At 44.3% G+C, this 144,179-nt stretch overlaps 5 protein-coding genes across 10 annotated transcripts in view; 2 read left to right on the top strand and 3 right to left on the bottom strand.

The window, feature by feature from the left end:
* The window catches only part of LOC147008689 (cell adhesion molecule 3-like), a 48,678-nt gene extending 33,080 nt beyond the window's left edge, over positions 1–15,598 (bottom strand). Inside the window, exon 1 of the mRNA XM_085864538.1 lies at positions 15,337–15,598. Coding sequence (XP_085720664.1) covers positions 15,337–15,388 — 52 coding nt within the window. The 5' untranslated portion in view covers positions 15,389–15,598. The remainder of the gene's footprint in view (positions 1–15,336) is intronic.
* An 18,557-nt stretch (positions 15,599–34,155) lies between these two features.
* On the top strand, positions 34,156–44,072 carry MANF (mesencephalic astrocyte derived neurotrophic factor). The gene is made up of 4 exons (XM_085863571.1): positions 34,156–34,453; positions 36,112–36,239; positions 40,529–40,670; positions 42,249–44,072. Exons 1-4 carry the CDS (start codon positions 34,372–34,374, stop codon positions 42,425–42,427), a joined length of 531 nt encoding a protein of 176 aa, XP_085719697.1. The 5' UTR covers positions 34,156–34,371; the 3' UTR covers positions 42,428–44,072.
* Positions 44,073–46,966: 2,894 nt separating this feature from the next.
* On the top strand, positions 46,967–94,755 carry LOC147008687 (S-adenosylhomocysteine hydrolase-like protein 1). Of its 5 annotated transcripts, none has more exons than XM_085863860.1 (17): positions 46,988–47,158; positions 71,473–71,581; positions 71,754–71,882; positions 74,470–74,570; positions 74,681–74,783; positions 75,578–75,672; positions 75,796–75,902; positions 76,429–76,545; positions 76,778–76,841; positions 77,125–77,213; positions 77,387–77,457; positions 77,876–77,970; positions 78,541–78,639; positions 87,831–87,899; positions 89,608–89,686; positions 89,839–89,959; positions 93,917–94,755. In XM_085863860.1, exons 1-17 carry the CDS (start codon positions 47,033–47,035, stop codon positions 93,921–93,923), a joined length of 1,581 nt encoding a protein of 526 aa, XP_085719986.1. In that variant the 5' UTR covers positions 46,988–47,032; the 3' UTR covers positions 93,924–94,755. The 5 variants fall into 5 exon arrangements, 3 of the variants coding, with proteins under 3 accessions (XP_085719987.1, XP_085719986.1, XP_085719985.1); XM_085863859.1 differs by having other exon boundaries at positions 47,000–47,158; positions 71,470–71,581; XR_015053238.1 differs by lacking the exons at positions 89,839–89,959; positions 93,917–94,755 and having other exon boundaries at positions 46,967–47,158; positions 71,470–71,581; positions 78,541–78,705.
* A 4,410-nt stretch (positions 94,756–99,165) lies between these two features.
* On the bottom strand, positions 99,166–119,316 carry TADA3 (transcriptional adaptor 3). Its single transcript, XM_085863862.1, has 9 exons — positions 119,002–119,316; positions 112,037–112,188; positions 108,193–108,327; positions 106,485–106,590; positions 105,417–105,540; positions 105,139–105,251; positions 104,540–104,649; positions 100,233–100,418; positions 99,166–100,069 (listed from the first exon to the last, which is right to left on the bottom strand). The coding sequence occupies exons 1-9, from the start codon at positions 119,206–119,208 to the stop codon at positions 99,877–99,879; spliced, it is 1,326 nt and encodes a 441-aa protein (XP_085719988.1). The 5' UTR covers positions 119,209–119,316; the 3' UTR covers positions 99,166–99,876.
* Positions 119,317–123,893: 4,577 nt separating this feature from the next.
* The window catches only part of SLC25A48 (solute carrier family 25 member 48), a 52,764-nt gene continuing 32,478 nt past the window's right edge, over positions 123,894–144,179 (bottom strand). The window contains exons 6-8 of one of the 2 annotated variants that reach the window (XM_085864545.1): positions 135,069–135,202; positions 124,864–125,010; positions 123,894–124,731 (exon numbers count right to left, since the gene is read on the bottom strand). In XM_085864545.1, the coding sequence (XP_085720671.1) occupies positions 124,888–125,010; positions 135,069–135,202 (257 nt within the window). In that variant the 3' untranslated portion in view covers positions 123,894–124,731; positions 124,864–124,887. Of the gene's footprint in view, positions 124,732–124,863; positions 125,011–135,068; positions 135,203–140,807; positions 140,935–144,179 lie in introns of those variants that run through there. The other variant, XM_085864547.1, reaches the window with a different exon arrangement.

Here is a 144,179-nt window from a genome sequence, read left to right as displayed (position 1 = left end):
CGAATCAACTGTGGTCCACCTACGCTTGTGGAAACACGGGCTGCGGTGAACCAGTTGAAACGGGGCAAAGCTCCAGGGATCTGTGGCATCCATGCCGAACTTCTCAAGGCTGGTGGAAATGCTGCACTCGTGTCGTTGCATGTAGTTTTGTGCTCTGCCTGGAACACAGGCATCATCCCAACTGACTGGAAGAGGGGCCTTGTTGTCCCTCTCTGGAAAGGGAAGGGTGATCGCCAACACTGCAACAACTACCGAGGGGTGACGCTGCTCTCAGTGCCGGGCAAGGTCTTTGCTCGGATAATTCTCGATAGGGTTCGCCACCATCTGCTTGAGCACCAGCGTCCAGAGCAGTCAGGCTTTACACCAAAGAGGTCAACGATTGACCGTATCCTTGCACTTCGTGTCCTCACCGAACACAGACGAGAGTTTCGGCAGGGGCTGCTTGCAGCCTATGTTGATCTCTGTAAAGCGTTCGATTCAGTGAATCGGGATGTCCTCTGGAGGATTCTTGGTCTTCGTGGGGTGCCACCAAAACTGATTGATCTGATGTCTGAACTCTACTCTGGTACTGAGAGTGCTGTGAAGTGTGGTGGTACCATCCCTGACTTATTTCCAGTTGTTACTGGAGTTCGTCAGGGATGTGTACTTGCCCCCACGCTTTTCAGCACTTGTATGGACTGGATTCTAGGGAGGATGTCGGAGAGATCAAGTTGCGGTGCGTCTTTTGGGAATGTCAAGATCTCGGACTTGACTTTGCAGATGATGCAGTCATCTTTGCGGAGACTTTAGACATCCTCTTGGGGGCCCTCGAGGTGCTGAATGAGGAGTCGGAGCCGTTGGGATTACGGGTTTCTTGGGTCAAAACTAAGATCCAGGCTTTCGGTGACATCTTGGATGCTGCTGTCCTGTCTGTGTCTGTTTGTGGTGAGGATGTTGAGGTCGTGGAGAGATTCACTTACCTTGGCAGTGATATTCATGTCTCTGCTGGCTGCGAGTCAGAGGTCAATAGACGTCTGGGTCGGGCCTGGGGAGACATGGATTCACTGGATCATGGGGTGTGGCGCTGCCGGTACCTGTGCGGGAGGACGAAAGTCCGAGTCTTCAGGTCCTTGGTACTTCCAGTCTTGCTCTATGGGTGCGAGACTTGGACTCTGACCAAGGATCTGAGACGGAGACTTAATTCCTTTGGTACCAGGTCTCTTCGGAGAATCCTTGGCTATCGCTGGTCAGATTTTGTGTCCAACGAGCGGTTGCTGAGAGAGACTCGGATGAGATTTGTTACCTGCATAGTCCGTGAGCGTCAGTTGCGGCTGTATGGACATGTGGCTCGTTTCCCTGACTCTGATCCTGCTCACCAGATTCTCTCAGCGAGGGAGTCTCATGAGTGGAGGAGGCCAGTGGGTCGACCACGTGCCTCATGGTTGCAACAGGTTGACCATCATCTCAAAGAGATGGGGATGGGCCTGGCATCTGCCTGGGGGATGGCCAGACGGAGGCCCCTGGAGTACCGGCAGAAAGTGGACGCAGTGACGTGCTGTTCTGGCACATGCTCCCATACCTGACCTGACCTGACAGTTTTACAAGTGTTTAAATATAACGGTGCCAGTTTTACAAGTGTTTAATTATAACGGTGCCAGTTTTACAAGTGTTTAATTACAACGGTGCTAGTTTTACAAGTGTTTAATTATAACGGTGCCAGTTTTACAAGTGTTTAAATATAACGGTGCCAGTTTTACAATTGTTTAATTATAACGGTGCCAGTTTTACAAGTGTTTAATTACAACGGTGCTAGTTTTACAATTGTTTAATTATAACGGTGCCAGTTTTACAAGTGTTTAATTCTAACGGTGCCAGTTTTACAAGTGTTTAAATATAACGGTGCCAGTTTTACAAGTGTTTAATTATAACGGTGCCAGTTTTACAAGTGTTTAATTACAACGGTGCCAGTTTTACAATTGTTTAATTATAACGGTGCCAGTTTTACAAGTGTTTAAATATAACGGTGCCAGTTTTACAAGTGTTTAAATATAACGGTGCCAGTTTTACAAGTGTTTAATTCTAACGGTGCCAGTTTTACAAGTGTTTAAATATAACGGTGCCAGTTTTACAAGTGTTTAATTATAACGGTGCCAGTTTTACAAGTGTTTAATTACAACGGTGCCAGTTTTACAATTGTTTAATTATAACGGTGCCAGTTTTACAAGTGTTTAAATATAACGGTGCCAGTTTTACAAGTGTTTAAATATAACGGTGCCAGTTTTACAAGTGTTTAATTATAACGGTGCCAGTTTTACAATTGTTTAATTATAACGGTGCCAGTTTTACAAGTGTTTAAATATAACGGTGCCAGTTTTACAAGTGTTTAAATATAACGGTGCCAGTTTTACAAGTGTTTAATTACAACGGTGCCAGTTTTACAAGTGTTTAATTACAACGGTGCTAGTTTTACAAGTGTTTAATTATAACGGTGCCAGTTTTACAAGTGTTTAATTATAACGGTGCCAGTTTTACAAGTGTTTAATTATAACGGTGCCAGTTTTACAAGTGTTTAATTATAACGGTGCCAGTTTTACAAGTGTTTAATTATAACGGTGCCAGTTTTACAAGTGTTTAATTATAACGGTGCCAGTTTTACAAGTGTTTAATTATAACGGTGCCAGTTTTACAAGTGTTTAATGATAACGGTTCCAGTTTTACAAGTGTTTAATTACAACGGTGCCAGTTTTACAAGTGTTTAATTACAACGGTGCCAGTTTTACAAGTGTTTAATTACAACGGTGCTAGTTTTACAAGTGTTTAAATATAACGGTGCCAGTTTTACAATTGTTTAATTATAACGGTGCCAGTTTTACAAGTGTTTAAATATAACGGTGCCAGTTTTACAAGTGTTTAAATATAACGGTGCCAGTTTTACAAGTGTTTAATTATAACGGTGACAGTTTTACAAGTGTTTAATTATAACGGTGCCAGTTTTACAAGTGTTTAATTACAACTGTGCTAGTTTTACAAGTGTTTAAATATAACGGTGCCAGTTTTACAATTGTTTAATTACAACGGTGCTAGTTTTACAATTGTTTAATTACAACGGTGCCAGTTTTACAAGTGTTTAATTACAATGGTGCCAGTTTTACAAGTGTTTAATTACAACGGTGCTAGTTTTACAAGTGTTTAAATATAACGGTGCCAGTTTTACAAGTGTTTAAATATAACAGTGCCAGTTTTACAAGTGTTTAATTACAACGGTGCTAGTTTTACAAGTGTTGAATTACAACGGTGCTAGTTTTACAAGTGTTTAAATATAACAGTGCCAGTTTTACAAGTGTTTAATTACAACGGTGCTAGTTTTACAAGTGTTTAATTACAACGGTGCCAGTTTTACAAGTGTTTAAATATAACAGTGCCAGTTTTACAAGTGTTTAATTACAACGGTGCTAGTTTTACAAGTGTTTAATTACAACGGTGCTAGTTTTACAAGTGTTTAATTACAACGGTGCTAGTTTTACAAGTGTTTAATTACAACGGTGCCAGTTTTACAAGTGTTTAAATATAACAGTGCCAGTTTTACAAGTGTTTAATTACAACGGTGCTAGTTTTACAAGTGTTTAATTACAACGGTGCTAGTTTTACAAGTGTTTAATTATAACGGTGCCAGTTTTACAATTGTTTAATTATAACGGTGCCAGTTTTACAAGTGTTTAAATATAACGGTGCCAGTTTTACAAGTGTTTAAATATAACGGTGCCAGTTTTACAAGTGTTTAATTACAACGGTGCCAGTTTTACAAGTGTTTAATTACAACGGTGCTCGTTTTACAAGTGTTTAATTATAACGGTGCCAGTTTTACAAGTGTTTAATTATAACGGTGGCAGTTTTACAAGTGTTTAATTATAACGGTGCCAGTTTTACAAGTGTTTAATTATAACGGTGCCAGTTTTACAAGTGTTTAATTATAACGGTGCCAGTTTTACAAGTGTTTAATTATAACGGTGCCAGTTTTACAAGTGTTTAATTATAACGGTGCCAGTTTTACAAGTGTTTAATGATAACGGTTCCAGTTTTACAAGTGTTTAATTACAACGGTGCCAGTTTTACAAGTGTTTAATTACAACGGTGCCAGTTTTACAAGTGGTTAATTACAACGGTGCTAGTTTTACAAGTGTTTAAATATAACGGTGCCAGTTTTACAATTGTTTAATTATAACAGTGCCAGTTTTACAGGTGTTTAAATATAACGGTGCCAGTTTTACAAGTGTTTAAATATAACGGTGCCAGTTTTACAAGTGTTTAATTATAACGGTGACAGTTTTACAAGTGTTTAATTATAACGGTGCCAGTTTTACAAGTGTTTAATTACAACTGTGCTAGTTTTACAAGTGTTTAAATATAACGGTGCCAGTTTTACAATTGTTTAATTACAACGGTGCTAGTTTTACAATTGTTTAATTACAACGGTGCCAGTTTTACAAGTGTTTAATTACAATGGTGCCAGTTTTACAAGTGTTTAATTACAACGGTGCTAGTTTTACAAGTGTTTAAATATAACGGTGCCAGTTTTACAAGTGTTTAAATATAACAGTGCCAGTTTTACAAGTGTTTAATTACAACGGTGCTAGTTTTACAAGTGTTGAATTACAACGGTGCTAGTTTTACAAGTGTTTAATTACAACGGTGCTAGTTTTACAAGTGTTTAATTACAACGGTGCTAGTTTTACAAGTGTTTAATTACAACGGTGCTAGTTTTACAAGTGTTTAATTATAACGGTGCCAGTTTTACAAGTGTTTAATTATAACGGTGCCAGTTTTACAAGTGTTTAAATATAACGGTGCCAGTTTTACAAGTGTTTAATTATAACGGTGCCAGTTTTACAAGTGTTTAAATATAACAGTGCCAGTTTTACAAGTGTTTAATTACAACGGTGCTAGTTTTACAAGTGTTTAAATATAACGGCGCCAGTTTTACAATTGTTTAATTATAACGGTGCCAGTTTTACAAGTGTTTAAATATAACAGTGCCAGTTTTACAAGTGTTTAATTACAACGGTGCGAGTTTTACAAGTGTTTAATTACAACGGTGCTAGTTTTACAAGTGTTCAATTATAACGGTGCCAGTTTTACAAGTGTTTAAATATAACGGTGCCAGTTTTACAAGTGTTTAATTATAACGGTGCCAGTTTTACAAGTGTTTAATTATAACGGTGCCAGTTTTACAAGTGTTTAATTATAACGGTGCCAGTTTTACAAGTGTTTAATTATAACGGTGCCAGTTTTACAAGTGTTTAATTATAACGGTGCCAGTTTTACAAGTGTTTAATTATAACGGTGCCAGTTTTACAATTGTTTAATTATAACGGTGCCAGTTTTACAAGTGTTTAATTATAACGGTGCCAGTTTTACAAGTGTTTAAATATAACGGTGCCAGTTTTACAAGTGTTTAATTATAACGGTGACAGTTTTACAAGTGTTTAATTATAACGGTGCCAGTTTTACAAGTGTTTAATTACAACTGTGCTAGTTTTACAAGTGTTTAAATATAACGGTGCCAGTTTTACAATTGTTTAATTACAACGGTGCTAGTTTTACAATTGTTTAATTACAACGGTGCCAGTTTTACAAGTGTTTAATTACAATGGTGCCAGTTTTACAAGTGTTTAATTACAACGGTGCTCGTTTTACAAGTGTTTAAATATAACGGTGCCAGTTTTACAAGTGTTTAAATATAACAGTGCCAGTTTTACAAGTGTTTAATTACAACGGTGCTAGTTTTACAAGTGTTTAAATATAACGGTGCCAGTTTTACAATTGTTTAATTATAACGGTGCCAGTTTTACAAGTGTTTAAATATAACAGTGCCAGTTTTACAAGTGTTTAATTACAACGGTGCTAGTTTTACAAGTGTTTAATTACAATGGTGCTAGTTTTACAAGTGTTTAATTACAACGGTGCTAGTTTTACAAGTGTTTAATTATAACGGTGCCAGTTTTACAAGTGTTTAATTATAACGGTGCCAGTTTTACAAGTGTTTAAATATAACGGTGCCAGTTTTACAAGTGTTTAATTATAACGGTGCCAGTTTTACAAGTGTTTAAATATAACAGTGCCAGTTTTACAAGTGTTTAATTACAACGGTGCTAGTTTTACAAGTGTTTAAATATAACGGCGCCAGTTTTACAATTGTTTAATTATAACGGTGCCAGTTTTACAAGTGTTTAAATATAACAGTGCCAGTTTTACAAGTGTTTAATTACAACGGTGCTAGTTTTACAAGTGTTTAATTACAACGGTGCTAGTTTTACAAGTGTTTAATTATAACGGTGCCAGTTTTACAAGTGTTTAATTATAACGGTGCCAGTTTTACAAGTGTTTAATTATAACGGTGCCAGTTTTACAAGTGTTTAATTATAACGGTGCCAGTTTTACAAGTGTTTAATTATAACGGTGCCAGTTTTACAAGTGTTTAATTATGATGGCTCCAGCTTCAAAAAAAAGGAAGAAGAAGCGGGAACAGGAGCTTAATATGACGGTCCCTTCGGTAACGTTTATGATTGTATGACAGCAATAACCCTGGCGAAGGACACGAGAGGAGCACACAAAATTATATGTTGTAATCTTTCTCGAAGCAATAGAGAAAAGAAAAGTACACGGAAGGAGCACACAAACAACAACAACAACAACAATGTATTACGTATAAAAGATCCTTTTTTCAGGTATTTTGGTTCATTCTACATCCTCATTGACATTCACAGATACACACACACCACACACGCACACACACACACACACACACACACACACACACACACACACACATTTAAAGGATGACATTCTGTCTATTGCCTGTCTATCTGTGAATGTCCCCGGTGTGTACCCCGGTCAGAATAGGTACACCGTATCCCTGCGCGTCGTAAGAGGCGACTAAAAGGGTTGGCATCAGGAAGGGCATCCGGCCATAAAAACATCGCCTCAAAAGGAAACCATGATGAGTACAACTGATGGGCAGGGTACAGCCCGAAGTACCCCGTGGGGGTCCTCACCCCCTCTCGTTAAAACTCAAGGTGGGGAACCCAATCGAAGCAAGGGAGGAAATTTTTCCATTTATGATGACCAATCGTCTGATGCCCCACGTGGAGATCGGTTTCTGAGGTTTGGTACATGGAATGTAGGGACAATGACAGGGAGATCAGGAGAAGTGGTTGAAACATTGGTCAGAAGAAGAGTGGACATATGTTGTGTGCAGGAGACACGGTGGAAGGGAAGTGGTGTGAGAATGGTGAAGGGAAGGCAGGGGCAGAAGTACAAGTTTATGTGACAAGGGTGCCCGGAAGGCGTGCATGGTGTTGGTGTCATGTTTTCTGAGGAGTTTGTAGACAGTGTAGTGAGTGTGACTAGAGTGAGTGAAAGGTTGATGATGATGAGAATCGTGATCAGAAAGCTCTTGGTGAACGTCATCTCGGGATATGCCCCGCAGGTCGGTCGAAACGATGAAGAGAAGAACACGTTCTGGTGTGTGATGGAGAAGTTGATGGAGAATGTGAAAGATGAGGAAGTTGTTGTGGTTGGAGGAGACTTGAATGGAGATGTGGGAAGGAGTCCAGATGGTTTTGAGGGAGTCCATGGGGGTTACGGATATGGTGTGAGAAATGCAGAAGGTGAAAGGATCTTGGAGTTTGCTGATGGAGCTGATTTGTTGATCTGTAATACTCAATTCCAGAAAGCGAATAATAAGCTTATTACATACAGGTCAGGTGGGTCGACGACAACCATTGACTACCTGATGGTGCGTCAGCGAGATAGGGGAAACCTCCGGGACACAAAGGTGATCCCAGGGGAGGAGACTGTTTCGCAGCACTACCTGGTTGTCTGCGTTCTAAGGGTGAAAGGTGCGCGGAGAATTTGGCGGGTGAAGTACTAACCGAGGATGAAGGTGTGGAGGTTGAAAGAGGCGACAGTGAAGGAAGCATTAAGGGAGAGGCTGAGTATGGTTGAGGATGATGTGGTTGAGCTTGAAAGTGGTTGGATGTCAATGAAAGATAGTCTATTGGGAGCCGTTGGTGAGGTATGTGGATGGACAAAAGGACCACTGAGGCACTCAGAAACATGGTGGTGGGATGATGAAGTTGGAAAGACGATTGAAGAGAAGAGGAAGAAGTTCAAGGAATGGCAAAAGGCGAAGGGTACGGTGGAAGAAGAGGCAGCACATGAAAGTTATCAGGAAGCCAAGAAGGCTGCAAAGAAAGAGGTTGCAAAGGCGCAGGAGGCCCATAGAAAAATGTTCGGAGAACGCTTGGATTCGGAGGAGGGTAAGAGTGTACAATGTCGGAGGAGGGTAATAGTGTACATCAGTGTACAATGTCTTGTGATTTATGGATGACATTCACAGATAGACAGGCAATATGTTTGTGAAGTACAACGTGCTGTCTGTTGATTAAATCCATCAGCGACGAAACAGGTAGGCACGGCTCGTGCTTAAAAAACCCCGAAAAATGGATTATACCTGTGTAAAAATAACAGCCAACACATTCCCAGGTCCGAGATGTTTCCGTAGGGATCTTACAGGTGTCTCCACATCAAGTGGTTTCCAAATTTACTTCACACACAAAAAACCTCTGTTATGAGTAGAGGGAGGCAGTCCTGTCACTGTCTAACGTGTACACAGTGCATTGTTAAGTGATAAGGAGGGTTGCGGCACATCATGGGTGACGTACAGGGAAGCTGCGAGTGGAACCGATCAGAAGCTGCGAGAATCTCGAATAGACTTGGCAAGAACTGGTGTGATCTTCACTCGTGTTGCATCCCAGAGCCATGCCCTGCCCATGCCAGGGCTGTGTCCTCTCCTCTCCTTCCAGCTCCTACCAAAAGCACATTATCTGCCAGAGCGGCCGGGACATAACCTTGACCATCCTGCGGTGTCCCGTCAGACACCACATCGTATTTCTGTCCTGTGATTCCCTCTATCTCTCTACTGTGGAGTGATTGCACCAGATAAGGACTTACATAATTAAGTATTACTGTTTGTTGGTTGGTCGGTAGCTTTTTGGGTGTGCATGATTGGTAGTCGGTTCAGAGCTTTTGAATTGCTAATCACCGGTATCGCTTCTTTGTATTTCCTCCCAAATGTACCATCATAATAATTAAACATACCTGGTTTTGGGGTGAATTTGAACTGTTGTGATCATTCTTTGCAATTTGAGGAAGTCCGTTGAGGACTAATTGGCAGCGGTAATAAACACCGTGCACCGAGACCATGATGTGCGTCTCTCGACTCGCTCAGCCGTCAGAGACGAGGTGTGTCGTACCAATTAGCGTAACGCTTGGCCAACTCAGGGTCCCCATTAGTAAGGCATCATGACAGTGGACATGTGATCCAGCTCGGGGTCTTCAACTCAATCTAATGGCAACAGGCAAGACAGAATGGAGGCTGAGCTACTAGCAAAGATTGAGGCTGTCCACGGGGAGCAACAGCAAATGGTGGGAAACCTGGCAGGCATGTAGAGAGTGCAGTGAGGAATGACAGTCGGTCAGACCAGCATAATGGGGGGGGGGGATCCAGGTAGTTTTCCGGGCAGCATGGAGGGTAACCGGGTGAGTAGGAGGTTGGGACATAGCTAAAAGCATAGCGAACATGAGAGATAGTGCCAGTAAGGGAGAATGGCAATACAAATGAACAATGGGAGATATAATAGAGAAACGATTAGAGATAGTGCCAGAGCAGGAGTTCGAGTTAAATAATATAGAGAATGGGAATGTAGCCATGTGGGATCTATTAGCCAGGGCCACAAGATTGCAAGGAGAGTCAGAATAGGTCCTGGTTAAGGAAGTTAAAGGACGTGCTGGGGCGGAGATGTGTGAGGCGTGCATGGCTCCGCAGCGACAGGAATCCGTGCTGGAGGGACTGGCGGAGATATCGTGGGGTAGAGCCGGTGGCCTTTGCAGCCACAACGACCAGGTACGTGAACACACAGAGAAATGGTGTAAATGTGGAGGGGTCCAGTTAACAGAGATCTGGACAGTGGCTCATGAGCTGCAGGACACATGAGCTGCACAAACACGGGTCTGAAGCCACGGCACAGGTCTCTGCAGTGGAAGTCAAAACGGCCGGTTCGTACACTTTGGCCCACGGCAAGCTGTTGAGCCATGAACCCATGACTGTGCGACCCGTACATGCTGGCCTAGGTGTGGGAGAGGGTGAGTACCCGAGCAGGTGCATGTATGGGAGTGTAGTGTGCATGGGATGTGTGGCACCTGAGTTGTGGCGCATAGTATGGACATTGAGAATAAAGAAGGAATATTAACAGAGGAACCACCCAGAGATGGGCCGGTTAGTGGCAGAGTCAGAGCGGCTTCCCCAGGGAGTTGTAAGTACAGCTCCGGCTCAGGGTGAGACGAGGGGCGAGAGGGGTGCCGCATAGTGGAGCATGCATGTATGCAAGCCCCTAAAGCTTAGTTCGGATTGGGTTGACATGGCCCTCTTCAGGCTTTGTGAAAAATCTGGAGTACTAAAAGGAAATGATGCAATTCGAGTGAGTTTCATCACCCCAGAAAGCGTGATAGAAAAGGATGGGACCGTAAGGCAAATTGGGGAGTAAAACAGATCCCACAGTAGCACTACAGAAAGGTAGGGGGCAGGTATGAGGTGAATTTGCACAGTGTCTCCCACGAGCATTGGCGGAAGGGTGGGGGCACTAAAACGTGGAAGGAAGGGCTCCATGGGTACACCATGGAGCATGGATGGCAGACTGCCGGACGTCCATGGAGGACCGTGCAGAGTGCACGGCCGAAGTGGGCGAGGCGATCGCGGCTATAGGATCTCTGTTAGAAATCCAGTGTGGATCCCGCAGGAGTTCTGCAGCACGTGTGTTGGGCCTGGAGGGATCCCGGCATTAAGAGCTCTGCACTCATATGGGAACACCAAACAGGGTGACCTCTTCTCTCGTTTTTGCACATTTTTTATGCCTCCGGTGGCATTACGTTTGCAGGTTCTCGGTCCGTCCGAACGTACAAGTACGTACGTCCATGCAAATTTTCTGTTTTCTCTGCAGCCACTTATTCGACTGACATGAAATTTTCACCATTGATGTGACTGCTCATGCAGAATGTTTTAATGATCATTATAACGTCAGAGGTCAAGTGGGGTGGCAGCCATGTGGGAAAAATGGAAAAACTTTGGACCTCTATCTCCTAAACCACACAATTGAAAAAATTGAAACTTGGCGCCTGGTAACTACTCTGCACGGGGACAAAGGGTGATTTGTCTATGATGTCATCAGGTCAGGTCAGGTATGGGAGCATGCGCCGGAGCAGCGCGTCGCTGGGCCCACTTTCCGTCAGTACTCCAGGGGCCTACGTCTGGCCATCCCCCAGGTAGATGCCTGGCCCATCCCCATCTCCTTGAGGTACTCATCAACCTGCTGCAACCACGAGGCACATGGTCGGCACATTGGCTTCCTCCACTCACGAGGCTCCCTCACTGAGAGAGAGAGAGAGAGAGAGAGGGACTGCGTCAGGAATACGAGCCACATGTCCATACAGCCGCAGCTGACGCTCACGGACTATGCAGGTAACAAATCTCATTTGAGCCTCTCTCAGCAACTGCTCGTTTGACACAAAGTCCGACCAGTGATAGCCAAGGATTCTCTGAAGTGACCTGGTACCAAAGGAATTAAGTCTCCGTCTCAGATCCCTGGTCAGAGTCCACATCTCACATCCATAGAGCAAGACTGAAAGCAGCAAGGACCTGAAGACTCAGACTTTCCTCCTCCCGCACAGGTACCGGCAGTGCCACACCCCATTATCCAGTGAATCCATGACTCCCCAGGCCCGACTCAGGCGTTTGTTGACCTCTGGCTCACAGCCAGCAGAGACATGAATATCACTGCCAAGGTAAGTGAATCTCTCCGCGACCTCAACATCCTTGCCACAATCAGATACAGACAGGACAGCAGCATCCAAGATGTCATTGAAAGCCTGAATCTTCGTTTTTGACCCAGGAAACCCATAATCCCAGCGGCTCCGACTCCTCCTTCAGTACCTCGAGGGCCCCCAAAAGGATATCCAGAGTCTCCGCAAAGATGACTGCATCATCTGCGAAATTAAGATCAGAGATCTTGACATTCCCAAACGATGCACCACAGCTTGATCTCTCTGACATCCTCCCGAAAATCCAGTCCATACAAGTGCTGAAAAATGTGGGGGCCAGTACACACCCCTGACGAACTCCAGTAACAACTGGAAATAAGTCAAAGATGGTACCACCACATCTCACAGCATTCTCAGTACCAGAGTAGAGTTCAGACATCAGATTGATCAGTTTTGGTGGCACCCCATGAAGACCAAGAATCCTCCAGAGGACATCCCGATTCACTGAATCAAACGCTTTGCAGAAATCAACATAGGCTGCAAGCAGCCCCTGTCAAAACCCTCATCCGCGTTCAGTGAGGACCCGAAGAGCAAGGATACGGTGAATCGTTGACCTCTTTGGTGTAAAGCCTGACTGCTCTGGATGCTGGTGCTCAAGCAGATGGTGGCGAACCCCATCGAGAATTATGCGAGCAAAGACCTTGCCCGGTACTGAGAGCAGCGTCACCCCTCGGTAGTTGTTGCAGTCTTGGCAATCACCCTTCCCTTTTCAGAGAGGGACAACAAGGCTCCTCTTCCAGTCAGTTGGGATGATGCCTGTGTTCCAGGCAGAGCACAAAACTGCATGCAACGACACGAGCACAGCATTTCCACCAGCCTTGAGAAGTTCAGCATGGATGCCACAGATCCCTGGAGCTTTACCCCATTTCAACCGGTTCACCACAGCCTGCTTCCACAAGCGAAGGTGGACCACAATTGATTGGAGGGTCAGCAATCGGGATTGTAACACCCCTGACATCCAACTCGACAGCTGGTCGATCAGCCTGGTACAACCGCTTAAAGTAACCGGCCCAGCGGGCCTTCACTTCGGACTCCTCTGTCAAGAGCCTACCACTCTCTACTCTCACTGCTGTAGACCGAGGGGCTGGCTTGGAGGAACACCATGCATGAACTCCTCTGTAAGCGGGACGAGAATCACCTGTCCACAGGTGATGCTCGACCACCTCACAGATTCCTCACACATAGGCCTCCTTGTCCACCCTTAGCATACGTACAGTTTTACATGGCCCCCTTCAGGCTTTGAAGTGATTCTAATTGAACTTGTCAAAAATCTAATTGAAAAGAATTGAAACTTGTCACATGTGAAGTGCTCCCCATGGGAAACAAGGTTGATTTTCTGATGACGTCATACCTGGCTTCATTATGATGTCATAATTGCATATGTCAAACGCTTTACCTGATCAGTATGGAAATATTTGATGGTCATCTCGGGCTAAATTGTAATTGGCAAAAAATAATTGATGATGTCATCGGTCACGTGGTTTGGCAGCCATATTGTTTTTAACATAAAAACCTTCAAAAATCTTCTCTATAACAGCTGAACAGATCGAGGCGAAACTTTACAGGAATGATCGCCAATCAATGAGGAACAAAATGTTCTCCACCTATGATGTCATAGGTCACTTGGTTTGGCATCTATGATTTTTTTGAAGAATAATCATTTTAAAAATCTTCTTCTCCAGAACGGCTTGACAGATCGAGGGGAAACTTCACTTACATGTTCCCCAAGCTTTGGGGGTTACCAAGGTTTTCACGAATAATTAATAAGTCACATGGTCTGGCAGCCATATTTGTTTGAACAAAATTTTTTGAAAAATCTCTCTTGAACTGCTTCATCAATTGATGTGAAATGCAACAGTTATGATCCAGTACACATGGGGAATATATATATATATATATATATATATATATATATATATATATATATATATATATATGTTTTAAATTTCAACCTGATCGGACGCATGGTCTGGCAGTCAGAGTTATTTAATATTTAAAATCTGGGTTGGATTTCAATCAAACTCGGTACAAGTATGTGTAATGATGTAATAACGTGGGCAGAGGTATATCTGGCGACGTTGCGTCACAAATTGTCATTCTAGTTTTTGCACATGGCACAGCTGCACCCGCATCATTTTCCGGGGGTGCAAGGCAGGAATGTGCAATTTGTTTAAGGTGCCGAAGATAGCTTGCCCACGCTTCGCGAATGGCACCGTGGTATCTTTAACGTCCACCAACTAATGCCAACAGCAGATGGGACAGCAGTTTAACGTCTATCCAAGGGACGGCACACTCACTGATGAATCACCGGGATGACAGTTTATAGCTGGGTAAGGATTCAAACCAAGGCTCGACGACTTAGAGACGAGTGTGCGTACCTGTAGCCAGGATATACTACAGCACTGCAAGTCTCGGGTGACTTGTGGACTCTTGGATTTCAAACACTATGTAGTAGATACAATCATAATCATTGAGTTCTGTTCATTAAATAAAAATCAATGTTTTCAAAATGTACATTAGAATCCTTCGCAGACTCGGGTTTATTTTATGACCTGCTGAATGAGAATTAAAAATTAATTTGCAAAATTATTTTATAATGCAGCTTCCGTTCTGTTTGGCAAATGGTCGTTAATATATATATATATATATATATATATATATATATATATATATATATATATATATATATATATATATATATGTCACCAGAATGGCATGCAGAAGTGCATACCTCCGCCAGGTTGAACAGTTTATGTTTTGTACCTCACTGATAGGCTTGATCTGCATCCATACCTGAACCAAATGTTCAACCAGGTTGTTCGTGTCACCTACCCAACACGTCCGCAGCCTTTTTGATGCATCGTGCTATACTGTATATAGTTTTTGGCCCCATCTCTCAATGTTGAAGAATCACTTTAAATAAATAATTAATTAATTAATTAATTCCAGAATCCAGACCAGGATCTTCACCAAAATTGAATCAATTCGTCCTCATCACACACCGAACCTGTTCAGCAGATTTCAACCGAATCCGTCCCCAACTTTTTTGAGATATCCTGCTCACAGAGACAAACGGACCAGAAACCCCCGGCGTCAGACATTCACTTTCACCGATTCATATTGAATTGCCACCTTTTGTTTAACACAGGTGTGCCGACAGGTAAAGGTGAATTCCTGGGTACGCGCACCTGGATCGATTGACCACAGAATATGCTGCCCAAGAAGACAAAGCCTTGACACCACCAGCGGTTATTACCAATACACCGGCCGATCTGCTCGACCCGCCCTCGTTCCACAGCAGATATCCACTTCCAATGGTACTTGGTCCATCGTCCTCCCTCAATCTACCGGTACGCCGCTGGCGGCCCCTCGCATACAGTGCACTCAAAATTCTCACCCTCCCCGACACGTCCATGGTCTCACCTACACGGGCGCACACGGAGATACACAAAGCGATGAGCGAGACCTTCCACATCACCGCGACGGGATCGCACGGTCACAACCCGCCACCTCCCGCGGATCGGAACCAGCAGAACCAGCAGAACCAGCAGCAGCAGCAGCAGCTCACTCCCGCTCGGGTGCGGAGACGGAGGAACAACACGGAGAGCGACCTCGAGACGAGCACTCTCACGGAGCGAGCACCAACCCGGTGTGGGAGGGGGCGTGACCAAACGTATGTAAATGACCGGAAGTGGGCGCGACCACTGTGCCACCTGTGGGTGCCCGTAGTGTTTGCGGTTCCTCATTGGTTTCCTCAAAACCAAAGGCGACGAGCGAACACGCGCTGTGCAGGTTAAACGCTCCTATTGGTCTCGCACGTCCCTGGTTACCGCGACATAACAACGGGGGGTGTTTGGTGGACGATTGTACGTGTTGTTATTCGTGTTCAGCACAACCCTCCTCCCACAGTCAGCACCAAGAGGGATTCGTACCCCTGAAGGAACACCAACTGCGTGACTATTCCCGGCGCGCTGGACGTGAGCCCTGAGGTTTCGGGTGTCGAGCGGGGCTTGTTTTTACCTGTAGTGGGGCAACTTAGCTAAATATAGCACAACAATTGTGCATTTTGTGAGGAAAGCACCAAATTTGGCACACTGGTAGCCTATCATATTATGAACACATTTGGATATTGGGCCATCTCAAATTCAGCCGCTGATGGCTGTGGCAGCCATTTCCCACTGCCATCAAAAATTTTGAGATGGCCCAATATCCAAATGTGTTCATAATATGTTAGGCCACTGGTGTGCCAAATTTGGTGCTTTCCTCACAAAATGCACAATTGTTATGCTAAGTTGCCCCACTACAACCTCCCACCGCTTGCGATCTTGTTTTCTTCGTACTACCTTTACGCACAAGTCGCCACGTTGTTAGCCCGCCATCGGTCGCGGACGTGCGTGTCTGCGTCTTCTCATTCCCTTTTATCTGTGACCAAATTTGGCTCCTGTCCCATGAGGAATAAGTGTGATTTTCTTTATGATGTCATCGGTATCTTCATTGTGACGTCATAAGCGCATACACTCTCTATCGAGTGCAGCCTGTGGCTGCTGGTTGCATCATTGGTTGGGACGCGGCTATGCCGCTGATGCAGTGTCCCCCTTTACCAGTACACTGGTGCTCATTTTGCCGACCTCGGAAGGATGACAGGCTGAGTCAACCTCCTGGTGTATTTTAATTCAGCGGCCGACGGGGCTTGAACTCAGGACCCTAGAATCCCAAGCCGCCACCCTAACCACTTAAGCCAACACCAGGCAAGTGCATCCTTAGAATGCTACATCCAATCAGGATGAACATTTTTGAGGGTCATCGAGAGATAAATTGGTCAACAGAAAAAAGAAAAAAATGATGACGTCATCGGTCGTGTGGTCTGGCAGCCTTTTTGTTGTTGTTGTTGTTGTTGTTGTTGTTGTTGTTGTTGTTGTTAAAAACTTCAAAAATCTCAGACACTGCCAAACAGATCGAGGCGATATTTTACATGTGTGACCGCCTATCCATGAGGACAAAAAAAAGGTACCAACCTATGACGTCATACGTCACATGGTTTGCCAGCCATATTGGATCTTCTCCAAGGATGGTTCACAGCTAAATGAAGTCAAAGACTTTAAGTAGTTAGGGTCTTATGTAGTTGACTCCAAGAAGGACTTCATATCATGCAAATGTCAAGCTTGGAGTGCATGTAACAGGCTGCAGCACATCTGGCAGTCTAACATTTTAAGATCGACATAACTTGCATTCTTTCGAGCTTGCGTAGAGAACATACTCTTATATGGATCAGAGACGTGGACCATGAAGAAGGCCCTGCAGGACCGGCTCGATGGCACATATACTCGGCTTTTTATGAGAGTTCAGAACATCAGCTGGCGGGAACACAGAACAAAAGCAGAGATCTACGGAGACAAACCACCCATTTCTACCATTGTAGCTCGTCGTAGAACACGTTTTGCTGGTCAATGTTTCCACGCCAATGACTAAATTATATGACGTGATCTGCTTGAGATTGCCTTGCCCAACCAGAGGAAGAAAGCCACTGAACTACATCGACTGCGTAGCAAGGGATATCCAGCATGACATAGCGGACATGCAGACACTGATGATGGACAAAGACTCATGGTGTGGCATTGTGAACTCTCTCTTGGATGCGTCCGCCGAGTAGTAGTAGGCCGATGTTGACCTCAAATATAGTTAGTTGGTTGAATTCAGTGAGCTGATAAGCAAATCCTCTTCAAAGTTCAAGTCAATAGGATGAAAATTGGCGATTTTAGAAATTTCACCTATGTTGTTGATCTTTGGCCTCTGTTGATGACCTCAAAAATAATTGGTGGTTGAATTCAATGACCAAATATGCAACTCCTCTTCAAATTCCAAGTCAATCGGATGAAAATTGAGGATTTTAGAAATTTGACAAAGTTGTTGACCTTCGGCCCATGTTGACCTTTTGACCTCAAAAACAATAGGCTTCTTCCTTATGACGATCTCTACCATGTGGTGAAGTTTCATGAAGATCGGTTTAAAATTGTGACCTGTAGGTAATAAACATACAAACAGACAGACAGAATAACGCATGCAACCAACCAATATACTTTGAAAAATCTTCGATTTTCGGAAGTAATAAAAAAAATGGCTCATAGAGTGATATTTGGCAAAATGGAACAGCACTCAGGGGATGCATACCTCCACCAACCAGACAGAACAGTTTACATTTAGTATCCCACGAATAGGTCGGATCTGAATCTGGACCTTAACCAAAATCCAATCCGCTTGTTCTTGTCACCTAACCAACTCATCCACCTTGTTTTGTCATAACTCATCCACAACTTTTTGAAATATCATGCCATAGAGTACATAGTTTTCGGCCCCATCCATCTCTCAATGATGAAGAATCACTTGAAAATGTATCGGATTTTGATCCGGATTCGGATCTTTACAAAAATCGAAACAATTGGTCGTTGTGACACACCCAACATGTCCACCCAGTTTCATCCGAATCCATCCACAACTCTTTTTTTAGATATCATGCAATATCGTTTTTAGCCCTGTCTCTCAATGGTGATGAACCATTTGAGATTAAACAACTCTCGTGTCCAGATCCAGAAGAGGAATAAAACATCAGATGAAAGCTCACAGGAAAGAGGAATTTTAGACGCACACAAAAAGGGTGGGTTTTACGTTTCCAACTAGAACAATTAGCAACGCCTATCTAAATGATATTTAATTACTTCTATGCTTCCACGAAACATTCAATTTGGAAACTAGAAGGGCACTTGGTGGAGCCCACATCTCCACCATGCAATGCTTGATCAAATAGAACATATCGTGCCCAATAATATTTTGAAATATCACACTGTGTATCGTTTTGAGTCCTATCACTCAATGGTGAAGAATCACAAAAATATATTTCAGATCCGGATCCGGATTCAGATCTTCATCAAAATTAAGCGTTGCTGTCCTTGGCCGGTCACCTACATGCACCAAAAAAAATTCAGAACGGTTGCTTGAAAACTGTGGCCAAAAATCGTGTGACAAACACACGGACAGACAAAATACAGTTGGTCATTAGGCTGAGTCGCTGAATGTTGTTCCAAATGTATGAGGCTTTGAAGCAGGCCTGCAGTTCATCAGCTTTGGTTCCTTGTGGAATGATTGGCAGTGTCTGTCGAAAACCCCCAGCCAACACCAGAGTCACTCCACCCATTCTTCTGTTATTATGTCGAAGATCTTGCATGGTGCGATGAAGAGCCTCTCGGGCAGCCTTGTGGGACATTGTGCACTCATCCCAGACAATGAGAAGGCACTCCTGCAGGAGCTTCGCTTTGCCAGTGCCCCTGCCTATGTTGCAGGTTGGTGCCTCCATACTTGCCAGATTTAAGAGTAACTTGGAGACTGAGTGAGCTGTTCTTCCTCCTGTCCACAGTGTGGTGGCAATGCCTGATGATGCCACTGCAAAGGCAATCATGTTTCTCTGCCGGATTTTTGTGAAAAAACGATTGATGGGAAAAGTTTTGCCAATTCCACCGGGAGCATCCAGAAAGAAAGTGCCACCACTCCCATTGAAAACTGCTTGTGTAATCTTATTGAAGGCTTCTCTTTGGTCTGGAACCAGACATGGCTCATTCTCTTGTAATGTATTCAGCAAGTTGTTCCATGTTGTAGTTGGTCTCTCTCAAAATTTCATTTTTAAGCGCATTGTCATTGTGTCGCTGAGGGTCATGAAGGGCAAAAGTTTTGAGGTCAGAGCCACCCAAAGCCTCGATCTTGTCTTCAATGACAATGAGAGCCTGATCAAAGATGGCATCACTATAGTCAAGTTCCAGGTCCGGATTTTGCACTTGTGCATGATGAAAAATGTCCTCTGCTAGATTCTCCTCGTGGTTGTCCCATAGTTGTTGAGGATTTGACATGGCACATGTCTGGAGCATCATGGCAAATGGGTTTTGCAAAATCCATGGTGATCGAGTTGCAGCTGCCTCCTGCAATGTGCTGTTCCAGTGTGTATCATCATCCAGGAGTTCTCTGAGCTGACAAATCTGTTTGTAATTTTCACAGAAGCTGAGTTTGATTCCTGGTCTGGGCCGATAATTTTTCCACATATATTTATGATGGTTCTATCCTGTTCATTTCTCTCATTAAATTTGGCTCTGTAATTTGGATAAGCGGTTAATACGGCAAACGGCTTGGAAATCAGGTGTTATCAAATTTATTTTGCTTTGAAACTAACAAAGAAAAGTATAACCGTTATAAATCACACCCGATTCAATTCAATTAATGTACGAACAATTTCCCGGAACCCCCCTGTTTGTATAAAAAAAGGTCGTACAACATTCATAAATAAAATGAAGATAAATGCTTTTCACACGACCAGGGAAATATGAAACACTTCATTATATTGTTACGGATTTGGAAGCCTTTTGCAAACAGACAGTCAGCAGCCCCCACAGTTCAGTTATTTCGATAAGTATGTGTTTATAGTTAGGGTCCCGTCCTTCTGTCTGATGGGAATTTCATGTGTGCGCTGCGGGTTTATTTTTTAGTCAGGGTTTCTTACAACAACAACAACAACAACAACAACAACAGTGGCACCGTTGCCTCGCTCCATCGACGCCATAACGCACGCGTCTCTGGCTGCGGACGTGGGTGGGACCCCTCGCTCCAGAGCCGACTCCGCCCACGAGGGCAAGGGCGCGCCCTTCGTCCAATCAGGAGGCTCATCGCCTCAGAGCCAACCCCGGCCCACAAAAATATATCCATCAATAGCTTATGGAATGAACACATGGTAGCTCATCATTCGTTTAAAAATGACAAGATTCTATGCTGTTCGATGCACCAATTGATTCGAGAAGGGATTTAAAATGTATCAATTCACAGGATTCCCTATGAAGTTCCGCGTGGATAAAGTATCACACGAAAAGGAGAACCACAAAGGCTTACCTTTAAATATCGTTCTTTAAATGTGGAATTCAAAATTCCCACAGATTCCCACAGAGAGCAAACAAAAATTTGAAATTCAATTCCCAAACAGAGCAAACAAAATGTCAGTCAATGCCTTGCTGGATCAAACCAACATGGTGGAATTTGGAACAAGAGATTTGATTTGATTTTGGAATTTTTTTTTAAATATTACCGGTATATATTAATAGATTTATATCAATCTTTTATGAAGAAAGCAGATCATACAAAAAGGTGAAAAAACAAACTGCGTTCATAATTGCCGAAAAAAAGGACCCCTGTGGATTGTATCGCCAAGGCTTGCAAACCAGCTTTGATCCCACTGGTTAATTATTTTTGTTGCGCTCTAGGAAGTTCCACTTTCTGCACATTCCTTAATCTTTTCTTCACTCAATATAATCGTCCGAACAGTCGCAAAAGTTAAGTTTAATGTTTTGTTTCAAAAAATATACTTAGTTATAAAAATCGCCAATTTGTTAAATTTTTCAGATTTCACTCCAGATTTTGACACTTACTTAAGTCCGCGAGATCCGATTCTCAAATCCGAAATAATATTTTGACGATATACTTTAATTAGTCCATGAGAGTAGGTCGTGTTTCCAAGGCAAAGCTTGTTTGAATCGGCCAAATTAAGACCCCTGCAAGGGAAATTGGGGCTGACCAAGGATAAGTCTTTCATGGAGGTAAGCTGGTAATTATTTTCAAAAAGGGTGTTTAAATTTACCCAAACACCCGATTTTCATTCATGCACTTCCTTGGACTTCTTTTAGGATGCATGCAAAGTTTGGGGCCCCTAGGTTTCATGGCTTTGGAGTTATGGAGGAGATACACTGACACACACACACACGCACGCACACGCACGCACACGCACGCATGCACACACACTTATTAGTACAGACGACTGTATTTTATAATTTACTCTTTTTTCATTACATTTACATTATATGAAATTTCTTATTTTTAAAACTTTTTTATGTAATTATTTTTTATTATTCCATTATGTTTTGATCAGTAAATTTTTATGTATATAAAATTTTTTTTATATTTAATTGTTTTATTTAATTAACTGTTTTGTTATTATTTAATGAAGTATTTTATAAATTAATTTATTAATTGTTTTTTGTTTGTTTAATTATTTTATGCACCAGAGTTATATTGTTACGGGGCCGGGTATCGGTGGCGATCACGACCACGAGAGGGAGCAGTAGAGTCTGCTTCACCGAACACACCGGAATTGAGGTCGTGCCTTTTGGATAAGTCCGAAAGTCAAGGGTCCCTTACTGGACCATGAATCGCCAATAATTCGACCGTGTTGGGTCAATTAGGGTAGGGTCAATTGCCAAACTTCAATATACCTAATTACCCATGCAGACAAAGCTACTGAGGAATTCACACCATCGACGGACCTCGAGCGGAACGAGCCGTTACCAACCCTGAACCGTGTGTAACCCGAGTGGAGATTACCAAGGCCTGTCGGACCAAATGAACAATTTACGGCCTCGCTATTTCTCAACACACACTGTGCCAAGCCGATGAAAGAAAAACAGAAACGAGCTGGAACATTCAACAAAAGGGATATTTATTTATAACGGGGCAGGGGAGCACGCAAGAAGGCAGAGTTAGCCGAATAAAAGGAATGCAATTCACACACTCGGCACTTAAACGTTTCTACTTAAAAGACAGGCCCACACACAGACCCCAAAAACAAATGGTGGCCGTGGCCTTTATTGATACCCCCAGCTCAGAGGGAAGGTGATCTGGAGGTAAGAGCCTGGCTTGGACCTTCCCGCTTCATGCGGTTCTCGACGATCTGGCCGGGCGGGACTCGAATCCGCAACACGATGCCGCTCCAAGCACCAGGTACGGAGGGTGGCATTGGGCGCTGGCACGCTCCACCGGCAAAACTGGTGACGAGGCAGGCAAAGCAAGTCAGCTAGGCGGGCAGGCAAGCGATTCTCCTCCGCCTCACAGGCAGGCGATTCACGGCGGGAAGACTCTCTCACCCAGTCGCCCCCACACAATTATCGCTTTTTCTTGACAGGTGGGAGGGATCCGTCTCGTGTCATTCCCCTCCTCATTGGACAGGCGTGTCGGGCGATCTCTCGGACATCCGAGATTGGTCGGGTGGGGGGGGGTGCTCATGTCTCCACCCCTCGACCATGAAGTCGAGCAACAATATGTTGCGTTGGCTCCCCATTGGCTGAGAGGCGGCAGACGTGCTCACACCCCTCCGATTGGCTGAGAGGGGCGCCATGCCCATATTTGGAGCGAAATCCAAGATGCCAACGTCCAAAGAAACCCCACCTGGCACATTAGACTCCGCCCACGGCTGTGCTTGACATGCATGCGCCTAGAAAAGGCTGATGGTGAAGAAGCGAAAATGGGCGTTGTTGTTGTTGTTGTTGAAGTTTAAAAAGTAAAAATCCTAACTATCAAAATAACTCGCAGCGCACGTACAATTAATCACCCATTAAACATAGGACGGGACCCTTACTAGAAACACATACTTACCGATAGAGCTGATCTATAGGACCTGGCTGTTGTGTGCAGTAAGCTTCCAAATTCGCAACAATATATCTTACTAGCAAGGTGACCATGCTATGCACGGGAGGGAGGCCACAGGCAAACACACAATGCGGAAACAGCAAGGATGCCAAACCATGAACCAATAAATTCCACGTTTGGGTGACACCTTCAGTCGAACATCAGGCATGGGCAGCTGGTTCGTGAATGACTTTGGCAAAAAAAAAAAAAAACTCACTGCAGCTCAGGAATCTGCGAATCTACGAATGTCACGGGTGGAAATTCTCATATAATTTCCTCATTCTGCTTTAAACTCAATCTCTCTGTGCAGTATTTTCATTCCAAACAGCATCATTCCAATCACAAATTAATACTAGACCATTAATATAACAAAATACAAACACTCATGAGGCAAACAACTAAAGGCAAACTAACCCTAACACCCAATTCTCACGTGACACCCAATACAGACGAATCTGCCGGCGAGAATGGGCGGATACAAAAAACACTTCATACGGATCGAAAATTGTAATTGTATTGAGGTGCATCCATATGAACCCTCCCACCCACTTTAAAATGGATAAAAGCAGGGTCGTTCAAGGTGAAACTCAAAATCACAATTGTGTTGAGATATGAACAAACCAGCAAATGTTTCTGCCGAACCCATGATTGTGTTTACTTCCAGATCGGGAGCAACTTCGGACAGATCGAAAGTCAAAATAATAATTGTATTGAGGTATTTATGAAACCTCCCGCCCACCTTAGGACATCCGCTGGGACCCTGAAACGTTCCACAAAAGGTTTGATGGGGCTAGCCCCAAAACTGAAGAAGTAGTTTGGGGTCGGACGGACAGACACTCCTGCTTTATAAAATAGATATTTATTATGTCTGCACGGAGGAAGTACAGGTGTAGTTGATTGCAATGTGCAAGCAGGCCCCACTGATATATATATATATATATATATATATATATATATATATATATATATATATATATATATATATATATATATATATATATATATATATATATATATATATATATATATATATACACACACAGATATATATACACACACAGATATATATTGTTGCGAATTCGCGCCCGCCGGCGTGCTGACGGCCACGTGACTCGAATCGCAGCACGTCGCCCACCGGACGGACAATTCAGTCGTAACCCTCATGGACCAACGCCAGGAGCTCGTCACGGGTGGGGGTTTAACCTCACCACGATCGTGCCAATTGCCCACCCGCGCAGGATAGGGTTGCTCGCCAAATTCGATCTACCTAAGTACCTGCGCGAATTGTCGACCGGGCGATCGCACCACGCCACAGGCCGACTCCGGACACGAACCGCTTAAGCGGTCCGTTCCGTGCTACAGTGATAACCGAGCGGTGTTATCGTCGGTCTCGACGGTTCCGATTAATTATCGGGCGTATTAAGCCCACTAAGAACCCTTTACGTGAAGCAGGATGGAGGGTCAATTAAAAGGAAGGAGACGAAGCGAAACGGGAAAACAGTTCAACACAATGCACATTTATTCCACGGCACACGGAAAGCACGTATATACAGCCACAATAATCAATATGCACATATAAAGCGAAAGCAAGAGTTAAACCGAATACGCGTACACACGGCAACACTTATACAGTTCTACTTTACAGACGACGCCAACACACATTTACTCAAAAGCAAAGGAAAGAAGCCACCCTCATAGACAAGGAGGCAGACGGGGCCCGTGGGCCTTTATGGCGTGGGACTTGGCAGACCGAACAAGTCCCACGAGACTGTTGCAGATTACCTGAACCCTCGCGGTGCGATGGTGGGCGAGCTCTCTCCGGCGCTCCTTGTACGAACGCGCAGGTCCGCGCGACACAGCTGGCAGAGCGCCGCCTCCAGTCTGCGTCCCCTCCGCGACATCCGGACTCTCCACCAACTGCAAGCTCCAACGAGCGGGTCGCTCTACGGACCGCTTCTCCAAGACCCAGTCGGGCAGAAGACCATGAACCGCCGACTGACACTGACACTCTCACCGACCACCCTGACCTGACCTCCTTTGACCTCCTCAGTGGCACCTCCGTGTGCCCTTTTATTTCCCCGGCACCCCGCCCCTCCTTTCGCGGCACGCAGGGGGACATTCCACCAGAGAAATCGGGGTGGGAGTTGAGTTCCAACCATCATTCTTGTTTACCAGGGACATCAGGTTGGGAGTTGAGTTCCAACCGTCATTCTTGTTTACCAGGGAAATCGGGGTGGGAGTTGTTGTTGTTCCCCTTTTGTGTTCGTGGAGATGTTGACGGTTGCTGGCGGAGTGGTGAGGATGGGATGGTTGTTGAGAGGCAGGTGTGGTTGTGGTTGTTGTGAAGCGGCGTTGTGGTTGGTGGTTGTTGTGTGATGGCGGTTGAGACGTGGATGGTTCAAAATAAAGATAGAATAGAAAAACGCCTAACTCAAAGCGTCGCAGCCCGAATGAATCACATAAATTCCCTCGAGACAACGGATTTGGGGCTAACTACACATGTACTTAGAGATATCTCACCTACGGGCCATTCATGGTGTAATGCGAATTTCCATAGCCGTAACAATATATATATATATATATATATATATATATATATATATAAATATATATATATAAATATATATATATATATATATATATAAATATATATATATATAAATATATATATATATATATATAAAAAAAATATATATATAAAATATATATATATATATATATATATATATATATATATATATATATATATATATATATATATATATATATATACGTTTTCATATGTTGTCGCGGGTCGTGAAGTTAAGGTTAATCCTCTCAACCCAAATTGTGGTGACGGGCAGTTAACACCGCCAGCACGGATAGCCAAGCGGTTTTCCTTGGAAGGCAGACACGTTGATTCTCGGAGATGTTAATGCGTGCGGGAGGGGTATGGCGTAGCACTGGCGGAGCGACGGAGGCACGGGGAAGCACAGCACAGGGTGTATACTCAAACCCTACGGCAAATACACGGACACATCAATTTAAAATAAATGCGGGAATTTAATGAAATTAGACAACTATTTACAAGGGACGATAATTCAGAATGTAATTATGCATGAGGTAAAATAAGCCTAAAGTCGGGGCGCCTCCACACACAGACTTAAATACAGACAAGGGGAAACAAAATAAAAGAAAATCCATCCTTTATTCTTGGGCTTAACTTGGCCATAGATCGTCTCTGTGGAACTTGGAATTGAGGGGCTTCATCCTACATGTGTAGACGCGCCGAAAAATGACTCCAATCCGCTCTCTCGCAGCGGGAAAACGTACGGCAGGCAATTCGTGAGCGGTTTTCAACAATAAACATCAAGGCTCAGAGACCCTGTGCAGCTGCTTCGTGTGTTGATCATCCTCACCAACCCACTGTTTGACATACATGAGGCTCCGGGGTCCGTCTCTCACGACCCAACCAAGAGCCAATGGCCAAAGTCTTGCCCAGTACGGGAGTCAATTCGCCTCAGCATGAACACGAGAATCATGCCATCTTCTTCATGCGTTGAAGGAAAGCCAGCCGTAACACCCTGTTCTTACAGGCCATCTCTTAACTTCGCTCTCTCTCAACCACGTGTGTCCCTCACTCCGAACTCGTCCAACCAAATCAACAACCTCCTTGCCCCTCTCCTTGACGTCACACCAAACAACCTTCCCACCTTCGGGGCGTGGCTTGCTCACGCAAAACCCAAAATGGTTTAAGCCTCTGCCTGCTCAGCACGCCTGGCTCGCTCTCAGCTCTCAGGGGCAATCACAAACAGGGGACAATCACAAACAGGGGAACTTATCCTTAATCTCTATACAATGAACACCAACCCCCCCCCCCCACCTTTGTGTAGCGACAAGTAACACTTCGGCTTACAGTCTCCCTACTCAACTTACATCGAGATGTCTCCTACATGTCCACGGACCAAACAACTTCATTTAATCCTCATTTTCCTTTGAAATTCCTCCATCTATCCCCACGACAGTAAAAATATATATGTAAATATATATATATATATATATATATATATATATATATATATATAAATATATATTGTTACAGATCCGGGGGTGGGGGAGGGGCTCGGATGAGCGCGCCATTCACTGTCCGGAACCAGATTGGGTTTTCGCACCCTACTCTCGACAGCCAAATGTCACAGCTTTGGCGCCACCCTAACCACCGCCGTCTCCGGGGTTATAACACTGGCTGGTTCGGCACAATTATGTGTCTCGAATCACGATACCAAAATACACCTGTACCTTACCAGCTGGGGGAATAGACCCCGGTTACAGACTGGTTTTGTTAGAGACTGAGCGGAGTCTACCAGTCTGTAACCATTTTCATTTCTATATCCAAATTGAGCGGATCGTTCCTCGACGCAGCACAAATTAATTCAAAGTGGCAACTTCATATGAATCAGCCAGATTTATTGGGGATATCGGGGAATACGACACAAGCAAAACATTCACGACAATGTTTTAATTAATCTATAACCCGTTCTTAACTCGGGAGCTACAGATTATGGGTTTTGAAGGGAACTCTAACGAGATAAACCTTAAACGACATGCAGACAAGACACGGAGAACTTGGTGATGTTTCATGGACGAGAGGAAAGTGTCAAAAGCACGAATGTGGCTCGTGACAAGCCGATGTCCATGGAGACGAGCTCCCAAGCTCGAGCACGCCGTGTGGCAAGATGGCGGCGCCGTACTCTTTCTTCTCAAGGGACCGCTTGCGCAAGCCCTTCTCAGCGCCTTCTGACCCCGCGCAATGTCGACGGCACAAGACCGTCAGATCAATGGTGGGTCTCAGCTGGTTTCTCACAAGGTCCAGCTTTTCTTTCTCAGCCGATAGCAGACTCGACCCTCAGGTTCAGCTTCTGCCGATCGCAGACTCAGCCCACTCAGGTTCAGCTTCTGCCAATCGCAGACTGACCTCGGTGCTCTCAGTTCCACCTTTTTCCGGCGCACGCTCGCCTCGAAGCCGACTGCTCATCCAGCAGATCGCGACTCGACACTCGTCGTTTCTCTGTTGCCTTCCCTGCCTTTCTTTCGGCTCATTCCTCACAAAAACGGACACAGCCGTCCCGTGTACAGCCGATCGGCGCCCCCTCGGCACTCACAGTTTCACCACCTTCTCTTTTTGGGGCGCGCCCCTTTACGAAGCCGACAAACTCCTCCCTTCAGTTTCACTTCCTTCCCCAGGCCACTCCCCCTCTCAGCACGCTGGGCAGAGTCTATTGTCCAGAGAGAGGAAGGAAGAAGAAGAATCTCTCAGTCCACCACCAATGAACAGCCTCTTCCACCTGCCGACACACATGTCACAGCCATTTACCGAACAACCTGGCTAAACATGCATTTAATGGGGGATCTGGGCTAATCCTATATTTAGTAACACATTAAGGGCCATTTCCACAACAATATATATATATATATATATATATATATATATATATATATATATATATATATCTATCAAAACACGTGGAGTGTGATGAGCACTCCCCCCGATCTCCATTGGACATCGTCCTACACCAAAGCGTCACCACCAACCCAGAGGCCTCGGCCTGGCGAATCTGTCAAACAGACAAAGAATTACATTGTCAACATCAATTAAATATCAAATGGAGCCGTCTATCCAGATTTCAGGGTCAATTAACCTCATCAGGATGGCATGCCGACAAATATCTAATCAATGATGACCACATTCATCATTTAAACATCAGGCGCACCTCCTGACTGTTTTGGTGAGCATCACCGTGGATTATGTCTCACATGGTAAAACCACATAATCTGCAAAGAACAACCGTCCATCTGCCACCCAGACGATTGTTCCCGCTAATGCAAACCATTCAATCAGAAGGCATGTGATATGATTGGCGGGTAAATTGAAACATGTGGAGTGTGACGAACACTCCTCCGATCTCCTTTGGACAAAGTCCTACACCAAAGTGTCACCTCCAACCCAGAGGCCTCGGCCTGGCGACTCTGTCAAACAGACAATGATTTCATGGTCAACATCAGTTAAACATCAAATGGAGCCACCTTTCCAGATTTCGAGCTTGTTTGCCCTTATCAGGACAGCATACCAATATATATCTCACCAATGATGACCACATTTGTCGTTTAAACATCAAACGCGGTGTAGGACTATGTCCAATGGAGATTGAGGGTGTGCTCCTCACACTCCACATGTTTAGATATAAATGTTATGGTTTTGGAAAGTTTACCCCAGGGGAAGAGCATACCTGGACACGCAGGTGATCCGAGGATCAGTTACTTCATTAGTTTTTGTATAGATAGTCCTTGGTCCCTTGTCAAAGGTTGTTTGGTGGGCATGCATTGGCTTGGCTTTATTTTTCCAGTGTAATGTCTATGCCCTCCCCCTCTGTTACTTTCAATCTTTCTTCTTTAACACCATTCTTCTGTTCAATCCCTCTGTTATTTTCAATCATTCCTCCTTGACAGCAACGATCCTTTCAATCCCTCTGTGACTTTCAATCATTCCTCCTCCGCACCATCGGTCCATTTCCCTACTCTGCCTTTCTCAATCCATCAATTTTACCTCCCCTTAACAAAACATTATTTCAATCTTCCTTCCTTTACTCCATCGGCATTTCAACAGTCCACCAATTACCTCCCCTTCATCAAACATCCTTTCACCAATCCCTCCTTCACCCCATCAGTCTTATCTTCGGCCCCGCAGCCTTTCGGTCATTCCTCGGTCTGGTGGAATCCCTCTCCGTGTTCCCTCCATTCGCACATTGCTTAATTGGGCACATTTGATACGTCTGTGGTCGTTTATCCATGGGGCTGATCGGATTACCTTCACTGCATGGGACTATGTCCATGCTCACATGCATGTTCGTGGCCTGCGAGAGATGGCGCTTCTCGCAGGCATGGTACAGTGCAGAACTGTGCGAGTGGGTGCTTATGCATGGAGGAGGGGACTTGGGGCTCTCGTCGTGGCTTTGAGCATGTGGATTTCAAAATTTTTTCTTGAACCGCTTCATCGATCAACATGAAACTTCACAATTATAATCTAGTAGTCATGGGGAATACATGTTTAAATTTCAACCTTCTCGTAGTGATGAGGAATATATGGATGTTATAAATTTCAACCTGATCGGACACGTGGTCTGGCAGGCAGAATTATTAAATTTTTTTAATCTGTGTTTTTTATTTATTTTTATTTTTTAAATAAGGATCACTTGGCTGTGCCGGGATGGGTATTGAGTGTAGAGGAGTAGCAGCTGAAATGTGAATCCTATCCAGGTTCCTCCTGATGACTTCATCTTTGCGTTTTGCTTGTTCGGGTTCCTTCTGATTCCTCCAATCCAGGACTGTACCTATTTGGTCTTCCATTTGATTTGAATTTAATTTATTTTAATCCCATTCTGAATTCATTTGAATGATAGTAATAAAAAAATGTCATGGGTCAGGGTCAGGTGTCCAATCAAAGCGGGATGTCTTGGTACACGGGCATCACTGCAGTAGTTATAAAGTGGCGGTTCAAATTATGTCTTATTAATTATGTAACACACCAGTACACAGACACCACACAAAACAAGTCCTGGCGAGGGTGTGCAATCTCTGATTGCTCTTTTTCTTGTTCTGATATATCTTCGTGGTCTCGGTTAACACAATATTGGTTCACATATTGTCGGTGTTGGTCGACATGAAACCTCGAGCTCGACTGATTTCAGCACCGCCACACAAACCACACAGTTTATTGTCTTCCCATAAAATTTAATAATTTGATGTAGAACAATGAATGTATTGTGTAGGTACAGCTCCTCTTCATGCATTTCATGAATAGTTAACGGATGTTACAAGTAATCCCAATTATACTTAATCTCAAACGTACACCTCAAAAAATAGCTGAATATCCGAAGTAAGACCTTTAATAACTTGTATTGATAATTAATCGGTTTTGACCCTTTTAGTCCTCAACCTCCCCAAACTTTGGGTCCACAGCATTGGCCATGTGTCCATATCAGTAACGCGACATCAACCGTCAGTTCAGTTAGTCAGCTCGGCGATGTTAATATAGCTGAATGGAACACCTTGAGGGAACAATGGGATTGAAGAATGGGGTATTATGACGTTGGAGATGCTCCCAATCCTCCACACAACGTCGGTGAGGCCCCACCTTGAGTATGGGAATGTTTTGTGGCATCTGCGATACAAGAGTGATGGGGACCAACATCTAGAAGGTACAGAGACGGGCAACTCGCTTCATTCATTCCTGAGTAGCGTCACCTACCCTACTACCCTACCTACCCTACCTACCCTACCTACATCACCTACCCTACTACCCTACCTACCCTACCTACATCACCTACCCTACTACCCTACCTACCCTACCTACCCTACCTACATCACCTACCCTACTACCCTACCTACCCTACCTACCCTACCTACATCACCTACCCTACTACCCTACCTACCCTACCTACCTACGTCACCTACCCTACCTACCCTACCTACATCACCTACCCTACTACCCTACCTACCCTACCTACCTACGTCACCTACCCTACCTACATCACCTACCTTACTACCCTACCTACCCTACCCTACTACCCTACCTACCCTACCTACATCACCTACCCTACCTACCCTACCTACATCACCTACCCTACTACCCTACCTACCCTACCTACATCACCTACCCTACCTACCCTACCTACCCTACCTACATCACCTACCCTACTACCCTACCTACCCTACCCTACTACCCTACCTACCCTACCTACATCACCTACCCTACCCTACTACCCTACCTACCCTACTACCCTACCTACCCTACCTACCCTACTACCCTGCCTACCTACGTCACCTTCCCTCCTGGAGATACTGAACCTGCACTCATTGTATCACAGACGTCGAAGGGGATCAGGGATGTGACCCATTCAATACCAAGCAGCTTGTAGAGCGCTCGCTAAGTGGCTTAAACAATCCAACGAAACCGTTGATAAGGAACGGCTGGCTTAGCAAGCGATAGCAAGCTGCTTGGTAATTGAACACACTGCAGCACATGTGCTGGACCGAAGACCCTTTTCTGGTTTTTCCGTTTGTGTAACTGAAAAATTTAATTTCGGAGATAATTTTTTTTTAGACCCTCGTGGAGGATCTCCAAGTCTTACTCACGTTGTTGTTCTTCATCTTCTTCTTGTGGAGTTTTTTGTTTCACAGCCAACAGTTTTCATCGAAACTTCCTGAAACTTGGCGTATATATGTAAAAATACCCTGCGCAGACAGTAACGATCTCCGATTTTGAAAATTCCTCCGAGAAAAAAGTTATGACGTCAAAATATCTCCGCTAATGGAAATCGCCTAAAAAATTATCTCCGAAACTAGGCAAGCTTTTTGAATTCTGTTTGCAGGAATCGAACAGGGCATCAGCAGAGATTAATTACCGCACATATGATACATCACTATGACGTCATATCAATTTTATGACGTCATTCCTATTTTTTGACATTTTTTGTATCACAACCCAGAGTTTTCATCGGATCTTCGTGAAACTTGCCATGTATATGCAGAAAGCCCACACGCAGGCAGTAACCATCTCCGATTTTGGAAGTTCTTCCTAGAAAAAAAAAGTTGACGTCATAATATCGCTGCTAATGGAAATCGCCTATACCATTATCTCCGAAACTCAGCAAGCTGTTTGAATTTTGTTTGCGGGAATCAAGCCGGGCATTAGCACAGATAATTTATAGCAAACCTGATACATCACAATGACGTCATATTCGTTTTTATGACGTCATCATTAAGAGGACGAAGGAATGAGCTTGTTTTTTTGAACCCTTTCCCCCTATTGTTGAGCTTTCTTCGCTTGTTAGCACCACTTTTTCCTTTTAGTCCTCAACCTCTCCAAACGTTGGGTCCACAGCATTGGCCAGGAGTTTCTTCTTCCTCCTCCTCCTCCTCCTCCTCCTCCTCCTCCTCCTCCTCCTGGGCTCGGTGCTCCATTTTAAAACCCGTAACGTCCCACCACGCGCGTGGGTTAGTCCATTTACTAATGAGGGGGTGTTTTGTCTTCGTATAATAAACTGTAGTGTGGATTCGCTCAACAATATCGATAGTTATTAACATTACGAATTATTACAAATTAATTTTATAATTTTTGTTGTTTTTGTAAATATTAAACGTGTTATTATTCCACTTGCTTTCTCTGCTAACCTAACCTCACCCCCCCCCCAATTTTGTGATAGTCTGGTGGAGTTGAACATCGGGGGGAAAACGTTTTTTTTTAAATCGATTCATTACGTCACAGTTTCTTTCTTTGAGATGGAGAATTCCCTTTGCATTGTGTTCATCACCACTCACAAGGTGATATGTTTTGGCGGCAAAGTGAACCCCCCCCCCACTACACACACGCCTTCAGGGCCCCGTCTTGAAAGATTGTGAACCACGATCAGTTCGTTGCACGACCCTTAATCCGCTGTCCGTGAGTGGACGTCTCGCCGTCGAGATTACCTCTCTGAGGAAAGCGTGCTCCGTGATGCAGCGCCACCTGCAGGCAAAGCGGTGCTACAACACCAAAATTATTTATCGACGCGTCCTGAAAACTTCTCAACCTCCAGTTGTCCAATTTCACACCGAGGAGGGAGTATGAGGAAGATATAAAATGTTAAAATTAAAAAATAATAAACGACTGAAAGTTGAAACAGGACACTGGAAGGTGGGAATCCCTATTTCCCGGTATTCCGGTATGACGTCAGTACGACGGCAGCCAATAGGGAAGTGCCAGCTGACTGCCTTGTGGACCATTAATTTGGGTTTCCCGGTTGTGCTGTGCTGTGCTGTGCTGTGCTGTGCTGTGCTGTGCTGTGCTGTGCTGTGCTCTTTCCTTCCGTGCTGATCCATCTGCTTCTTATTTCTCAATAAGTGGTGGACGTGGACCGTGCTGTTGTGGCGAGCTCGGTCTTTGTTGAAAATTCCAAAATGTTGGTGGAGTCCGTACTTCTACCGGTCTTGACGCTCCTCCTGGCACCCGCCAGCGCACTCAAGGAGGGAGAGTGTGAAGGTGAGTGACCGGAAACTGAACGGATCACACTTGGGACCTCGAATATTGGCAGGTTTTTTGGGGGCTGTGATTGGGGGGGAATATTTAGAGATTGGAATGATAGTTGGTGTACGACAGGTGGGGGTAATTAATTGGGAGTGTTAAGGGTAGAGGGGAGGGAGTGTTAAGGGTAGGGAAGGGTAGAGGGGAGGGAGTGAGAAGGGTAGAGGGGAGGGATTGATAAGGGTAGAGGGGAGGGAGTGTTAAGGGTAGAGGGGAGGGAGTGAGAAGGGTAGAGGGGAGGGAGTGAGAAGGGTAGAGGGGAGAGTGAGAAGGGTAGAGGGGAGGGAGTGATAAGGGTAGGGAAGGGTAGAGGGGAGGGAGTGAGAAGGGTAGAGGGGAGGAGTGAGAAGGGTTGAGGGGAGGGAGTGTTAAGGGTAGAGGGGAGGGAGTGAGAAGGATAGAGGGGAGGGAGTGTTAATGGTAGAGGGGAGGGAGTGTTAAGGGTAGAGGGGAGGGAGTGTTAAGGGTAGAGAAGGGTAGAGGGGAGGGAGTGAGAAGGGTAGAGAAGGGTAGCGGGGAGGGAGTGTTAAGGGTAGAGGGGAGGGAGTGTTAAGGGTAGCGGGGAGGGAGTGTTAAGGGTAGAGGGGAGGGAGGGTAAAGGGTAGAGAAGGGTAGAGGGGAGGGAGTGTGAAGGGTAGAGGAGGGTAGAGGGGAGGGAGTGTTAAGGATAGAGAAGGGTAGAGGGGAGGGAGTGTGAAGGGTAGAGAAGGGTAGAGGGGAGGGAGTGTGAAGGGTAGAGAAGGGTAGAGGGGAGGGAGTGTGAAGGGTAGAGGGGAGGGAGTGTTAAGGGTAGAGAAGGGTAGAGGGGAGGGAGTGTGAAGGGTAGAGGGGAGGGAGTGTTAAGGATAGAGAAGGGTAGAGGGGAGGGAGTGTTAAGGATAGAGAAGGGTAGAGGGGAGGGAGTGTGAAGGGTAGAGGGGAGGGAGTGTGAAGGGTAGAGAAGGGTAGAGGGGAGGGAGTGTGAAGGGTAGAGGGGAGGGAGTGTTAAGGGTAGAGAAGGGTAGAGGGGAGGGAGTGTGAAGGGTAGAGAAGGGTAGGGGTTCCAGACTTTTCAAAACCAATGCTATTGTTTATGGGTCTCTAATGTTCGTCTGCATTTAGGTTGTGTATATTAAACATACCAATATCTCTTGAAAAGGGCAGGATATTGTGTGCTGATGTATTGGTTAAATTCCTAGTCAATACATTATCAACGGGTGTTAAAGTTTTTATAGCACTGCCACGGTGGGCCATATAGTTTCCTGTCCGAGTTCAGCCAGGTATCGCTCTGAATTTTCATTCACAAAGGTGTCACCCCCCTGAGTTTACCCTTCACACAGGTGTCGCCCCCCTGAGTTTACCCTTCACACAGGTGTCGCCCCCCTGAGTTTTCCCTTCACCCAGGTGCCCCCCCCCCCCGAGTTTACTAGTTATATTCAGTTGTGCGACCTTACCCATCTCTCAATATACCATTGGGATTCCTTGGTTTTACCATTTCTGAAAATCTAAATACTTTTTATGCATCAAGATTAAAGTTTCACACGAATCTGAAGCGATGTGAACACACCTGGATGTAAAGCAGGTAATGCGAATGAATGATGGATCTTGACGGTGAGTTTTATTTCTTTCCTTTGCAGTTTGCATCGCCTTCCTTGGGAAATTGGAAGCGTCACTGGTCGAGCAAGAGAGTGAGCTCACACCTGTGTTAGTCGAGAAAAAACTGCAAGAAGCATGCAAGACAGCAAAAGGAAAGGACAACCGCCTTGTAAGTCCAAGATCTCCGCATCATAATGATGCTGCACTTGATCATAATTGTACTTGGGTTTTGTTGTGTATCATTTTGGAGTCTGATGGAATGTTGTAGAGGAAGCACACTCAACTCTGACCTGTCCGATCTGGGTTTGATTCTCTAACCAACGATATACTCTCACCCTAATACTTTGCTGGCAGGCGATACATTCCTTTGGATGGATGGTAAACTGGGTGTCCCGACTGTTAGCGTTAGATTGTGGACATTAGATCCCACCAAGAGTCGGTGAGTTATCACCGGCACCATGAGCAAATCGCAAGTCTGCTGTAGTCAAACGTCGGTGGCAGTGGCCATTGCCGGCCAGTCGTACGGGGAAGACTTGGGTTCAAAGCTTCCCCCATGGTCGATCCCACGAGATGCAATGTGCAATTGGAGCCGTTGAGGAAGTCGAGCGCATTGCATCAGCATCAGTTGAGCACAGAGGATAAAGTGGCCTCGTACTGACAGTAGGGCCAGTGGGGTGACAATTGGCTACAACAAGCAACGTAAGTAATGATTAGGTAGGGAGAATGGTGGTATATGAGATTGTGGGTGACATGTTTGTGCACCGCATAATTTTGAAGCCTGGGAGGGAAGAGTGGGATTGAACAGCCTCAGGTAAGGTAGTTCCACATGTGAAAGAGAAGAACAAAAGAGCTGCTCATTGTTGCAATTTACGAGGTACGAAGAACTCGTCCTTGCAGCGGATTAATTTCCCCAGAATTAGATTGAGTTAATTCTCCCGGAATTGACGTGTTTTGGGATGACTTGTAATACCTCCACCGGGTGGCGCTATACAATACACATTTACATCGAGAGACTTTGGGCTCCATACCGCCCCACACCTTGAAACCCCTGGGCTATGACTTTGTTTTCATCACCGAAAACCTCCTCGTGCAACCGCTCCCCTCCACTTCATCCCCTCCCCGAGTACAACCACCAGTTTTCACCTCATTCCGTCCAGCAGTTGCACAGAAGTGAGACAAACACACAGAGACGATTTTCAAATCACAATGCCCTCAGAAAGTATTCACACCCCTTGAGCTTTTTCACATTTTGTTGTGTTACAGCCTGAATTTAAAATGGATTAAATTAAATTTTTTATTTTTTATTTTTCATTGTCACTGATTTATTTACACATAATACATCAAAATGTGAAAGGGGATTTTTTTATCTTGCCAAAGTGAAGTTTTTGCCAGATATGTTAGTCAGCTTGTATGTTTTTTTTTTTTGTTTTTTTTTTTGTCTGTAATCACGTATAAAAAATTCTGCAGAGCACAGTTATTGGAAATTTTTGTAACTTCGCATATCAGAGGCCTATAGAGGTCCCTTTCAGTGCACAAAATTTTGAAGGTCAAGGTCAAAGGTCAAGGTCATTTTGTCGCAAATCAGGGGTCGACGAAACCCTTATTTTTTGAGTAATTTTGATCGGATCGTCTTCAAACTTCATGGGAATATAGTTCATGGTCTGGCGCTCAGCTGATTAATTTTTGGTGGCGATTGGCCTTGACCTTCATGGTTAGCGCCTCAGGTCAAACATATTTGACCCCAAGGTCAAATTTTCATGTTTTAGGAACCATATCGTGTAGTACCTCAAATTGAACACCTCGATGAGTGCTTTCTGGATATGTCAAGCTTGAGACATTATGACGTCATTTGGTGACGTTATGAGGCAAACGCATATTTTTCATGGTTACTCTGTAGAACGATTCTCATTGGAATCTCTCGTAGGCAAATATTCCTTAAGGAGTCGCTCCTGGTGGATAGCAGCTCTGTTCACCTCAGTGTGACCTTAAAGAAGTCACACGTGGTCACCTTTTGGCAAGATACGGGTCACCCTGCGGGTGACATTGGTTTATTTTTTTGTTTGTTTGTTTGTTTGTTTGTCTGTAATCACGTATAAAAAATTCTGCAGAGCACAGTTATCATTGGAAATTTTTGTAACTTCGCATATCAGAGGCCTATAGAGGTCCCTTTCAGTGCACAAAATTTTGAAGGTCAAGGTCAAAGGTCAAGGTCACTTTGTCGCAAATCAGGGGAGTCGATGAAACCCTTATTTTTTGAGTAATTTTGATCGGATCGTCTTCAAACTTCATGAGAATATAGTTCATGGTCTGGCGCTCAGCTGATTAATTTTTGGTGGCGATTGGCCTTGACCTTCATGGTTAGTGCCTCAGGTCAAACATATTTGACCCCAAGGTCAAATTTTCATGTTTTAGGAACCATATCGTGTAGTACCTCAAATTGAACACCTCGATGAGTGCTTTCTGGATATGTCAAGCTTGAGACATCATGACGTCATTTGGTGACGTTATGAGGCAAACACATATTTCATGGTCATCGGAATCTCTCGTAGGCAGATATTCCTCAAGGAGTCGCTCCTGGTGAATAGCAGCTCTGTTCACCTCAGTGTGACCTTAAAGAAGTCGCACGTGGTCACCTTTTGGCAAGATACGGGTCACCCTGAGGGTGACATTGGTTTATTTATTTGTTTATTTATTTTTTAGAAATTTTTACAAATTAAAAGCTGAAATGTTTTGCATGAATAAGTATTCAACCCCTGTGATAGGACACTCCAAATTGAGTTCAGGTGCATCCCATTTCCTTTGATCATCCTTGAGACGTCTCTACAACTTGATTGAAGTCTACCTGTGGCCAACTCAATTGATTGACATGATTTAGAAAGAAACAGACCTTTCTGTATAAGGTCCCACAGTTGGAAGTGCATGTCAAAGCAGAACCTCAACCAAGAAGTCCAAGGAACTGTCAGTAGAACTGCCACACTAAGTGACATATTCTATCCGAGATACGATTATCAGGAGGCATAGATCTGGGGAAGGGTGCAAAACAGTTTCTGGAGCATTGAAAGTTCCCAAGAGCACAGTGAGCTCCATCATTCGAAAATGGAAAGAACATGGAACTACCCAGACTTTTCCTAGAGCTGGCCGTCCGACCAAACTGAGCAACCGGGCAAGAAGGACTTTGGTCAGGGAGGTGACCAAGAACCCAATGACCACTCTGACAGAACTACAGTGTTCCTTGGCTGAGATGGGAGGACCTGCCGGAAGGACAACAATCTCTGAAGCACTTCACAAATCTAGGCTTTATGGAAAAGTGGCCAGACAGAAAGCCACTCCTGAGAAAACGGCATGTGACAGCACACCTGGTGTTTGAACAAATACACTTGAAAGATTCTGAGAGCATGAGGCAAAAGATTCTGTTGTCTGATGAGAAGAAAATTGAACTCTTTGTCCGAAACGCAAAGCGCTACTTCTGGCGGAAACTGAGCCCAGCTCATCACCCATCTAACACCATCCCTACCATGAAGCATGGTGGTGGCAGCATCATGCTATGGGGATGCTTTTCAGCAGCAGGGACTGGGAGACTTGTAAGGAAAGAGGGAACAATGAATGGAGCCTAATACAGGCAAATCCTTCAGGAGAACCTGCTTCAGTGTGCAAAACACCTTCAACTGCAGCGAAGATTTATATTCCAACAGGACAATGACCCCAACCAAGCCCACGGCCAAAGCAACACTGTAATGGCTTCAGAACAAGAACGTGAGGTCTTTAAGTGGCCCAGACTTGAATCCTATTGAGAATCTGTGGAAAGACTTGAAGATTGCTGTTCACTGACACTCCTCATCCAACTTGTCAGAGCTTGAGCAAATCTAGAACGAAGAATGGGAGAAAATCCCCAAATCAGATGTGTAAAACTGATAGACATATCCAAGGAGACTCAAAGCTGTAATCACTGTCAAAGGTGCTTCTACAAAGTAATGACCTGTGGGGTGTGGGTGGGGGGCGGCTGAGGGGTGGGGGCTGAATTCTTATGTCAATTAAATATTTCTGGATTTCATTTTAAATAAATATGCAAAAAAACTCTGACGTGTTTTCTCCTTGTCATTTTGGGGTATTTTGTGCAGATCGGTGACAAAAACAAAATCCTAATTGAATCTATTTTAAATTGAGGCTCTAGCACAGCAAAATGTGGAAAGGGTGAAGGGTTGTGAATACTTTTCTGAAGATTCTGTATGTATGTATGTGAATGTAAATAATAATAAAATATATATATATGTGTGTGTGTGTGTGTGTGTGTGTGTGTGTGTGTGTGTGTGTGTGTGTGTGTGTGTGTGTGTGTGTGTGTGTGTGTGTGTGTGTGTGTGTGTGTGTGTGTGTGTGTGTGTGTACACGCACACAGTACAGTACAGTTGCCTGATTATCACCTGTTTGGACTTTTGTTCTACGTCTTGTTCCCACAAACAGTGCTATTACATTGGAGCAACGGCTAATGCAGCAACTAAAATTGTGAACGAGGTGTCCAAGCCAATGAGCTACCACGTGCCCGTGGAGAAGATCTGCGAGAAGCTGCAAAAGAAGGATTCTCAGATTTGTGAGCTAAAATATGGTAAGACAGGATGTGTTATAGTACCGATGTAGTTGCCAATTGCAGCACTAAAATTGCAGTCTATGTGGGCAGCACAAGAGATTAGAGGTCTTCTTTTGCTCCGACGGAGGTTAAAGCCCAATACGTCAGCACCTTGTAGTCCTTAATGATGGATAACTAATCGTATTATTACCCTCGCCAGACGAGAGGGTATTGCATTTGGGTCCGTTTGTTTTTGTCTCTCTGTTCCCACAGAACTTTAGTGTTTATTCTCCGCAACCGTTTGTCGGATTGAGACAAAATTTTCACCATCGGAGCGACTACTCATGTAGAATGGTTTAATGATAATTATGATGTCATAGGTCACGTTGTGAGACAGCCGTGTTGGAAAAGTGGAAAAACTTTGGATCTTTGAAAGCGGCACCAAGGAAAAAATTAAAACTTGGAACACGGAAAGTACTCCTCATGGGGAATAAGTGTGATTGCTGTTTTTTTTTCTGACATCATCGGTGCCTTCCTGATGACATCATAATTGCATATGTAGAACGCTACATCTGATCAGTATGAAAAAATTTTGAGGGTCATTTAGGGATAAAATGGTCTACAGAAAATGTTTTCACATCATCGGTTACGTGATTCGGCAGCCATATTGCTTTTATTTATTTATTTATTTATTTGTTTTCCAAAAAAAAACTTCAAAAATCTTATCAGTCACATGGTTTCGCAGTCTTATTGGATTTTCCCTAAAACCCATAAAAATGTTCTCCAGAATGGTTGGACAGATCGAGCGGAAACTTCACACAAATGTTTCCCAAGCCTTGGGTGAACAAGTTTGTTAAGGAATAATTGATCGGTCACATGGTTTGGCAGCCATTTTGGAGTGAAGAAAATATCACATACTGTTTTCTCTGGAACCGCTTAATCAACTGACATGAAACTTCACAATTATGATCAAGTGGTGATGGAGAATACCTGTTTTAAATTTCAACTTGATCATACACATGATCTGGCAGCCAGAATTATGGAATATTTTTGATGTGGGTTCTTTTTTTTAATTTTAATTTTAGTTAATTTTTAATTTTTTTGAATAAGGCTCACTTGGCTGTGCCTGGATGGGGTTGAGGGTAGAGGAGTAGCAGCTGAAATGCGAATCCTATCCAGGTTCCTCTTGATGACTTCATTTTTGCTTTATTCTTCTTTGGGTTCCTTCTGATTACTCTAATGCAGGACTGTACATGTTTGGTCTTCTATTTGATTTGAATTGAATCTATTTAATCCCATTCTAAATTCAATTGAATAATAATGAAAAACGTCGTGGGTCAGAGTCGGGTGTCCGATCAATGTGAGACGCCTTTGTACCCGGTCCTCAATGCCTGTAGTTATAAAGTGGCAGTTCTAATTGTCTCATTAATTACGTAACACACCGGTATACAAACACCACACAAAACAAGCCCTGGCGAGGGTCTGCAATCTCTGATGGCTCTTTTTCTTGTTACGTTTGTATCCTATTGTAATATTGTCATAACAATACTTTCATGTCATTGTATGTTTCCCACCATAATACTTTGATTACACTCGGTCTTCCTGGTTGTTCCCTAGACAAGCAGATAGACCTGCGTACTGTGGATTTTAAGAAGCTCCGTGTTAAGGATTTGCGAAAGATTCTGGATGGTTGGGATGAAACCTGCAAGGGCTGTGCGGAGAAGTCCGATTTTGTGACTCGGATTAAGGAGCTCCTGCCAAAGTACCAGACTTCATCTGCGCATCGCGATTTGTGATGCCTTGCAAACACCTTTTGGCCGTGCTGCCGCACATGGACCACTTGACATCAAATGCTTCAGCTTCGATAATTGTGTTGTTGTTATTATCGTTATTATTATTATTATTATTACTATTTATGAAGCCTCAAAACATATCATGCTTGCTGTAAGGGACATTAAGTGATCAATAACTAACGCTTATGCAATTCTAGACTTTGATCAATCCTTCATTACAGAGTCTCCACCAACTAACTAATAATTTGAAATAACAAATAAAAGGTAATTTTGTGAATAAGGTTTTTTCAAGATAGGAAAAAGGAATGCTGCACAGATGTGGTTCATCCAGCAACAGTCACTTTGGAAGGACAATAAGGTGTATCTCTGGGAAAATCTCAGCAATGAAGAAAGTTGTGAATCAACCGCTGACTTTATCTTCTTTCATTCTTGTTGCCTTTCCTGTGTAACAAAGCGATCTCATTTTGGTGGGTATTTGTAAACCTGGCTTTGTAAACCTCTAACTCTCGTCGTTTCCGAACCTCCTCCCGACCCTATTACCCTGAGCGACGTCCTCACGGCTTTCCTTGCACTTTGTATCGACGACATTGCGAAGCACGTTGGTGTTCCACCACCTTTGTCCATTGCCTGCGAGCGTGGCTGGACCATTTGATGACTGCCGTCCTGTAATGTGTCGTACCGCTTCGTTTGGACGCATTGTTGCACGAATGGAATGGAAATGGTGAGGAAGTGGTGTGCTTGTACAGCTTTGTTCTTGGGTTTCCATGTCGTCAATATATTTGTTGCCCTTTTTCATGTTGATTTGAAACTTTTTCCTTTGGGATAAACTGGTTGTGGAAATGCATTTGTGCTTTATTTCCCTACAAGCGATTTCCAGCTCCAGAGACTCGAAGCAGTAAATGCAAGTTGTTTGTTTGTTTTTAACCCAGAGGTCTCATCGCTAACTGTTTTATCGTCTTTCCCTTATGGACGCAAAATATTGATACGCGAGTTGATATTTGCTTTTGACCGATTTGTTCCCTGTTCGGTTTGAGATCGATTGTTGTTTTTTTGGGGCCCATTGTTTTAGTGGTTTTATTTATTTATTTTTTTTGCCATTCTTGTTCTCACCGTTTATCCTGTGGCTTGCAGCCTTTGCACGTTGAGTGTTGATAATAATATGAATTGATTCATTCCACTCCCCGCTCAATATGGAAATATTTTTAGTTGCTTTTTTTCTTTAGGGAACCACTCCATTATATGATCTTGTTTGTAGGAATTGTGAACTCAATTAATTTATGGAGCTTTATCCTTTTTTTTCCATGAATGTGCTGTTTAAATTATTAGAATATTTGATTTTCTTTTATTTTGATTACTTTTTTTGGGGGGGGGGGGCGCAAAGATGCTGCAGACTTTATGCAGGTTGGGCCAGTATGGGTACATCTGGCCCTTCAGTGTCCATATTATTTACCTCCTGGAGATTCTGACTGTGTGGATTGGATAGCATTTGTAGGGATGGTAGTTTGGTGGAAATATGTTGATCAAATTTTCATGAATATCTTCAGGGTGGTGTTTCGGCATTGTTGCCATATTTGATATTTGTGGGATCAAGGATATTCAGGTCTGGGTTTACTTATTTCGGAATAAAACGAAGCACATGTTGATTCTACTTGCTGTCTTTTTCTTTTTCAAATTAATTATAGGATTAGAATAATAAAATGTAATTATCTTCACTACCCTAAAACTAGATATGGGTTGAGGTAGTAGAGCTGCAATAACTTTAACAGCAGACTTATCACGTTTTGTGACTTGCAAAGTGTTTTGAGCCCAAGGGCTTTTCGCCAATCCTGCAAAAGGCCTGGGGAACTAGCTTATTGTGAACTAATGTTACTGGTGAAAACTTGTATTGAACGACGGATGAAATGTACAGAACTTTGGTCAAAGTAGGGGAAAAAATGAGAATTTTGGGCATTAACCCTTCGTTCAGAGCTGAAGGTTAGCATGCCTACCACAGCATTCACTCCCGGGAACCATATGGGGGAGGGGGTACCACCACGGAGCAGGCCCAAATGGCAGTGTGGCCAGGTACAAAATAGAGCATCGGTGAACCAAGGGCTCAGATGTGGTGGAAGATATTGAACACATCCTTGGATCAACAGTCACTCTCCAGCAGCAATCCCCTTACAAAGAACACCATGACCCCAACATTTCATGGCTCCACAGGAAGCACACCACTCAACTAACTGCACATTCACCATTAGAGCTGTGAAGCTCAGCTCATTTGAGCTCAGCCAGCTGTGTTTTGACCTCCATATCAAACTGCTGGGTTGTTTCTTGAGTTTTTCTATCACAAAACCAGCCAGTGAGACTATCCATGAAATCAACAGAACGTTGATTGAGGTTTGCTCACCGTTATGGGAAGCTAGCATAATCTGGCGTTTCAAGCACTAGTCCTTTTTTTTTTTTTCTTCTTCTTCTGAAGTTGGGGTGATCAAGCAAGAATTGTCCATGGATATACAACAATAGGTCTCATGTAGTGGTAAGGCTAATTCTTGATCACCCTTTGTCCAAACATCTTTAGTGCCCCTCTCTCATCCATTTATATTCACACTCTGCCACCACAGTGGTGGATTAGAGTTTTGAGGTTCACTCCCTCCTTCAAAGGTGGATTGCCACCGTGATGGATTGGGCCACGTTAATATGCTTCGAACAAGTACCCGGATTATCTGTGGATGTCTGAGTGTCCCACTCATTCAATCAACCCAGCATCTGGATTCAACCAAACATTTCAGAAGTCCTTACAGGTTATTTCACGTATTAGGTACATGATAGTTGCACGTTCAACTCAGAGTCAAACAGGCAAGGAGACAAACAGAGATACTATGTAGACTTTTGCACTTCAGGTAAATAAAATAATATCGTTATGGACTCGGGGTTTGAGGATTACCACTTGGGGTTCCTCCCGAACACCCGGACATGTAGGCCGACATGCCACGGATAACTCTGCTGCCTGGCGGGTTACTAAGCAACCATGAACGTCAATTAACTTTCCAACTCTAACAGAGTTGCCCGTCCGATACCGTTTACTTGGTGAGCTGACTCGATCAATCGAGGTCCATGCCCTCAGTACGTACCCGTCTATTTATTTAACTATGGCTGGAAGAGAACCATGGGTACGCACTGGCTAATGGGAGCAAATCATTTGGGGTAAAATTTCCCATCCAACAATAGTACAGACTGTGCTGGACCAATGGAGGAAGGAACACTACGAACAGGTTGAGGTGAACAATTAACAGGGGTTTATTCACAAAGTGGAGAGCGAGGAAAAACATGTGGCACAGTGAAGACTGTTTTATTCACAAGGGCATCTGTAGAGCAGGGACATAAAGTATTCGTGTGATGCGGAATAAAATATGCGTGTAATAGCAAAGGGACAAAGAGCCGAGTTACCCCAATCTATCTAGCTTATACAATCTTCCTGATAACATCACAGTCACCATCAGGTTCATTCTGCAGAAGGGTTGATTGGAGAGAGAGAGAGAGAGAGAGAGAGAGAGAGAGAGAGACAGAGAGAGAGAGAGAGAGAGAGAGAGAGAGAGAGAGAGAGAGAGAGAGAGAGAGAGAGAGAGAGATAGATCGGTGAGGGGTGGAGGTAGCGTGAGCAAAGAGAGTAATATGTTCCACTTAATGACCGAACAGGGACACAAAAAAATCTCATGTCAGAACAGCTGTACACATAATGACACAACAGAGTTTGTAATGTTAACCACAGTCAGATCTGCAAAAACTTTGGTATCTCAGTTCTCGAAGATTTGTGGGAACATTAATCAAAAGCATGGACTGAAAACATGGAAGTACCACTCACGTACGACCTCATGATCCCATTGAGCGTGAACATCGAAAACAAAGCATTGTGACGAGACATCATACTTAAGTACAAAAAAGAGAGAAGAAGGCATTGCTAAATTTGGTGTTACCGATGATTTTGGACCAAATGATGCAGAAATCAAGGAAATGACCAAATACGAAGACCTCAAGAATGAATCAGAAAAGACCCTGGAAACTGAAGAATGCCAAAGTTGTGCCAGTGATGGAGTGACTAGAATGATGACAAAGAACCTCACAGAGATATTAAAAACCATCCCTGGGAATATTATTACAAACTAACTACAGTTATAATTGGCATTGGTTTGGTAAAGTGACCTTTAATTGGTAAAGTTGGTTTGGTAAAGTGACCTTTAATTGGTAAAGTTGGTTTGGTAAAGTGACCTTTAAACGTTCCTGGACTTAATGTTCACCGTGTGGTGCGTCATCTTGCGGGTCACGTGACACGATTGCATTCCACAAAGGTTTCACAGGATTCGTGAGGTGTATCGTAAAATTTCTCAGTTTGGTTAGTAATTCCACCTTCCTTAATTTTTTTATTCACAATTCTATTTTATACGAGACAAAAGTTAAGCATAACAGCGGAAACAAGTGTTAAATATATATATATTTTTTAGAAACGCTGCCGAATATGCAAGGCATTAAAAACAAGAGCCGGAAGAGGTGAAGTAAAACCGCGCTTCCGGTCTTTATTTCGCTTCCGCTTCCGTTTCTGGCTCACACTGCCCCCGCTTTCCTCGAGCGATGGCGGCGGTTACGGCGGTGACGTCTCCTGCAGGAGTCGGTGGTTCTGCTTCGACGGGCTCGTTGGGGCTGCGGGAGGCGCCTCGTAGCGTCGGCGCCGAGACGGACGGTGTCGTCAAGCGAAAGGTAGAGGAGGTTGTGGATTTTCAACTTGTCAATCCGCGTGACCTTTCACTTGACGTGCGTGACCTTTCACAACGACGACACTTTACCTCAGAGAAATGTCTCGAACGTTCCCGACGTTTGAAGCGTCCTCGGTATTTTTTTTTTTTTAATGCAGTTCGACGTTGTTACCTTGTTTCGTTGTTAGAGTACGAGTCTCGTGACTGGTCCGAGTGTCATCGCCGTCTCATGCCAAGGGCTTGGAGTGTTACGCAATCGCCATGAGACGTTTGTAATTTTTATAGTTAACCTTACCTTGGTGATTGACACATTTGTGTCGTGGTTTATAGTTAATCTTACCTTAATGATTGACACCGTTTGGCGAGGCAGCACAGCTTGGTTTAACAAGTTCTTGACATCGACATTGTTCGGCGACTCTTCTTGACGAGCCCGTGACGTTGCCCTTTGATGCGATCGAGTTTCCTCCTTTGTTTTTTTTTTTTTAACGTTTCCATCGCTCACTCACGCTGCTGGGAGCCCCAGGTTCGAATCCCGAGCACCTTGCGTCCTCTGATGTCCTTGTAATTGATTAAACTTTGAATGCACATCGGTTCCTCCTAACATCCTCGTCCTGCATGTGATGCACTGACAACGTCTCCAGCTTGGAAGGTGGGGGGAGGGGGGGGGACTGAACGATGGAATCGAGGGGTCGATGTCTCCCCTTACCTTGAACCGCCTTTGTACACCGAGCACCTGAGGTCACGGATGTGGGCAAGCCGTGTTTGCTTCGAAAGCCGTTCTCTGCCAGACGTCTGTTCCTCGGCTCGCTGTCGTGTGCAGCCTGTGGCTGCTGGTTGCATCATTTCCTGGGGGTGATGCTGATTCAGCGCCCTCCATTACCAGTACGCTCATCCTGGTGTTGGCTTCGTGGTTCGGGTGGCGGCTTGGGATCCTGGGGTCCTGAGTTCAAGCCCCGTCGGCCGCTGAATTAATACACCAGGGGGTTGGCTCAGCCTGTCGACCTTCCAAGGTTGACAAAATGAGTACCAGCTCCAGTGTGTGTACTGGTAGAGGGGCACTGCATCAGCGACACAGTCACGCTTCAAGAAATGATAGCTACCCCGGCAACTAAGCTGCCATACGACCACCATCACCAGAACGCTGGTACTCGTTACGCCGACCTCGGAAGGATGACTGGATGAGTCGACCGCACTCGGTGTTGATTCAACGGCCAACAGGGGCTCAAACTCAAGACCCTACGATCTTAAGCCAGCCCCCTTATAACCGTTACGCAGACACCAGGCTTGTATATTCTTGGTGGAATATATTCTTGTCGTCTGGCAATTGTTTGCCTTCTTATGAATGGTTCTCCATGCTTTGTACCCGCGGTGCAACACCTGGGTGTTCGAATGAGGTCACAAGTTCAACTTGGATAAATCTTGTTGAAGGTTGGATGTGTTTTCGTTGTGCTGCTGCTTCCTCACAGTCCTTAAACTGTGCTGTCATGTGCACTTGCGGGAAAGCTTTGAGGTACGCACACGTGCCTTTGGTCTGTCTAGTCTAGTCTGTGTTCGAATCTCAACCCAGCTGTAAGTTCTTACCCTGGTGTTTGACATTCAGGGCGAGGCATCGGTGTGTGCGCTGTCCGTTTGAAGGAAGGAAAACGTGGTCTCTCGTTTGCCGGTATTGGTCGTTGGTGAGCGTTAACGATACGATTGTGTCTTTCGTAAAGAGGAGGAGAGTTATCGCTGGCACCCTGAACAAATTACAAATTCCGCTTCCGCTCCAAAGACGAGCAGAGTGGCAACCCGGTCTTGACACGTGCCCTGATCCAACAATGAATCTCTCTGTCGGAACTCATCCTTACGCCGATGGAACAAGATGACTGGATGGATGGTGTCATCAGATTCATGTACGATTAAAGAACGCACCATTTTCCGCAGGTTTCTTGTTACGCAGTCTGGGTAAGTTAAAATGTTCACCATTTTCTTATAACTCTGGTCGTGAAATTATATGTGACAAAGAGCGAGTCATTTGTGGTTCACAGTTTCCCTCGATAAAGTTCACCCTCCTACTTTTTCACAAAGGTGATTCAAATACATCTAACCTTACCTCTCATTGGAGGCTTGCTACAGGGAGAGCTTTTCAGCGTATTTGGAGATTACGTTTCTCAAGAAGTACGATGGCCCTGCGGTTCGTGCTCTCAGCAGCAGTTTTTGTTTGATATCAATCTTTTGATAACTGAACTCTCCATCACACAGTCCAGAAGCAAAGACATCACTGAGCCACCCTTTGCTCTATTTTAAGATGTTACATTTCCACTTCTCCATAAAAAAAAAAAGAGTTGAATGTTAACCTGTCGTCACAGTCTGATAAATAAATGTTTCTTTTGTACCGTCGTCCATTGTCCTGTTACTCCTGCATTTAATGCTCCTACGAGTCGGATGACTTCTCTCAAGGCCTTAAAGGTGGCTCTATTATCTGAGCTTATCTCGTCTGTTTTAAATGTTTACCAGTTCTTTACCTCTATTTTTGTCACTTTTATGCTTCCATTACTTTGCTATATACTTCTTCCTCCTCTCCCAAATAATCCCCCAACCTCTTCTTACTTGTCACGCTTTGTCGGCCCTTCCCCTCGTCGGCCCTTCCCCTCGTCGGCCCTTCCCCTCGTCGGCCCTTCCCCTCGTCGGCCCTTCCCCTCGTCGGCCCTTCCCCTCGTCGGCCCTTCCCCTCGTCGGCCCTTCCCCTCGTCCGGCCCTCCCCTCGTCGGCCCTTCCCTCGTCGGCCCTTCCCCTCGTCGGCCCTTCCCCTCGTCGGCCCTTCCCCTCGTCGGCCCTTCCCCTCGTCGGCCCTTCCCCTCGTCGGCCCTTCCCCTCGTCGGCCCTTCCCCTCGTCGGCCCTTCCCCTCGTCGGCCCTTCCCCTCGTCGGCCCTTCCCCTCGTCGGCCCTTCCCCTCGTCGGCCCTTCCCCTCGTCGGCCCTTCCCCTCCTCGGCCCTCCCCCTCACCCTCCCACTCCATGCTATATGTTTGAATTCTTATCGTTGTAATAAAGACCTTTTTAAAATCAAAGCATGGCTGTGTGGTTTGTCCTCTCGCTGTTTGTTTGTTTGGTCTCGTAATCTCTTTGTTATTGACTTGATCAATTGTCTCCATTCTTCGGTAGTATGGCTTGGCCTGCCAATCCTTACCCAGTTAAGTCATTGTTAATTTTATTGTGCGATGTATGACTCCAATATTCTCTGCCAATCCATTGCCCTTCTCTTTTTATGCCTCCGCAACTGTTTTAAGATTGTCTGTTCAGATCTCTGTCCATGCATGCGAAGCAGATTTTCATTATTGCGATAACTTGAGAACCGCTGAAGGGATTTTGACCAAACTCTGTACAAGTATGTACTATGATGAAAAGATGAACTGGCTAGATTTTGGGTTCAAAAGGACAAATGTCTTTGGTCGTGTGGTCATGTGACCTTTATTTCTTACCACAATAACTTGTGAACCACAGAAGGGAATTCAAGCAAACTTAGCACAAATATGAACCGATTCTATTTTTATTTCAAAGGTCATGTGCCCTTTGAAAATCATTTGGCAGTTCATAACTCGAGTAAGGACCATATGATGATTTCTCTCTTGCACTCTTTCTCATGTGACCCTTAAGTGAGATCAAACGTAACAGTGGGTTGACGCCCAACGCAGATGCAGGCATATCCATTGACAAGTTCGTGTAAAATTGTATCTTCTCTATTTTTCTCTTTCAGCTCATTCATTACTGACTGTGTCGTTTCAGAAATTTTTATTTTAGTTCAACAGGTTTATCTGTTGGATGGTCTGCTCGGCAAGTGTCTCATTTCTCACACGTGTTGTGGCTTTGGAGCTCCTATTTGGGACAGCTGGCAACTAACTGTGTAACACGAGCCGATATGAAAAGAGCTTGTCAGCCATGTTTGAATTTGCCAGGTCCTGTCCTCAAACCTTCTTTTACAACTTCACATTCCTGAGGCTTACCATTGGTTTAGAAGAATATTTTTTTGTGGTTGTGGTGGTAGATTGAGGAATTTCATAACAAAGTTAGGATTGCATAGAGTTGCTTGATCCGTGGATGTGTCGGAGACACCTCAATGTATTTTTTAAGTGGGGAAACTGTGACCTTAAGTGTTACTTGTCACCACATGGTGCGGGGGAGTGAGGGGCGGTGCTATGTTAATGAGATGGGGATTAAGGCCAATTTCCCCTGTGGCCTTTTCCAAGTTTTTGCATTTCAAGATTGGCAATATGGAGGGATCACGTCCTTAAAACAACAACTGGCTGCACGTCCAAGCAGGCAGAATGCCCCGCCTCCAGGGGTTACTGTTGGCAAAACCACGCCCCCAGAGCGGATGATTAACGGGTGTGACGTCAGAGAGCCAGTGGAAGGAAAGTGAGGTTTGGAGCTAGAGAACTGAGAAGACAGTTGTGGGAGGACACGATCGAGTAAGGGGGTCTCGCTGGCTGGCTACGTCTGGACACGACGAAATACATCAACACAATTCCCGTGTCATGCTGTGCATTTGCCCGCGTGCTGAGTACGACGCCAGTCATTGACTGTTCGGCGAGGCCGTGAAGTGTGTAAGTTTCTGAGGGGGGAAGAAGAGCGTGCCTCGTGGCCTTATCACGGGTCCTCATAGATTGTCTCGTCGTGTGGTCGAGGAGGAAAGTGGACGATCATTGTGAGTGAACCTGGCGCAAGAAGGGAACATTCGGCATATTCCTTCATGAGAAGCCGCCGGTTGGTGAGCCCTGGTGTTTAATACCTCACAAATTTCCGCTTGTACGTTTCCCGCCCAGAGAGCGGCTCGGCGCCATTTTGGGTGCATCTTCCCGTGTAGGACGACGTGGCTCGACTACAAGGTTCAATAAAGTCCACCTCTGGACAAAGCTAAGTGCCAGAATCAAGGGAGGATTTTCTTTTCTTTTGTTTTTTTTTTTCCCCCTTGTCTGCATTAAAGTCTGTGTGTTGGAGGCGCCTCGACTTTGGGTTTTAATTTACCTCACGTTTTATTATTATACTTTGAATTGTTACCATTGCAAATATTTGATTTATTTGAAGTTGCTCGTGTTGTCTATTTGTCGTGGGTTCGAAATACACCCCATTGTGCTTCCATCCTTCTGTTCCATCCGTGCCACCCTTTTCTTCCTGCATGCGCCATAATATCCGAGAAACTCGGCTGTTCGCCTCCAAGGAAAACCACTTGACGATTCGGTCTTTTCAGTGTTAACCACCCGTCCACGACAATTGGGTCGGGGGAATGATCCAAACCGCCAAGGCCGCGACAATATAATTACACATACATTTCACAGTATTAGCAGTTTTTGCTTCCCCCCCCCCCCATTTACATATTTTAAATTTGATAAATTAATTTTTTTTCAGACTTTTGGGGCACTTACAAGGTGTTTTAAAAAAGTGATGCAACTTTAATTGTTTATTTACAAAGAAACAGAAACCTCAGGAATGTGAACCAAACGTTTCTTGAAAGCTTGTGACCGTATTTTCTATCACTGATTGTTATTGCTGTAAGTCACTGCACGAGTTAGTAAGAGCCCAAGGTCTGAAATTGGCATTTTATTTACACAAAATCCTTGTAATTGACGTTCTCGATGTGTGCCCCTCTGCGATTCAGACAGGCATTGATCCTGACTCCAAAATTCTGTCCAACTTTCCTGTAGGTCTCATGTGCCACTGCCTGGAGGCAGTCTGACACCTCCTGCTTCAGATCATCCAGGGTGGTTGGCATAGACTGAGCCCTTGGCAGTCCCCCCCCCCCAGAACCAGTAGTCCAGAAGGTTCAAGTCTGGGCTACGGGGTGTCCAGTCATGAGTGGTACCAAGGGCAACAAGGCTGTTTCTAAAGAGCTGCCACAGGAAAGTGATGGTGCCACCAGCTGTATGTGGGGGTGCACCATCCTGCATAAACCAGGTCATGCTGAGCTGGTTTGGGGTGACCTTTTGGGCTCGATCATTTTGGAACTTCTGGAGCACGGCCCGGTAGCATTCACCGTTGATCGTCACCGTCCTGCTGTTGTCATTCTCAAACCAGGAAAGGCCCTAGTGTTCCCCATCCGGCATTGAAGGTGCCGAAGCATGTGACCATCGGCTCTTTCAGGTATCTCTCAGTGATCTCAGGTGATTCTGCCCCTCAGAAAATGTTGTTGTGGTTGTTGATTGCACCGTTCAAGTGGAAATGGGCTTCATCACTGAACCAGATCAGGTTGATCCAGTTTGGCTACCGATCCATCCTGTCATTGAGCCAAATTGAATTAGGCAGGGTTGAGTGTAAGGGGGGCGGGGGCAAGTGGGGCGGGGAGTGAAGAGACGGCCGGGGTAATTCCATTTTTGGGCGGCGTTAAGCAAGTTGAAGGCGGTGGGGAATGGGGCAGGGGCGGGGGATGAGGAGGCGGGGACAAGCACGCCCTGTCCAGTCCATGTCCCTCGAGTGTGGGTGAGCTGGTGAGGGTGGTTGAATGAACGGAATCCGTCTGTGATGGGGTTTCGGCGTGTGTGTGTGTGTGTGTGTGTGTGTGTGTGTGTGTGTGTGTGTGTGTGTGTGTGTGTGTGTGTGTGTGTGTGTGTGTGTGTGTGTGTGTGTGTGTGTACTGTTACTGTGTTTTGATCTGTAAACATTTCACCACAACACTTTTTAAAACTAGAAGGGCTCCTCCACCATGCAATGCTTGATCCACAAGAACATATCAGGCCCAATACATTTATGAGATATCATGCTCTATACCATTTTTGGCCCGATCTCTCAATGGTGAAGAATCACTTAAAAAGATTCTAGGATTCGGATCGTTACCAAAATCTAATCAGTTTGTCCTTATCACACACCCAACCTGTCCACAAAATTTTGTTTGGATCCGTCCACAACGTTTTGAGATATCCTGCACACAAACAGACAGAAAGGGGTGAAAACATAACCACCTTCACCTGCAGTGGCAGAGGTAATTATCAGTTAGAGCTTATTAAAGTGATGTTGAATTGAGAGCGATTTTGATTTAACGTTTACAAAAATTGAACAAAAACTGGGTGAGGAAAGTCGAATTGCCAGCCTTACAGAGCAGATGTGACCCGATACACCACTTCCCTGGCTGTGCTACCTTTGATTCATCAAGGGAAGAAATGATGCAGGTAACCCTTGTATAACATGGGGGATGTGTTCCCATGAAACGCCGTGTTATCTGAAAACGTGTTTTGGGGAAATATTTAAAATGTAAAAATGGGGGTTATGTTCCAAATGAGGAAGATCTCAACTTTTTAAGGATGAAGACCTTCCTAAAAACCTCAAAAAAGGAGTAAACGATGCATAAATAATACATCCAACAAATAAAAACATGAAAATGAATTACTTTTTAATAAGTGTTCCCATGATTGGCGTGTGCGTTTGCGGGCGGGGACCGGGGGCGAGAACGACGACTAGGTGGGGAGGTTACGTCGTCTCCCACCAGACTCCCCGGAATTGTAAGCCGTCGCTCCAGAGAACTCCATGAGGCGGTGGGTCGCTTCACCGACCGTGGACGCCAATACCTCCACCGCGTAGCGTAGGGTCTTTTTGTCTAGAACCAATTTACCTAATTAACCACGTGGTGTCGTCTACCGGGGAACTACGCCCTCAGCACGTCTTGCTCGAACCGGGTCACTCTACCAACTGCGGTAGAGTTCCAACTACCGACTACCAACTCGGGTTCGGGTGCAGTCAAGCGGAACTGCCAAAGCCGTGCCGGCTGGGATGAGCAGATTAACGGGAACAAAGACCCGGCTAAAAACTCAGATCCGAACCATGCTAGACCAATGACAAAGGACAGAAACGAACTGGGAACATTTCTACAATTTGTTTATTTATAATAAACGAGGAAATTTATGTGGCACAGAAACAAGTTTATTGGGGTGTTATGCAGGGGAAAGAAGGAAGATGTAGTGCGACAATTTACAGCAACTTACAAAGCAGACACAGAGCAGATTTGCGTGGGAATTATACGGCAAGATTTGCAATGATCAAAAACACTTATTGGTTCATGAGTCTGTAAGTGACCACTATATTCGTTATGGGTGTGTCTGTTCGGTAGTCGATCAAGTCGAAAAAAAAAAAAATTGAGATTTTTTTTTCTCCCCTTATTATCAGTATTTCCGTCTATGTTTGTCTGTCTGTCTGTGCTTGTTGGCTGCTCTTGGAGCACCCTTATTCTGGACATTTCCATCTGTCTGTCCGTGAAACTTTGGTCAAGCCTCGGGGCTGAACCACTCAACCGATTCTAATGAAATTTGGTAGGTAGGACCAATATTTCTGGGAATCGTGTGCTTTCGAATGTGGGACCCCGGGCCCAAGCAACGGCCCTTTAAAGTGGTCAAAAAATCGGAAAAAAATAAAATAATAATAAATCGAAAAATTGTAGCTTAGAATTCTGTGCACAATCTATCTAGCTACCTTCATGCCAATTTGCAGCCCGAACAAAAAATATTTGTAGGAGGAGATAGGTTTTGGGCGAGTATATGTCGAACATTTCAGAAACGGTTAATTGCGAATATCTCTAAGAGAAAGAGTCTGATTTTGATGAAACTTGGGTGAAATGTGTACAATGTGACTAGCATGTACACAAAAATGAATGGGTGCTAGGCACACCTCCGTTGCATAGCAACAGCTAAAATACTTTATCGTACATCGTACACTTATTGTTGACTGTACAAAAAAATCAATACCTCCGAAACTGAACCTCCGAGGGACCTGTTTTTTTGTGCCCAAGGAGAATGTCTTACAGCATCATATAAAAAAAATAAAATCTTTAGCGAATAGATAAATGGAATTACCAGGGCTGCCATTTGTTAGTCTCTTTGGAAACATGCCTGAAATTTCACAAGGCGGGTTTCTGGGCGCAAACTAAGAGGGCTGTGATAATCATATTGATAGCATGTACATGAATATCGGCTAGTCGCGTCGGCCAGCTTTCCAGCCAGAGCGAGCAGCCATGTCGCCTACTGGCTTGTCTGTATGTATGTCTGTTCGGTCCAGTGCTCCGTTACTACAATGGCGATTTCGATGAAACTTGGTTGGAAGGTTCATACCATGACCTAGTTGTGTGCAAATGAGAACCGTTGCTATGGACACCAGCGTTGCCGAGCAATGGGACTTCGAAATTTTAGAAAAATCATAAAAAATATAATTTTTTGGAAAATCTAAAATCTGGCCACGAGTGACTGGGCAGTACATTCAGCCATATTGTCAAAAATTTCCAGCCGGATCCTATGAAAACTTTCGGAGAAGATAGACTTTGAATGAACCCTGGTCGAAAACAATAAAAAAACGAAGTTCATTATATCTCAGACTGAGTCAGATATACATTAAAATGATATGTCCTAGTTATGTATGAGAAGGAACCGTTGCTACGGACCCTCCGTTGCCTAGCAACGGCCGAAAAACCTCTATGTGGGGGTATTTTAACGAAAAAACAATCTGCAGCATTAACCCTTGAAGCTAGAATCATGAATTTTCTTGTGCTTAATCCTCAGGTCATTCCCCATCGAACGGGCCCACCGCGTCAGGTTCTGTTGGGTAGTCGACTACCCATTTCCGCCTACCGGCTTGTCTCTGTCTGTCCTGAGCATAGCTCTGTGGGTTTTGATCCGATCCTGATAAAATTTGGGTGGGAGGTTTATATCCTGATCTTGTTGTTTTTCTGAGAATGGGCGTGGTGCACCCATTATGGGTGGAGCCATGCCCAAGAAACGTGTTTTTAGGGGCTAGCCAATTTCAAGTTGCATCTTCTCTGAGGGGTTTTGTTGAATCTGGCAGGGGTTTCGGTATTTGGTTAGCCCAATGGCACCTGCATAGCCCCACGGAGCTCAATTTTTCATTTTCGTCACAAGGTCACGAACTTAGAAAATGTCAAAAAAAAATCAATAAATTGGGCATCGAGCTCCTTGGGTTTTCAACTGTTTCGAATGAAAGTTGGTATACAAGTAGTGCTCTTCGAGTATTACAACTTTCATCATTTACGTTTTTCCCGATTCCCGCCAGTTTGCCCGTGGCGTCCCCTCGAAGGTCAAAAAATAAAAAAGGCGAACCGTGTACATTGCTCGTGAACCATCGTCGTCTCCAGACTTGTACAGTTTCTACTTATTAGACTGGCGCCACACACTCAGACGCACACACTCGGACAAAATAAACCCAGTTGAAGGCAAAGGACTTTTGCAGCCAGGGAGGGCGGCGGCCTGAGGTCGCAGTTCTTTCGAGTACCTGAGTCTCGGGGAAAGGAATGCTCCATGGTGTGGCACCTGCCAACAGTCGTGCAGTCAGTTCCACACCCGCCCGTGTGGAGTTCGGTTTCGTGGAGGAGCTCGAGTGGGTCGGGACCAGTAGTCGGGCAGTCGGGCTGAGACGTGAGCGGAGCCAAGCAGCGGGAACCCCTTCGTTTTCCAACCATCTCCCGCCTCCAAGCACAGAACGATCGACCCCCAAACAACTCAAGATGAGGATGATGTCGTGGTTTCTCAACCTCCCTCAGTGGGGCGGGGCCTTGGTCAAAACTGACATCACTGTCCGCCCTGATTGGACGGGGCTCCCATGGGTCCGCCCTCATTGGACGGGGCTCCCAAGGGTCCGCCCTTTTTGTGCAGGGCCTTGGCCAGGCACCAGCGAGGCCCACCCACTCCATGCGTGTAGACTCGTCAAGAAAGAGTTGGAGTGTTTGGAGAAACCGAATAGGAACTGTGACAGCGAAGATTGTCTTGGAAAAACAAGCCTCCAGAGACAACGGGTGGACCGTGGTACGTTGTTGCCAGCAAACCGAAGGCTGCAAGCGCTCGGGTACCGTGGATCGCAATGGAGGATGGGATATAAAGATTTATTTCCCCAACTAAAAAAGTATCGCAACGCACCCCTTCGATTTCCTACTACACACAAGGAGGGGTTCTGTCTACACATATACTTAATGGCATAACTGACTTGGGACATCTGTATGTTGTATGCGTACGGTTCTTGGAACCGTGACTTGTGTGTGTGTATATATGTATATATATATATATATATATATATATATATATATATATATATATATGTATATATATATATATATATATATATATATATATTGTTGCTTGTGGCAGGCTTATTCAGGTGTGGCAGGCTGTCCAGTTGAAGTTGAAAGCTCAGAAGATGAAATGGAGGCTAATTTGCTTGTGTTTTTTTTTTTTTTGAAATTTTATTTTTGAAGAACTTCATAATTGAGACTTGAGTGCCTGCCTTATTTTTCTGTTCATCGACCTTGTAACATTTCAGGAGATTCTCAGTCTCCCTCCACACCTTGGAACGTCTTATGCAGTCGGGATCGTGTCCATCAAGGATGGCTATGGCTTCATCAACCAATTTGAAACCTTTAGCCATGACCTTCGTCATGAGAGTTTAACAGGCACAACCTCCTCAGGACTTGATTCTAATTCCTCTCTGATGCGCTTCTCCTCCATAGCCAGATCTTCATTGCTCAGCTCCTCCCTGTGTGAGAGAAGCAAATCCTCAACGTCATATTCGTCAACCGCCTGAAAATCCTACTTGCAGGGCCATGTCCACAATCTGTTGCCTTGCTTCACTGACTTCAGCCAACGTGAAACCTCTGAACTCAATCACTGCCCCAGGCCAGAGTTGATGGAGATGAAAGTGTGACTGGGCATGTGTTTCATCGAGGTTAAACACCTGGCTTTGTGTGTGTAATCTCCATCTGCAATCATTGATTTGAAGACAGCTGGAAATTGTTCGACAGCAAGCAGCATGATCTGCAGCAGCAGCAGCAGTAGCTTCCCCAGTCAACTTTAGATTGTGGAATGCATGGTGACTTGAAGTGCTCGACCCACCCATGACTGGCAGCAAAAGGCACTGGATTCTTAGTATCTTTACTAAGATTGCCATACAAACTCATCGCCTTCTCTTGAATGACCATTCCAGACAATGGCATGTTCTGTTGGTTCTGATGCTTGATCCACATGGTCAGCATCTTCTCCATTTACTCAACAGCATCAGGCCAAGGTCTTGCACTTCTGGTAACACTGAGATTCGCTGTTGTTTGAGTGTTCTTACAGATTTTATCACGATTGTCACGAATTGTTCTCACTGTCGAATCACGAAGTCCCATCTCTCTCTGAATATGAATGCTGTTCTCACCTCTATCAAAGCAATGTAAAACTTTTAATTTTACCTCCAATGAATGAGACTCTCTTGACTGCGACTTCACGTGATCATCATCTTCAATGCCACTTGGTCCACGCTTTGCAGCCGCAGTTTCGGCCGCTGTGAGTGAACGACTCGCACAGGGCGACGGGTCACGAATGGCAAAAGCGTCCGCAGTGAGTGAATGATTCGTTCAAAATGACGTAGTACGGTTCTTTGGTGGTGGAATTGAATTAAATCCACGCTGTAGCAAAAACGTATTATCAGAACACGCGTAATACGAGGGTTGCCTGTACATATTTCAGCTTATGGGTGTGTTTGCTTGACTTGTATGCACTCTTTAACCGCCGGATGGAATATGTTGAAATTTGGGGTGTGTCCGGGAGAGTTGTCGGCATTAAAATTATTTTGTAGTCATGGCGATTGTGATGTGGAGTCGACAAATTTTCTATGTAAATGCATACCTGCCAACCTTTTTTTTTAAGGAAAAGCGGTAGGCTGGTGTTGCACGCGTCCCTAGGGGGGGTCCGGGGGCATGCCCCCCCCAGAAAGTTTTCCAAAAAATGAAGCAAAATGGTGCAATCTCCTGCATTTTGAGACCACAGTTAGCTGAAATATATCAACATATTTTTAGAGTGAAAAAGAGAAAACTTAACATGGTTGATCTACTCACCAATCTTAATTTTTCTAAGACATCATGATCATCAGTCACGTTTACATAAATTACTGACTGTCCAAACTCCACATGTATGTGCCCATACGTGTACACAAGAGTTTACATAAACTCACTGATGCATCTTTATGAATGAAATGACTGGCCACTCTGATTTCATAACATATTTACAGTTTTCAGGTTTGAACAGTTAAGATGCACATTTAGCTATTCAGAGCCTGGGAGGTGGCAGATTTGGCCTTCTTAAGAAGGTCGGCATCTGGCTTCCACGAGAAGCAGCTGACTCCATCCGGCTTGAAAATGTTAATCTTCCCTGCCAGCAAACCACACAGAGTGTTTCTGACGCCATGGCTGTCCTCGTACATGCTTGACTTGGCGTGACCTTCCTTGCCGCGTCCCAATGTGCTCCTCTGATCAGTTGTCATTTTTTTGACCATGCTAAAAAGGGATTCGCAGTAGGTGTTACTGTGAGGGATCAGCAGGACGTGTTTGGCCAGTCTACACAGCGATGGGTAAACAGGCTGGTGCCAGTGGCAGGGTCCGTCATATTCTCCATGGCTGCCCAAAACACATCCACCCTCTCATCTGGGTCATATGCTGGCAGGGTGACATCTGACTGATATGTGCAGAACTCTCTGCACAGCGCATCTCTGTTCTCTTCTGGGACAACAGGTGCAGGGAGCTGTTCAACCAGTGTAAGTAGGCTCTGCATGGAAGCTGTCATGGAGGAGGCTGGGTCCACGATGACTGCATTCCTGATCAAAGGGTCCTGGAATGGGAATTTGTCCATCATGTATGTCAGGGAACCAATGTAGAACATTCGGACCTCTGCTCTAAATTTCGTCACTCCACTGGTCCCCTCTAGGGCGTTCTTCACAATGAGCTGCATTGCCTGGAAACCAACAAATAGCTCCCTGTTCGACCTCTGGTTGTCCTGTTCGGTGAAGTCCACATTCAAAACGTCCTCCTCACCCTGGATGACAGAGGGCAGGACCAGACAGGACAGGATGCTTCTGTAGAGCTTCACCATTGAGGGGTACAGGCGGTGGATCATAGGAGCCTCGGTCTGCAGAAGCGTGTTAAAGCCATCGAAGTTGGGCAGGACAGCATGCAGGAAGTGGATGTAAAGCTGTGCAGTTGGATCTTAGAGTCTGACCAGCCTCTGCTCTCTCGGCCCACTTCCAGTCTTGGATGACCTTTTCCGCTTCTGCGGTTCCTTCCCTTGTAGAGGTGCATCATCATAGTCATCATCATCGTCGTCAAAGTGTGTCAAGAAGTAAGACCGCAGGCCATCCCAGAGATTCAGGTTTCTTTCCAGGCACTTGTGGAGACGTAGCCACCGAGTTGAGACGTTTTTTAGCACTTTCCGTATGGTCACATCACAGAATACTAGCATGTCTCGGAGCAGATGTTTCCTTTTCGCACTCTTGTCAAAGTGGTAATACAAATCTATGACAGTCCTCAGGATCAAAACCCTTCAGAGCCTTGCCACCTGCCTTGGCTGCCAGGGCGCTGAAGTGACACGGGCAGCCCATCAGGTATATGTCTGTGTTTGTGTCTTTTTGGAGGTACCCCATTTCGCCATGATGTCGACCAGTCATTACTGAGGCATTGTCGGACGAGAAAGCAATGCATTGTTTCAGGCTTAAGTCACACTTTCGTAGAGAGTCCTTTAATGCCGTGGCAATATTCTCACCAGTCGCAGAATTGACTACTGGCATGTCGAGAAATGATGTTGTGATTAGGCCCGTTATCTGATCTTCATGGGTGATCAAGACTGGGAAAAACCTGTCCTCATCATCACTGCTTCCATCCGTTGCCAGGGTAAACATCAGATCTTTCCGGCCGACATTTTGCTTGATGCGATCAACTGACTGACCCGCAATGGTGCACGTAATATGAGTCGCCTTGGTACGACCACATGCGTACTGACGCGCGATCTCGCTGTCGGGGAACATCCGTGGGACCAGCTTGGAGAAATGGTCATTTAGGGCCAGAGGCAAATTGTGCTCCATCAACAGTCCTTGAAATAAAACCTCGGCGTTGATTGACGTCGGCATCTCTCGCACTGGCTGTAAGGCTATTTTTGATGTGGTTGCCACTGCGCGGGAGTTGCTCATGTGTTTCCCCATGCTGATGTGGCGACTCAAGTTGTTGTGTCCTCCATGACTGATGGAGAAGTCTGATCGACACGTATCACAGAAGGCATGTCCGTCTCCCTTACGCGAAGCCTTGATACACTTGAACTCTGTTGTCCAACTTGGCTTAAACTTGTTGACCCAGCGTGGGGGTGGTTTTTTCTCTTCTGGGGTTTGCATTGTTGTTGTGCACTGAAGCGATGAGTACTCTGTGAACTGCAGTCTTTGATCATGAATGGAAAATGCCAATGGTGCGTTGTCTGGAAATGAATGCCCGCTGTTTCCTGTCGTCCCATTTGATTGGTCATGCTTTGTTTGGAAGCAATAACCAATTGCTGACGAGATAAGAAATCCAGGTCAGGCACGAGTTGTGTAGAATGTGGAAGCAGCCGCGTGTAAGACGATCTTGGCAGTGAGAAACGAACTCAAAACTGACAAAACACAACTATTTTTTTTTCCAATAATAATTTCCAAATGCGGTATGTCTGACTAATAAAATCGGTAGGCGTTGGGAGCTATAGAAAATCGGTAGGGTTGGCAGGTATGTAAATGTGTACCGTATAGCGCCACGTGGGGAGGGGGGGGTGGGTATTGTAAGTCAGCTGTGGAGATGATGCGATTTTGTACGACATGTGACATAGTGCAAGTGCTGCACTGACCACTGGCAGAGGGAGGGTGTATTGCACTCCTGTAGGGAGTGGGTGCTTCCAGTAATTATCCCCATGCTTTTTTGGAAAAAAAAACAAAAAACGGGGATATTGTAATCAGCTCCGTCTGTCTATTTCTGTTACACTCTCTCCTAAACGGGTGTGCAGAAATTCATCAAATTTGGTGATTATGATCACCGTATGGCAGGAAGGTGCAAGAGCAGTGTCGTTTTTGGCCTTGCCCCTTGTGTTGGGATCAAAAGGTCATATTACAATTACAGGCACATTTTAAGCATTTTTAATGAAACTGTACATGCAATAAACATTGGGAGACGCATGAAATATGTAAAGATTTTTTTGGGATTTGACTCCCGGTTCATGCCCTGGGGGTGGTGGACTTTAGGTCGCATGAGTCAAAGGGGGAAAAATGTTTTGACTGAAAATTTGATATTGGGTCATTCGTGGTGGAACTTTTTGCCATTTTTCAACTTGGCTTGGGGTGGCAAGCATGGGGATTTGCGATGCAGCATAGACTTCGCTCTAGTTTTAAATGTGCAAGCAACCCAAAGTAAATCGGTGAGATTGAGGGAACACAAAACAAATGCTGAGATTGGCCTTGGAATGAAAGTGAGAAATTGTTTTGGGTGAGGTGGTATATATGTATGTATGTATATGTATATATATATATATATATATATATATATATATATATATATATATATATATATATATATATATATATATATATATATATATATATATATATATATATATATATATATGCGGGGTGGGGGTCGGGTGAGAAGACCACAAGGTGGGGGAAGCTATCTCGGTTCCCACCAGACTCCCTGGAATTGTAGCTCGTCGCACACGGATAATTCCTTGGACGCCAATAACTCAACCGCGTGACCTAGGGTCCTCCCGTCTATGGGTTAATCGGGTTACCTAATTAATCACGTGGTTTAATTACCGGGAATACACCCTCGGTACGCCTTGTCCGAACCGGATCACTCGATCGATCACTTTTCCGGATTGGATGCAGCCGAGCGACACTGCCAAGGACGTACTGGCTAAAAGGAACGGATCGTTGGAAATAAAGTCCCGGCTAAACTAGGATTCGGATCATGCTGAATCAATGGAAGAAAAGACAAAAACGAGCAGGGAACATGCCTAATAATAATTTATTAACAATGGGTGAGGAAAAGTACGTGGTGCGATCAGGATTTATTGGGGTGTGTTGTGCAGAGATAGGGGGGAGAGGTGTGGTGCAGCAAATAGAGGCAACTTACAAAAGCGGACACAGCAGACTTAACACGAAAATAATAATAATAATAATGATAACGATCTTCTGCAGTCTCACTTAAGCAGACAGGTGCCAGGACACGCTCGCTCGCGCACACACACAAACATAGAAAACCCGATCAAGATGAAGAGGGAGTATTGAAACGAGAAGGGAAAAGAGTTGGGGCTATGTTCTTGGTACCTTTGTGCTTGATAGCACGACGCGCCACCAATACGTTTTGCTGGGGGTGTGGGGGGGGGGTGCTCCGTAATGTGGCGCCCGACAGCTTGCACGTCGTCTCTGGCTTCAGCAGAGCATGTGGAGACCATGTTCTTGAAGGAGGAGCTTGAGTGGAGAAGGGGCGGAGTCCAGGATGCGTGGACGGAGTGGTAGGTGGGTGGGGTCGACATGTTGTTGGAGACTAGGCTGAGTCCAGGCAGCAGGAGGCGGGTTGTGGCGGTGTCGACGAGGGCGAGGCGAGAGAGGCGGAGTCCAGGCAGCAGGAGGCAGGTCATGCAGCGAGACGAGGGCGAGGCCAGAGCGAGAGGGCGAAAGAGAGGGAGAGAGGCGGAGGGACTGCTCCGACCTTTATAGGACTTGCAGCGCGGGGGGAGGGGCCACCCCGAAGTGAAACGTCGTCACCTGAAACGGTCGCTCCGTTTGGCCCCGAACCTTCACGTGGCCCACTAACTTTGGCCAGAAACCCCCTCACTTCGTTTCCGGCAAGGTCATCTCAGACAGCGGCAATACTCTGCTCCAACCCCACGACATGACATGAATCGCCCACACCAAAATTGGCATGCGAATCGTCCTGCAAAACTCGCCAGGACGTGCCCTGGCGACTGGCCGAGGGTCTCCCATGCCTGCTCGGGCGCCCGATCAGCGCACCCGCTCCGCGCACCAACGCGGCCCACACCACATAACACTCCCCGGCTCAATCACAGCTTCGCTGGCCGCAGAGACGAGAAGACGTTCACCATCCACGGGGAATCCGCTGCTGCCAGCGAGGGCCGAAGGTACATCGTTATGGAAAAATTCATGCACGTTTCGCGAGCAGCGTACGTGTCTGCCTTCGAGCACATTCTATACAGTGCGCAGGGTTCGGCCATTATGCACGTGGTCAGTGCTCGCGTTCGCCCGATTCTGCTCGCGTGTGCGTGGGGCGAACACCGATATGTATCAGATATTTGGTTGAAAAGGAACGCGCCGCTTTCACTTCGCACACTCGTATCCCGCCCAACATGGCGTGGAGTTGTCTCTATCGGCATCCGTACGAGTTTCGTGCAGCATGGGCGTCGTGCTGGCTGTGTTTCCTGTGTTGTGAAAAACACCATTCGGCTAGCCTCTGAAGAGGTATTCATTTGTATGCCTTTTTAATGCAACTGTCAATCTTCCCCAAATCATCGGAACTCAAGTTGATAATCCCTCACTGTAAAGTGCACTATATGACTCGCTACACACGTTGGTTTTAGGGCTCTCTTGGGAACGAGGACTCTGCGCCGTCGTTTCCTCACAGCAGCACCGAACGCGCTGGCCTCCATGAGGGCCCACCTCACAGCGAATGCGCATGTGGCTCAGATTTACCTCAGGAATAATCAGACGAAAAGAAGGGTAGAAACGAAATGAAGAAAAAATGATTTAAGCAAACCTAGCGATGAGATCATCGCAACGCACTCCCGTGTTGTCCCGCTAGACAAAAGGAAAGGGACTATCTACACGTATAATAATGGAATAACTGTCTTGGGACCACTATCTGTTGGATGCATGCGGTTCCAAGAACCACAAATATATATTGTTGCGGACGGCCGCGTCGCCCATCAGACGGACAATTCACTCGTGACCATCCGGGAACTATCGCCAGGAGCTATTCACGGGTGGGTCTTTCGACCCCACCACAATCGTGCCAATCGGCCACCCGCGTAGGATAGGGTTGTTTGCCAAACTCGACCTACCTAAGTACCCACGCGGATGGTAAACCGGGCGATCGTACCCCGCCGCAGGTAGACTGTGGACACGAACCGCTTCAGCGGTCCGTTCCGTGCTACAGTGATAACCGAGCAGTGTTATCGTCGATTCCGATTAATTACCGGGCGTATTAAGCCCATTACGAACCCTTTACGTGAAGCACGATGGAGGGTCAATAAAGAAAAGACGAAGCGAAACGGGAAAATGGTTCACACAAAGCACATTTATTTCCCGGCACACGGAAAACATACATATACAGCCAAACAGTCAAAATGCACATATAGCAACAAAAGCAAAAACGACGCAGAGTTACTACCGACTTCGCGCACACACGGCAACACTTATGCAGTTCTACTTTACAGATGGCGCCAACACACATTTACTCAAAAGCAAAGGAAAGAAGCCACCCTCATATACAAGGGGGCAGACGGGCCTGTAGGCCAATATGCACGCGTGACCTGAAGGAGCGGCCAGGGCCGCGAGACCGGGGGGGGGGGTCCTACCCGCGTCCTCGTGATGCGTTGGCGGACGAGCCGCAGATGTGGCCGCGTAGCTGTGCCCCGACTCCGTGCTCCTTGGCGGGTTTCGTTGGCACGACATTTGGAGTGGGGTGGGAACCGGGCCCCCTTGTTGCACCATCTCAGCACGGGGTAAAGGGGGAATTGTTGATGCCCTGGGGGAGGGAGAATGGCTGGCTGGCTGGCTTGGGTCCCGCGACGAGCGATCCCACACAGTGACCTCATCGCCGACCGCCGTCCTTCTCGCCTCTGACCCGAGCTCCTTGGACTCTTCCCACAACTCTTCTCAGCCGATTCCAGAACCCAACTCGATGACACTCTGATGACTTCGCCACCTGACTCGACTGTTCCTGCCACACCGATCACTTCGCCACTCGACTCACTCTCTACCCGACTCGACTCTCTGCCACACCGATGACTTGACTCACTCTTCCCTGATTCGCCTTGCGCTCGCCGTTTTATAGGCCGGCAGGAGCAGTTAATATGCAAATATCCGGATCAGGATGACCTCGTGGGCGGAGCCACGCTCGCCCATTGGTCGGAGGAAAGGGGGCGTGAATCTCCCCTGATCCTAGAATTTGCATATATCTATTTCACTCAGACGTGCCTGGAGGCGGGGCCAAGCCGCTCTGTGCTTGCTAATTGGACGGAGGGGAAGTGGGCGTGTAGCGTTTGTGATCCGAATTTTCCTCGGAAAGGCCGCTATTTGCACTCGCGGCTCGGTGCGTATTGCTGAACGGGCCCAAGACAGCCCAACGCTCAGTGTTCACAGGTGGTGCGGGAATGGCCGTAGAAGTAGAGAGGTGAGGGTGGTGGAGGGTTTTCGGTGGTGGTTTGATGGTTATGGTGCTGTTTGGGAATGACGGTGATGCGATGTTTGTGGGATTGAGTTGTGAAGGTAAAGGTCGTGGCTGTTGGCGTTGTTGTTGTTGAGCGTGGTTGCAGTTGGTGACTATAGCTGGCATGGTGGTTGAGACGTGGTTGGTTCAAAATAAAGATAGAACAGAAAAACGGCTATCTCAAAGCGTCGCAGCCCGGATGAATCACATAAATTCCCTCAATACAACGGGTTTGGGGCTAACTACACATGTACTGAGAGATATCTCGCCTACGGGCCCTTCATGGTGTAATGCGAATTTCCACAGCCGTAACTATATATATATATATATATATATATATATATATATATATATATATATATATATATATATAAATATATATATAAATATATATATATATATATATATATATATATATATATATATATATATATGTATATGTATATGTCGTGTTACGGCTGTGGAAATTCGCAATCCACCATAAAGGACCTTAGATCAGTTATGACAATAAGTAATTGTGTAGTTAGATTTCCCCACCGTTGTTTAAAGGGAATTTCCGTGTTCACCAGGCTGCAATCCTTTGAGTTAGCCGTTTTTTTCTTTTCTCTGTCATTATTTTGGACTAACAATCCCCCAACAACTCAAACACCACCATCTTCGCCTCTTTACCTCCACAACTCCATCCCGCAAACATTGCTTCACCGCCATTCTCAAACGACGCCCGCCAACAACCAAACTCCCACCACCTCCGCCTTTCTACCACACGCCGGGCCATGCGCTGTGAATGCGTTCCTTTCGCCCCGAAAAGCGGATCAGGAATTCTTCACGCCCCCTTCTCATCCGCCCAATGGCCGAGCATCGGGTAGTGTAGCCCCGCCTCCGGACCTGCTGTGATCCAGAAATTTACATATACGCCCCTCCCCGGGCTATATAGGCACGAGCACGGCACAGCTCGGGGCGGGAAGTCAAGGTGCGCAGTATGTCGGCAGAGAACCAAGTGGGAGCAGTGGAGTGGCAGCAGCGGAGTGTCGGGAGACAAAGTCAATTCTGCAGTGTCGGCGGGGCAGTCGAGTCGGGAGACAGAGCTCGAAGCCGACGGGAAAGGCAGACGGGGAGCGCCGGACAGAGCTCGCCGGCCACGCCAGGGGCACGAAGCCAGGCGCAGCTACGCTGACATTGCGGCTTGCCCGCCATCGTGCCACGAGGACGCGGGTAGGACCCGTCGGTCTCGTGGACCTGGCCGCTCATCCAGGTTCCACGCGCATTAGGCCCACGGGCTCAGTCTGACTCCCTTGCCTTTGAGGGGGTCTTTCCTTTGCTTTTGTGTGAATGTGTGTTGTGGTGCCGTGTCTTGTAAAGTAGAAACTTTTTAAGTGCATGTAAATAAACCTTTGCTTGTAGTCGGTTGTAATTCTTGCTTTCATTGCTTTGACTGTTACACGTGCATTCCTACTGTATGGCTGTGAATACGTGCTTGCCTTGTCTGAGTGTGGAATAAATGTACTTGTCGAACTGTTTCCCGTTTCGTTGCGTCCTTTCCTTTGTTTGAAAGTTCCAGCTTGCATCACGGAAGGAATTGGTAGAAGGGTGTAAGCACCCGGTAAATAATCACGTCCGTCGGGGCCGGCGATAACACCTCTCGGTTATCACTGAAGCACGGAACGGACCGCTTAAGCGGTTTGTGTCCTAGGCCGGCCAGCGGCGAGGTACGATCGCCCGGTTAACTACCCGCGCAGGTACTTAGGTAGGTCGAGTTTGGCGAACAACCCTATCCTGCGTGGGTGGCCGATTGGCACGATTGTGGTGGGGTCGAAAGACCCCACCCGTGACTAGCTCGTAGCAATAGTTCCAAGGAGGGTCACGACTGAATTGTCCGTTCCGGTGGGCAACGCGGTCGTGATTCGAGTTACGTGGCTGGGCGGACCGAAATTCGGAACAGTGTGTGTGTGTGTGTGTGTGTGTGTGTGTGTGTGTGTGTGTGTGTGTGTGTGTGTGTGTGTGTGTGTGTGTGTGTGTGTGTGTGTGTGTGTGTGTGTGTGTGTGTGTGTGTGTGTGTGTGTGTGTGTGTGTGTGTGTGTGTGTGTGTGTGTGTGTGTGTGTGTGTGTGTGTGTGTGTGTATATGTATGTATGTATATGTATGTATGTATATGTATGTATATATATGTATGTATGTATATATATGTATATATATGTATATATATGTATATATATGTATATATATGTATATATGTATATATATGTATATATATGTATATATATGTATATTATGTATATATATGTATATATATATATATGTATGTATATATATGTATATATATGTATATATGTATATATATGTATATGTATATGTATATGTATATGTATATGTATATGTATATGTATATGTATATGTATATGTATATATATATATATATATATGTATGTATATATATGTATATATATGTATATATATGTATATATATGTATATATATGTATATATGTATATATATATACATACATACAGTCTTGACGATAGGAGGTAAACAAAGGAAAGGTGGATGGACTACATCAAGAACAGGTAGAAATGATAATCCCTCCCACTTTCTCCACGTTCTTATGATGGTGGAAGAGAGAATAAATCATGAAGTCGACCAAAAGTGAAGTTCACTTACATCTGCCATGTTTGAAGTTCATTTTTTGTTTGTTTACTTTACTGGCAAAAGCTTCATTTTTCTGATAACTTGAGTCTACACACAGCATATCCAGAACTGGTTTTGTCTTCACGAGGGCATACTCTATATGCCCCTGTGAAAGGATGAGAAACATTTTATGGCGTGAAAGTGCTGCCCCACAATTTCTTGGTACATGTGGTGCAGATATAATTAGAACTGCACTCGGTGGAGTGCATTCCTCCGCCAGGCTGAACAGTGTTTTGTATCCTACTGATCGGCTGGATCTGGATCCGGACTTGAAACAAAATATAATCGGCTTGTTCTCGTCACCTAACCAACTCGTCCACCTGGTTTTGTTATAACTCGTCCACTACTTTTTTAAATATCATGTACCGTTTTTGTACTGTATTTGACCCCATCTTTCAATGGTGAAGAACCACTTAAAATATGTGTATTTTTTTTTAAGTTATCATATCAGGATGCAGATTTGGATCTTCACCAAAATCAATTCATGCTCGTCGCACACCAAACCTCTCCACCAAGTTTCATGCAAATCCGTCCATGTTCTTTTTGAGATGGCGTGCTTTGCATTGTTTTTCGTCCATCACTCAATGGTGAAGGATCACTTTAAAAATTCTAGTATCCGGATCTTTACCAAAATCAATTCATCCTTGTCACACACCCAACCTGCATCCTCAACTTTTTGAGATATCCTGCACACAAACAAACAAACAAACAGACAGAAAGGGTTGAAAACATAACCTTCTCCACCTTCGGTGGTGGAGGTAATTGGTGGAGTTGAGCAGTGAGCCTGGATTTTGGGAGTTTAACAAGAGGTTTACTGGCACTGTGTTTGAAGTGCAGAAACAACCTTGGAGAGGTGGAAACAAGAGAGGGCAGAGGATGCAAGGCCAAGAAGGAGGCGGAAGAATACAATTAATTCGCCAGCCTCTTGATGCTTGGATTTGTGCAGTCATCCATTTTTAATTGGAACTTTGATTTAAAATAAATAAATAAAACTGTCCTGTCTGCCTCACTTCACCTTTGACTCTTGGTTATTCTGATGGAATTCAATTACAGCACATTGCTATCCGGATATAGCAAATTAAACCTCGGCACATATGAAACTCACTCTTCAAGGTAACATCCACATGGCCCAAAACCGTCATATTTAGGATGCAATCTGTGACCTCTTTGGCCATGGAAACTTCTTTATCGTAGCATTTTGATGTTGAGTAATGTAGCTATTTGTTGTGAGTGCAGTTTTGCTTTCATGTGAGTTTGCGTTCACCGGTGGTGATGCACTTGTGGCCATCCGTTAATGGGTCATAATGCATGCTGTGTGCTGTAAATGATGCAACAAAATTTGTAGTCTGCTCCTTGATTTTGGTGTGATCCCATGTAGTGTTGTGCTGTTATCACTCCATGACCCTTACAGCAGATCCACTTCCAGGATCAGCCGCAGGAATTTAAAGGTCGACTTACGAAAACCGGGCGACGCTCACTGTCACGTTCGATCTCCCAGTCATCTGGTGACAGCTACACCTCCGGTGAGTTTCTGTGCGAGTAGTCTGAAATATCTCGACCTGAATCCGTTTTCAGAAACGTGGTTAGAGTTGGGGATGGAAGTTGGAAGAGGGAGAAAAAGTCATACTGATTTGTCTTCCTCCAAGTAGACCTTGAAAGGTCTTCCACCAGTTCTTCTTTTGTCACCTTGGGCAGAAAGCTCCGATGAGGAAGGATCACCACGGGATCGGAGCCAAACAAACTCCTCTGGTGGCAAAGACTTCTGCGTTAAAAGCATAAAACATGCAGAGTTTGGCCGAAGAGAAATTGAGATTGCAGAGCAAGGTATGCTGGGATGTTGATGGGGGTTGAAGCATTTTGAGCATCTTGGAATTGAGATGGGTGCTTTGCATTGTTTTTCGTCCATCACTCAATGGTGAAGGATCACTTTAAAAATTCTAGTATCCGGATCTTTACCAAAATCAATTCATCCTTGTCACACACCCAACCTGCATCCTCAACTTACTGGGATTACTCAAATTAAACTGGGCGTCTCGTCTATCAGCATTAGTTGATGGAAGTTAAAGATACCACGGTGTCCTTCGCGGAGAGGAGGTGAGTCGTTGCTGACACCATGAACAAATTTCAAATTCCTGCTCCAACGTACATGGGGCACTGCATCAGTGGCACATCATCGCAAATCAGCAGCAACGTGCTGCACATAAAATGAATTCTCAATCAAAAGACATTGTGATGGTTGATTATTATTTGAGTTGGAGCGTGAGGCTACTGTCTAAATAATTTGACCAAAACGTCCATAGAAGCCTTCAAACCAATGTTTGCAAATTATTATATCTCAATGAGGCCCTATTTAAACTTGGATTGAAGCTATATATATATATATATATATATATATATATATATATATATATATATATATATATATATATATATATATATATATATATATATATATATACACATATATATATTGTTATGGAAATGGCCCTTAACGGGACAACTAAAAATAGGATTAGCTCAGATACCCCATCAAATGCCTGTTTCGATAGGTTGTTTGGTAAAGTGTATGATAAATGGGTGTCGGGAGGTGTAAAAGACTGTTTTTATGTTCATACGGTGGTGAAACGGGCTCGATCTTCTTCCTCCCCTCTACGGACAATAGGCCCCTCCCAGTCGGCTGAGGGGGTGTGGCCTAGAGAGAGAGGTGTGGAGAGGCAGTGACGCGAAGGGGTGGGGCTTTTTGTCGGCAGTCGCCTGGAGAGGGGGTTGAAGAAACGAGGGCAACAAGTGAGCTCTGAGTTTGGAGAACGGCAGTCGCCGAGAGAAGGAACAAAAGATCGGTGTGTGGAAACGGTCTCTCTTGAGGCGCGACGTGTTTTAAAAAGGAGAAAAACGAGGCCTCAGGTGGAGGCTCGGTTCTGAGCTTGGGAAACTGCAGTCGGCTTTGAGAGGCTGCCTGGACGTGGAGTCGACGATCGACTCGTACGGGGAGGTGATCGACCGATTCGGCCTGCGTCTGGCTGCGGAGCCCCCGTACTTGTTCACACACCAACGGCTCGTCACGTTTGCCGATCCGCTGGCCGGAGCCCGTCAACCTCGATTTGGACCTTGTCTGGAGGGCAGGCCGGGCCGGGATTTGTGTGCTGGACTGTGAGAGAGATCAGCTGAGGCCCATCTTCGAACCTGCGCGAGGTCGGAGCGTGCGGAGACCGCGCACGCGATGCCTTGAGGGAGCAGGAGTGCTGCGCCGCCATTTTCTTGCTGCGCGGCACGTTCGAGCTGGGAGTTCGAACCCGTGGACACCCGCTTGTTTGTTACGAGCGACATTCGTGCTTTTTGGACGCTTTCCTCTCGTCCATGAGCTGTCACCAAGTACTCTGTCTGCATGCATGCTGTCTGTCTTTCTGTTTTGTCTGCATGTGTTGTATAAGGCATATTATAGTAGTGATCCCCTCGAAACCTTTTGACCGTGGTTCCCTAGTTAAGAATGGGTTGATTGTTCATAAAACCATTGTGTTTATTGCTTGTGTTGTAATCCCTGATGTTCCCCAATAAATCTGGTTAATTCTTATGAAGTTGCCGCTATGGATTAATGCATGTCGCGTCGAGGAACGATCCGTTCGATTGGCATATAAAACCAAAAGTGGTTACAGACTGGTCGACTCCGCTCGGTCTCTGACAAAGCCAGTCTGTAACCAGGGGTTCTATCTCCCCAACTGGTAAGGTTCAGGATTACGTTGGTATCGTGATTGAAGACTCGTGACCCGAAGCCTGTGCCGAGCCGGCCGGCGTTATAGATTCCCGGAGACTGTGGTGAGGGTGGCACCAGGGACCGGGTTAGAATCCCGACATCCCGGATCCGCAACAATGTATATATGTATGTGTATGTATATATATATATATATATATATATATATATATATATATATATATATATATATATATATATATATATATATATATATATATATATATATATATATATATATATGATTGCTAACTTCGTCCAAATCCGTCTAACTTTTTGAGATACCCTGCTCACGGACAGACATACAAAGGTGAAAACGTATTCTCCGTCCATCTTCAGTGGCGGAGATAATAACGCTTGATCACATAACGAAGCAAAATAAATGGAGCTTGTCCAGCAAATTTAATGCATTGCAATCATTCATTGCTAGAATCTGCAAAACCCATGCTGTCACTTCCTTCTGCTGTGCTGGACATCACGGAAATATGACTTTTGATTAAGCTTGAGATTGTATTTTGGCATCGCACTATGATATTTGTCGCCACCTTCAATTTTATCAACGTTGTTGGTAATGATCGTCGTCACTGCCACGATCCTTGAGTTTCTCTGGTAAAATCAGAGCTGTCATGACTTGGTTTGTATCACTCCTTTTTTTTTTTTTAGAAATGCCAGCCCTGATGGCATTGCGGAAGAGGGCACAAGGAGAGAAGCCCCTAGCTGGTGCTAAGATTGTGGGATGCACACACATCACTGCCCAGACTGCCGTAAGTGCAACACACACCCGTTTGCAAGTGCCATGCATGTTATTGCCAAGAGTACACGCAACAATATGGTGCAGCAGAAGAGTAGATGCGTTTATTGACTGTCGTTCCAGGTGCTGATGGAGACGTTGTCTGCTCTCGGGGCGCAATGTCGCTGGGCCGCTTGTAACATATACTCGACTCAAAACGAAGTTGCCGCAGCTGTTGCTGAGGCCGGTACGTCCACTTACTCTCTTTGCCTGCCCTTTCGTACTTGCTGAATCTGATGATAACAAGGACGACCTTGGTACTTTTCATGATGATCAGTTTTGATTCCGAGTCTTGGAGGAATAATGTAAAATGTGTCGTTTTGTAAGTGCGAGAACATGTTGCGGTTACCTTTCTGCCGGGAGCTACATCATGTCTTCGAGTGTGCTATTATCACAGAATTGGTGTTCGTGAGACCAAGTTGAGGAATGTCGTACATTTTTATTGCACTTTGTGCATCATCCGAGTCCTTGTGCAACTCTCGTGATGCAAGTAATCTCAATAAGCGGACTTGTTGTCTTTTCATTTTCAATAATTAAAAAAAAAGAAACTGAATTCCTCTATATATCGTTATTTTGTTGGTGAAGCCTTTGTATTTGATATTTGATGACCTTTATCCGTAAACGAGCGTTGGTAGTTCAGACGAGCTTATTTTGTTCATCGTGCTTTGAGCATTATTTAATTCCATTCTGGTTTCATTTGCATGTCGTCGTATTCTACTTGTACTTTCATCTGTTTCTATTGCCATTCTGATTTTCCGTTTAATTCAGCAGGAGGATGAGTGCATGTTCATTAATATGTGAAGAAAAATTTACATTGTATTGTTGGTGAGGCTTTTTGGGCCAAGAGTAATGTGATAATGGGATTGTTTGCACTTTGTTGCCTCTTCATTTTGAAATATTCTGAATGTGATGATTGAACAATTTAAACACACACACACACACACACACACACACCAATTGGTAAGGGTGTGTTTTGTGCAGGATTTTCGGTGTTTGCTTGGAAAGGTGAGTCCGAAGATGACTTCTGGTGGTGTATCGAGCAGTGTGTTCACCATGATGGCTGGCTTCCAAACATGGTATGCTGGGTATTTCACTTTTGGGGAACAGATGAAGCTTTCGAGCCCTTGTAAGATAATCCATTGCACCATCTTTGCCACGGACATGGTGATGTTTGTGCATCCTCCTCTGTTGATCCAAAGATACTGGATGACGGTGGAGATCTGACCCATTGGATGTACCGCAGACACCCTGAACTCTTCAAGCTTATCAAAGGAATCGTAGAGGAGAGTGTCACCGGTGTTCATCGGTAGGATGGGAATCGATGGGAAAGGGATCATTTTTGAGTCGAACTCCCCTCGGAGTCCATTTTTACCTTCTTTCGAGCAGCACTTGTCACACTTTTTGTGACTTTTATCTTCTATTTCTCATCATCTGACTGGTGTTTGTTTGCTTGTTATATCCTCATTCCATGAAAATGCATCTCTAGTTGTGTGAACCATTGACATGTGACTGTACCTCTGGATGCAGTTTCTTTGTCATTTATTCACATGCAAACTTGTTTTTATTTTGGGAGTGGGGGTGGTTGGAATTGCAAGTGCGTCGATCGTCGTATGAAAGCGACAGTCAACAGGTGGGACATTTGAAAATATGCAGAAAGAGCCGGAATCCTCCCAGCTCGTGATGTGCGAATGTACCATTTTCTTTCACGACACGTGGACTGCCGCTCTCATAGCAAGGAAAGGTTTCTGCAACTCCTGTCTCAAAATATTTAGATGATTGTGCAACTGCTGCCTCCACCACTCATCAACTTGCTCCTCCATTCTTATCCCCAGGCTGTACCAGCTCTCCAAGGCGGGAAAGTTGTGCGTGCCGGCAATGAATGTGAATGACTCTGTGACCAAGCAGAAGTTTGACAACCTGTACAGCTGCAGGGAATCAATCCTGGATGGGTGGGCCCGTAAAGTTTAATTTTACAAAGGGAGCCGGTTGTGACCTCGTTGGAGGCATTGTGGACTGTGTGTTTTGCTCTCTAATTCATCAACTTATTTTACATTTGGAAAAATTGCTCTTTATATTTTGTTTTTTTAGTTTGGAAGGAAATGGCTTTCGATGGATTGAAAGTCGATAGTTTTATTTTTATTTTTGGTCAACCCCCCTCTTCTCTTTCCCTTGGCCCTACAGCCTCAAACGGACAACGGACATAATGTTTGGTGGGAAGCAGGTGGTGGTTTGTGGTTATGGGGAGGTGAGTCAAAGTGCCAAGTATTGGTTCGATGATTGCATGTTTTTCAGCAAGTTTCTTGTGACGTATCGGGCCAATGAAGAGAGTGGCACTGTTGTTACTGCAATGCGTCGTCAGTGATTTTTCAATGATTATTATTTTTTTCCCCACTGAGTGGAATTGCCCATGATGGCTTTCAGGAAATTGTTGAAGTTGCAAAGAAGAGGAAAGGATTCCATTTATAATTTTCTCACTCCTTTCCGCGTCTCGCCTTCATCTTGCCGAAATGATCTTGTTCCCTCTCTAGGTGGGTAAGGGTAGCTGTGCCGCCCTCAAAGGTCTTGGAGCAATTGTGTACGTCACTGAAATCGATCCCATTTGTGCCCTGCAGGCATGGTGAGCAAGCTTTCTTGATTCGATTATTTGATGTTCAAACACAGGGCTCTTTTTGCCACATCATTACATGATGGAGATGAGTGGCAATTGTTGATGATAAAGCAAACATAAAAAGAAATGACCGAGCTGAATGTTGACGATCGCTGCTTGCCGCATCGTTGTTCCCCGGGCAGTATGGAAGGCTTTCGGGTGGTGAAACTTGGGGAAGTGATCCGCCATGTGGACATCATCGTTACCTGCACAGGTGTGCTGTGGGAGTCTTGGCTCTTCATGATTTTTGTGTTTGTTTATTTATTTACTTCCCCACTTATTTGCTCTGTTGATAAACTTTATCGATCATAATTATAATGACAGCACATCAAATTGTATTTGTCTCGGTTAATAGTCTGTTCGTTTATTTAATCGATCTCTATAGTTATTTATTTACTTCTTCATCGCTTACTGTAGCTCATGCATGTTGTAGCACAATTTAAAAGCCTGTTTGTTTGATCATTGGAGAACTAATGTGATTTCATGTCTGGTTTTCTTTTCCCAAAGTTGGTTGTTTATCCGATGAAGGTGATTGCTTGTGTGGTTGTGGTGGTTTTTTTTGTGGGAGAGGAGTAAATTCACAACCTTGTGTGACCACTTGTGGATTCGTTCATCTTGCATCTGATGGTCAGGGAACAAAAATGTGGTGACGAGAGAGCACCTGGACCGTGTTAAAAACAGCGCCATCGTTTGCAACATGGGCCACTCCAACACCGAGATAGACGTGGTACGTGCCCGGAACGAAAGACCCACCCCCTGGTGATTGTGTGTATCCGTTTTGCCATAAGGCCTACGTTTGCCGCCATTCCTTCTCGGTGTGCATTTTTCTGAATTTTGCACATGTCGTATGGTATCATCGGGTGTGTTGTTTAATACATACTTTCCCTCCTTCATTGATGCTACAATGTTCATGGTAACACTATGAATCCTGTGCATTTGTTTTGGAATTATACCACAAAGGGTGTGTAAAAATGCATGAGGATTGATGCCAGACCTGGGGTCAATTGCAGTTATTTTGGTGTTTTCACTTGCAATAACCATCCAGACGTAATCGTGTGAATTTCATTGTAAGTTGCCCTGGGTCTGCAAAGGTAAGCTCATGCCTGAAGCCAGGAATTTAGAGATCACTACACCTTGCAACTGTACAAATGGTTTCGAATATAATTTTCAAACTGTGTTTCTCCAGGCAACTTGCCAGCTGTACGCTACTTCGCTATTCAAAACATGGGCTGCTTATTGCCTTGGATATCTATCTTGCTTTGTTACGAGCTACCATCCCACCCATGTTCTCCTCTAGGCAAGCCTTCGCACCCCTGATCTCACCTGGGAGCGTGTGAGATCGCAGGTCGATCACGTGATTTGGCCGGACGGCAAGCGTATCATCCTATTGGCTGAGGCGAGTCGATGCCACAACGCCATTGGCTGCTTCTCCACCAGCCCCCTCCTCTTTCTGCCTGACTAGGTCTCGCCTTTCCATCCTGACTCCAAAGAAAGAAAGAAAAAAATACTGTGATGATTTGTCCATGGCTCTTATTCAAACTGGATAACCAGGGATTTGAATTTTGATAATGTGATGCATCTTTTAAGTTTATCGTATGTAATATTTGCACTGCGCTTCACATCCAGTGTGATGCACTATTAATTGCTATATTCCTTTGCTGTAGGTCAGTAGCAATGACGTCAATTTGGGTTTTCAATCGTGGAAAAGGAAATCTAAAGTGGCCTGAGCAGAGAGATTGCTGTTCCTTTCGGAAGTCGAACTTCCCTTCACATACTTGTGTAGTGACACCACTGCTGAAATGGAGCTACTGCAGAGTTATTGCTTCCTTCAATTTTTTATTTTTCTTTTGCACACCCTTTCCCACCATAAGGCAAAAAACTGTTCATCAAAACTATTTGAGTTTGTATTTATTTATTTTTATTTTGTTCACAGTTCCAACCACGCTACTTGATTTATCTTTGAGTGGTGACCCATTTGTTTATTCTCCAGTGAATGCAAATCTTTTAAAGTGTAATTGTATAAAGGAAAATTCCAGCTTCATCATAAGCCGTCTTCCTTGAAATGCTTGCATGTGCTTTGAGGCTTTGATGGGGAAAACGAGAGTAACCTGCAGGAGATGTACCTGTGATCGGCCTGGACACTGTGTTTGAGCATCATTCAGAGAATTACTCGAAATGTGTTTTATTGGGAATGGCTTATCGGAGCTGCATGCTATTCGTCGAGCGGAAATGGTTTAAAGGAAGAAAGTATGCAAGGTCTCGGATCAAATAACTCGCTTGGTCGAGGGTCCCGTGACGTTTGAGTGCTTGTTATGTTGTGCTTGTGTACCGTGCATTCATTAAGTTCAATGAACGAGATGCTCTCTGTTGTCCACGAAGTGCCAGTGTTTGTAAGTTTTCAATATGCGAGTATATGCAGGGTGAGGCAAAAGTCATAATACAATTGTATAGCGATTTTTGCCTCATCGCCTTTTAACTATACACAACATACGTATACAGTTAAATAGACGAGCGGGTACTCCCGCATTCTTGCCCCTCCTTTGGTGGGCAATGTGTCGCGGCACATTCTTGGAGATTTACTGGATATTTTTTGTCATTTTTGAAGGACATTTTATTGATCACAACATAGAATTTTGAGAAAGCTCGATCATATTACGATGAAGATAAAGGAAGATGATTTGTGATGCTGGTTACCACCAAAGGTGACTATGTCCACGATATATAATAGTGCCTTCAGAAAGTACTTGCACCCCTTGACTTTTTCACATTTTCTTGTGTTGCAGCCGAAGTTTAAAATGGATTAATTTTTTAAAAAAAATTATTACCGATCCACACAAAATACCCCATCACGACAAAGTGAAAACATGTTTTAGAATTTTTTACAAATCTATTGAAAATAGAATACAGAAATATCTAATTTACATTCCCCCTGAGTCAATACTTTGTAGAAGCACTTTTGACAGCGATTCCAGCTTTAAGTCTTCTTGGGTGTGTCTGCATTGGCTTTGCACATCTGGATTTCAGGATTTTCTCCCATTCTTGCTTGTAGATTTGCTCAAGCTCTGTCAAGTTGGATGGGGAGCGTCTGTGAACAGTAATCTTCAAGTCTTTCCAAAGATTCTCAATGGGATTCAAGTCTGGGCTTTGGGCTTTGGCTGGGCCATTCAGGGACTTTCACATTCTTGTTCTGAAGCCATCCCAGTGTTGCTTTGGCTGTATTATTTGGGTCATTGTCCTGTTGGAACATAAATCTCTGCCGAAGTCTGTTTTTTCACTCTGAAGCAGGTTCTCCTCAAGGATTTGTCTGTATTGGCTCCATTCATTGTTCCCTCTATCCTGAAAAGCATCCCCATAGCATGATGCTGCCACCACTATGCTTCATGGTAAGGAGGGTCGAAGATGGGTGATCAGCTGTGCTTGGTTTTCCGCCAGATGTAGTACGTTGCATTTATGCCAGAGAGTTCAATTTTTTGCCTCATGTTCTCATCATCTTTCACGTGCCTTTTTGCAAATTCCAGGTGTGGAATTTGCGTTTGGCCACTCTCCCTTAAAGCTTAGATTTGCGATGCGCTGCAGATACTGTTGTCCTTCCAGCAAGTTCTCTCATCTAAGCCAAGGAACTCTAGTTCTGTCATAGTGGTCATTGGGTTCTTGGTCACCTCTCTGGTGATGGTCCTCCTTGCCCAGTTGCTCAGTTTGGTCAGACAGCCAGCTGTAGGAAGAGTCTTGTTCCATTTTCTTTCCATTTCCTAATGATGGAGCTCACTGTGCTCTTGGGAACTTTCAACACTCAAATTGTTTTATAGCCTTCCCAAGTTCTATGCCTTCTCACAATTCTTTCTCAGAGTTCTACGGACACTTCCTTTGATTACGTGGTCGAGATTCTGCTCAGACACGCATTTTCAACTGTGGGATCGTGTGTGTGTGTGTGTGTGTGTGTGTGTGTGTGTGTGTGTGTGTGTGTGTGTGTGTGTGTGTGTGTGTGTGTGTGTATATATACACACATGAGGTCCATCTAAAAAGTAACGGGACTGACTTCACAAATTTTATTCCAAAAAATATATTAAAATCACAGCTTGGCCCCTTCAAAATAGTTTCCCTCCAGTCTCACACACTTGTCCATCTTCTTCCACACTTCGATGCACCCCTGGGAGGCTTCTTTTGGAATCCTCCAGAGCTCCGTCGTCATGGCCCTTTTGATGGCTTCCACATCAGAAAATCGGGTCCCCTTGATCACCACCTTGAGCTTGGGGAATAGGAAAAAAATCACAAGGGACCTAGTTTGGCGAATTACGGGGGTTGCTCCACAGTTTGCATGTTCCTCTCTGCCATAAACTGTCAGATGCTCAGGGCACTGTGAGCAGGGGTGTTTTCATGGTGGAGCACCCAGGCGTTGTTCTCCCACAGATCCTTCCTCTTGTCCCGCCCGGACTGATCTCATGAAGCGCCGGAGGATCTCCTTGTACACGTATTGATTCACTGTTTGACCCTGTGAAAGAAACTCGAAGTGGATGATGCCCTTGATGTCAAACAACGCGATGAGCATCACCTTCACCTTCGACTTTGACATCCTTGCTTTCTTTGGCCTTGGTGATGCCAGACTTTTCCACTGACAACTTTGCCGTTTGGTCTCGGGATCATATTCGAATATCCACGATTCATCGCCAGTCATGACTCTCCCGAGCAGGTCTGGATCGTCCTCGAGGCGCTCGATAATGTCTTGAGAGACAGTGACTCTGCTTTTTCTGGTCCTCGGACAACTGCTTTGGGACCATGTTTAGTGTTTACGCACACCTTGCGCATTTCGAGATTTTCAGTGATGATGCTCCAGACAGTGTCCTTGTTGATGGAAAGTTCCGCAGCAATCATCTGCACTGTGAGTCAACGATCTGTGCGCACCATCTGCTTCAAACACTCGATGTTGTCCACTGTTCTGCTCATTGAAGGTCTTCCAGACCGTGGATCGTCTTCAACCTCCTCTCGTCCCTCTTCGAACCTCTTGTACCATTCAAATGCACATGTACATGACATCGTTTCTTCCCCATAGACTTGCTGCTGCATTGCGAAGGATCTGGAAGGTGTTTTGCCAAGCTTGGCACGAAACTTCAGAGTGGCTCTCTTCACGACTCGTAGCCTGACGACTCAGACTAGACAACATGTAAAGCACGTCCTGTAAAAAAATCACGCAATGAGCACAGTCAACCATCACCAATCGTATATATTGCTGGAATGTTGCGAAAGACTGACACAACCCGTTCATTCAAGTTGTGTAAGTGGAGCACACAGCAGGCGCAGTCCCATTACTTTTGAGACGGATCTCTTATATGTGTGTATGTGTATGTGTATGTGTATGTGTGTATATATATATATATATATATATATATATATATATATATATATATATATATATATATATATATATATATATATATATATATATATATATCTCTAAATCATGTCCATTCAATTGAATTTGCCACAGGTGGACTCCATTCAAGTTGTGGAGACATGTCAAGAGTGATTAAAGGAAATTGGATGCACCGGATCTCAATTTTGAGTGTCATTGCAAAGGGGTTAAATACTTATTGATGCAAGACATTGCAGGTTTTCATTTGTAAATGATTTGGAAAAATTTCCAAAAACAAAATTCCACTTTGACATTGTGGGGTATTTTATGGAAATCAGTGACAAAAAAAATTGACATTCTCATGTGTGTACTATTTGTGAATGTCTTTGCAGCTGTGGAGGAACTCTGGGAAGGGTTTAAATGGCAGCATTTACTTTGTGAGGCCTCTTTCATCATTGCTTTATGCAAATTCTTCAGCTGGAAGAGTATGTGAGGAGTCAATTTGTTGATATAATCCTAGCCACCTCAGGTAATTGATTAGGTGAGAGCGAATTTGTTATTCCCTCCAGTCACAGGTGAGATGAGATTGTGGCTTTATGTATGTGTATCTGTATGTAAGTCGATGTATGTGTTTATATGTAATATATATTACATATTGTGTGTGTGTGGTCTCCACCATAAAACCTATCAGCCTGAAACTTTGCATGCATACTACGGGAACTTCAAGGAAGTGCGTGACTGAAAATTGGGTGTTTGGCTTAATTAAAACACCTCTTTTGAAGATAATTAACGTGCTTATTCAATTATATCCTTTATCAGACGCATCCTTGGCCACTTCGCTCTTTTGGGTCTTAAGGCGTTTTCTGGGTAACATCACCGGGGTCTGAAGCTGCCATGTTTTTTGGCCTGCTCAACCAGGCCTTGATTTGGAACAGGCTGCAACAATTTCTTTACAATAGTTTTTTTTTTCACTTTCCTCATTTATATTATTGAATGCCTGCTCGTCATAGCTATGAATCGCTGAATACATTGCTTTTGTAAGCAGTATACTTTTCAAATCAGGAGCTTGGAGCGATTTCGTGCATTATATGATATAATTTTCCACGATCTACTAACATGGACTAATTAAAATATATCATTGAAATATTACTTCGGTTTTGAGGATAGGTTATTGTGTGGATTAAATGTGTCGAAATCTGATAATTAAAAGAAATATCTATTTACTTTAAGCAAACAAGGCTATGTTCCCTCCTCCATATATACACAAGAAAATGTGTAATTTCCAAAGCATTAAAATGATCTTTTTCGACTGTTTGGAGAATTATATTGAGTGAACAAAAAATTTAAGAATGTGCCAAAATTAACCAGCTTCATTCAGTTACGTGACTTGATGCATTCAGTGCTTGATCTCACACCCTGTCCTCCAGAGGGACTGCTTATCCATAGCGTCTGACTGATCTTGTGACACCTCCAAAAATATACACAGGTGTTCCAAAGCAAATCTGGTGAAAAACAGAAGTTTAAAAATAGTCAACGTTTGCACGGACCGTGAATGATGTACCATGCGACACGTGTACGGATGAGCAGGCAACTTGGCGGATTATCTGCCAAGTTTATTTCATGGGCAATTAAACATCGTGATGACTCCAGGGTCGTTCTACATAAGCAGCAACTCTTTTGCGGATAAAATCATTATTTTAACGAATTCATTTTATTTATTTAACTGCTGCATGCGCAGTGATGACTGCGCATGCAGTTAAAGGATCCTAGATGGTATACAGACACAAGCTGCCCAGCTGTTTCTTATCAACCATTTAATTGGAGTGCTTGTTTGAGTGCTTAAGGCACTTGCCAAGTGCTCTTCAGTCGATAACAGTACCACTCACTGCGGACGCTTTTACCACGCCACGTCATTCTGAGCGAGTGGTTCGTGCTCTGCCGTCATGAGCGAGTGGTTGTGAAATAACACTTGATATCTGAGCCGTTTGCCATATTTACGTGTTTTCTAAATTACCAAGCCAATTTTTTTTTTCCACCCGTCACATGCAGCTGTTTATCAAGACTAATCTAATCTGTAGCCTAGTGTTGGCTCAGTGGTTAGGGTGGCGGCTTGGGATCCTAGGGTCTTGAGTTCAAGCCCCGTCGGCCGCTGAATTAATACACCAGGGGGTTGACTCAGCCTGTCATCCTTCTGAGGTTGGTGAAATGAGTACCAGTTCCAGTGTGTGTACTGGTAGAAGGGCACTGCATCACCGACTGTCGCGCTTCAAGAAATGATTGCTACCCCAGCAGCTAAAGCTGCCATATGACCACCAAGACGAATCTTTGAACATATCCTTGAAACGTCTATATAAATGCAAAGTTGTTTTTCGGTGAAAGCTACTCAAGGTTTTTGTGTTGTATACAGTATGTACTGTCATCGGTAATCACACCAACTCCCACCCTGCTGATTCCCGCGAGATTGCTGATATCGGCCGTGTCTATGTCTCTCCTTCATAACTCCAAAACCATGGAACCTCGCAGCCTGAAAGTTTGTATGTATACTAAGAAAACTCCAAGGAAGTGCAAGAGTGAAAATTGGGTGTTTGGGTTAATTAAAACACCCCTTTTTAAAGATAATTAACGGCCTTATTTAATGATATCCTTTTATCAGGTGCATCCTCGGTCAACGCTGTCTTTGGGGTCTTAAGACGTCTCCTTGGTAACATCGCTGGGGTCTGAAGCCACCCTGTTTTTTTTTGGCCTACTCAACCTTGCCTTGACTTGGAACAGGCAGCAATGATTTCTTAAAGATAGTTTGTTTTTTTCACTTTCCTCACTTGTATTATCGAATGCCTGTTCATCATAGCTATGGATCGCTGGGTACAGAGTAATGCTTATAAACGCCCAGAGATGTCGGTGTTCGTGGCTTTATTTCATTTCTGCACATGTGATCATCGTGAATATCTCTTGAACTAAGCAGAATTACAAAATTTAAGCTCCAGAATCGAACTTACAAGCACGCCCCACTCCTAGAAAACCATTCATTTGCCCAATTCGGGCATATTTGACATTTCGGACGTCTCCGGGAGGTGTATGTTGAATACGATGGTTTGGTGATAGCTAATTGTGTGCCAAGCGAGCTGTTTATCAACTTTTTCGTTGGAGTGCTTTAGCCACTTGACGAGCGCTCTCCAAGCTGCTTGGTTCATTGAGGTAAAAGTACCCGTGCTTTCAATCTAACATCGATTAGACGTACGTTTCCACCTGTGTTGGACCGTATGGTTGGTGCCTCAGGAGGTGTCTCATCCACTGAAAATGTGTAATTTTATTTTTACACCGTTTTGTTTTACCTTTTTGTGCAATCTCCTTTTAATGTAATGCACCTCTCACTTCGACATCGAAACGATAAGGTCCATCCGACCAGGTGTTTGCTGTGATCTGTTTGTGAAGGCAGAGAGCAGAGATCGACATTTTGTGTTCTGTGCTTTGATATATTTTTCAGTTGAATTTTGCTAATTTCCCACTTGAATTCCTCTTTCAAAGAACTCTGTTTATTGGTAAATCTTTGTGTTTGTGGTGTTTATGTATTTATGCGTGTGTACATTTGCACGTGTGTGTATGTATATAAACTGTATTAGCATAACGGAACTTGGAACGTGTGTGTGTGTGTGTGTGTGTGTGTGTGTGTGTGTGTGTGTGTGTGTGTGTGTGTGTGTGTGTGTGTGTGTGTGTGTGTGTGTGTGTGTGTGTGTATATATTTGGTTGTTATCTCCATATGTGGATTTCAGAAGGTGGAGCGCATCCCTCCCAGGTCTCGAAGTGTCTACTGTCGTGCGTGCGTGTGCGTGCACATATGTGGTTTCAGAATATTGAATGAAGCCCTCCCAGTGTGGGCTCAGAGTATCCACCTTCATTTCACCTCGGGGTCACGATTCATGGTCCAAGCTGTGAAGTTTTCTTTTTCTCAAAGTTTTGTGTCATGGACTCTCTTCAGGGTCGTCACTGAGCCCAGGACAGCTTCCAACTGTAGTTCGTTTGTAACAATATTCCCAGGGATGGTTTTTAATATCTCTGTGAGGTTCTTCATCATTTCTGTCACTCCAACTATCATTGGTACAACTTTGGCATTCTTCAGCTTCCAACTGCAGTTTGTTTTGTAATAATATATTTCCAGGGATAGTTTTTAATATCTCTGTGAGGTTCTTCTTCATCATTACTGTCGTTCCAACTATCACTGGTACAACTTTGGTATTCTTCTGCTTCCAGGATCTTTTCACTTCTTTCTTGAGGTCTTGGTATTTAGTCATTTTCTTAATTTCTTCATTGTTTCGTCCAAAATCACTCGTATTAACACCTGAATTAGCAATGCCTTCTCTCTTTTTTATATATATTTTTTGTTGTTAATACCAGTATGATGTCTGGTTGCAATGCTTTGTTTTTGATGTTCATGCTCGATGGGATCATAAGGTCCTCCGTGAGCGGTACTTCCATGTTCTCAGTGTTTGCTTTTGGTTCATGTTGCCACATTTTCTGGAACTGGAGTATCAAAGTTTGCAGATGTGCCAGCGGATTACTTCACAAACCCTATCGTGTCGTGTGTACAGCTGTTCTGACATGTTGTTTATTTTATTATTACTATGAGTTTTTTTGTGTGTTCCATCTTTAAGCATAACATCTCATTCTCTTTATTAATGCCACCTTGACCTTTCTCTCTCTCTCGCCCACCCCCTCCTCGCACCCCTCCCTACCCGCATTGTGTAGGAATGTTTGGTGAGATGTCACTTTCCCCAACTCCCCTCCCCCCCCACCCCTTTCCTTGCTGTCCCCTCCCCCTTCCCCATTCCAAGCTTTACCTCCTTCCCCCTTTCTGGCTCTCCTTCCCCTCTTTCCCTACACCTGCCTCCTCTCCCTCCCTCTCTCTCTCCTTCTCTCCCCCCTCCCCTCCCCCTGTTGTCGCCATCGGCAAAGTGGTGTGTGTGTGTGTGTGTGTGTGTGTGTGTGTGTGTGTGTGTGTGTGTGTGTGTGTGTGTGTGTGTGTGTTCGTTCGGCTATTATTTCCTTCATAGTTACATCCACACTTGTATATTGAGGAATGGAAATGTATATCCTGGTTTGTCTTGGACTATCATGAGTAACTCTTTCATACAACTCTTTTGAACACCCCTTGTGAATCAAATAATATGTAAATGGAACACTTGGTCCAGTGTACTCGTTAGACTTTGTCAGTGAACTTATGAACTGCTTGTGATACCCTGCAGGGCCGTCTGCTCAACCTCAGCTGTTCCAGTGTTCCTTCATTCGTCCTGTCCATAACTGCCACCACTCAGGTACTGCAGTTCTGTATTCGAGGGGATTACTGGCTCGTTTTTAGCCGTTGCCCCATTTTACTCGGTTATGCTCGACCTTCAAGGTGCATGCTTCGCTCTTTCCCGGTGTGCAAGATTGTTTATCATCGTGTGATCATTTGCTCACAGTGAGTGACCCTTGGAGTTTGTCGGCCTTTCCAACTGGGTGATGATTTTTTCATTGCTTTTATCCTAAGATTGTTCGATTATGTTGCTTTCAAAAGGGTTTGTGGTAATTTCACCATCTCCCTCTCGATGTGATCAGAAGGTGAAATATGCCATAGCTTTCACATGGTTTGGACTATTGTGAGAAAAGTGTGAAACAGCTTGAATTGAGTACATAACACATGAATACGTAACATGTAGGTGACAATTATTGCTCATGCCATCACGAAAAACTGAAATGATAATGGTTCGTACTTTTCAGCAATTGTACCGTCATTCACCACCATAGAAGTTTGTTTAAGTAACCTATAAACTTCTCAAACTTGGTGAGTTTGAAACAATATGGATAACTATGAACCTTATTGGCTTGAGGTTTCTTGATAACTATGAATACCAGCTGCCTAGGCCTGCGGGGAGGGAGGAGGCCTGGGGAGAAAGGGTGGGTTGTGGGTGGGGGAGATTATTCTAGCCCCTCTTCAATACCGATGTTACTCCAGACATGGCGACTCTCTTCACGTTTGCCCTCCAGTCGGTGAGTATGACGTTTGCTGACGTAGATGGAATCCTGATGACGTACGTTGCTATAGACTATAGAGTGAGTTCGATGCATCTCTCGATCTGGGGAGGAGTGTGCTTTGGGGACCTGGCGGGGCTTAGATTCAATCAAAGGGCGGTCAGTGAGAATGGTTCTGATAGCGGTGTGAATGAGGGGCAAGTTGTCGGGTTGAAAAATGCTTTTCATTTCTTTCATGGATTTAGGGCACAGCTGACGTCCTTTGTGGGAACTTGTTCCAAAACGTACTTTCCTTGTTTGAGTAGTAAGCACTTCCTCGAGGGTCCCTCAGCTGTTGCAGCACTTCTTTGTGCTGTTGCCCATTTCTTAGTTCTACCTCGTCTCGATAGTCAAACAAATTACCATCCTAGTTGGATTTTTCTTTTGGCAATTCACTGTTTTGACATCTGACTCACCACTCAGATATTTGCTGCTTGATTTGAGAGTTGCTCCAAATTAAAATTGTTTCCCCGCCTGCATTGATGGAATACAATTTTGATTCCCCACAACTTCTCGTGATGGGTCCGAGCAAGTTGCTCGTTGGAGCCGTTACGTCTCTTACTTATTCCTCCATTTGGAGTTCAACCATCTCGGTACAAACATCTTTGTCTCGCAGATTATGCTTCGTCGGTGTTGCGGCATGTTTCCCTCTGTGTCTCATTCTTGACCGCTTGTGATCGACGTTCTCCCGTCACACAACCGTACAAACCATTAAGATGTCTGAGAATGAGGCCAGGTATTTTACCAGGACATCTTGAGATGATTTTGCCATCTTGCAGGTCTTATGCTTGTGTAACCAACCACTGGGCAGGCTCTGTGTTTGGACTCTCAGGTACCATCCCTTGGAGAGCGGGTTCTTATTTATACCTCTGCATCTAATTTGCATATTTATTCAAAGCTTTGTAAAAATGGAACTCGTTTTGTTTTAGTGGCATTTTTGTGTGACACACGCTCTTCGATGCTCCTCTGTAGGCCCTTGCTCTAATCGAGCTGTACAATGCACCGGAGGGACGATATAAACAGGATGTCTACCTGTTGCCAAAAAAGATGGGTATGGTCATTTCGAGCTGGACTCCGCTTTTGTTGCTTTTCTGTTGGACCGTTTGCTTTGTTTATGGCGAATGCATTTTCTTCCAAATTGCCTTAAGGCAAGCCTTTCACGAGTGTAACAAACTGCGTCCGTGCGTTCCCTTGTCTCCACAGATGAATACGTGGCCAGCTTGCACCTGCCTTCTTTCGACGGGCACCTGACGGAGCTCAGTGATGAGCAGGCCAAGTACCTTGGGATTAACAAGAATGGACCTTTTAAACCCAATTACTATCGGTCAGTTATATTCTGTCTTTGGCTTGGCAGTACAGTTAACATATTTACTGCAGTAAATATTGATTCTTTCGAAGCAAAATTCTTCTATTTTGTGCTGAATGCAATGGCCTTTTTAGTTTGTGTCAGGTTATAGTCTTCTGTCTTTTTGTTATAAATAAATAAATGAATAAATAGGAGTTCCCTTGCAAGGATCTTTGACGCAGGTGGAGGCCGTTGGGCCCATCGGAACCTGCGCTAGTATTGCCAACTTGTAATTGTTTGTCCATGCTCTTTTTCTTTTGCAATGCTGAGTAACAAGCAAGGAAGCAGCACATACCACTTTTAGCTCACTTGGACTTTAGTCCGGTGAGCTTATGTGATCGAGCAGCGTCCGTAGGTAAGGCAGTGAGAGTGTCCGTCAACACTTCAGAACCAAACGCGTGATTTTGATGAAACTTGGCCACAAGCTTCATATCTGATGCCGAACGAAGGTTTCTTGACCGCATCAAAATCTGCGCTCATTAACGGGTTGACATCGAGCCTAAAACGCTGATTGGCTGTGTGAGGAGGCTCGGTGCAATGGCATTGGCTCCTGGGAAGATTTAATGTTCGTATAGGTTAATAAAAGCTGTTATTCAAAATCTGATTCCATTTTGACGATCGGAATTGGTGGCTTAAATAATTGTCGAAATCGGAAATGAAAATGTTTTTTTTTTCTTTTTTACCTCATCAAATATAATTAAATACCAGCAAATGCAACCCGTCGCTTTGTTGGTGGGATTATGAGGTGGAGGGAGAGAGAGGGGGGAGGGAAGGAGGGGGAGAGGAGACAAGGGAGGAAGAGAGGGGGGGAGAGAGGAGGGAAGGGAAGGAGAGAGGAGACTAGGGAAGGGAGGGTGAAAGAGCTGGGAAGGGGGTGGGGACTGAGGGGAGGGGGAGTGGCTTTTGGAGGAGGTATACATGATGATAGTGGTTCTAAACTCGCATTTGGTCGTGGGACTTGTGGAGGGGGGGGGGTATTGCAGCATTGAATGAAATGGGATGCGTTAATACAGCACGCAGAGACCTCCGTGAGATGTCCTTGGAAGGGAGGGGGGGTGGAGCGGGGAAGGGGTAAGGGTGAGGTGAGGTGAGGTGGAGGGAAGGGAAGGGAATGGCGATGAAATGCACCCAAACAGGAACATTTTCTTTTGAACCGCCTGGTTCGATATAAAACCAGGCAGAAACATTTAAAACTCGTGCTATCTGCCTGGCAAAAGCCTGGTGTTGGCTTAGTGGTTAGGGTGGCGGCTTGGGATCCTAGGGTCCTGAGTTCAAGTCCGGTTGGATGGTGAATTTACATGAGGAGGTTGACTCAGCCTGTCATCCTTCCAAGGTGGGCGAAATGAGTACCGGTGTTCTGGTCCCGGTGTATGCCCCGGTTAGAATAGGTGTACCGTATCCCTGTGTGTCTTAAGAGGCGACCAGGGTTGGCGTCAGGAAGGGCATCCGGCCATAAAACATTGCCTCAAGAAAAGCTAACCCCTGCTCAGCAGGGAAAAATGGCTGTAAAAACGGCTGTACTATCTACCTAGCAAAGGCCAACCTGCATGTGTGCATGCTCGCTCATGCAGCGACCTTTGCACCCCTCTGGTCGGCTCGCTCCGAATATGATTCCTACATGCTATGGGGAAACAGTTTTAAATTCCGCACTAAACCATCGGTCATTTATAGTCCCAGAGAGGGATGGGGTGGGAGATAGAGAGAGGGGGGGGGAAGAAACAGAGGTGATGGGGAAGAGGGGTGGGGGATACAGGTAAATGTGACACCCAGTTTAACGTCCATCTGAGAGATGGCGTGCACACATTGATGCATCACCCCGCCTGTGAAACACCGGGATGACAGTTTATGGCTGGGTCGGGATTCAAACCCAGGCTCGACAGCTTGGAGCGAGTGTGCGCACCTCTCGGCTATCCTGCTGTGATTTGGAGATTCATTGCTTTGTAAAGACTGAAATTTATTTTGCGTTTCTAACTCCGGTATTGAACCGCAATATTGCCATCAAAGCTTGAAGAGCATATGCCAAATGGTTTAACCAAGCACTCCAAGACGCGGTTGAAGAAACTTTTAAAAAGGAAACGTTGTATTGTTTTAATGATTATCTCTGCCGAATTGACTGGTCATACAATGAAAGAAGATCGTACGAAAAGGGGAAACGCATTGTAAAATATAATTGCACATTTTCAGCGAGCCATCCAACGCCCGTTTCACCGCAGAACAACACGGGGACAAGCGCTGGCTCCTGAACTTTGTTCAAGTTTAAGTTGATCGTTCAAATACAGTATTCAGTGACTGTGCGAATATTGTAGAGCACTCACCAAGTGGCTTAGACACTCAAGGAAGCACTCCAACGAAACGGTTGATAAGGAATGGCTGGCTTGGCAAGCGATTGGCGATCACCGATCCGTCATGTTGAACACCTCTCAGAGACGTCCGAAATATGAAACTATGTCCAAATTGGACAAATGAACACACTTTTTTTTTTTCCAGCAGTTGGAACTGCTGCTAGGTTCAATTCTGGATCTTAAAATTTGAAGTTCAGCTTACTTTTAGAGATTCTCGATGTTATGGCATGTGTCAATGAAATAAAATGATGAACGCCGGCATCTCCATGTGTTTGTAAGCATTGCTATGATGAACAGGCATTCGATAATATGAGGGAGGAAAGTGGGAATTAATTTTTTTAATCATTACAAAATCGTTGCGCCCTTTTCCAAGTCAAGGCATTGTCGAGCAGGCCAAAATAAATGGTGACTTGACACCTCGTCGAGGGAAAGCGAGGTGTCCGACGATGCGCCTGATGAAGGATATAATTAAATCAGAACGTTAATTTTCTTTAAAAGGTGTGTTTTAATTAACCCATACATCCAATTTTTGTTCATGCACTCCCTTGGAGTTCCCTTAGTGTGCATGCAAAGTTTCAGGCCACGAGGTTTCATGGTTTTAGAGTTATGGAGGACACACACTGCCATTTATTAGTGTAGGTGTATTGAACATAAAGTACAGTGCTGGATGTTCCGTAAATGGTTCCAAAATTATTTTTCTTTACTATTTTAAAGATCATTGTTGTAGGCCTGATTTTTAGTTTACACCACCCAGGGTTACTCGTAGATTTTATTGACATGACCTCGAGGTACCCGCACTTGCCTTGAAGGTGTCGAGCCTGGGTTTGAATCTCGGCCCAGCTATGAAATGTCATCCTGGTGTTTCACAGACTGGGTGAATGTGTGTGTTGTGCCTCTGATAAGACATTAAACTGGGCGTCCTGTCTTCCGACGTTAGTTGATGGATGTTGAAGACCCCCACAGTGTCCTTCACGAAGAGTGGGTGAGCTATTGCCGGCACTGTGGCCAAATGACGATTTCCTGCCAAAACTACTGCTGGGGAGGCAGTGGCAAACCACCCAGTGGAACCCTTGCTCAGGTAGCTGCTTCGGCAGCAGACGCTCAGTAGTCGCTGTAATCAGCATCAAGAGGTCTTCCATTCAACCAATCACGTGATCGCATTCTGTGTATAAACAAAATTTCGATATTTACATCTGCCACCGAAGATGAAGGAGATTATGTTTTCACTCCCCCTTTCTGTTTGTCTCTGTCTAGCTGTATGTAGGATATCTCAAAAAGTTGTGGACGGACCCGGATGAAACTCGGTGGACAGGTTGGGTGTGTGACAAAGGCAAACTGATTCGATTTTGGTGAAGATCCACATCAGGATCTGGATACGAGAATTATTTATTATTTAAAGTGATTCTTCACCATTGAGAGATCGGGCCAAAAACGGTATACAGCATGATATTTCAAGAATGTATTGGGCCCGATATGTTCTCGTGGACCAGGCATTATGTGGCGGAGGTATGTGCTCCACCGAGTGCCCTTCTAGTTTATGTTGTGATATTATTCCCACTCTGACGATGTACCTTGCAATTGTGTGTGTTTGCAGGTATTAGTTGGCGATTGATTCGCTACACTTCACTTGGAAGGCAATATTCTCCTGCATCCCTCATCCAACCCTTGTTTACCTCCTTTTCCACCATTCTCTATTCCCCTTTGCTTTTGCACGATCTGCTCTTTCCTTCTTGTGCTCACCTCCTGTGTACCTTCCTCCCATTGCTGCCCAAACCATGTGCCATCGAGGTGCAATCTGAATGTCATTCTTAGTGGTAGAGTACGTTTAACCAATCATGCGCTCAAATTTCTCAAAGTACTTTCAAGGCCCTGTAATGCAACACTTCCTTTCTATCTCCCCATTTATTCCCTGAACATGTCTAAAATTCATGCTTTCACCGAACACAATGGTTGTTCGGACGGCAGCCTTTTTTTTTTTTAAGGTTAAAGCAAGCTTTAAGGAGTAAAACTATGATTGTTTTTTGTTTTGTTTTCGCATAAACTTCGTGCGTTGGGTTGGTGCGAGTAGCTGGAAATTGGAGGTTTGCGCTCTCACAAGTACATGTAGAAATCACTTTGTGCCTTCCCTGTGAGCCACGAAGTCTGCACCTTGAAGCTGCTCGCACCGGAGATACCTGCCCTGCACAAGCCGATTGGCCTGTTTTTAATTTTATTTCCAAAACGCTTAACGACACCTTAAACACTAAATCGGTGCTTCTGAGTTTGTCAAATTTCATGTAACCACAAACCCTTCCTCCAATTGCCTCCTGTGTGTGGATCAAATCATTTTAAATTTTTCCCATTCATTTTCCTGGGCTTTGCCCCCTTCATCAAATCATGCAAGATTATTTAGTGCCTGTAGCAAATTGGTGAATAAAGAATATTTTGATTCCATTTGAGGTTTGGAATGTCATGTCTGAAGTTTGTATACGAGTGGAGGTGGTCCAATAAAAAAGGATGTCGATAGCCTTTATTGTTTGGAAAACGGTGCGATCTGGACTTGGTGTTCACACCAAGCAGGAACTAGCAGTGATCTGATCGAGATGGTGTTCACTTTTGGGTGTCGGAGGGGAAACCAAGTGGTTGCAACTGTTGTTTTGTGACCATTTGTAATCTATATATACATTAATATTTTGGCACGCCCCTTTTTTTTGTTCCACCATCAGATTTTTGTTACTGCATGAAATGAAACAAGCTTTGACATATATAGTAATGATATTATTGTCTTCCTTAAGAGGCCTCTCAAAATTCGTTTTGATGATTATGGGAGTTAAACCTATATCATATTCATATTTCAGTACACCCCTTTTTTGTTCCACCATCAGATTTTTGTTACTGCATGAAATTAAACAAGCTTTGATATATATAGTAATGATATTGTCTTCTTTAAGAGGCCCCTCAAAATTCGTTTTGATGATTATGGGAGTTAAACCTATGTTAATATTTTGGCACGCCCCTTTTTTTGTTCCACCATCAGATTTTTGTTACTGCATAAAATGAAACAAGCTTTGACATATATAGTAATGATATTATTGTCTTCCTTATGAGGCCCCTCAAAATTCGTTTTGATGATTATGGTAGTTAAACAGTTCATGTTCTCCATTTGCAAAATGGGAGGAATTATTGCACAAAAAAAGAAATAAAAATGTTTCCCATTTTTTAGAGGACCACTAAGATGAGTTCGGCTCATCGAATCACGCTCCATTTGGGGAGAAAACAGTTGAGTTCATACCTGACGAATTTGCAGTTTCCATGTGCCGTAGTTTCTTCACAAAACCATGACTTTCTGACTAAGTATGAAGTATTTCTTTGCTTTTTTTTAAACATGGCTGCCGTGTTGAAATTTTCATCGACCGATACCCGCTGCCCAGCCGGACCAACTGCCAACAAAGTATCGGCCGGTCAGTTACGGTTAAACCCAAAATCATGATCATCGTTTTAGTGTGGAGGTGAGTACTGACAGTGTACTTGGGTCTTTTCCAGGTGGGTGCGGGATTGAGCATGTGCACATAAATTTCGGGTCTCCGCATAGTGGCGTACAGGCTTAAGTCGTACTTCTGTTTACTACCCTAGAAAATCACAGAACTATCCGATCGACATGCTGTTAACAGTTTCAGAATCAGCTAAATTCTACAAGATATGAATATGTAGACGAAACTGATCCGGCCTTTTGGATCACTTTAAAGTAGGGTGCCCTGTAATTTTAATGCGCTCTATGGATCCTCCGGAACTCACGAATGGTACACGTTGTGTAGTCACTAAACTACGTGGTAATGTCATCGAAGTGGAGCTACTGCGGTACAGTCAAAGGGGAAAACCTGAATGATAATCAATGGATAAAAATGATATAATATATTGTTTAATATACATTCATGCTATCTGTCTTTTACCATATGTTGCCAGTGACGCCCGTCGAAGACGGGCACCTTTACTAGTTTAGTATAATGATGAAGTCGAGGTTACTGGCAGAGCTGAAACATAGAACAGCATAGTGGAGGGGAGGGGGACACCAACAGCAGGGTGGACTAACAGAATGGAGGGGAAGAGAACATGGGATGAACAGGCTCAAACACAGCAAGAGGAGGAGGGGGGAGTGACTTGTGGTAGTCAGCAGGTTACTGGCAGATACCACACGCACCCTGCATAAACCTGGGTAGGATAGAGCAAGGAAAGGGAAGAGGGTTTCAAAACGAAATAGGTGACAATAAAGACAGGGGCCACCACAAAAAGGGTGGTGTGGGTAATAGGTCCATAGACTGTTTTATCTTGCAAGATTCTAATGACTGAGGACCTTGGTTTCTTTTGCATCAAGAAGTGTAAGGTGTGAGGCAGGATGGAGCAGCCCAAAGAGAAGATTAAAAGATTCAACCTTGGGGTTGAAGGCCTTGTAAGTTGATAAAAATTCAGATTTACCAAGGAAAGACTGCATGACAGAGGATTCCACTCCCCCCCCCTTTCGCTGCAACAAAAGCCACCACTCTGGGAAGACTTTCCATGAAATGTTAGAACATTGCTGCAGGGATTTGCTTCCATTCGGCCACAAGAGCATTAGTGAGGTCAGGCACTGATGTTGGGTGATTAGGTCTGGCTCAGTCAGCATTTCAATTCATCCCAAAGGTGTTCGATTGGGATGAGGTCAGGGCACTGTGCAGGTCAGTCAAGTTCTTTCACACCAATCTCAAACAAACCATTTCTGTGTGGACCTCACTTTGTGCACGGGGGCATGGTCATACTGACACAGGAAACGGCCTTCCACAAACTGTTGCTACAAAGTTGGAAGCACAGAATCGTGTAGCATGTCATTGTATGCTGTCGCATTATGATTCCCTTCACTGGGATCATTATTCAAACTTTACAGTTGGCACTATGCATTTGGGGAGGTTGCATTCTCCTCGCATCGACCAAACCGAGATTTGTCTGTCGGACTGCCAGATGGTGAAGCGTGATTCATCACTTCAGAGAACGTGTTTCCACTGCTCCAGAGTCCAATGGCGGTGAGCTTTACACCACTCCAGCTGACGCTTGGCATTGTGCATGATATTTAGCTTGTGTGTGGCTGCTTGGCCATGGAAACCCATTTCATGAGGCTCTGGACAAACAATTTGTTCGACGAACAACTGACGTTGCTTCCAAAGGCAGTTTGGAACTCGGTAGTGAGTGTTGCAACCGATGACAGACGATTTTTCCACACCGCGCTTCAGCACTCGGCGGTCCCATTCTGTGAGCTTGTGTGGCCTACCACTTAACGGCTGAGCTGTTGTTGCTAAGACGTTTCCACTTCACAATAGCAGCACTTACAGTTGACCGGGGCAGCTCCAGCAGGGCAGAAATTTGAACGGACTTGTTGGAAAGATTGCATCCTATGATGGTGCCATGTTGAAAGTCACTGAGCTCTTCAGTACAGTCCATTCTCTGCCATTGTTTGTCTATGGAGATTACATGGCTGTGTGCTTGATTTTATACACCTGTCAGCAATGGATGTGGCTGAGCTGAATCCACTAATTAGAAGGGGTGTCCACATACTTTTGGCCATGTAATGTATGGTATGTTGTGAGGGAAGAGGCTGTTGCCTGTCCTGAAGGATGTTATTCCATAGAGGGTACAGACAGAAGATTTTCCAGAGAATCAAAGATCATTGAAGATGAGGTATGGGATTGAGTTGAAGACTGCCTTGAGATGCTCCAGCCTCAACACACAGAGATGAGAGGATCCCATTGAGTCATATGCTGACATTTTACTTTTGTCAGTAAACCATGAGAGGTGGTGACCTTGGATGCTGCAGGCAGGTTGGAGAGTAAGGCAGGGTACCAGACTCAAATGCTCTGGTTTTGTGCAGACATTCTGCGTTCTCATGAGTGCAGTCGGTTGTTGTCATTTGAAGTAGAGGAGCATACACTGGAAATAACAACGTTCCACCAGGTCTGAAAGCACTGCACAGCCTTTATGTTGGCCAGATGTTTTCTGCCCTTCCGGAGAGTAGACATATACTTGTTCCAGTCGTTGGGAAATCTATCTTTAAAAAAGAAAAATTGCCTGCTCTTCCGAAAAAGGTAATTCCCTCTAGGATTCGAGAGGAAGGGTCGACTAACTCCAGCTGAGATTAGATAAATCTGTGGCACAAGTTGTTGTGCAAGAATTTCAAGTTGGCATTATCAGGGAAAGTGGAGACAGAAGATCAGCCCTGAAGTGAGAGGGCAGCTTCCAGTCCCTACCAGGTCGGTCTGAATGTACTCTCAAACTCTGCAGTACTGAGAACACTGTCAATAGTCTATAATAGGTGATTACAGAATGGAAAGCAGAGCCCAAGGTACTCCTTGGGGTTTGGAAGGGCGAGTTGTATATTGGCAGTGAGAAATCGTGTTCTCGATGGGTGGGGTGGAGGTAGAAGATAGGGGGCTGCCTGTTTATTAGTTGGTGCATGTTAAATATCCTAGCACCCCAGGGCCAAATGGTTCAGACCTCTGGCCCAAAATGTATACAAATGAACAACCCCACTGTGCTATAGCCTGGTGTTGGCTCAGGGGTTAGGGTGGCGGCTTGGGATCCTAGGGTCGAGTTCAAACCCTGTCGGCTGCTGAATTAATACACCAGGGGGTTGACTCAGCCTGTCATCCTTCTGAGGTCGGCAAAATGAGTACCCGTTCCAGTGTGTACTGGTAGAGGGGCACTGCATCAGTGACTCACGCTTCAAGAAATGATAGCTACCCTGGCAGCTAAGCTGCCATACGACCACCACCACCACCACCACCACCGTGCTGCAAGAAAACAGTGGTCATACCACTATCGGAAAAAAAAGGGCTCCAGTACCAAAACACATACTTTATTCATTAAAAATAACACCAGTCAAGTTGAAATTGGAACTTTTGAAAAAATAATTTTGATTCAGTACAGAAATGATCAAAATGCATAACCTTGTTTCAACAAACCTGGAAAATTAAACATGCAAGTTTAATTAAACTGCACTGACCAAATCTAGTCCGATATTCACATCTCCCATGATTATCCCTTTCTCCTTTATGCACCCCTACTCACATAATTTCCCCATCAAGTCGGGTTGGCGGCTCAAGGCTTTTCCTTTTGGCCCAAATCGCATACCGCCTGGCTTGGCCTTCGACTGAAGCTTGCAGGAATTTGTGGAAAAAGAAAAAAAAAAAATCAGGGTGCTGATAAACTCAACTCACCTCTTCATGTGATACACCTTGGGATCTTTGACATTCGCCGAACAATGCGAGCAGACGGACACCAAACTTAACGACCATCCGAGGGACGGCACCATTTGTGATGCATCGCCCTGCATGCAAACCACCGATCTGACCGTCTTTAGTCGGGCCAGGATTGAAACCCAGAATAGACGACTCAAAGGTATGTGCAGTCCCCTTCGCACTTTCGCTTTGTATATCGACACGAGCGTAAGCATTTAATCAACAAGTACCATCCCCTTATTTCCTGCAGTTTTACCAGGGAATCTGTAGTTTCAGCAGTATTTTCCCCGTTTCAGGCCCACACCTGAGCCATTCAAGAGTCCAGCTGCTTCAGCAGATTCTCCCTCTCACGAAGGATGCGCCAAGCAGCATCTCGCTCTTTCTTGCTGGGCGTCCGTTTCTTCTGACGTGCCTGCATGATGCGTCGATACACCTCGAGTACTTCCACATCCTTCGCACGCACAGATCGGCGCACCTCCTGTTTCTGCATCTCCTCCCGTGCCAATCTGCAGGAGCGGCACATGACATGGATTTCAACCACGATAGCTTGCTATGCACCGAGACCCTCCAAGTTGTAATGCATGACATCTTTTAGAGCAGACATTTTGTAACATTCATACAGGTAAAAGCTTCAGGTGCTGCCATCACCAAACCAACAGAGCCCCCTACCGTAGCAGCTCCTGTTTGCGAGCACTGTTCTGAGTGACCAAAGCCCGAAGTTCGGCCTGACGACGCTTCAGCTCTGCTAACACCTCATCCTCTGCTTCTTCTCCACGGCAGCCATCGCCAAGCAGCAAACCCTGCGCCTGCAACTCCTCCCGGACCCGCTGTTCTAGGAGGCGTGCGTGCGACACGCTGCGAGAATGCACATCAATTTGTCATTAACCAACAGCCACAGCAAAGACAGCATATATACCTCACGACACAGTCACCAAGCCTGATGTAAAGGATTTTCATTTAGCTGGTGTGTGAAAGTGGTTAAACAAAAGTATACTCACTCACAGAAGCGTCAGTGGGACTCGTTTACAAGTCGGCAAAATCAACAAGAAAAATAAAACTTCTTCTGGGAAGTTGGAATGTTAGAACACTCCTTGATATTGGTAATAATGGAGCACGTAGGCACGCTGCATTGGTGGCAAATGAACTTGCTCATTATATTCGACATCAATGCATTGTCAGAGACGAGGTCTCCACGTGCTGGAGAGCTTCAAGAGAAAAATTTCACCGACTGGTCACATTGCTCTGACGATCGGTAAGGCACCGCCGGTGTCGGCCTTGCTATTGCCAAAAAGCTCCCAATTTCCAAAAATCATCTCTGACCGTCTTCAGACTCTGTATCACATTTGCTGCAGAGGAAAGTAAGGATGTATGCACCAACTTTGTCTCGCAGTGATGATGTAAAGGAGTGGTTTTTTTTTAATGCAGAGCTGAGTTGTACTCTCAGATCAGTAACAGCCACGAACTTACTTATGATTTTGGGTGACTTTTAATGCACACGTTGGCAGTGATTGTCTGTCTCGCGGTTGGGTGTTAGGCAAATGCGACATCAACGGGGGAGTTACTCCTGTCGCTCTGTGTGGACTATGACCTTGCTGTCACCAACAGCTTTTTTAATATGCCTGACGAGTGTCGTTTGACCTGGCAACACCCGAGATCTAAGCGGTGGCACCTGCTGGACTACTGTATGCGCTTACACGGACAAAAAAAAAAAAAAAAAACACCTATCAGATGTCCGAGTCCAACAATGCATGGTGCCAATTGTTCCATGAACCACAATCTCATCAAGTGTGTACTGAAACCTTCATGAGCCTCGTCTGTGCCAGCCGCCAAGACCAACACATACGCACGACATTTCCAAATTCCGTTCGTTGTACGAGTACTAGCTCTTCCACGAGTCCCAACTATGTATACAAATGCAAAAAATAAATAACAGGCACACAGATGAAGGAAGAACCAGTCTGTGCATAGCCTTGAGTAACGCTTTGGAGACTGCTCCATTAGTTCGAGGTGTGGGCATCTTTCCGCTCTGCCATCGACACTGCAGCTGAAGTAACACTTTTGCATGTGCATTGACTAAATGCAGACTGGTTTGATGACAATGACCCACAGCTGAGCCTTTGACTTAGGAAGCGTTTGCTGTTAATCACGCAGTTCTCCGGGTGCCGCTCAACAACCCTTCTTCTCCTGCTACGATTCGTCGACATGCCCAAAGGTGAACATTCAACGGAAACTACAACGTATGGAGGGTGGCTGGTGGGCTGAAAAGCAAATGAAATTCAAGCTCTGGTTGATCGTGGTGGCTCGAGCTGTTTTCAGTCTCTGGAGGGTGTGTACGTGGCCCACACCAATCATTTAGCAGCCCTGTTCTTCTGATGGCAATGTTCTACAGTCATACGAGCCAGATGTTCAGGCACGATGGAAATAACACAATTCGTTACTGCTTAAATCGACCCTCCACAGTAGATGATGATGTCCTTGAGGCAATCTCTCAAAGGCCTATCCACAGGGAGCTTAACACCGTGCCCATGATGAGTGAGCTCAAAACCACCGTTAGCAAACATGGTTCAAAAAAACAAGAAACATCTAGAACAGCACTCGGAGCACACACCTCCACCAAGGTAAACAGTTTATGTCTTATAGCCCAGTGATGGGCCAGATCTGCATCTGTACCTTCACCAAAATCTAATCAGGTTGTTTTTGTCACGTACATAACTCATCCATAACTTTTTGAGATATCCTGTTCACAGACGGACAGAGAGACGGTTGAAAATATAACCTCCATCCACTTTCGGTGATGGAGGAAATATGGCCACTGGCCTTGTTGGAATCCCTGCTGAAATCTACAAATATGGTGGTGATATCATGTTCAATCCACTGTTCGATACATTTCAATGTTTTTTTTTTTCGGAATGTGGGGAACTTCCGCAAGACTTTGGATGCTTCGATCGTTACCGTTCTAAGAAAAATTGTCACCATCATGACTGCAGCAATTAGGACAGTATCTCGCAACTCACAGTTGCTGGTGAGATCCTCTGCAAGGTCATGCTCAAGCGGCTCCAGACTGTGGTTGAAGACTTACCTGCATCACAGTGTGGATTCCGTGCAGGTCATAGCACCAGGAAAAAAATAAAAATCAGGTGAACAGAGCATGCCTCCACATTGTTTTCATTGGTTTTTCCAAAGCATTCGATTCAGTCAGTCATGCTTGCCTTTGACATCTTTTAATGAAATATGGCTGCCCAGACAAGTGTGACTGTTTCGCAGGGTTTCCATGAAGGCATGCAAGCGCAGGTGCTCGTTGACGGTGACATGATACGTTCATTGGAGCACATGGCGTGAATCAGGGTAGCATCCTTGCTCCCACGCTGCTTCTTGACAACTGTGCTGGATTTGGCCAGTAGGGATGTCACAGAAGTTGTCTATCCAACAACGTGCACTGATGGCAAGCTTTTCAGCATACGACATCTCAAAGCGAAGACAAAGGTTCGTCAGATGTGTGTGTGTGTACAAGACTTTCTCTATGCCGATGATATTGGCTTAGTTTTGCATTCCGTTTGTGACTTGCAAAAACTTATTGACAAGTTTACCACTGCATTTGTGGTATTTGGACTCTCCATCAATATCCGAAAGACCAAGGTCCTTTTCCAACCAAACCCTGGAATGCCATACCTCGATTGAGCCAACCATTTTTCTGAATGGCGAAACACTTAAGGTCGTTGACTGCTTTGTGCATCTCGGCAGCACAGTCTCCAATAACTGCAGCCTCGAGAAGGAGCTGGCAACGGATTTGTTGGGCCAGTGCTGCTTGTGGTCGACTGTGTGACCGATTGTGGAGTAGACGCAGCATTAAGCTCACTACAAAGTGCAAAAAAGTAGACAGAGCTGTTGTCCTTCCCTGTTTGTTGTGCAGACCTGAGACATAGAGCCTCGACAGAAGGTACGCCCACCGTTCGCCACAAGTCTATCTCTGGCATCTGTGGAATATTCTGAGAATCAAGTGATCTGATCATGTGACAAATGAGGTTCTGAAGCAGACAGGTATGCCCAGCATTGAAACTATCTCTGCTCCTGAAGCAGAAGCTCACCTGGACCAGTCACGAGATCAGAATGGGGAATGACCGGCTGCCAAAAACTGTTATACCTTGAGCTTACGCAGGGGCACCGCAATGTTGGGCAACCACGGTTGCATTACTTGGACTGTCTAAAGAGACATCTCGGGGCCACGGGCGTCGATCTACAGAAATGGGAGGAGACCACAACTCCATTTATCAAATCAGTTCAACCAATATCGATAAGCGATATCAGAAAGATGCATATCCAGTATCTGCGGAATATCCTTTGTGTTAAGTGGTCTGATCATGTGACAAACAAGGTTCTGAAGCGGGCTGGTATGCCGAGCATTGAAACTATGCTCCTGAAACAGCAGTTCACCTGGACCTACCACGTGGTCAGAATGAGGGATGAGTGGCTGCCAAAAGCTGCGATGGAGTGAGCTTTCCCAGGGGCAAAGCAACGATTGGCAATCACGGTTGCATTCGTTGGACTGTATAAAGACATCTCAGGCCCACTTGCATCGGTGTACAGAAATGGGAAGAGAAGCCAAAGCACAGGCATGCAGGGCGTGCGTCACTGCAGCGTAGATCCTTTGCGGCAGAAGCGACGGGGGAAGTAGAGGTCGACGCCAAAATAAACCGTCACCTTGAACGTGCTCGAGGAGCACCACCGGTGTTTGTGTGCCATGACCGTGGAAGAGGTGTGGCCTCATGCATTGGGTTAATCTCCGAGTGAGCTTGTGCATGACGCTCCCTTCAGACAAACTGAACTTTCCTTGCAATGAGTCGTTCTTGGAAACAAGCTGACTGATGAGGGGACTCTCGCAGCATGGCTTGCTCGTTAAAATGCAGAAATGATCCACTACCCCAGGTTCTACAAAGGGTGCAAATTGCTCCCTCTTATCCGCAAGACGAGAGAGATACCTGAAGGGCTTGCCATGGCTCCGAGGTGAAGTGGCCGAGATCTCATCCCCACCAGCTTTGGTGACGGGATCTGGCATCGGAGATTCATCCATGGGAGAAATTATGTTCTCCTGAGGAGAAAGGGTAGGGATGGGGGGGGGAGAGTTTATTTTGCATCCCATCTCCAGAAAGAGCAGTATAAGAGTTAAACAGCAATCGACACGAATGAATCAATGGATATACCTCCACCGACATTAGATAGGCACCCAGGTTGCGTTTGATCTCGATTAAAAGTCACGTGAGAGAGGGGGGAAAAAAAAGATAATTGCAGAAGAGAACATCAGATGGTTTAACTCGAGTTATCGTCTGAAAACGGATTTTCAAAGGGCACATGACTTTTTACCTTTGGTCTTTTGAAGCCCAAATCAAATCAGTTATCTTTGTATGACAATCCATACTTGTGCTAAATTTGGTTGAAATCCCTTCAGTACTTCACAAGATATCATGTTAACAAAAACCGATATCGGACAGATGCACAGACGGACAACACCAAAACAATGCCTCTGGCCTTCAGCTTCGAGGAATTAAAAAAAAAAAACATAAAAAAAATATCAAAATACCTCAACGAGGGCTTGCACCAATCGCTGGGTAAGTGGGCCAAATGGACAGCCATCTTCACCGGTCTCAGCACTGCCCGAACCTCCCTCTCCTCTCCGCAGCATAGACTCGACCTCTGAAGTGAGAAAATGGAGGAACACAAACAGTCTGGAGAAGAAAATAAAAAGTAAAGACAGACACATCAGTGGTGGAGTGAACCATGATGACCTTTTCCTCATTACCAGGTACCTTGAATCAAGCAAGGTACCACAGGACCTGTAACAGCGTCACAGTGACTCACCAGCCGGATTCCCTTGTACCCCCTTCTTGCTTCCAACTGCTGCTGCACGATTTCCCTCTTTATGCTCCTCCTGCAGATCTTCCTGCGCCCAGCGCAGGGAGTAATGCCGACCTAGTGGTGGCACCTGGGACACGAAGTGGGGTTGACGGTGGAGAAAGTTTAACGTTCTCCAACGAAAGTTTAACGACTGAATCAAACTACAGAGCCTGGAGAAAGTGGAGTTTAAAATGAAGGCAAAAGCTCTTGAAACAGCAGTTCACCTGGACCAATTGTGGACAGTATCTTGCTCGTTCACCTGGACCAATTTCACCAATTTTGATTGTCAGACGCAGTACCTGAGACCAGAAAAAACCTGGACCGTGTTTCTCCAGGGTGGCCCATGGAATGACCATGGTTTTCTTTTACTTGCAGGTTCATAGGGATTGCACCATTTGTTGCATTCTACATCAAAATTATGTTGCGAGAAAAATAAATAAATAAAAGCCCACTGTTCAGTGCATTTTGGACAAGGTGACAAGCTCATCCATCAACAGAAGAGTCAGGACGTTTCTCCTATTCCTAATGCACCTCATCGACAATCATGTCATGTCTCTAAAGTTACCAGGTCGGCACCAACGTGGAATCCGCACATTTGAATCCCTGTGGGGGTTATTTTTTTTTCATGGGAGAAGTTTGAAGAGGCAAGTCTTTACGTAAAGGCCACAAAGTCACGGAAACGTGGGTCAAAAGTTATGGAATTGTGCGACCCAATCGACGGACAAGTTGCGGAGAAGCACGTCGGTAAAAGGTGGTCACATCGAACACGTACGCGGCAAATAAATCGACAAAGAATGATTGTTCATATCTGATCGACACATTCATCGTTGCCTTGTATACATTTACACTTGATTGCAAATGTAAATGTGTCATCAGATCTTGTGACACCCTGAAAAGAATCCACACTAAGTGTTGATCAGATTTTATGAATCACAACAAACTCAACAATGTCATTCAACCGACAAAGCACCAACACTATCACCACCAACCCCCCCCTCCCCTCTCTCCCTTCCCCTGTATCCCCCAGTCTACCTTGTAGTACTCAGAGTCGTCCTCAGTGGAGTTAAAAATCTCCTCGAGCTGCCTGATGTCCTCAGGAGTGATGTCCGCACAATAGGGCTCCACAGAGGCCCAGAACCTGCATCCGTGTGCGTTGGCAGAAGTTAGACCGTGCTCAACCACATCGTTTATTTATTTCTCTTCCTATTTTGACATTAACAACAACCTACGAGCCTCAGCAGTTAAAAGCCCAGGATCAATAATCTCTCCTTCCTTTCCCTTCAGTTCCTTTGCTGCAGGAGGTCATCCTGAGTGATTACGACTGTGTCCTGCAACTTGTACTCGTATACAAATCACATGTTGGGAATGGACATTGGGACTTGGGAGACATGGTGATTACTATGAGAAGAAGTACAAGGAGATCAGTAAACAATCGACAAATTAACACAGTATATTGAATTTTGACCAAGGATCTGAACATCATGAACTACCTGCAAGCTCAGATGGAAACAAAGAATAAATAAATAAATAAAAACCAGACCAGCTGACTAGTAAAACGATAACGGAACTCGTAGAGCGCATATCTCTGCGAGAGTGAACAGTTTACCTTTGGTATCCCACCGATAGGCTGGATCTGCATCGGGACCTGAACCCAAATCTAATAAATTCGCTCATGTCCACCACGTTTCGTCCGAATCCGTACTTAACCTCGAGATATCGTGCTTTGTGTTTATATTGGCCCAATCTCTCAATGATGAAGAATCACCGAAAAATATCTAGTATCCCGATCCGGATCTTCATCAAATCTAATCAATTAGTCCTCGTCACACACCCAACCTGTCCACCAAATTTCATCTGATTCAGTCCATAATGTTTCGACATATCCTGCTCACAGACAGACAGGGGTGAAACAACCTCTGTCCACCTTCGGTAGCAGATGTAATAACAGACACAAGACCCCATGGGGGGCATGACCGCTTTAAGGTTGTTGGGTGGACACCATCTGCTGTGAAAAACTTGCGCCCTTTTTTATTTATTTTTTTAATCATATAGGCCCCAGTAAACACTCCTCAGGTGGCCAACCTTGTGAGAAATCCACTCAGGGATTTTGAGAGCCGTTTCTGTTACCCCGATATATAGTAAGGGCAATCTCCATGTGGATACCGCAGAAGATTGGTGGCCCTAGAAGTGTTTGAGATGGTCCGTGTGAATGAACCCTGCACCAGATTTTCACAGTAGACCGTCCACCTCACCTCCTCTGGCCCTCATGAGACAGCAGCAATGAATATAGACATCTCATGGACTACGCTTCCGAACGTGACATTTCATAATCTTCATTCCACATTCACGGACAGGAAGCGGTTATGACCATGATACAAAGCCCATGACCCCCAAAAGCCACGCTGCACCGAGTTCCCAAATTTTAAACCCTTTAGCTAAAGCACGTGTGACGCCTGATACAAACACTACTCTATCCCTTAATGTTCTACGAATGGAACGGATCGTGTAACGGACGTCTGCTTTAAGCTTCCACTCTGCTCATCAAGATGTGACACTTGGTTTTGCTTTGGAGAACATCGACGACAAAGACCGGATGACCACCGAGGGAAACGAGAGAGATGTTCAAACCAGACCGGTTTCTCAGCTGTGCTGTCCCTTCGTTGCGAGTCGATCACAGAGAATCGTTAATAAAGGTGATGTCGGTACATTTCAATGAGATTTACCTGGGGTTGTGTCTCACCTGCTGGGTGTATCATTTTTTGGAGCCCGCGGGGTATCGGTCGATTCCTCAGGAAACTCGTACTCGGTTATTTTGGGTGGTGGTAGCTTCGTCTTAGGTCTGCCTGGTCCGTGACCGCTGCCTCCTGCTCCATGTCTGCAGAATGACAAATTGGTGAGGCATTAGACACAGGCTATGGGAATTATTGGGTAGTAAACCTTTTACGAGGCACACCACAAGTCTTTATCCAAGTCAAAACCCACAAGGCAAAAACAACCCACCATCCAGCAGCCTGCCCCAAAAACTTGCAACAGAACCAATGTTCAGCTAAAGGCTCCAAAGAGACAGGTGGTGACAGCTGGGCAGCCAATCCACCTAAAATTAGCTAATAATGACTAAAAATCAACATCGGGGAAGGACACTGCTGGGCATCTGGGCAGCCATCCACCTAAAATTAGCCAATAATGACTAAAAATCAACATCGGGGAAGGACACTGCTGGGCAGCTGGGCAGCCATCCACCTAAAATTAGCCAATAATGACTAAAAATCAACATCGGGGAAGGACACTGCTGGGCATCTGGGCAGCCATCCACCTAAAATTAGCCAATAATGACTAAAAATCAACATCGGGGAAGGACACTGCTGGGCATCTGGGCAGCCATCCACCTAAAATTAGCCAATAATGACTAAAAATCAACATCGGGGAAGGACACTGCTGGGCAGCTGGGCAGCCATCCACCTAAAATTAGCCAATAATGACTAAAAATCAACATCGGGGAAGGACACTGCTGGGCAGCTGGGCAGCCATCCACCTAAAATTAGCTAATAATGACTAAAAATCAACATAGGGGAAGGACACTGCTGGGCAGCTGGGCAGCCATCCACCTAAAATTAGCTAATAATGACTAAAAATCAACATCGGGGAAGGACACTGCTGGGCAGCTGGGCAGCCATCCACCTAAAATTAGCTAATAATGACTAAAAATCAACATCGGGGAAGGACACTGCTGGGCAGCTGGGCAGCCATCCACCTAAAATTAGCTAATAATGACTAAAAATCAACATCGGGGAAGGACACTGCTGGGCAGCTGGGCAGCCATCCACCTAAAATTAGCTAATAATGACTAAAAATCAACATCGGGGAAGGACACTGCTGGGCAGCTGGGCAGCCAATCCACCTAAAATTAGCTAATAATGACTAAAAATCAACATCGGGGAAGGACACTGCTGGGCAGCTGGGCAGCCAATCCACCTAAAATTAGCTAATAATGACTAAAAATCAACATCGGGGAAGGACACTGCTGGGCAGCTGGGCAGCCAATCCACCTAAAATTAGCTAATAATGACTAAAAATCAACATAGGGGAAGGACACTGCTGGGCAGCTGGGCAGCCATCCACCTAAAATTATCCAATAATGACTAAAAATCAACATCGGGGAAGGACACTGCTGGGCAGCTGGGCAGCCAATCCACCTAAAATTAGCTAATAATGACTAAAAATCAACATCGGGGAAGGACACTGCTGGGCAGCTGGGCAGCCATCCACCTAAAATTAGCCAATAATGACAAAATCAACATCGGGGAAGGACACTGCTGGGCAGCTGGGCAGCCAATCCACCTAAAATTAGCCAATAATGACAAAATCAACATAGGGGAAGGACACTGCTGGGCAGCCATCCACCTAAAATTAGCTAATAATGACTAAAAATCAACATCGGGGAAGGACACTGCTGGGCAGCCATCCACCTAAAATTAGCTAATAATGACTAAAAATCAACATCGGGGAAGGACACTGCTGGGCAGCTGGGCAGCCAATCCACCTAAAATTAGCTAATAATGACTAAAAATCAACATAGGGGAAGGACACTGCTGGGCAGCTGGGCAGCCATCCACCTAAAATTAGCTAATAATGACTAAAAATCAACATAGGGGAAGGACACTGCTGGGCAGCTGGGCAGCCATCCACCTAAAATTAGCTAATAATGACAAAATCAACATAGGGGAAGGACACTGCTGGGCAGCTGGGCAGCCATCCACCTAAAATTAGCTAATAATGACTAAAAATCAACATCGGGGAAGGACACTGCTGGGCAGCTGGGCAGCCATCCACCTAAAATTAGCTAATAATGACTAAAAATCAACATAGGGGAAGGACACTGCTGGGCAGCCATCCACCTAAAATTAGCTAATAATGACTAAAAATCAACATAGGGGAAGGACACTGCTGGGCAGCTGGGCAGCCATCCACCTAAAATTAGCTAATAATGACTAAAAATCAACATAGGGGAAGGACACTGCTGGGCAGCTGGGCAGCCATCCACCTAAAATTAGCCAATAATGACTAAAAATCAACATCGGGGAAGGACACTGCTGGGCAGCTGGGCAGCCAATCCACCTAAAATTAGCTAATAATGACTAAAAATCAACATAGGGGAAGGACACTGCTGGGCAGCTGGGCAGCCATCCACCTAAAATTAGCTAATAATGACTAAAAATCAACATAGGGGAAGGACACTGCTGGGCAGCTGGGCAGCCATCCACCTAAAATTAGCTAATAATGACTAAAAATCAACATAGGGGAAGGACACTGCTGGGCATCTGGGCAGCCATCCACGTAAAATTAGCTAATAATGACTAAAAGTACGAATAATTTCTCAGTCCCATGAATGTCTCTTTTTGAAGCCTCTCCAAGTCACGGGGTTCTTAACCTCAGTTTTGCTCGGCAAGCTCTGTACACTTTTCCGATCCCTTTGCACGTCAATGGCAGAACTGAACGAGAACAGCACTCGGTGGAGCACATCCCTCCGTCAGCTGAACAGTTTACATTTTGTACCCCAATGATGGGCCGAATCTGGATCCGGACCTGAACCAAAATCTAATCGATTTATCCTCGTCGCACACTCAACCTGTCCACCAAATTTTGTCCAAATCCATCCCACAACTTTTTGAGATATCCTGCTCTGCTCACAGACAAACAGACGGGTGTAAGTATAACCTCCGTCCACTTTCGGTGACGGAGGTAAAGAGAAGGGGTAAGGTGTGAGCCTGGCTCTGGGTGCTGCCAACACTTGCTACGCCTTTGGCACAAAAGGTAAGGGTGCACATTCTCTCGGAATTCTAAGCAATCGTTTCCAATGTATGGCACACACATGGTGCCGCTTGTGCATGCATTGGCTACAGTGAATGTAAACAACCAGGGCTTAAAAAATGGTTGTTCACCACCACCTCTGGTCATCACCCACTCACCCTCATGATCTTTTCTACCCTCATTAACCCTCCCCAAACCTTTCTTTCCCTGGTTAGTGTGTTTCTCCCCTCTCCTTCGACCCCCCTTTGTTTCATTGCCATTTAATCTCTGGTTTCCCCTTTCCTCTTCTTTCAACCCCCTTCTTGCTGTATTTAAACTCGTATCCAGCTTGTTTACCTCCTGCATCTCCCTCCCCTTACTCTCATTCATTCTTCCTGCAAGTGTCCTACTCTGCTGTTGGTACATTTACACATTTTCCACTGTTGTCTTGCTGTTCTGTTCTAGCTCTTCGCCGAGCCTCGACTTTATCAACAAAATTAAAACATCTCGTCTAGTCTTTGCAAACTCTCGCCAACTCAAAGGGACAGATCACTCATTGATGTAGGGCCTTGCCTGCAAAACACACGAATGTGAGTTTACAGCTGGGTTAAGATTAAAATCCAAACTGGACAACAAAGAGGAGGCAAGTGCGTAAACCTCTAGGTCGAAGGCTCTGACCTATCCGGTCAGTCTAAAGTGTAAAAGAGACACATCATCCGCAAAATCCAACGAGTCGTTGATATGACAACACTTCCGCATGCCCCAGCCACAATCATATTCTGTTTGTTCATACCCACCCATGAGCTCCCTTCCCCTCAGATTTTCCTTTTTTGGGTTTGCTTCCACTCGGCGTCACCAGCTTGGAAGGTCCGGCAGTCGCACCGATTCCAGGTTCCGCCAACTTACCAAATTTCTTGTCCCCTTTGCGGTCTTGCCAATCTGTCAACACCTAAGTTTGGCGAGATGTGACAATAGGAGAAAGGGATGAATGAAAGAAGTAAACATCGTGGTTTTGTTTGGAAAATATTGTTTGTATTGCTTAAAGCATGCGACGCGTGACCAAGGATGAAATATAATCATCCATTCACCAAAGGTTCTGCAAACACATCCACTCGTACTTGCCGATTGAAAACGGTGACAAGTCCCAAGTCCTCTCTATATCTCTATCTCTATCTCTCTATCTCTATCTCTCTATCTCTCTATCTCTATCTCTCTATCTCTCTATCTCTCTATCTCTATCTCTATCTCTCTATCTCTATCTCTCTATCTCTCTATCTCTATCTCTCTATCTCTATCTATCTCTCTATCTCTATCTCTCTATCTCTATCTCTCTATCTCTATCTCTCTCTCTCATACCAACCCTGGAAACTTGGGGAGTCACATTACCTCATAACAGGTTTATCTAGTGATGGATCATCTCAGAGCTTCTGGTTTAGTTAACAAAGCTAACTTGTTGTAAATACAGGTCCGAATCAACATAGAATCAGAATAAATGAAAAACTAGAGCGAAGTCGATGGCGTGCCAATTGCAAATCCCCACGCTTCGCACTTAAAGCAAAGTTGAAAGAAGGCAAATTATTCCACCAGCAACGACCCAAACATCAAATTTTGAGTTAAAAAAAAGAAAAATTCCCATTTTGACGAGTCACCTGAAGCCCCCATCCCCGAAGGGCGTCACCTGAAGGGCATGAACCTGGGGTGAAATCCAAAAAAAATTACACACTTCACGCATTCCCCAATGTTGATTGCATGTACAAAGTTTCATTTAAAATTTTTTTTATTTAATGTGCTGTAATCGCAATTTTTTGGTAATTTGACCTTTTGACCCCCACCGCAGGATGTGGGGCCAAAATTGACACTGCTCGAACACCTGAAAATGTGCAATTTATATTTTCCACCACATTTCCTCGTTTTGTATGATCTTTCACTATACGACCCGTCACTTCGACGTAGATGGATAGATATAGAAAATTGAACGTTATGTTATTTTTTTTTAATTTTAATTTCTTCAACTGTTTCATTGGAATGCTTCGTTAAATGCTTAAGCCACTTGGCGAACGCTCTTCAAGCTTCAATAGCAATACCGTGGCGAGACTCTCCGTGGCGACATCTGAGTTAGGAAGGCAAAATAAATTAGATGATTACAATGAGTAAATAAAAATGTTTCAGTTCTTACAATGCAATGAATCGCCACATGATGGCAAAATAGCCAAGGAGTACGCACGCTCGCTGACCCAAAAATAATCCTGACCCAGCTATAAAGTGTCACCCCGGTGTTTCACACGCAGAGCGATTCATCCACATGTGTGCCATCTCTCGGATGCACGTTAAACATGACGTCACATCTGCCGGAATCGACCCTCCCTATATCTCTATCTCTATCTCTATCTCTATCTCTATCTCTATCTCTATCTCTATCTCTATCTCTATCTCTATCTCTATCTCTATCTCTATCTCTATCTCTATCTCTATCTCTCTCTCTCTCTCTCTCTCTCTCTCTCTCTCCAACCATTCCCCTCTCCCACCCTCCTCCTCTATTAAGAATTGACGGTTTTGTTTTGAATTTAAAACAGCTTCCCCAATGTGCAGCATGTACAAATCAGATTCAGTGAGCCGACCGTAGGGGCGCAGAGGTCACTGCATGTGCGAGCATGCATACAGGCAGGCAGGACTTTGCCAGGTAGATAGCATGGGTTTTAAATGCTCCCGCCCGGTTAGATATCGAACTTGGCAGTGAAAAAGAAAATATCGCCGTTTGGGCACATTTTTTCACCGTTACCTTCCCCTTCCATCCCCACCCTCCCCTCATGCTGCTTTTCATTCCATCCCCCTCCCTTCACACCGACCTCCTCCCAAATCCCCTCCCCACTCTCCCCCATCCTCCTCTCTCTCACCCCCCTCTCACACAGTGTATAGCAACATTTGGCAAAGGGTCACTCTTCCCACCCCCCTTCCTAGCTTGCCCCTTTCGCCCCCTCCATCCCTGCTCTCCCTTCCTCCCCCACCTCCTCTCCTCACCCACCCCTGCCTCCCCCTCCTCACCCACCCCTGCCTCCCCCTCCTCACCCACCCCTGCCTCCCCCTCCTCACCCACCCCTGCCCCTCTGGTTATGGGACTGTAAAGGACTGATGGTTTAGTTTTGAATTTAAAATGGCTTCCCCAGAGTGTAGCATGTACGAATCACATTTGAAGTGAGCTGACTGGAGGGGTGTGCAGGTCACCGCATGTGTGAGCATGTGAGCATTCATGCATACAGACATTTGCCAAGTAGATAGTGTGGGTTTTAAATGCTCCCATCCAGTTTTATATCAAACCTGGCAGTTAAAAAGAAAATGTTGCTGTTTGGGTGAGTTTTATCGCCCTTCCTTCACCCTCCCCTTACGCTGCCTCCCCTTTCCTTTCCTTCCCCTCACGCTGCCTCCCCTTTCCTTCTCTTCCCCTCACGCTGCCTCCCCTTTCCTTCTCTTCCCCTCACAATGCCTTCCCTCCACCCAAACCCCCTCCCTCTCCATCCCCCCCCATGGATATTTTGTGGTGTCTAAATGCTGTTTTAACATACCCCATCTTGTTCAATCTGTTGCAACCCCTCCCCCTTCTCCACAAATCCCACTACCAAACGCAAGTCGAGAACCGCTCCCCCCCCCTTTCCCAAGTTCCCCCACCAAACACAAGCCCAAAACCCCCTCCCGCTCAGCCTCTCCCCTTCCTCCTCCTCTCTCCCAACCCCCCCATCCTCTCTCCCAGAGTGCATAGCGACGTGTCGCTCGCCCCACTCACTCTTCCTGCTCTCTCCCTCACTGCTCCAGCTCCACCCCTCCTCTCTCCTTTCTCCCCCCCCCCACACTCACCCAACCCCCATGAATATTCCCATTAGCGAAACGATGGGTTGTATAGTACAATATAAAATAACAGGCAAAACAGGCAATAATATGATACAACTAGAGGGGGAGCACTCAGTAGAGTGCAAAACCTCCGCCGCCAATACTGCGAGGTCACTCAAGTGAACCTGATATCCTATTCATTCAATTTGACGTCAACAGTGCTCACAGAGTTATAGTTTACAACTTTCCCTTTTACTTTTAAATACTCAATTCATTTGTCATAACTAGATTCCTTGAAACAGAAATCGATTTTACGTGGGTATATCCACCTGAAGTTCCAAAATCAGCCGCAATTATAATTTTGGCATGTTTTTTGTTGGAGACAGAAATTGATTTTACGTGGGTATATCCACCTGAAGTTCCAAAATCAGCCGCAATTATAATTTTGGCATGTTTTTTTTGTTGGAAATCACTTATAACATGAAGAAATGCAAAAAAAAAAAAAAAAAAAAAAAAAAAAATCGAAATTTTGTTGAAAAAAAAGTTGCGAATTTTTTTTTTCTCTAACAATTTTTTTTTTTTGGGGGGGGGGGTTTGGAAATCACTAAAAACATGTAAAAATGCAAAAACAAAAATTAAAATATTTCTTCAAAATGGCCACCATAGCGGCCATATTGGATTTTGGACCAAGTCCAAAATCTAATAGCATGATCCTTGGACCAGACCCAATCCCCCCACCAAGCTTCGGCAAAATCCGTCGAGGAGTTTTTCCGTAATACTGTTCACAAACAAACAAATAAACCAATGTCACCCGCAGGGTGACCTGTACCTTGCCAAAAGGTGACCACGTGTGACTTCTTTAAGGTCACACTGAGGTGAACAGAGCTGCTATCCACCAGGAGCGACTTCTTGAGGAATATCTGCCTACGAGAGATTCCGATGAGAATCGTTCTACAGAGTAACCATGAAAAATATGCTTTTGCCTCATAACGTCACCAAATGACGTCATAATGTCTCAAGCTTGACATATCTAGAAAGCACTCATCGAGGTGTTCAATTTGAGGTACTACACGATATGGTTCCTAAAACTTGAAAATTTGACCTTGGGGTCAAATATGTTTGATCTTAGGCGCTAACCATGAAGGTCAAGGCCAATCACCACCAAAAATTAATCAGCTGAGCGCCAGACCATGAACTATATTCCCATGAAGTTTGAAGACGATCCGATCAAAATTACTCAAAAAATAAGGGTTTCGTCAACTCCCCTGATTTGCGACAAAGTGACCTTGACCTTTGACCTTGACCTTCAAAATTTTGTGCACTGAAAGGGACCTCTATAGGCCTCTGATATGCGAAGTTACAAAAATTTCCAATGATAACTGTGCTCTGCAGAATTTTTTATACGTGATTACAGACAAACAAACAAACAAACAAACAAAAAAAAAAACATACAAGCTGACTAACATATCTTGCAAAAACTTTGTTTTGGCAAGATAACAAACAAACAAACAGAAAGGGGTGAAAACAGTAACCTCTGATCTTCGATGGTGGAGGTTAATAAGGCAACACTACACAATAGTGACTACTGCAGTGCCTCTGGATAGATGACATTTTCGAGCTGTGGTTGTTGGGTGCCAGAATTGTGAGCTTGGCGATAATAGACAAGAAGAGGATTAGTAATACCGCTTTCCACCGGGTGGCGCAAAACGATACACATTCACATGGAGAGCGCATCGGGGTCTTCCCCCCCATCACTCTGAACCCCCTACCCTGTTGGTTTGAAAATGTTTTCTTGCATCTCCATTTGGCAAGAGGATTCCAATGGTGTGCAATGTGGACAGGCAGACAAACAAAAATTAAACAAATATATATATAAAATGTATAAAAGATAGAAAGATCAACGCCGAGTTGGTGGCAGTAAACATAATATTTTTGGAATAAAAGAATTACAAATATTGACCGTCAATGGAGTGTATTACTGTACTGTACAGTAACCTCTCCAAGTGATGTTGTTCAGCTACAATCAGCGAAGCGGCAGGTTCAGTGCTCGTGTGTTGGAAAGATGAACCATCTGGACCAAAGTGTTGAAACGAAGCCGCAGGTGAGATCGCAGGTGAGATCGCAGGTGAGATCGCAGGTGAGGCAAAGGATGCACTTTGTTGAGGGTCTTTACCCAGCGATGTGGAAGCGAATGGGAGAATTGGAGTTCTGTTCTTGGAGCTTGAGATTGAGCTTGTTGACTTGGGCCTTCAACAGCTTCAGGTTGGAGAGAGTGGGGAAAGCACAAGGGAAACTGTTTGTGTGTTTGTTAATTGCCGGAATCCTTCGGATTTCGACAATTATGTTGGTCGGTTGTGTGTGTCATTCTGTGTGTCTGTCTGCCTGTTTGTTTGTGTGTTTGTTTACCCTGTAGCAGCCACACCGTTTCAGCGATCATGACCAAACTGGGTACAGACGTCGGCTCTGGTCCAACTTAGACACTTGTCGTTTTTGGTGAATCTAGGTCAAAGGTCAAGGTCACCGAAAAACCGAAATTCTTATTTTCACAATAACGTCCGTGAAAATGGTCGTATCGACGTCAAACCAAATCCAAAATGTGCATCTTCCAATTCTGCATCCAACCATATGTCTCATTGTGGTGTCACACTAACACCTTCTTCGTGGTCGGGGGTCGAATGTCAGGCGGGTCGGGTCAAAAATTTCAAATTGCGATAAAAAACGATATGATTGACTTCCAAGTTATTATCAAGACTAAACTAAGTACTACAACTCATTAAACAGTAGCACTATCGACTTATATGAACCAAATTGATTTCCAGGTTTTTGTTTTTTCAGAGATCATTGAGATATGACAAAGTTATTCCGACAATTACTTGCTCAACAAGCAATTTCATTTTTTTTTTTTTAAAGAGTTCAGTGGAACAAGGAAACAAAGATGCTCCTGTAATGCTCGAGCTCTTTATAATTGCTCTTCCAAGCTTATCTCACCACATCCACATATCTCACCACATCCACATGTCCCATCCCCATCCACATGTCGTCCCCTCCCCATCCACATGTCGTCGCCTCCCCATCCACATGTCGTCCCCTCCCCATCCACATGTCGTCCCCTCCCCATCCACATGTCGTCCCCTCCCCATCCACATGTGGTCCCCTCCCCATCCACATGCCGTCCCCTCCCCATCCACATGTCGTCCCCTTCAATCCACATGTCGTCCCCCCCACATGTCATCCCCTTCAATCCACATCCACGTGTCCCCCCTCTCTATCCACATGTCATCCCCATCCACATGTCCCCCTTCTCCATCCACATGTCCCCCCACATGTCGTCCCCTTCAATCCACATGTCCCCCCCCCCACATGTCGTCCCCATCCCCATCCACATGTCCCACCACCCCCACATGTCGTCCCCATCCACATGCCCCCCCCCCCAGATGTCGTCCCCATCCACATGCCCCCCCCCAGATGTCGTCCCCATCCCCATCCACATGTCCCACCACCCCCACATGTCGTCCCCATCCACATCCACATGTCCCACCACCCCCACATGTCGTCCCCATCCCCATCCACATCCACATGTCCCACCACCCCCACATGTCGTCCCATCCACATCCACATGCCCCCCCACATGTCGTCCCCATCCACATCCACATGTCCCCCCCCCCCCGAGGTGTGCTGCCAAATCTTTGCCCTTGAAGGGTCTGAGGATGAATGGTACACGTACAAGGGACATCCTCCTTTATTTCCACACCGACACACTCCTCAATCAGCGCAGACGTTGTGAAGCGGATCCCGAATAGGTAAGTTAGGGCCAAACGGCGTTTTCAACGTCCCGAACAAAGGAGGAGAGAGAATGTTCCGGTGACGGAGACACGTGTAATGTGCGGCGGACATGAGGATGTTTCCAGGTGGGTAAAGATGGTCGGTGATGAGAACGAACCTGGGTCTCGGCCTCCAGGACTCGGAGCCTCCGACTCGCCGCCGCCAACAGAGTCTCGAGCTCGAGCTGCAGCGTGTCCAGTTCTCCGGCCCCGATTCCCTCGTCCGTGGAGCGGGACAGGATGGCCGTGAACCGGGGACATTGTCGGGCGTGTTCCACCGGACGGAAATCGTGGAACTGTAACGGACACTCCCTCGGCTCCCCCATCGTGCCCCCTTCTAATGAGCTCGGTACTCGTAATGAAGGAACACGACGCCGATCACATGACAACCGCCATCACGGGAGCACCTCCACCGTGACGTCACATGTTCATCGATTAGAACCCCAAACGCGAAAACCAATGAGGAATCGTTTTTTCGTGTATTTTGGGCTTTATATCGAAATGTTGGATGAAACACGTCGAGCCGGTTGATCACCGAAATAGAGTTTTTTCGATCACGTCATGGCTCACAAACACCGGACGAAACGTTAAAGGGGGAAAAACAACAACAACGGACAACTCGGGTAACGGGAAGTTCATCGTTTAAATTCTCGATCTGTGAGGATAATAAACTGGATTCGTTGTTTGTGGAAGGATTGGAAAAGGATTTAAAATACCATAATAATGGAGGGTGGAGGAGAGGATGAAGAATGGGGGGAGCGAAGAGGGGGGGGAGGTGGGGAGAGCGAAGAGGGGGGAGGTGGGGAGAGCGAAGAGGGGGGGAGGTGGGGAGAGCGAAGAGGGGGAGGTGGGGAGAGCGAAGAGGGGGAGGTGGGGAGAGCGAAGAGGGGGGAGGTGGGGAGAGCAAAGAGGGGGGAGGTGGGGAGAGCGAAGAGGGGGGAGGTGTGGAGAGCGAAGAGGGGAGGTGGGGAGAGCGAAGGGGGAGGTGGGGAGAGCGAAGGGGGAGGTGGGGAGAGCGAAGGGGGGAGGTGGGGAGAGCGAAGGGGGGAGGTGGGGGAAGCGAAGGGGGGAGGTGGGGGGGAGCAAAGAGGGGAGAGCGAAGGGGGGAGGTGGGGGAGCAAAGAGGGGGAGAGGGAGGGGGAGCGAAGGGGGTAGATGGGGTGAGCAAAGGGGGAGGTAGAGGGAGGGGGAGGGGAGGGAGAGGGAGGGGGAGGAGGAGGGAGAGGGAGAGGGAGGAGGAGGGAGAGGGAGGGGGAGAGGGAGGGGAGGGGTGGGGAGAGGGAGGGGAGGGGGTGGGGAGAGGGAGGGGAGGGGGTGGGGAGAGGGAGGGGAGGGGTGGGGAGAGGGAGGGGGAGGAGGAGAGGGAGGGAGAGAGAAACGAGTGTGTAAATGGAGAGTGTGGAAACACAAACCAGCACAGCAGAGGACAGACACTCATGACACGAAGCAAGAAGCAGCCATGACAGTACACACACGCACCAACAGAGAGAAAGAGAGAGGAGAGACAGAGACAGAGACAGAGACAGAGACAGAGACAGAGACAGAGACAGAGACAGAGACAGAGACAGAGACAGAGACAGAGACAGAGACAGAGACAGAGACAGAGACAGAGACAGAGACAGAGACAGAGACAGAGACAGAGACAGAGACAGAGACAGAGACAGAGACAGAGACAGACAGAGACAGACAGAGACAGAGACAGAGACAGAGACAGAGACAGAGACAGAGACAGAGACAGAGACGGAGAGACGGAGAGACGGAGAGACGGAGAGACGGAGAGACAGAGAGTGTGAGTGTGAGTGTGAGTGTGAGTGTGAGTGTGAGTGTGAGTGTGAGTGTGAGTGTGAGTGTGAGTGTGAGTGTGAGTGTGAGTGTGAGTGTGAGTGTGAGTGTGAGTGTGAGTGTGAGTGTGAGAGAGAGAGAGAGAGAGAGGTGTGGCAGGAGAGTGCTGCAATTTATTAGGAGGGGGGGGGAGCAAAAAGCGGACAAAGTGAGAGAGCAGGGTGGGGAGGGAGGAAGGGGGGGGGGGAGACAAGTGAGGGGTGGAGGTGTGGTTAGCAAAGAGAATGATATGTGATGCTTAATGACCGAACATGAAACAAAAACAAAAAATACACCCGTGCGGAAGTGACGGTCATCTCTGCGAGAAAATATATAGCCTCCTGAAGGTAGGGCAGTTTTTGCAAACTTTGAGGTCGTGTGACACGAAAACGAAAGCGAATATCGAAAATCCGGCCTGACAAAATTTAGATATTGTCCCATAGATTCATATGCCACAATCAAATTCAAGATCACTTGAGAAATGGCGGAGGAGATAGAATTTTAAAATCGTCATTTTCGCAACTTCAAAGGCCTCGTGACCTTGACCTTGACCTTGACCTTCGGTGACCTTGAAAGTCATACCATCGTGTACGTCTTATCGACCTCTATCAGGATCACTAATGACCAGATCTCCCGCTTCAACTTCATTGTGAACGGACGGACGGATGGACGGACGGATCGTCACCTCTCCTCTCAACACCAATATTATTAGGTCATGCTCGAAGAGATGACCTAAAAATGTGTCAGAACAGCTGTACACACAATGACACAACAGAGTTTATAATGTAATCAACTGGCACATCTGCAAAAACTTTGATATCCCAGTTCCAGAAAAGTTGTTGGAAAATGAACCAAAAGCAAACACTGAAAACATTGGAGTACCGCTCACGTACGACCTAATGATCCCATCAGGCGTGAACATCAAAAACAAAGCATTGCGACCAGATATCATACTTAGGTACAAAGTAAGAGAAGGCATTGCTAATTGACGTGTTAATACCGGTGATTTTGGATTAACGATGCAGAATCAAGAAAATGACCAAATACCAAGACCTCAAGCATGAAGTGAAAATATACTGGAAGCTGAAGAATGCCAAAGTTGTACCAGTAATGACAAAGAACCTCAGGTATGATGAAGAAGAACCTCACAGAGATATTAAAAGCCATCCTTGTGAATAACTACAGTTGGAATCCATCTGGGGCTCAGTAATGATCCTATCCTGAAGAGAGCCCTCAGCACAAAACTTTGAAAACAGAAAACTTCACAGCTTGGTCCATGAATCGTGACCCCTTACCGAAATGAAGGGGGATACTTTGATCGTGCCCTGGGAGGACTCCATTCCACATTGTGAAACCCACATCTGTAGATACCAATCAACAACATATCAAAGTTTTGTGTCGAGAGCTCTCTTCGGATGTCGAGAGCTCTCCCATGGACATTTTAAAACAAATGTGGTTACCTCGCAAAAGGGAAAATACATGGTCAACTGCCAGATGAAGGCCCCTGTAGTACCGGCGGAAAGTGGACGCAGCGACGTGCTGCTCTGGCGCATGCTCCCATACCTGACCTGACCTGATGGTGGGGGGAGGGGGAATTTATTTTAAAATTATACCTCTTTTATACATTTGTGGGTCTTTTTAGACCCAGGCCCAGCTTTTTTGTCTGTTACTCAATAACTTTTTTTTATTTTTTTTTTATAAAAACGTTATTAAGCATGATTGCTGCCAGTCATACATGCTGCCAGTGAAGGGTGATGAATGTCACTGTGTGTTTTTTTTTTCGTTCAGGATTGGCAGGGGAGGGGGTGAGTATTTTTAAAATTTTCACCCCATCACATTGCGCTTTGATTTGCGAATAACTTTGTAATAAATTTCATATATGTTTAGAATAAAGGGTAATACAGTCATATTCCTGTGTGTGTGTTTTGGGGTTTTTTTTTTCCTTTCAGGATCAGGGGGAATTAATTTTTTTTAATTAAACCCCAAGAATGCGTTTGTGGGTATTTTTTGGGTGGGGTCAGCATGATTTTTTGTTTCACTGAAAGTCTGTAAAAATGCATGTTTGCATGACCTTTCATATATCCTTCAAACAAAGGGTTGTTTTTCACTCTACACGCAATACATAGGCAGTATGTTTGTATTATGTATTACAATACATGACTACCCTAATTTGCACCAGAATGGAACACCTTGCAGGAGATTTAGCAATTAATAATTTGCATATCAATGGATTCAAACAGCTTGGTTTATATACCCAGAGCTACGTCATGAGTTGTGTGATTTATTCATCTCATTTCCAATGCTTTGTGTGTCTTCTCCATCTCGTTTTTTCATGTGCAACCTGAGTTTTTATCAACTTCTTGTTTTGTTTTACCATCTTTCAAATCGGATCAGCACTTCCATACCTTTGACAAAAGTAACATTTTGTGTTATTATTTCTGTATGTTTTATGTGTTTATGGCCAAGTACCAAATTTGCAAAACAGTTCTGTTGAGTATATCTGTGATTTGATGTAAAGGACCAAATGATGACCATGACCTGCACCAAATGTGCCCAATATGAGTGAAAGTAGCACAGCCTGATTTTGTGCACTAAATACCATCGATGATAAAAAAAATTATTATTCAAAATGCTTTTGTATTTGTTTTTCTGGCAATAAATGTTTATTGGAATGCATCTGGTTTTTTTTTTTTTAACCTCAACCCCCTTCCTACCTACTCCATATTCCATCCACCCTATTGAGTGGAGTGGGGAGGGTGAGGGGAGGGCAAGTCATAGCTCAAAACAAATTTGGAGAGAAAATATTATGTTTGAGTGCCATGGGTCAAAGGGTATGGAAGTACATCACAACGCAGCACACACACACACACACACACACACACACACACACACACACATACACACACACACACACACACACACACACACACACACACACACAGTACTTCTTCATAAAACGGGAGGGAAGGGAATGGGAGTGAGAATGTAATAATTAAAGACTAATAATAACAAAAGAATACATCAGAAATAATACAATAAGGAAAACAACATTTTATTGGTGTTCTTTTTACAACAACCGAAATGATAAACTGGGTCCAAAAAGACCCACAAATGCATTCTTGGCATAAAATTGTAAAAAATAAATTTCCCCCAATCCTGAATGAAAAAAACCCCAAAACACACACAGGAATATGTATTACACTTTATTTGAAGCACATATGAAAGATCATGCATATAAATTTTTTTATTACAAAGTTATAGTGAAACAAGCAATCATGCCGGGCCATGTGATGGGGTAACTTTTTTCAAAATAACCCCACTTGCCCCTGATCCTGAATGAGGAAAAAACCCCAAAAACCCCACACAGAAACATTCAGCACCTTTCACTCGCAGCACACATGGAAATCATGCATAAAAACGTTTTTATAACAAAGTTGTGGCGTAACAGGCAAAAAAAGCTCGGTCCGGGTCTAAAAAAGACACAAATGCATTAAAGGGTGTCTTCGATAAATTGCATCGTAATGTTGTCTGATCACCCATTTGGAGAAACAGATGACAAAAAAAACCCCCAACAACCCCACTTTGGAAGGAATAGCACAAAACAATTAAATAAATTGCTTGTCAAGTTGTTGCAACTTGCAAAACTTTCTGCTGCTACATCTGCCACACTGAGCAAGACACTTGAATGAAGAACCTTATATAATCTCCGACTTAGGGCTGGCTGTACGTTTTTAAAACAAAATTATAATAAAGTCAAGCTACATAATTACTTCATAATAAACATACAGAATAACTTTCACAAGAATAACACCATATATAACATTACATAAAAGTGCCATTATGTGCATCACTTAATCAATTTTATGTGCTCTTGGTTTTCCTGGCAGCTCTGTTGGCAAGAGGAAAAATCTGTGCAAGAGGCACACGTCTCCACTTCAAGTAGAAAATAAAAGTTTTCGTCCATATTCAGTATGTCTCAAAAGGAAATGGCAAGTTTCTGCTTCAAGTTCCTTGATAATAATAGATTCCTTAAAAGAAAACAACAAAACACCCTATTTATTAAACCTCATCATGCATGATGAAGCAAATATCATGTACCAGAATAAAGTAGGCTACACAAGCAAATCGAGCATGAAAGTAAATCATTGTGCAAACTGTACCTTTGTTTATTTGGTCATAATGAATCAGAGCTCAGCACAGGCCTGTGCAGCACGAATCGCCTTGAGGGAAAGCTCATAGCCAAGAAACATAGCAGCACTCATAGGAAAGCCACGCACACAGTTCACGATCGTGCCACGAAAAAACACCTGTGTAAATCAACATAAACAAAATGTACTCGCTCAATAATCAGAACACCAATAAATTAGTCATTTGAAATACCAGTCAAATATGAGTTCCAGCAACCTTACAAGGAAGTTCGATGCAGGAGGAGGCCATTAGGTCCACAGAATGCTGGACTATATGGTTGTTTGTCTGGGCTCCATCCTTTCTAAATGCTGAGCCTCAAGAAAGGAAGCAGCATGTACAATTTTTAAAAATATATTTTGGAATGACTCGGCCAGGGTTTGAACTGTCGACCTCCCTGACTTGGAACACACACTCCAACTATTACACCACCAAGTCTGGTGAAAGCTTTTAGCTGATGCTAATAACAATGAAACATAAAGACAGATAAAGTTGTGTGGCCCATCTCACCCGTGCCAAATGAGCATCTTATTACCTTTTGACTTAACAATGCTGATGTTTATAACTGGAATGGTATTATTTCATGATAAAGCCAAGTGCAATACAGTATAGCTGTGTATTTCCAGTGTAGCTGTGTACACTTTCCAAAAGTGTATTTCCAGTATCTCCAAACAAACAGCAGAGGTAGAAATTCAGGCACAATTGCCACCTCGATTGACAGCGACACAAGCATGCACAGCAATCAGATAACATAAAAAAAAATAGTCAATTAGCATTACAGGCAAGATTCTCCATTCATAGCTATATACATCACATGTACACAACCCAAAAAAAGAACAGTGCGGTTTAAGTGCAATGCAATTGATTTCTCAACAGTTCATTGACTCCCAATGGTATCGGCTCTCACCCTCAAGTGTCTTGCCGCCATTAACAATCCAGAAAAGAGCGACTTTTCCATGAACGAGTGCAGTATGACCCTCAGGATCTCAGGACAGCCACGTATGTGTGGTGTAATGGAAACATTAACCCTCGGGAAAAATGGTGGGTTGTGAATTGTGATCGTCAAATGGTGAAGCTCTTTGTACAGAGACATTTCAGTTTGATCATAACTGAACTTTACATGAAGCTATTACTTACTTGGGCCTCCATCATTACATGAGTGACATTTATGGCTCACCAGAACCCAGCCACCCATTGGTATCTTACAGTATGAATCGAGAGGGAATGGTTTCAGCACTGTCTGGCATTAGGCATCGTATGTAAGGTTCTACACCAAATGCAGGCCACATCATCTTGCACCAAGACATTAGTTTTCTTCATCTGTGGGAGTTTTAGCATTATATTTTTACATAGCCAATGGTTTGTAGACCTTCTGGTACAACACTGAATCTGGTGCTTCGCATGGACACTCAGGCAGGTGGAGGTTGCTAAGAAGTTGAAATGCAACAATGCATCTTGGCAACCGCTCACAATAACGAAGTTTTGATGAGAGTAGTGGTTCTGAGCAAGACAAACAAGTTGTAATAATAATGTAGAATTCAAAGTTATTAAGTCAAGTCCAGTAGAAGCCAAAGAGCAAGCAACCAAATCAGCATTTCCTCTCGTCCACAACAAAGGTGGTAACTCATTCCCATTTCAGTCTTCTTTTTTGAGCTCTGCCTCCTTCACATGTCCAGCAAATTCTGCTTCCTCAAGTACCTTAAATGTAACTTCACTTTCAGTTGAATTGGCCATAAAGTGCTTTGTTTTTCTAACCTAAAAGTGAGGTTTCCAAAAAGAGTAATATGAGAAAGAAGTACTACATTAGACTGACAGTGGAGAATGAAAATATATGGAATGATTTGTTACATTTTCTACAAGTTAGGCAAGCAGTTACAAGCATCCACCCATCCATCCATTGGGACCATACTCTGTGCAGAGTGTTGGTGTTGCCTAAGCAGTCTCCTTGGCGATTGGACACAATCCTGGACGGGTCCCACTCCGACACAGGATACCAGCAAGCTGGCACTCATTTTGCCAACCTCGGAAGGATGACAGGCAGAGTCAACCCCACCTGGTATTAAATCAACAGCTGAGTGGGATTTGAACTCGGGTTCCTAGGATCCCAAGCCCACCACCCTAACCATTAAGCCAGCACCAGGCATGATCAGCGGATGGATATAAAAATATTTCCCAAGAAAGGAGAAGTAAAAAGAGGGTGAACATGGTGGGAGAATGGCAAAGGGTCAGAGGAAGGGGAAGAGCAGATGAAGACGGTGAAAAATTTGCCATATCTCACATGAAGAGGCAGTGTGACTAGAATACATTTGAATGAGAGAGAGAATGAATGCAATAAAACGAAACAAGAAGAGGTACATTTGAAGCACACCACCCCGTGCCAAATAAATAAATAAATAACAAATCCACCAGTGCGCTACATTGCCGGGGTGCCTAAGGTGCCCAGCAATGCTGCCGTGTAGCACATGGAGACGGAATTGGGAGGAAGCAGTGTACAAATGATACTTATAGTGTATGTGTACAAATGATATATTTAGTTTATGTGTACAAATGATATTTAGTTTATGTGTACAAATGATATTTAGTTTATGTGTACAAATGATATTTAGTTTATGTGTACAAATGATATTTAGTTTATGTGTACAAATGATATTTAGTTTATATGTACAAATGATATTTAGTTTATGTGTACAAATGATATTTAGTTTATGTGTACAAATGATATTTAGTTTATGTGTACAAATGATATTTAGTTTATGTGTACAAATGATATTTAGTCAATGTGTATAAATGATATTGAGTTAATATGTACAAATGATATTTAGTTTATGTGTACAAATGATATTTAGTTTATGTGTACAAGTGATATTTACTTTCTGTGTACAAATGATATTTAGTTTATGTGTACAAATGATATTTAGTTTATATGTACAAATGATATTTAGTTTATGTGTACAAATGATATTTACTTTCTGTGTACAAATGATATTTAGTTTATGTGTACAAATGATATTTAGTTTATATGTACAAATGATATTTAGTTTATGTGTACAAATGATATTTAGTTTATATGTACAAATGATATTTAGTTAATGTGTACAAATGATATTTAGTTAATGTGTACAAATGATATGTAGTCAATGTGTACAAATGATATTTAGTTTATGTGTACAAATGATATTTAGTTAATGTGTACAAATGATATTTAGTTTGTGAGTACAAATGATATTTAGTTTATGTGTACAAATGATATTTAGTTAATGTGTACAAATGATATTTAGTTTATGTGTACAAATGATATTTAGTTTATGTGTACAAATGATATTTCGTTTATGTGTACAAATGATATTTAGTTAATGTGTACAAATGATATTTAGTTTGTGTGTACAAATGATATTTAGTTTATATGTACAAATGATATTTAGTTTATGTGTATAAATGATATTTAGTTAATGTGTACAAATGATATTTAGTTTATATGTACAAATGATATTTAGTTTATGTGTATAAATGATATTTAGTTAATGTGTACAAATGATATTTAGTTTATGTGTATAAATGATATTTAGTTAATGTGTACAAATGATATTTAGTTAATGTGTACAAATGATATGTAGTCAATGTGTACAAATTATATTTAGTTTATGTGTACAAATGATATTTAGTTAATGTGTACAAATGATATTTAGTTTGTGAGTACAAATGATATTTAGTTTATGTGTACAAATGTATTTAATGTGTACAAATGATATTTAGTTTATGTGTACAAATGATATTTAGTTTATGTGTACAAATGATATTTAGTTTATGTGTACAAATGATATTTAGTTAATGTGTACAAATGATATTTAGTTAATGTGTACAAATGATATTTAGTTAATGTGTACAAATGATATTGAGTTAATGTGTACAAATGATATTTAGTTTATGTGTACAAATGTATTTCTGAAGCGAATGTGTACAAATGATACTTACTCGCCGTGCAGCATATGGAGACGGAAGGGGGAGGGAGCGGTGTGCAATAATTGATTGATTAATTGCATAATTAAAATAAATAAATAAGAATCATAGAATAATTAATTTCTTAATCAATTGGATCATAGTACACTAAAACCACCACCGTTTCATCTGATTCTGTAACTTTTTGAAAATTCATTCATTGAAAAATAAATAATTAATCAACTATTAGATTAACCAACAAATCAAAAATACCCTTTATATCCAAATCATTTGTTCACTGTCGTGTGAAAATATCAGTTTTCTCGCTCAAAAGGTGCCTGAGATATTACCCAGATGAGAAAGAAAATAAATAAGGAATTAATAAATCGATAATAATTCAGTAATTAATCAATTAATTGATTAATTGATTAAACAAAAAATAAAAAACAACATTTTTGCCAAAGCACATCTTCACTTTTGTCCCCAAATTTCAGCTTACTTGCTAAAAAGATGGCTGAGATGTCGCCCGAGCAAGCAAGAAAACAGAGTAAAAAACTGAGTACTTCCTTCGGTGCCCGGCAATGACATCATGCATTTCCTGGATATGGAATTGGGAATTGAAGTGGTGTACAATAAACTAGGAATGGTAAAAAAAAAATTTTGACAAGTATGAAAGGGAGAAGGATAACTGGGTGGTATGAAGAAATAAAAGAGAAAGATACAGAAAGGAGGAAGACAGGAGAAAACAAGATAAGGTAATGAAGTCATGAGTGACCAGAAAAGTACAGCGAGGGGGAAGAAGGGGATTTCAAAAAATATTGCAATGATGGGTATTAAGGGACCATACTTGGACAAAGAGTGATGAAGAGGATGGAGAACTCTGTAGAGTAGTCTGTAAAAAAATCTAGTCTGTAAAAGGATATGAATTAAAGGCAGACCATGCATATGCCACTACACCTAATGTATCACATGTAGAAGTCACACAAAAAAACAGATCAGGATGCAACAGAACAAAAGCAAGAGCAGAGAGGGAGAGAGAGGGGGGGAAATCACCAACAGCAGGGTTGAAGAACAAAATAGAGGGAGATTTGGACAAATAAGGGATGTGGGGAGGAATGAGGGGAAAGGGAGGATATGAAAATCTTTTTCAAATGTCAAGTAAATTGGATGAAAATTGAGGATTTTAGAAATACCACCTTAGTTGTTGACCTTTGGCCTATGTTGATCTTTTGGCCAATTTTGACCTCAAAAATAATTGGTCACCTACACACACAAAAAAATTCAGAACGATTGCTTGAAAACTGTGGCCAAAAATCATGTGACAAACAGACAGACAAACAGACAGACGCCACAGACCAACATACTTGGTAAAAACAACATTTCGCCAAGTTACAAACAAACAAGAAAATGAAAAATCACTCATCGAGTGACAACTTGGTGAAACGGAATGGCACTCCATCGAGAACATATCTCCGCCAGGCTGAATAGTTTACATTTTGTATGCCACTGATAGGTCAGATCTGATTCTGGACCTTAACCAAAATCGAATCGGCTTGTTCTTGTCACCTAACTCTTTCATCTCGTTTTGTCACAAGTCATCCACAACTTTTGGAGATAACATGCTATACATAGTTTTTGGCCCCCATCTCCCAGTGGTGAAGAATCACTTAAAAAATTCTCAGATCCGGATCTGGATTCGGATCTTCACCAAAATTTAGCGTTGCCATCCTTGGTCACTCACCTCCACACACAAAAAAATTCAAAACGATTTCTTGAAAACTGTGGCCAAAAATCGTGTGACTAAGACAAACAACCAGACAAACAGACAAACGCTACTGACCAATATACATGTGACCGATGACGTCATCAAAAAAGAATTTGTCAAATAAAAAGAGCAATTAGACATTGCAGACCCTCACCAGGACTGCTTTTGTGTGGTGTATTTTGTGTACCTGGTGTGTTACATAATAAGAAACAGAAACTAGAACTGCCACTTTATAACTGGTGGCAGTGATGACCGGGTACCAAGACATCCCGCTTTGATTGGACACCTGACCCTGACCCATGACGTTTTAAAAATCATAATTCATTATTCAATTGAATTTAAAATGGGATGAAAATAAATTCTATTCAAATCAAATGGAAGACCAAATAGGTACAGTCCTGCATTGGAGTAATCAGAAGGAACCCGAACAAGCAAAAAGCAAAGATGAAGTCATCAGGAGGAACCTGGATAGGATTCACATTGCAGCTGCTACTCCTCTACCCCAAACCCATCCAGGCACAGCCAAGTGAGCCTCATTAAAAAAATAAAAAATATATAAAATATAAAAAAACCCAAAAGAACCAATATCAAAAAAATTAAATAAATCTGGCTGCCAGACCATGCATCTGATCAATTTGAAATTTAAAATAGGTAGACACCACCACTGCTAGATCATAAATTTTAAGTTTCATATCAATTAAGCAGTTCCAGAGAAAACATTGTTTAATTTTTTTTGCAATCCAGTATGGCTGCCAAATCATGTGACCTATCAATTATTCCCAAATAATCTTGAACAACCATGGCTTGGGGAACATTTGTGTGACGTTTCCCCTTGATTTGTCCAGCCGTTCTCGAGCTGCCAAACCATGTGACCTATGATGTCATATACGTGAACCTTTTGTTCCTCATGGATAGGCGGTCATATTTGTAAAGTTTCTCCTCAATCTGTTCAACCACTACAGAGAAGAAGAGTTTTGAAGGTTAAAAAAACAACAACAATATGGTGGCCGAATCACGTTACTGATGACGTCATCATTTTTTTTTCTGTGGATCATTTCATCCCTACATCACCCTGAAAAATTTTCCTACTGATCAGATGTGGCGTTCTACATTTGCAATTATGACGTCATAACAAAGGCACCTACGACATCATCAAAGATCACACTTATTCCCCATGCGTAGTAGTTGCCATGTGTGTAGTTGCAATATTTTCCTTGGTGCGGTTTCAGAGATACAGAGGTCTAAAGTTTTGCCAACATAGCTTCCACACCACGTGAACTATGACATCATAATTATGATTAAAAACATTCTACACGAGTAGTCACGCCTTTTGTGAAAATTTTGTCTCAATCTGACAAGCGGTTGCGGAGAAAAACACGAAAGTTATGTGCAGACAAACAAACAAACACAGACAGACAGACAAACAAACTAACTGACCCAAACGTAATACCCTCTCCTTCAGCGAGGGTAACAATTTAACCTGGAGAGAAGTTGCAAGTCTTCAGGATGGCCGAGTTGAAGGTTGACCAAGTAGGCCATTACATCACCTGATCAGAATATTGGCTCAAACTCAGATGATGAAGCAGCGGAGGTTGTGTTAGGAATCGGCCCTGCAGTGTCAGTTGAGGTGGAACTATTGGATGGTCACAGGTCTTACCCGCATTTCGATAATGTACGTTGGCAGCACAAAGGAGAATACAATCATTTTGACTTGAGAAATCAGCTTGAATCATGCATCGATTATGGTCAATCAAGTACAATTGCCCCATCTCACCAGCAAAAGAAGCATCTTTTGAATTTTCCCATTGGATCTCTTTAATTCGGTTTGCAGAGGCGTCCAATCATGATAATCAATTCCTGGTTCGCAACATCAAGTGGTGCATCATGCAAAAGAGCTCTTCCGGACGCAGTCAATGGTGTCACAGCCACATCCTCATGGCCTATTTCTGGTCCAACTTTATTAAATACTACCTCCCAGGTACTTCCTACAGCTTCGACGGAAGTGGCAGAAGGACAGGGAGCAGAACATTGATGACATGGTGCTGATCGTCCGTTCCTAGCTGTGTCGTACCCAGTGGCAAGTTGGCACGGTCATGGAAGACCTTTCCAGGGTCAGATGGATGCACTCGATCTGCCAGCATTCAAGTTAGTGGCAAGAACTATATTCGAGCTGTTGCTAAATTGATTTGGGTGCCAAAGCTCGAGGACAATGATTGAGAAGTCAATGGACTGAAAGACTCACATTTCGACAAATTTATTCCATAAATTTGGGAATGGCTGTTAGAAAGTCTTTACTGCTATGCGTATAATATGGGAACATTTTTACTGTTCTGCTTATAAATGGTTTTCATGCAGTGCGAGTCTTTAATTCTTGTTGTTTTTTCCTCATAATTCTGTTTTCCACAGAGAGGAATGAGCTTTTCCGGGTTTCCCGTGAGCTCCAGAACAGGACCGCCATCTTAGCTTCTCCTCAAATAAACCATCAGGTCCCAATGTCTCGTTTTATCCGAACCGCTTCATTGTGACAATTTTCTTGAACCTGCTGTTGTTTGACATCGTCCGCACTAGTTCGCCTTCCTGTAGGATTCCAGAGGCTGCTTTTCACACGTTTACGTGTTCAGTGGAGTTTTGTTGGCAGGCGACATTAAATGTGTGGTTTGTTGGCTTCATAAATTTGCTTGTCCTCAGCAATTTACTTGACAAGGTTGTTACAAGTACAAGTACATATATGATTTGCCCCCGAATAAAATCTTACACAAAAAATTGGGGATCGAATTCATCCTGAGCTTCAAGTACTGAAGCAATGGAAGTTGTGTGAAATAATTAAAACAAATAAATAATGGGGGTTAATTTTTTAAAAACTATTTAATCAAATCGGAAGTGCTTCATTAGTGTCTCCTACATCTTTCCTTTATTTCTATATTTTTCTTTGTTTATGGAGGGGTGAATCTTGCAAATGTTTTGTTTGTAAGGTTCACCTGGCTGCATCTGGATGAGTTTGAGGTTAGAGGAGTAGGAGCTGAAAACCGAATCCTATCCAGGTACCTCCTGATGACTCCATCTTTGTCTATTTGGGTTCCTCCTGATACAATATAGTGCTTATTTGGTCAGATATTTGGTTTGAGACAATGTAACTGCTCATACCACTACAAATCATAAAGAAAGCACCTAAGATAGATCGTGGATTTGAGTTGGTCCCTCATCCATACAATCTGGTTCTTTATGACTTCTATTTTGTGTCCAAATTCGATAAACACCCCCATGTACACACGGTCTCGCATCAACCCCCTTCTGTTGAAACTACCAAAATCCAGGATCACTGCTCACCTCCACTCTTTTGTTTCTCTTTTTCCCTCCTGTGGAACCAACTTTCACATTCTCTTCAATCTCATTCTTCCCTCCAGGTCTTCAAGACAGCTGCTCACTACCATCTCAGATCGTTCTCAATCCAAAATCATGATCTTTTATACCCTCGCTAATCCCACCCCAAACCCTCCTCCTTCCAATTTTCCAGTTTTCCCTCCTGAGAGTTTCTTTCTGCATCTATCTTGTCCACCCCTTGCATCCTCTCCTGCCCCCCATTCCACCAAACACACGTTGTTTGTCCAAGTCTGCCTCTATCTTGGCATTCAACTCTGCTGTTGGTGTTTCCCCCCTCCAATCCCTGTTCCTTTTATCCAGTTGTGTCCTGATCCGTTCAGTGTAGTAGTTCTAGCTATTCCACAAGTCTAGACTATGTACACAATAAAAGAAGAAGTGCTTGTCCATGGCTCAACTGATACTGCCAAGAACACCGTTTCATCAGTTCTGGAGTTACATGACGGAATGCTTTACTGCAGCTGATTGAGGTTATTGGAAATTTGGAAATCCAAGGATGACTACAATATATTGACAAATATTGTTTTTGTTTTCTTTTTGTGCTGAAAACTATCTCTTTCCTGGTCAGACAAAACTCTTGCTCACCCCACGAGCAGAATAAAATCTAACAAGAGCGCAAGTGAGCACAATATACGCCCGAACAAGAAGGTATATACAGAATTGTGCTACAACATGGAAAACAGCATCCTGGTTGCCATGGCAACCACTTTAGATGACGAACGTATGTCGGGACACACCGTCTCCACAGTCTGTACCTATGTACCAAATATGAAACGTGAAAGTTGAAAACTTTGGGAGTTAGAGTGCGGACAGGAATGGACGGACGGACGACTGGTATCACATAATACACCCCGATATATATATATATATATATATATATATATATATATATATATATATATATATATATATATATATATATATATATATATATATCGGGCGTTTTATAAAAAACGTGTTCCTTGCCAATTTTACAGAAATATTTTTAAATATTTTGTTTTTGATAATAATTATATCCTCAATCAAACCATGAGGTGAGAAAATGTGATTCAATGACCACAAGCTTCACTTTCAAGTCCAATGTGATGAAACCATACTCACCCTGAGCCCTTCAGTGTGGTAGCTTTGGCATATACAGTGCAGAACTCCATGAAACTTTGTCTTGCCAATGCCATCCGCTTGGAGTCTGCTTTTTACAACATCCAGCGGTGTGGAAAGACCCCATGAAATGGCACCTGCAGTAATGGCATATCCTCAACCTTGGAGTTCAATTTTTCAAGCATTCTTGAAGTGCCAAAACTAATGATTGGCCAAAGGAAATTTACAAAGAAAGGTTCACAAATAAATACATAATTATAGAATAAGGGCTATTCTGTAAAAATAAGCAAAAAGTGAAAAATCCTCCAGAAAAATTCTGGAAAGGAATTTATGAAGACCAAAAAAAAAATATAACAAGTTGGTGGAATCGTGGAAATGATTGAATGATCCAAAAAGATAACTAGAAAGCATCTCAAAATGCAAAGCCCATCCGCACTGCTTTGTACTCGAACTAAACTTGAGGAAAACGACAGTTTAAAAAAAAAAAGTCCATTTTATCCATTTGTGGTCTCCACAATCTCATAACAAAGGCTTGTTGAAGATTTGATGACAAAAGCTCAATTGGTAAAAATGTTCCGGCCTGGACATGCACACTGAATCTCAATGGTAAACAAGGATTTTATTTGAAAGATTTATGGCTGGTCTAACACTTTACTGATGGTATCAACCTTGCAATCCTTTATTCCCATTAAGAGGAGAATGAGAGGTGCCAAGTTTCCAATTTTTCTGATCAGCAATTTCAGTAATATAATGCTTAAATTTTTTGCATGTAATCCAAGATGGCAGCCATATCAAGCAACCTATTTTTTTTTTTTTTTGTATACCTTGGTCGAGGCTCGTATGAGAGCTAACACAACTCACAGCAAGGAGGCATGAGACAAGAGGGGCGGGAGTGGAAGGGACAAAACAGTGGGGAACAGACACATTAGGTGAACTGTGGAAGGGAGAGGGATGGGGATGGGACGGGGAACATGGCGAAGAGAAGATGGACATTTCAGGGACTTTCAGGAAGGAAAGCAGGGGAAATGAAGGAAGTGGGCTTGGGTGGATTATCGGGGGTAGAAAAGATCGAGGATTTGGATGGGGGAAGATAAGAGGTGGTGGTGAACAGCTGTTTTGAAAGCCTGGAGGGAAGAATGGGAAAGAATAGAGTGAGGAAGTTTATTCCAAAGGCGGGAAAAGAAAGAGTGAAGATGAGCAGTGATTCGTGATTTTGGTAGTTTTACCAGAAGGGGGTTGTTGGCGGACCTTGAGCGCCCTGTGGAAATGTGGTTGGGACAAATCGCAGAGAGAGCAGGGGGCAAGGCTGGAGAGGAGTCGGTAGAAGACAGAAAGACCACCGACCAACCTGCGGTGATTGAGTGAGAGGCCCAAAGACTCAGCTTCATTGCGGGAGATGCCGATGATCTTAAATGCCCTGGTTTCGACAGCGTGAAGCCGAGAAAGGTGGGAGGCAGGAGCACCAGCCCAGAGGGGAGAGCAGTACTCCATCAGGCTACGGACAAAAGCTTTGTAAGTGGTCAGGAGCTCAAGAGGGCCGAGGAAGGACTTAGCACGACGGAGGATTCCCAGTCGGCGACTGGCTTTTGAGGCGAGGTTGGAAATGTGACTTTCCCAGGAAAGGTCATGGCAGATAGTGAGACCTAGAAGCTTGAAAGAAAAGACTTCTTCCAGAGGATTGTTGAGAAAGTGGATGGGGGGTTTTGTAAACGGTCCTTTCGAAGAGACATAGTGAGAGTGTGAGATTTGTCTGGATTGAAAGACATGTTCCACGTGTTGGACCAGTTTGTGATTTTATCCAGATCTGCAGTGAGCGAAGAAGCTGCTGCTTGCCGGTCTGAGGGATGACAGATGGTACGGCAGAGGGTGGAGTCATCGGCAAAGAGAAATAGAGGATTTTCCAGAGAGTCCGAGAGATCATTGATGAAAACCAGAAAAAGAACAGGGCCCAGAACGCTACCTTGAGGAACTCCAGCCTGCACAGGAAGAGGGGATGAAAGAACTCCATTTAGGGCCACACGTTGACTGCGACAGGAGAGGAAGTCTGCGAGCCATGAGTGGAGATGGCCTTGAATACCATGGGAAGAGAGTTTGGTGAGTAGGGCAGGGTGCCAGACTGTGTCAAAAGCACGTGATATGTCCAGGGATACGGCTCGGATTTCCTGTCTGGCATTGAGGACCTCCATCCATTGATGGGAGAGCAGAAGCAGCATATCTAGGGTAGAGTGACCTGGTCTGAAACCAAATTGATGATTGGAAATCAAGCCATTGGAGAAGAGGAAGGATTTCATATCTGAGGCGATGATGGATTCCATCACCTTGCTGATGATTGGGAGAAGGCTGATTGGTCTGTAGTTACAGGGATCTGTTTTTGCACCTTTTTATGCAGGGCAGTGATATTAGCAGATTTCCAAGCAGATGGCAGATGACCTTGGGCAAATGAGAGGGTGAATAGAACAGAGAGAGGGTGAGCAAGAGCAGAAGAGCAGGCTTTGAGGACACGTGGGCTGATGCCATCTGGACCGGTTGCAGAATCTGACTCGAGGTTTGAAAGCAAGCTCTCCACCTTGTCAGGAGAAAAGGATACAGAGTCCAGGGACAGTTGGGTGCGACTGGGTAAAGTGGGTAGAGATAGTGATGGGTTTAGGACACAAGATTTAGCTGCAAACACCGAGTTTAGACATTCAGCTTTATCACGTGTGGAATCAGCAGTGCGGCCATTTGAGGTAAGGGAGGGGATGGAGGGGGAACATACACCAGAAACAGATTTGATTAAACGCCACCAGGATTTTGAGGAGGGAGAGAGGTTTGAGAGTTCAGACTTGAGATGAGAAAGATGTTGTTTTCTGGCTCTCCTGAGGGTAGATACACACTTGTTCCGAGCTTTGTGGAAAGAACTGAGATTGCCCTCAGTTGGGTTTGCTTTCCATGAGGCAAAGGCAAGTTGTTTCAGGACAACTGCCTCGCCACAAGCTTCAGTAAACCAAGGGCAGGAGGAAGAGTAAGACAACTGAACACGAGAGGGGATAAATCTATGACGTCACAATTATAATTAAAACATTCCACATGGGGGGGGGGGCGTCGCTCCTATACTGAAAATTTGGTGTCAATTGGACTGCAATAATGGCACATCTTCACTTTCTCAGTGGTTACTGACCACTTTCCTTTTTTCCTCAGTGATCACTGAGAAAAAATAAATGTTAAAAAAATGAGAGCAAAAAAAAATTAAAAACGCAAGAAAAGTATCGAAAATAATAATAATAATAATAATAATAATAATAATAGTAATAATCTATCTATAATTCCAGAAATGTGTGTGTGTGTGTGTGTGTGTGTGTGTGTGTGTGTGTGTGTGTGTGTGTGTGTGTGTGTGTGTGTGTGTGTGTGTGTGACCGCTGTTTCTCGACAACCACTGGTCCAATCGAATTGAAACTTGCCAGGTATATTGCTGGGGCCCTGAGGATGTGCCTTTTCAAGGTTTGATATTAATCGGACGAGTGCTTCCCAAGTTATGGCCATTTATTTACCAACCAATGAAAGGACACGGTGCTGCGTAGGCCGGTGCACGGCCGGCCGACGATGACGTCACGTGCCGTGCCGGTTACGATGGGGATCGGTGCCTTAGTTACCGTGACGTAGGAGTGGCAATGGTCAATGGCAGTGAATGTCATGGCAAGCAAAGACAGGGAGGTAAACTTGATTTTAATTAACTCTGTGTGTGGAAGTATCACAGCAGTTGTTACTTCAATACAAGCGATAATTTGTGGAATGATGTGAACATTCCGTACGGGCACGCACCACTTCCGGATAGTGATGACTTGCTGTATTCCAATAATTTCTCGATTTCTTATGCGCATTTATAGATAAACACAATGCCCCAATCCAGTCATCGTTTACGAGAGCAAAGGAACGCCTGTGTGGTTGTTGTTTCTGGCTTGCGGTGTGAAAGTTGTGGTTTCTTTTTTTGCATGTACGGCCACGCACGTACGGGCACGCACGTACGGGCATGCACTAGTAATAATATTAATAATAATAATAATAATAATAATAATAATAATAATAATAATAATAATGTCAGTGTGTCAGTCCATCCTTCTGTCTCCTCCATAACTCCAAAACCATGAAACCTAGCGACCCCAAACTTGCATGCAGACTAAGTGAACTCCAAGGTGGTGCATGAATGAAAAGTTGGTGTTTGGGTACATTTAAACACCCCTTTTGAAGATAATTTATGGGGTACTCACCACGAAAAACCAAAATAAGCCTTACCAGGCTGGCAGTGCGCCATCTTGGTCAGAACTCTGTCAGCTCACAAGAGTCTTAAGCCGCCTTTTTTAGCCTGCTCAACAATGCCTTGGCTTGGAACAGGCCACAACGATTTCTTAACAATAAAGTTTTTTTTTCCCCCTATTTGCTCAATGAAATCATCAAATGCCTGATCATCATACCTCTGAATCACTTAATACATTGCAATGCATATAAATGTTAGGGAGGGGGGAGGGAAGAGGAGAGAGTGGAGGGAGAGAGAGAAAGAGGGGGAGGGGTGGGAAAGACTTGAAGTTTTGAAGTCACATTTTACATTACGTGGAATTTCCATGGGTCCCAGCTAGTAAAGTAATGTATGATTATTTTTGTGGTGCCAATTAATCTGTCATTAATGACCAAAATGTATTAAATTATAATGGTGATATATTTTTTCGTAAATGGCATCCAACGGTCAAGATTGCATAGCTCAGAAATAGTTATTCCATTCGTATATTTATTAGCACAAGAGTAAGGTAATTTAATTGTGATAAAGGATTATGCATCAATATTTGTACAGAAGGCTGTCGTCATCTTCCCTCCCTAATGTTTGTGTCTGAAACTGCTTCTCCCTTGAAACCCTTTTTAATGTGCTATCCTTTGTAATCTGTCTTATGTGTGCTTTATTGGGGAATCCAGCATAGCAACAACGAGGAGGCGCAATGCACAAGCCTCGGATATTTGAAGTGTCGAGAGGCTCAAGGGAGGGATTTCCCTGTTATTTTGGCCAAAACACCAATCGATGTTTGACAGAAAGGGTGGGCAGTGTAACTAGGCAGTGCCCATACAAGAGAAGCGCACCCATGGTGGGAGCCGGAGTTTGGGAGAGGTCATGTCCCAGTCAGGTTGCCCAGAGGTCGTGTCGTGGTCCGGTGGGAATCCAGCTCAGTACCTGCTGCAAGGACAGCCAAGCTGCAGGATCGGCAAGATGTTGTGTTTTTTTAACCTCTCACCTGCAGGAAAATGCCCCCCCTCCCCATCATTGTGGCATGTGCTGAACCCCCTAACCGGGCTGCGTAGTTGTTAACTCTACAATGAAACCCACGTGCTCATACACGCCATAGCTGTTATTTCCGTCTCGTCTTTGTTCTGTTCCATCTACTTTTGTATGCATGAGGGCTCATTAAGGATCAGTTTACTTGGAGGCAATTCTGTCCATACAAAACCCAGGTCATTTGTTTTGGCATCAGTGAATAAGTGTGCACATCAAGTGTTTGTGTGTTCCCTGTTCAACCCCCCCCCCACCCCTCTTCCTTGAATACACACATTAATGAACTGGGTTTCATTTGAGTTTTACCAAGTCACCACGACCAAAAAGCCGTATATGCTTACAAGTCCTATAATAGTATAAAGGACAGATTGGTGGGACGATTAGCATTAGAGCTCAAACCCCTCCCCCATCGAGCATGACAAACCGCTCTCAGTCTCCATTTTGAGTGGCTCGGTTGGAGGAGGAATCCGACCTGTCGCTCCATCAACTTTGGATGAACCAAATTGAGCTAGGTAAAGGTGTGATTAGGCCCTCAATCCGGCTCTGTGCATCTGGGACGATTGGCCGACGCGGCCACTGTAACAATATCATAGAAAATAGTGATGTTAATGCGTCTCAAATTAATGTTACATATATAGTCTGGTAGCTGTTCCTCAAAAGGCTGCTCGTTTTCGAGTTCGTCGGCCGAGAGTACTTATTTGGTGTGTTGATACCAATGTTTAGGGAAATATGTCAGCATTATGAATTGACCTGATGTGGAGGTCAAAATGCCAAAATATTGCCAAAGTGGTCAAAATGGCGATCCAAGATGGCCACCGCCGCCATTATCGAAAATCATTCTTTTGTAAATTACTCGGCACAAGAGTAAGATAGGAAGATAATTTCAGTGTCTATACCCACTAAATCAGGGGTAAGCTATCCAATGGTCATGTTTGCATTACTGAACTGGGTGACGGGCGGCCATATTTTCAAGATGGCCACCCCCGCATTTGATAAAAATGCTAATTTTTATGATTATTGGCCTACATAATGATGCTGGAACATAATTTCTGAGGTGACTCCCATAAAATCAGGTTCAGTGATTCAAATAACAATGTAAAGGCATTTGCAAATGCAATAGGTAATTTGATTTTGGGGTTGCATCCTCCTGGGGGGCAGAAATGGCCCATGCCACCATTACTGAAAAATACATTTTTGCTCACGTCTCGGTACTCGAGTGTCATAGCATGATAATTCTTGTGGCTATACCCACTATATCTGAGGCAAACTGTACAATGATGATGATAATTGATTCATAAGTGGCAACTGGACCATGCATCTGGCTGCTGTTACAGAAATGCTACCATACTTCTTCGCCTATGACCATGTCAATTATTCTCGATGGGCGATGGTATATCTCGCTGATATGAAACTGTTGCCCACAACTGCACCACTTGTCCATAGACAATTCCTGGAGGGTAACTTCAGTATCAAAAGATCGAGCAGCCCATTCAACAAGGTCTGGTCAGATATGGCTTTAGAGCAATCAGTGAAGGGTGGTGTAGTTGGATTAACACAATCACCAACTGCCCTAGTGAGATGGTTCCTGACTGCTAACAAGCATGCAGAGGCTGTGTCTGCAGTAAAGGGCATGTGTGACCTTGATGAAGATAGAAGAGCAAGGAAACACAAAGAGTTTGGAACTACAAGAATGGCATGGGATGAGAGAGATGTTGAGGCTATCACATCCATAATTATTAAGCAGATGGTGGTTCCATTTCAAGTGGATACCAACAACAATGAAAGCAGATTAGTAAACATTGCAACAGGGGTACTCACCAACCAAAAAGTGGAGCAAGACTTACTAAATGCAAGAAAGACAGGAAAAGAGGCTGCAAAGCTATTTGCAGAGGAACAAATGAACACTACTACCAAGAGTGTCTTTGATAAGATCACAAAAACAAGCTCCAGACATTTAAAAGAAAGCAGTTGATAAAAGTGGAAAGGCCAAGACTGTCATATTAGAACGGAATCTATTTGCTCGAATATTGATTGTTGCAAAGGGTAGAAGGGTTGACATACAGGAGTTGCTTTCTTATGAGCTGTTGAGCATTCCACAGTCCCTTGCAAGAATGGATGGTTCCTTGCTGAAAACAGTCAAGGCTCAGCTACTGCATCAACTTGAGACTAGTTGCAAAATGCTGGATGTTCTGCCACCATGTTCACCAAGCAGCTGGAGCTGGCTTATTGATGCCATGGCACTTCTTCAGATGATCAAGAAGTGTGATGCAAAAACCTTCAAAGACCTCTCTGATACGATGCTACATTCTGCACTGAAACCAATAAGGGATGGCATGTGCAATCAGGTTGATGTAGTCTTCGATAGATATGATTGCCAAAACAAATTCTCAGCAGCGGTAGACAACGATGATGCTTCAGACGATGACTTGTCAGAACTGAGTGACTCTGAGACAGAGACAGAGTAGCTTGACAAACACTTGAATGTCAATATTGTTTTGCGTCATTGACACTATCAGTTTTAGGGTTCCATATGATTTCTGCATTTGGGTATCTGAATTTGAAGTTTCATTCAGAAAATCCTGCCCTCTATAATTGTGTCTAGCTAATATTTCCAAAGTTATATGCATTCAATTGATCAATTTGGTTTATCAAATGACTAGTTCATCTATCACTGATGTTGGTTGATAAAATTGTGATCAATTGTTCATGCATGACATAATATGGAGATTTGACAAACCTCTGCTGCTTCAAGAAATCAAGAGTTTTGCAACAATTTGCTGTTATCATTTTTCTCATAAATGGATATTCAGAACACTCTCTCTAGAATGCATGAAATCTCGTATCGGATACCAGGATTGGAATTGCTCTGCAATAATGTATAGCCAAATATCCATACATATTTTCATTAAGAGTAGATGCAATGCTATGCAATAAATATAATTATCTTAGCATATGGACTATACTGATTACCTATTAACTATTGGAATTTGTTTCATGTATGATATTACAATTTGCAATACCATGCCAATCATGTCATTCCAGCTCCGTCACGGTGATGAATATAATAAATAATAAAATTATATTTGAGTTAATATAAATGACTCTGTGTTTGGTTTCTCTGATGTAATTATCAAAATGTGCCAAAGTAAGCATTAACATGTTTTTATGATAACTGGTTGCACCTCTAAAACTACAATGATCACCATTTAATAACATACCCAAGATTAAGTGCGTACGGCCTCAATTAAAGGATTACTAAGTTATGACACTTGAGTACCAAGATATGAGCAAGTGGTTTTTTTTTATAATGGTGGAATAGGTCATTTTTGACCACCGAGAGAGTTTAACCCTAAATCCAAACACCCTATCATATTGCAAATGTCACTCAATGGGTTTAGGAATCACTGAGCCTAATATTGTAGTAACGGTCTCAGAAAATTTGTGCAGCATCATTACATAGGTATATTATCATAAAATTGACATTTTTTCAAAGGCGGTGGCAGGCATATTGGAAATATGGCCACCCATTGCCCAGTTCATTACACAAACATGACCATAGGATATCTTTCCCCAGATATAGTGGATATAGCCACAAGAATTATCATGCTATGTATGACACTCGAGTACCGAGATATGAGCAAAAATGTATTTTTCAGTAATGGCGGCATGGGCCATTTCTGCCCCCCAGGGGGGTCCAACCCCGAAACCAAATTACCTATTGCATTTGCAAATGCCTTTACATGGTTATTTGAATCACTGAACCTGATTTTATGGGAGTCACCTCAGAAATTATGTTCCAGCATCATTATGTAGGCCAATAA

Source organism: Eptatretus burgeri, chromosome 18 (genome assembly GCF_056783735.1).
Source record: "Eptatretus burgeri isolate ZD-2024b chromosome 18, Ebu_testis_v1, whole genome shotgun sequence".
Taxonomy (NCBI): domain Eukaryota; kingdom Metazoa; phylum Chordata; class Myxini; order Myxiniformes; family Myxinidae; genus Eptatretus; species Eptatretus burgeri.
Note: the sequence above shows the minus strand (reverse complement) of the source record. Positions and strands in the feature narration are given on the sequence as shown.

Coding starts and splice junctions, on each gene's coding strand:
- MANF (XM_085863571.1), top strand. CDS start 34,372: ATGTTGGTGGAGTCCGTACTTCTACCGGTCTTGACGCTCCTCCTGGCA. Junction 34,454..36,111: donor CAAGGAGGGAGAGTGTGAAG/GTGAGTGACCGG, acceptor TTTCCTTTGCAG/TTTGCATCGCCTTCCTTGGG. Junction 40,671..42,248: donor GATTTGTGAGCTAAAATATG/GTAAGACAGGAT, acceptor GTTGTTCCCTAG/ACAAGCAGATAGACCTGCGT.
- LOC147008687 (XM_085863859.1), top strand. CDS start 47,033: ATGGCGGCGGTTACGGCGGTGACGTCTCCTGCAGGAGTCGGTGGTTCT. Junction 76,546..76,777: donor AGGGAATCAATCCTGGATGG/GTGGGCCCGTAA, acceptor TTGGCCCTACAG/CCTCAAACGGACAACGGACA. Junction 78,640..87,830: donor GTATCATCCTATTGGCTGAG/GCGAGTCGATGC, acceptor GATACCCTGCAG/GGCCGTCTGCTCAACCTCAG.
- TADA3 (XM_085863862.1), bottom strand. CDS start 119,208: ATGGGGGAGCCGAGGGAGTGTCCGTTACAGTTCCACGATTTCCGTCCG. Junction 112,189..119,001: donor TCCTGGAGGCCGAGACCCAG/GTTCGTTCTCAT, acceptor CGCCAAACTTAG/GTGTTGACAGATTGGCAAGA. Junction 104,650..105,138: donor TGGTGCAAGCCCTCGTTGAG/GTATTTTGATAT, acceptor CTTTCTCCTCAG/GAGAACATAATTTCTCCCAT.